The sequence below is a fragment of the Tauraco erythrolophus genome, chromosome 9, assembly GCF_009769465.1.
Source record: "Tauraco erythrolophus isolate bTauEry1 chromosome 9, bTauEry1.pri, whole genome shotgun sequence".
NCBI classification, from domain to species: Eukaryota; Metazoa; Chordata; class Aves; order Musophagiformes; family Musophagidae; genus Tauraco; species Tauraco erythrolophus.
In genome coordinates, this window is record NC_141473.1 from 22,438,887 (window position 1) to 22,583,065 (window position 144,179).

Sequence of the window (144,179 nt, forward strand, 5' to 3'; positions counted from 1 at the left end):
GTCGTTGCTAAATTAGAGAGAGAACACGGAATTCCTGTATTTGACCGTTTTAAAAAAATAATAGTAATAAAGCAATACCCTTTTCCCCCCGTTTCCCCGCTGATTTGTAGGTGCGGAGCGCACGCCAACCGCAGAGAGAGCTAGCTAAGACGAGCTGCCAGGCTGGAGGAGTTCCCCACCATCCCGGCCCCTTTTTAATTGTGAAAAATGAAAGCTAGAGGCTGCGGTTCCGTTGGAAAACAACCGAACAAAATGATGATGTTTATTGCCCGGGTTAGAGCTGCATGGGGTGGGACGCAGTGCGGGGTGGGGAAGTGGAGGGGTCGTTTAAATAAGTGAAGCCTAATATAAATCAACTGAGACGGGGGGTCCCAGGCCCGGCTCTCACCGCGTGTGCACACCCCCACCGCCGTGTCTCTGGCGCGCGTGTGGGGCGAAAAAATCGACCGTGTCTCACCAGGTTGTGCTAATTTAGCTCTGCCAGACCCCGAGAGCCGTCGGGGAGAGTCCCGCCGGCTTCTCCTGCCGCCTCCAGCGCCCCGCACCGGGCCGGGGCCGGGCTGCCAGGGCTCTAGCCGGTCCCAGAGCCCAGCGCAGGGCCGGAGAGAGGGGGGCGGGGGGTGGGCGTGGAGATCGGGCCGGGCCGGGAGCTGCCTGCGGGGACTTCCTGCCAAAGTTTGCTTTCCCCTCACACTTCCCCATCCGGCCAGAAAGAGTGCCCGGGGGGAGTAGCCCGCAGCACAATCGGATTTATTAATTGATGTATTGAAAAAAAAGGATTGATTGACATCTCCTAAGGAAATTACAGCCCCGCTTTCCTCCTGCACGCTTCCCTCCCGGCTATCCCTTCATAAAGAAACCCTTGAGGCGAAAGGTAGATTTTCATTTAAAGTGCCCCCGTCCTCAATTTCACAGATTAGATACATTTTTAACACAGACACACATATTGCAAATTAGAAGCTAATTTAATTATAAATCAAAACTGGGCATAAATCTGCACTCACCACAAGGATCCATTTAGCAGAATGCAACCACCTCCCCTAACCCTGGAAAACTGCCTTGCAGAAATAACACTGTATATACACTGGCAAAGTTATGGATTGTGCACAGTTCAAAGAGATCCACGGGAGATATTTTTTCCCCGCGCTGGGGGAGGGGTAAAGCCCCGTGTGTCAGAAATTAGCCGATCACATGGTGACAATTTCTCTTTCTCCTAGAGAAAGGAATTCTCCGATAAATAAAAGTTTGCATAGATGTAGAAGGTTGGAATTCTGAACTTACAGGCTAGGAGGGAGTCGGAAGCGGCAGATTTTTGAAGTCCAGCAGGTCAGGATCAACAAACGCCCTCACACACGCACCCACACGCACGCACCCACCCACAGAGACGGGGTTACTACTGATTGGTGACGTTTGGTTTGCAAACCTCAGAGAGGAGAGGAAGGAAGGAAGGGATCAGGGTGCAAAAGAGCAGAAGGCAAGACAGGTAGCTAGGAAAGTGCTCCGCATCTCCGAAGAGCTCCATCCCCACCCCTCCAGCCCGGATCTGCTCGTCCCCTCCTCTGCTGCGCGCCGCTCTCCCTCGCCCGCGCAGTTGCTCCCTGACTCCGTCCCTCTCCCGAGCCTGCCCAGCTGAGGCAACCAGGGGAGCTGGAGGGGAGACTTTGTCTGCTCACAGTTCAGTCCCTCCCCGCCCCCTCCACCTTCCAGCTTCCCCTTTTAAGTTAAAATTCTCCCGTTCTCTCCTTCCTTTATCTCTCCTCTTTCTCCACCGCGCTTAGAGATCTCCCTTCCTTCAGCGCCACCGTTTCCCCGCACGCTCCATCTCCCTGCCTTTCGCTCTGTGTTTTCCTCCTCATATGCACTAAACTCCGAGGCCATTAACAGCTGGTGTTAAAGAGGAATGACTCTTCCTGCCACTCCTTTTAATTAGGCGCCGAACCTGGGCTTTCGCGGCTCCCAGTCAGGGGAAGGGCAGGAGCGAGCCCCCCTGTGCGGAGGGGACAGAGGACAGGGAACTGAAATCGCCCGGTTTCCCGGCTTTCTCAGAAAGAGGGGAGGGGGGGGGATAAAGTTTCCTCACCAACTTACGACCAGTTTCTCCTCAAGCCCTGCAGCCCCCCGCCTTCCACCCCGCCGATTCAAGCACTGCTTCGCGAGCAGGACCCCGCGCGCCCGGCCGGGCAAGCCCCAGCCCTCACCTGCGGCTCTCGCACCGGGCGGAGGGGCCGCGCCAGGTCCTTTGTTAGTGCGTTTCCAGCCTTTGTTTAACGGTGGAAACGAGCCTGCCTTCCCGACCCAGCTCCTGGCGCATCCCCTCGGACCGGGGAGCCGTCCGTGGCGGAGGGAAGCAGGGGCAGAGGCTGAGCTCACAACGGGGCTTGGGAAGTGCTGCCAGAAACGCGAGCGGGGCAACTTTCTCTGGGGAGGTGGATTCGTGCGTGTATAGAAATTGTCCGGGCTCAGCTTGGCAGGAAAATAAAAGAAGACGGGAAAAGGAGACGGAAAGGAAGAAAGATGGAGAAAGGGAAGGGGGAGAAAGGAGATGAAAGAACGAAAGGAAGAAAGAAACGGGGAGAGAGGAGGAGGAAAGAAGAAATAAAGTCTCGAGGCGTATCTATCACTTTCCAATGCATGTGCGAAGAAGTCTGCTCCCAACTTCCCCCGCCGACCCCGTGGAGGGAGCGGAGCGCAGCGGCCGCCCCTCTCCCCCGCAAGTCTCTTTGTGCGATCATTTTTGGAGATGTGAATCCCAGGCAGTCATTACAACACTTTGGCCCCTCTGACTGCTGGAATTACCCTTTCCGGGGACTTTAATGGGCAAGTCATAGGGTTTTTCGCTGATCCGCAGCAGTTTTCGCTTCCTCCCCGTTTTTATGGGTGTATTATAGTTAGGGGTTATATAAATGTTTTTGCGTGTGATAACTGTAAATCCTAACATTTGCAAATGGCCTGGAGGCAAACTAACCTTGGACGGGCAGAGAGAGGGAGGGAGGGAGGGTCTCCCATTACTGCTGATTAAAAGGAGACTTTAATAAGCGTCTAATTCACTCATCGGGAGTTTTATGGAGAAATTAGAGGAGAACAAAAAAAAAAAAAAAAAAAAAAAAGACATCTCCAGCGTGGGGGGAGGAGGCAGCAGAGGGGGGGCTCCCACGCCTCTACCCCAGCGGCAGCCCAGGGCAAAAGGAAGAGGCAGCTGGGCCTCGCCGGTGCCACAGCCTCCCATCATGAGAGGGGCAGGAGGGTTCACATCTGTGCCAGCTCCTTTGGGTCAGAGGAGCGGCACAGACCCCCCCTGCCCTTATCCCTCACCCCCGCTCCGGGGCAAAGAAATGAACAGGCAGAGGAGCGGAGGGGCTCTGGTACCGGGGCATAGACAAAAGGAGAGAAACGTGGCAGGGGTTCTGTGGTAAGTGGGCGATGCCGGCCCGCGGAGGCCGCCTCGCCGAGAGCCAGGTCCGCGGACCCCGCTTGCAGGGAGGGCTCCCACAGCCCGGGGCTGGGTGCGCGGCTCGGGGGCAGGGGATGGACAGGATCCGGGAGCCGTGTGCCCGCTCCCTGCCTACCTGCTCGGGGAAGGAGGGGGCAGGCTCGGGCGGTCAGCGCCGAGGCTGTTCCCGTCACCCTATGTCTGTGGCCCGGCAGGCCTGAAGACTCGCCCCAGTTCCAGCCGGCCCGGTGCGCTAAGAGGCGGCTTTGTTGCAGAAGTGTCTCTTCACATTGTTGGCTTCTTCCTCCCCCCTTTCTTCTTTTTTCCTTTTTTTTTTTTTTTTTTTTTTTTTTTTTTTTAATTCTTTTTCCCCCCTCAATGAGGCTGTAAAAGGTCTCCGGCTTGTCTCGTTTTGTGGCAAACGCTCTCTTGTAAAGAGTAGAGGTTAAAGTGTCGGTGACTGAATAAAGAGCAGCACACGTGGGCTATTACCATTCAGGGCAAACAAATGTAGAGAAGGGAAAAGCCAGCAGCAGGCAGGGCGAGGGGGGAGCGCGGCCCCCCCCGGCGCACACACGCACCCGCCCCGCTGGCAGGGCCCGTCCGCCGGCCTCCTCGCGGCCCCGGCGTCCCCCAGACATGCAACCCACCCATGGCTCACAAAAGAGCGAGAGAAAGAGAGAGGGGGAGACATGAGGGGGTCTTAGATGGGAAAAAAAGAAAGTAGCTTTAGGGGGAATGTGCTGTGGAGTGTGAAATTGCAGCCCGTGGTGCTCCATATTGTACCAGAAGCTCTCCAAAAACTCATCCTCCAACGTGACCAGAGGTGCTTAGAGGGGGAGAGAGAGAGGGAGAGGGGGGCTCGGAGACACAGGGGGAGGGGAAGCATGGGGTCTTTTATTCTTTTCGCGCTCTCTTTCTTATTAATTGTTCGTTTAAAACCTAACTTCGTGTTATTTGTTAAACTCGGCCGCCAAGAGCAATTGTGGGTCTCCTGGGCAGAGCGGCTGGGGGGGGGCGGTGAGGGGCGGCAGGGCCCTATCTGCCTCCCCTCGCCCTGCCCGGCCCGGGGAAAGCTTCTCAGGCAGCTTTGATACACATCTCCATGCCGCTGCCCGGCACCCTGGCCCTGCCCCATCGCCCTCTCACACCAGCACCCCTACAGCGAAGGAGCGATCCCTGGTCTGGACACCCCTTTCCCCTGGGTGCTGGCTGGGGAGAGGCAGCGGAACGTCTCCTCAGGCCAGAAACCACTCTGTCCTCAGGCAAAACACCCCAAAAGTCGCCCGAGAAGGTTTTATCAAAGCGCCCCTTTCCTTAAGACCCCTCTCACTCTCACACACACAGTCCTTAAAGGCTTACATCCCTGGGCTTTTTTTTTTTTCTTTATCTTTTCACAGCCAGGAATTTTGCTTCCTTCTTAAGCAAGGTTAAATTAGTTGTTGCAGGTCAGAAAAATACATATAGATGGTCAGCGCAGATTTATCCTGTAAATTCGAAAATACGGTGCTGGGGAGTATTAAGGGCCCTCGCACACTTGACAGGGGGTGGACTGGCGGTGCGTTGAGCGGAGTCAGCGGTATCTCGAGGTGGTAGAAACACAAAACTTCTGCCCCCGCAGCCCGCCGTCTCATTAGCCATAGGTCGCGTTTAAATGGTTTCCAGTGTTATCAGCGACAGACAACCCGTAGAAAACCGAGAACCAAAGTGGACGCAAGTCCTGGCTCTGGAGACAGTGACGATCGCAGACACAAGTTTTGCTCCAGGCCCGACTCCTCCGAGGGGCTCCCCCCGCCGCCCGAGCACTATTGTTCCCGGGCTCAGCGCCCTTCTCCGTTTGGCAGCAGTGGAGAGGAGGCAATTGCCGAGAACAGCGTTTGTTTAACCCGCTTCCCAGGGATGAGGCGAGCCCGGGAAGCTGGCGAAGCCAAGGCAGCACGGGAGAACTAAAAAGACTTCGGAGGGGAGCTGACAGGGCCCTCGAGGTTATGTGTATTGGGGCCGGGGGTGGGAAATAGGATCAATGGAGAAGATTTCGGCTTGATCAGCTGGAGAAAGCCGGCTAATGAAGCAGATCGAAAGATAGCTATCGCCACAACTCCCCCCAAAAGTTTATTTTTCTTGAAATTTCCGCAGCGAGGCGGGCGCCTCTTTTGAAGTGTAAATGTTTCTAGCTTGGGGAGGGGGGCTGCGTTAGCGAAGAAGGGGGAGATCCTCAGATCCTTTTTTAGAAAGAGTAAAAGAAATAAAAGAAAGGGGAAAAGGAAGGAAGAAATAAAAAGAAAAGAGAAAAGAGAAAAGAAAAGAAAAGAAAAGAAAAGAAAAGAAAAGAAAAGAAAAGAAAAGAAAAGAAAAGAAAAGAAAAGAAAAGAAAAGAAAAGAAAAGAAAAGAAAAGAAAAGAAAAGAAAAGAAAAGAAAGAAAAGAAAAGAAATAGAGGAGGAAAGGTTCATTTAAAGTGGGACGGAGGAAAAAGCACCAGGGCTGGTGAAGGGCGAATAGGTTGGGGAGATGCGTAGGGAGGCGCGGGAGTGGCAAGAGGCCCGTGGTTTCGGCCTCACCCGGTCCCGCAGGGCACACGGCCGTGCCCGGGGTCCCGGGCCAGGCCGGTATTTTTAATCTGGGCAGACAGAATTGTTCGGTGGATTTAAATGTTGACAAAGTAATTCTTCCAGGAAGTCTGGTGTGAGAAGGGGCACCAGGTGATATTGTGGTACGTGTGGTGGGGGAAGGGGACAGCGAGCGGGGAGCTCTTTTATCTTTCTTTTCTTTTCTTTTCTTTTCTTTTCTTTTCTTTTCTTTTCTTTTCTTTTCTTTTTCTTTTCTTTTCTTTCTTTTCTTTTCTTTTCTTTTCTTTTCTTTTCTTTTCTTTTCTTTTCTTTTCTTTTCTTTTCTTTTCTTTTCCCTCTTTCCCTTTCCCTTTCCCTCTTTCCCTCTTTCCCTTTCCCTTTCCCTCCGCCTTTCCATTTCTTCCCCAGAAAGCGGTCTTGTTTTACCAGGCGCGGGGCAATCCCGTTTACATGGACTACCTCCGCGCCATGGGACTCAAGCTTCGTTTCGCAGAGCACTTACGTCGTGTATTTCTCGAGTCTCTTATTCCTGCTTTTCTCCTCAATGAGATGGGGGAAACAGCAACAGGGAGTGAGCACACTACGGCAAAATACATTATGGGGAGGAGATTTTGGATCCGCCGGCTCCCCCCGCCCCGGTCCACCACCAAACTGTTATCTCCTCACCGTACAATCAACAGTTATAAAGGCCCAGAGCATCTCTGGGAGAGACAAAATGAACTCTCGGAGTTAATGACTGCACGGGGCGGCAGGGGATGAGGAAGTTCCCTGAAAGTAGAGGCCCTGGGGATGCGGTGGTTAGGTGAGACAGACACAACACCGGAGGATGTGCTCTTTCACACGGCGTTGCTAGGGGGTCCTGCCCGCACCTCCCAGCCTCTGCCTCCGGGCTCGGCTGCACGACTGAGCCCGGCCCGAAAGGCACAGGGCGATCGGGACTGCTTGGGGTGGAAGGGAGGAAGAGAAGGGTTGCTGCTGGAAGACGAGAAGCGACCTAGAAGGCTCGGCGGAGGAGAGTTATAAAAGGGCCGTTTTCGGCCACAGAGAGCGCGGGAGCAGCTGGGTGGCGGAAGGGGTTAACGGCCGCGGCGATCATCGCGCTGCCAGCCCCGCCGCCAACAGGAGTCGCTGCTGTTGGGGGGACTCAGTAACTACCGGGGCCGCGCCGCCCCGCCGGCAGGTGCGTGCGCGGGGCCGGGGCCGGGGCCGGGGATCGCGGCGGCGCTGCCGCCGCCGGCCGGCGCCCGCCGCGCCCCTTCGCCGCGCCGCCAAGCCGACCGGAGGGCGCCATCTAGGGGCCACGGCGGGGAGCGCCGCCGCCACCTCGCACCTGCGCCCGGCCGCCCCCTCCGCCCCTGCGCGGGGGGCGGCTCCGCCGCGGGCCCTGGAACCGGCTGCCGGGAGGGGAGCAGCTGATAAAGGGAGCCCGCGGGTGGGTGGGGGGCGCCGTGGGCTGGACGCGATCGCGGGTGGACGAGCTGCGGCCGGCGGGGCCGCCGTAAGGGGGGCACGTCCGGCCCGGCCCGGCGGCGGGGCTGCCCGCGGAGCACAGCGGCCACTCGCAAACTAGGCGCCCGGCGGGAGTTCCTCGGGCCGGGCGGAGAGTCGCCTTCCCCAGCCGGGCGGTAGCGAACACCGCTCCGGACCGGGCGGCAGCGAACACCGCTCCGGACCGGGCGGCGAAGAGCCCCCGCTCCAGAGGGCAATTCACCCTGCGTGGGGGTGCTGCAGGGGCTGGCACCTGCGTTTTAGCTGTGCCCGCCGTGCTTCTCCGCAGCACACACCTGGGAGCTGGGCGCTGTCCTACGTTACATTTAACCGTCGGTGGTGTCAAAAACAAATTTTTTTTTTCAACTCATCTTTTTTGCACACAAGGGAAAGAGAGAGAGGACTGGTGGGAGAGAAAGATAAAACATCAGCTGAAGTGCCAAAATGATTTATGAGACAGTGGAAAATATTTCATAGAGATCTCTCAGAGATTCTTTACTTAAACCAGTTAGAAAACAAAGGGGCCGTTTCGTGACAAATAAGCAGAGGGATGGGGACAGATGAAGAGGGAAAAGAGGAGAAGAAGCAAGTACGTTTCAGGTGATGATAAACTCGCAGTTTGAAAATCAAAATTGAGCTCAGAGCAATTTCTACCCTGTCTTTTTACCCCTGGTTATTACCCTAAGAAGGTGTTTCTCCTTGCTCTTTGCTGCTCTGCTAGGTCAAAGCCACGTCTATTTTACCCGTGGACTTATTTGTGAAATAATTTTTAAATCTCACTCGAGCATTTAAAAAAAAAGAAAAAAGAAAAAAAAACAACAGAGATGGAGAAAGTGGGAGCTTGGATTTGCTGTTATTTTTCTCAAATGCGTGTGAGGGGAAACTTTGCAATGACAGAAAAGGGCCTAACCTATTGGTTCAAAGAGGTGCAAGAAGCTCGCTCTGTCTTTTCTTCGTTCTCTCTCTCTTCTCTCTTTCTCCTTCTTTAGCTTGTATTTCTTGTTCTTTCTTCTTTATGTCTTTCTCTGCTGTGATCTCTCTCCTCTCTCTTGATCGCTCTCCTTTTCCCTTCCCTTTCCTTTCTGTCTCTTCCTCACCTCCTTTCTCTCCCCGTCCGCCTCTCCACTCCGTCTCCCACGAAAGACTTGATGTGTATCGAATTCCCCCCTCCCGCTTCACCCCGAGTACAGTCTCCGGTAAAAAAGAGCGGGGCGTGAGAAAGGAGACGAAACTACCAAGCCGTGTGTGCGTGCGTGCGCGTGTGTTAAATAAGGGAGTTAAGGACCCAGCGCCGCGAGTGACAACAAAGCGGGCTCCGGTCCCTTCCCGCGGGCCGGGCAGGGGCGCCGCCGCCCCGCACACGCGCGGCCCGGGGCGCTCCGGAGCGCGCGGCCGGGGCTGCCCCCCGCCCCCGCCGCCGGGTCCCGAAGGCGGCGGCCCCCCCCGCGCCGAGCGCCGCCGGCCCGGCCCTCCTCTCTTCTCTCCTCGCCTCTTCTCTCCTCTCCTCTCTCCTCTCCTCTCTCCTCTCCTCTCCTGGCCGCGCTCGGCTCGGCGCGCTGGCGAATCAGAGAGTGTCGGAATCTATTGCCTTTGTCTGACAAGTCATCCATCTCCGGGGAGGCGGGCGGGGGGCTGAGGGCGCTGCGGCTTTTAGAGAGACACACACCGGGAGCGGAGGCTCCAGTCTCCGGCCCCGGCTCCTCGCAAGCACTTCCCACCTCGGGCGAAAAGTCTGCCGGGCGCCGGATCCTCCGCCCGGCCGAGAGGAGGGGGCGCGCCCGCCCGCCGCTCGCAGCTTTCCCGGGGATTGCTACTCCGCTTTGAACTTAAATGAACTAGCCCCGGACCGCAGGAGGAGGAGGGAGAGACGCGTCCTCCTGCGCCTTCTGCCGCCTGGCCGCCGGCCGCACCTTGCTCCGGCACCCCCTCCCCGACGCCGGGGATGCTCTGAGCCCTCCCAGCCATGACACCCACCTGCCCCCCGGCGCCGCCAGCCCCTCGCTCCCACGGACGCTGCTGACTCCGCCGGCCCCGTCGTCCCGGCCGCCCAGAGCCGGCGCAGCCCTCCCGTCCCCCGGAAAGTACTTCGCTCCCCGCTCCGCCGGGCAGGGGGGCCAGCGCAACCCGCCGCCGCTCCCCTCCTCTCCTCTCCTTGTGTGTTTGTTTTTGTTTTGGTTTTGTTTTTTTTTTGGGGGGGGTTGGGTTTGGTTGTTTTTTTTTTTTTTTTTTTTTTTTCTCCCCTAAGTCTTGAAGTTGAGTTTTAGAGGCGACACGGCGGCTTCAGCCGATTTCTTCCCCTTCCTTTGCCTCCCCATGGATATGCACTGCAAGGCAGACCCCTTCTCAGCAATGCACCGTGAGTACTGGAGCCCGGCTCCTTCCGCTGCTCTCCCTCTTTCTCATCCCTCCACTCCTCCTTCCCCAACCATTCTTCCTCACCTGATCCTTCTCAGGTCCATCCTTTCAACGCCAGCCTCTCCTCCCCTGGCCGAAACCGGGCTTAGAGAGCCGTTACAACGGCAGGACGGGCATCGTCGGCCCCGGCTGCAGAGCGAGGGTCCCGGGCAGCCCCGGGCCCGGAGGGAGCAGGGCTGCGTGCCGGGGGCGGGGGCCAGGACCCCCAGCCCGGGGGGCAGGGGGCTGTGTGCTGCTGCGCCTGTGCTGCGTGTGTGCGAAAGAAAACATCCCCTGAAACAGATCTTCCATCTGCAAAGGCACTTTCCAGATGGCCTCTCAAACAACATGAGTTTATTCCGACTCGTGTCAGCCCCCGGGCTGGACCCTGTCCTTGTTCCTGCCCCGCCGGGCCAGGGCTTCCCGCAGCCCTGCGTGGCTCTAAACCCGCAGTTTTCCCCGCGATCTGATGCTGTTTCCTTTGATTTGGGATTTTAGTGGCAGAGAGTGGAGACGCCAGTTTGAAATTAATGGCGGGTTGGTCGGTGGCTGTTCCGTCCTTCGGTTTGGTTTGGTTTGGCTAAAGGTTGGACTGCGGGAAAAATAGGGCAATTGTATGGCTGGGAGGTCTGGCGGCTTCGGAGGTTCCAAGAAGTCACGATCCCTCCTGGTTTATTTACCAGATCCCCTGTGTGCATTTTAAATGCATTCCTGGCACACAGGAGAGTGCATTCGTCATATATTTTCATTTTAAAGAACCTTTCTGTAGGAGGAGGATGAAGGAAAGCGAAAAGACCCCTTTGCCAGGGACTGTAACAAGGAATTTTCAGGGATTTTCATTTCACGGCACAGAGGGAAAACAATTCAGAGATTTAATTTGAAGGGGGAAAAAAAAAAACCAAACAAAAACAAATAGGAAGCCGAGATTGAGAGCATCTTGAGTCAGGAAATGAATAATTAAGAGCAATTTGTAACTTTTGACACCGAAACTTTTGAGGACACGCCCTGCCCGCTGCATAAAAATAAACCGAAAAGATATAAAATGGAAATGCTTGTAGTTTAAAAAAAAATCCGATTTTGCTTTGAGAAGGAAGGCGCAAAAAAATACAAACCCAAGATCAGATCCCCAAACGTGGATGTAGGTAACTGTCTTCCTGTTTTCAAATTAATGATTTCCAGGATACATCGCTTAAAATGTAGGATTTAATTTTTGAAGACCTTTAGCAGAAATTAGTCCGTGTATTAGACGTTATTTTAATTTTCAGCGCTGCAACCTGCTTTCAGACGCGATTGCAGTAATTCTGTCTCCGGTACGATCCGGCACATGTAGGCAGCCGAAAGAGGCGTTTCACTGTCGCTGATTTTTAAAAAACTCCAGTGAGATTCGTGAACAATTTTGGCTTCAGATTAAGAAAAATAAATAAAATCAACATTCGATTTGTTCCCCAAAGGGTATTTCTAGAGCTACAAACCTAGATATTAGTAAGCAATTAAAATATCTACGGGCACGGGCTCCTGACACACACACAAACACACACACACACACAGACAGCAAAACGCGATGTGTACGAAAGCGGTACGACTGGCTGGGTATACGTATATACAGACGCCGGCACACATGCAGATAAATACACGTAAATATCTTATTGCTCTGATAGCAATAACCTTAGAAAACCGCGGGGCAGAGCACAACAAACTCGTGTGAAAAATACCCGGGCTGCAATAATTTGAATTATTAATTTTTAATCTTTTTTGCATCTGTTGCCTTTTAATACTTTGTAATGCGAGTTATAAAAGCTGCTTTGAATTATTTATCATGGAGTTGCTGAAGAAATTGCTGTCTTGTAACTTTAGAGGCAACATGTGCAGAAGGGGTTCTGAACAAATGAAGAAAACACACAGCAATATATACCCGCGGGTTTTAGTGGGAGAAGGCAAATATTCCCCCTCCCCTCTGAAACCCTAAATATGGTTTAGGAAAGACTAACTAAAGGACGCAACAAATAACCCCGGCTCGTCGGGGAAGGGATGGAGAAGCCAGCCGGCGTCCTGGCCGAGTCGGCTGGGAGGGGATATGTGGAGGTGTTACTGAAGGGGTGGGGGAGATGGAAAAAAAAAACAACAACACCTCTATTTGTGCGAAAGGACTTGGATCGATCGCAGGGCAATGAGAGTTTCCACTAAGTTCAGAGCCAATAAGTCAGTGTCAGAAGCAGGGGAGAAAAAACCTCAGCGAAAATACAAACAGATCATTTTTCAGCAAACTGCAAAACGAACTAAGATCTCTTGGCGAGGAAGATACAGAAGGTTAGGGTTGTGTGAAAGGAAAGCTTTAATACAGTGTGCACTCCACAGCTATATCAGCTGGGTATTCCGGAGATAGAGACACCCAGGTAGCAGCGCCAGCGAAGCCGCACCGCCTGCGAGCGCGCATCTCCCCGCACGGCCGGGCAAAGGCGAGCTGCTCCCGTCTCTAACGCAGACCACCCCAGGTGCAAGCGGTTCACAACTGTCTGTCGTGCCGAGTCCCAAAAGGAGATATTTCCATTTATTCCCGTCACTCCGTTCCTCCTGCACACGCTTAGCAGGTGCATGCTTATTTTTTCCCCAAGTTATTTCTCGAAATGGAGAAAGATGGGGGGAAAAAGCGATCCTAGCAGTCCTAACTGAGCGAGCACGGGTGTTTGCCTGGAAAGGGGGGAACAGAGGAAACCGGAGTATTTTAAATTGTTCCTGAATTAGACTTGTGAGGGGGAAGAAAAGACGGAACCACGCGAGTCTGTTAGATTTTTATTTTTATTTTTTTACTGGAGGATTTTTCCTTTAAAGATCGAAGGCTGAGGAGAAAGAGGGTCTGTCTATAAAGGAACACCAGCCGCGGGACACAAAATATTTTCTTTCTCCCTCCCTACAATTTTTTCCTTTTATCTTTTCCTCTCTGAATCCCTTCAGCTCGCATCCAAAAATAACGGGAGAGGACGCGTTGCATGGGGGACATGCCGCGGGGTGAGGGAGGGCGGGGTTCGCGAGGAACTGTAATTGACAATGTGATAGAAAATCGTGGAAAGAAAATGAAAGGCGAGAGGAAAAGCCCAAGAGTAGAGAGAAGGGGGACTGCGGCAGGGGCCGCCCGGAGCCGCTAAGCAGCTGAGCTCCGGAGTTTAGGAGCGCATCTCTCCCCAACTCTTGGGAGAGAAGCGGAGCGGGCACTGCCTCCATCCTCGCCCCACCACAATGGCCCTGAGAAGCCGCCGCTCCGGCGTCCCGGGCGGGGACCGCGGGAGGGAGAGGTGCTCTGCGGCCCTGGGAGAGGGGGGACGGCGCACGGGGGGGGACAGTCCCTGGCTAGCCTCCGGCTCGGGAAAATTCACTCTGCCTCCTCTTTCATTTCCATCTTTTATTCTTTCTCTTCCTTTCTCTTCCTTTCTCTCTCGCTCTTTTTCCTCTTTTCTCCTTAATTTCGTTCTGTCTCATACTTTTCCCTCTTTCTTCCTTTTTCTTTTCATTCTCTCTTTATCCTTCCTTCTGTCGTTATCTTTCTCTCGTTATATTTCTTTCTCTCATTCTCTTTCTCTTCTTTCTTTCTTTCTCTTTCTCTTTCTCTCTTTCTTTCTCTCTCTCTTTCTTTCTCCCTTTTTCTCGTCTTCTCTCCCCCACGTCTTGTTCCCCCCTCTCGACCCCCCGCCATCACCTCCATCCATCTGTAGTGACTGGAGATTTTGCAGTACGAGTGGCGAAGAATCCACGACTAACGGTGTGTTTCTGGTGTGCGTGGGTTGTTGTGTTTTTTTTATTTCTCTTTCCCCAGCAGGGCACGGGGGTGTGAACCAGCTCGGGGGGGTGTTTGTGAACGGCAGGCCCCTACCTGACGTGGTGAGACAAAGGATAGTGGAGCTGGCTCACCAGGGGGTGCGACCCTGTGACATTTCCAGGCAGCTGCGGGTCAGCCACGGTTGTGTCAGCAAGATCCTGGGCAGGTAAGGAAAGAGGCAGCTCCTTCCCCTCCCCTGGGACGGCAACGGTGCATCCCTTCCCCGCTTCGGTGTGACCTCCTGCCCTTCCCGCCGCGCCGGGCTCTCCCCGCTACCTCCCCGAGCGGCCCCGGCATCTCCGCGCTGTGGGAGCCCGCGGCTGAGCAGGGCCCCCTCCTCCAGACGGGAAGGACGTGATTCCACCCCCCTCCTCGCCCCGGCGGTGTTTGGAAACTCCTGGGAAGACAAACAATTTGCGAGGGGTGGGCGGGAAAGAGAAGGGACGGAGGGGAGGAAAAGAAAAAAACCCAAAAAAAAAAGAAAGAATGACCAAAACAAACCACCCCATCAACAAAAAAAATATCCCCCAACTCACACCAATCCGTGAGCGGCCTTAACAAATACGCGGGTAAATAAACAAACAGCGGGGCAAATAAATAAATAGCCGCGGCAACCGGTCGCCGCCAAATGTGGTGTGAAATAACCCCAGAGAGAAGCCGGGGGGGACCCGGCACCCCCGGGCCCGGCCTCTCGGATGCAGAGCGGTGTCAGCGGGCGGCAGAGCCCCGGACCCTCAGCGTGCGGTGTGTGCGCTGCCGTGTCCTCGGCAACGGACGGGCCAGAGGCGCTGCAGCGAACAGAGCTAATGGCCAGTGGGGAGATGGACTGGGGCTGCCCCATACGAGCACCCGCTTCCGAGGGGCCTGAGTGGGGGGAACGAACAGCGCTCCCGCACCCACAGCCCGGCCAGCGCGGCCAGCGGAGCGCGCCGGCGGGGAGAATCGAGCCGGGAGGGCCGGGGGGGGGGGGTCGTGAGTCCAGCACTGCCCGCTCCCCGCGCCCCCTCCCCGGCCGCCCGGCTCGGCCCCCTGGTCGGCTGGCTTCGCCTCCGGCCGGCCGCATCGGAGCGAGGGTTTCTGTTTTGTTTCCCGATCCCCGGGCCTGAAACGAGTGTGTGTGTGTAAGGCGGGGAAGGGGGAGGCAGCGAACGGCTCAGCGCCCCTCGCTTCTCATATACAGAAAAAAAAAGGGAGAAAAAAAAAAAAAAAAAGGAGAGCGGGAGCCAACCCTGGAGAGGAGAAGGGACTTCCCCAGCCCCAGGCGGCCCGGCGCCCCGCGGAGCCGCGTCATGCGGCACCCAAACCGGCGCGGCCCGACGCCGAGCACCGGAGGGCCGAATCCGAGGTGGGGCGCGGGGCCGGGGGCTGCGGGGCACTCCGAGGGGCAGCCGGGTGCTCGGGGACGGCGGGGCTGTTCCGGGCACGGCAAGTCACTGACCGTCCTTCGTGCAGGTATTACGAGACGGGGAGCATCAAGCCCGGCGTCATTGGCGGCTCCAAACCCAAAGTGGCGACCCCCAAAGTAGTGGATAAAATCGCCGAGTACAAGAGACAAAACCCGACAATGTTCGCCTGGGAGATCCGGGACAGGCTACTGGCCGAGGGCATCTGCGACAACGACACGGTCCCCAGCGTCTCCTCCATAAACAGGTACGAGCAACCCCGTAGTCCTGCTCGCGGCCCAATCGCCTCTTTATAGCCCCATAAACCTCCTCTCAAAAGCGCGGACGGCCCAATCCTTCCTCGGTCAGGTTGGATCCAGCTTCCTCCAGGCCCCCGACCGCAGCGGAACCCCTGGGCATGGCCCGCCAGCCCCCAGCCCCGGCCTGGCGGGCGCTCCCCGGCCCCGCCATGACCCCCGAGTCCAGGCCCGGGCAGCGGGGCAGCTGCTCTGCCCCGGGGCTCGCTGCTGCACGCCGCGGGGCTGCAGCTTGCGCCCGCCGCCTGGCCCGGGGCGGGCAGCGCCGCTGCGAGAGCAGATGAGCTCCCCGCCGAGCAGTCCGGCGCTGCCGCAAGGTTTAGGGGCCGTTCGGGCTGGCGAAGTGATGGGCGGCGGAGCCGGGTTCTCCCCCGTCCCTCCAACACCCTTCCCGGGGTATAAACGACCGCCAGCCCTGCCAGGGTATCAGGGCTCTGAGCCGAAAAGCTGCCGTTCTCCGCTGCCAAGCTGGGCTCACAGCCCCCGGCCGATGAGCGCTGGAGGAGGGCTTCCCTGGCACCCACTACCCCCGGCTCACTCCCTCATCGCTAGCCCGAGGGAACGGCTAAACTTGCAAGGCGGCCCCTTCCCCCGGCCGGGGAGCGCTGCTCCCTGCGGCTCCCGGCTCGATCTGATCCCTGCCCTCGCAGGAGGCTGGGAAGCAGCGGGATCGATTCGTACTAGCGAACGATTTCCCCTCATCTCCTCCCGCAGCTGCTAGGGTGCGACCTTCGTTGGTGGAGGGACTCAGATTTGGTCTCAGGTTCGAGGTGACAAAAATAACGGTATGACAGGCAAAAAAAAAAAAAAAAAAAAGGAAAGGATCGGTGCAGGAGAAAAAGGCGGGTGATAGATGTAATAAAGTACTAGCACACTGCAAAGCGCTCAGGCTGTTCACATGCCCGCACATTCAAACGCAACATACATCAGATCTTCACACTTCGGCAACACACAACACTCACGCACACAGTAAAAGTAATTGCGCTGTTTTAGCGTAACGCGTGTACAGATACCTTGACTATGCCCACAGAAATACAACCTCTAGAAACAGAGTAACACAGGGATATTTGCAAAGGGTACATTCATTGGAACGAAACGCTTCACCGACAGAGTAAGAATACATGAAATTTTGCACGCAATCCCAAACATACGGTGCTTCCCGCTCAAATAAATGTATACAGGGTACATGTAAATATGCGGGCAGGCTTTGTTGTGTCCTTATAGATAAAACCACACAAGTCAGTATATTGGCCTTTTTGATATATACCAAGTTTAGCTAGATTTTTTTTTTTTTTTTTTAACCTGGTGTATTTATAGCAAGGGAAGCAAAAAATAAATACCAAGGAAAACGCAGTGGTATTTTTTGTCTTGTGCTTTTCATGGCAGATTTATCAAAACATGGCTAATAACTCAGACTGTGTATTTCTAAATCTGGCATCCTATATAAATGGGTTTTAATATTTTGCAAATGATATGGAATTATCCCAAATCATCTTGAAAACAGCAGGTAGAATTAGCTAGTGGAATGTACCTTGGCTAAGAAAGATTCCCTCAGACACACTGTCTCTGTAATATACTGCTAGGCTACCCTAGGAAATTATCCCTGTGTGTGCCATCTGTATTAAAATGGTTATTAAGTTATGAACAGGGTAACATAATACTGATCGGCTAATTATACACCCTCCTAAAAAACCTCCAGGTCTCTGTTACTCTCTCAGTCAGGTACTGAAATAATAACAGTTTGACATTCAGACACCTTACAAAGGCAGCTGCGGAAGGACAGCCAGTTATCCCTGGGAGGAATTAATCCAGTGGCACAGAAGTCCAGAGGAATGGCTGTGGGCTCTTTGGAGGAATAGCATATACGGACCCAACACTGTGTATACTTTGGCTAGCTCAAGGGATGTTAGCATTCAAACGTCACTGAAGGCTCAGCCTTATGCCTGCTGGACCCGATGCCTTGTGTCTGGGTTGCGATGTCCCGGGCAGGAGGCTGAGTGCCAGGTTTTGCTCCCACCTTTGCTACCAGTTTGCGGCAGGGCTTCGGGGGTTTTGTACCTCAGTTTCCCCACCCTGGGAAAGAACACTGGTCCTTCTCAGGAGGAGGGAATAGATGCCAGTTAGATTGCGCTTATAAAATGCTTTGAGAAGGGCGAGTGCTTTGTAGCTGCTAAGTATTATTGTATTAAAGAGGCTCAGCTGTGACCCACCATGTTTGAGCATACTGTGATGGTGTTTGAGTGCGTAGTCACCAAGGCACAAGAGCATTTTGGCTTCATGATTAAGTCTTTTCCCATTCCTTTCAAAAATTCAGGCTCAGCTTCCCACTGTTCACCTTTATATGGGGCTCCCCAAAACTCACATCTGTGAGGAAGCGAGCCCATTGTATCACAGGTCACAAAATTTGCAAGTCTGTGCTAGGCAAGAACAGGACAGCGAACTGGGAAAAAATTGCAGCAGAATAGGAAATAGCAAGTATATAAGGGCCTGATCCTGGTGCCACAGAGACTAGCTTGAGCTTCATCACTCTAGCTTGAGCTTCATCACTCCAGTGACTTCTGTGACTTCAGCTCACAAAACTCACAGAACATGAAGAGAGAACTAAGTTAACAATTCAAATATACATTTTTCTCCCTCCCATTGTCAAAATACATATATAGAATTGGGTCAGTCCTTTGCAACTGCACATCTCTTACCTGCGGTACGATCACAAATTTGAGTTAATCTAAAACTCCAACTCTGAGCGGTTTCAGATAGACGCGTATCTAAAACCAACCTTCTAGAAATATCTGTATTTTCACAAAACGGAGAGTTTCCAAAGCAAAAACTGCACTGGCCTAATGTCCAAAACTGTCAGAGCTACATCCACGAGTGGTTTAACATCTTGGGACTATAAATGAGGCATTTATAGAAATAGGAGAAGCTATCTATATCCCTAGAAAGACTGTGAATACTGCACTTCAAAACAGAGATCTCCTACTTTTGGTTATTATAAGATTTTCTGAAAATGTGTTAATGACATTTTATTTTCTTTCTTTCTGGAGATTAGTCTAATGTTAACAAAGGCTTTCAGGTGAGAGACTACAAAACAATGTAGCTTCAATTCAATTTTTAAACTTTCCCTAAAACATTTTAAAAATCTATTTTCCATTAACAATTTTTTGTGATACTTTAATTCTATGTGCCTACATTGCCCTGATCTTTCAGTGTTGCACTGAGAATATCACGATGCATTTGGGACAACATGTAATTCAGTATTGAGATTTATCAGAAACTTATTCATAACAAACTCATGCAAATAAAGGCTAGATACAGATTCTGGTGAAAAACATGACTTAACTATCCTGTCAAGATTCAGGGAAAAAATTAAGTCTTCTGCTATGTGGTAGTTTTCCCCTAATTATGGCAAAAAAGTCCAGAGAGTATACTAGTTAATAAGCGAAGCGCACCAGAACTGATAGGATCGGGACAGAGCAGTTATCTCTGCACCGAGAGCTTTCCTGTTCCCATTTCATACATTAGCTACCATACAGTATAAACTTATTGTGTATTTGTAGGTATATACACATATATATACATACTTATATATATACATGCATATATGTAAACACAGAGACATATACACAGCGCATGTAATTGAGAAGCAGGCAAGTAACAACAGCTCTTAATTCTCTGGTAAGCAATTAACGCTTACTTTAAATCAGTTGAGCACCTTGCCTCTAGAGCACCCTGCCAGCCTGAATTTTTCCGTCTATCCTATGGCTATAAAAAAGTTATCTTTGGTCACTTTGGGTTTGAATATTTCAACCGGATTTAGGCGCCGCTGTAAGCCTTGCGGCTGTCTCTGAGTGTGAACTTGGAGGCGGATGTTAATGAGAATTTTTCCTTTGTTTTGCGGCACATACAGTTAGCCTCTAAGAGCATAGGTTTCATGAGATAATAATCACTCCAGAAAAATCTTTTGAATTCGGCAATGTACTTCAGTAGGAACAGGACAGACTACAGCACGGCCACACATTGACGGTTATGCAGCAAGTGATGCAATGGACAGTGTAGTTTAAGCATTATTTCCTGCTTCTCTTCAATTAATGAATTCCTTACAGGTCCAGAAAGGCAAAGCAAAACAACCCGCCCTGCGATTTGTCCCTCTATCCCAGTTCTCCTGTGGCTGGGTTCAGTACTAGGGACTCTCAGTCAGTCCTTATCCAAGGAATGTCAAAGCCAAAGCATTACAGAGGTCAGTCAGCCTTCTAGATACACTTTGGACTCTGAGTTCCTGAGAGTAGACCTAACTAATGCCCTGTGGCAGAGAATACGGTTTAGTGGATATATTATCTGAGTCAGGCCGTTAGACGTTTTTTCAATCTTCTCTTAGATATTGAGTATATGCTAATTTCCAGTGTTGAGCGCTTGGTTTGGGGAGATGTTTCCTGTTTCAATATATAACAACTCTCTAATGATTCCTAGTTAAAGCCTCTAATAATTATGTGGTTTTTAAAACTACACATGGAAAGACACAAACATTGATTCAGGTTATAATGACCAGTGAAATATACTTGTACATTCAAATATTATTGAGTATGTGGCCAATTTCAGTGGCCGTGGGCAGTCCTGTAGTTTAGAGCAAAGAATGGAATATTAGGAGATGAGACTTCTCTTACCAGTTCTGCCATTAACTTTCTGGTTGATCTTGGGCAGGTCACACGAACTTCTTATGAGGCTGCTTTACTATCTGTAAAATGAAAATAACAGTATTTAGCTACCTTTGTAAAACTCAGTGTGATCTTTCACTAAAAATTCCCATGGAGTTCAACAAGTAATGAGAAAAGGTTCAAAACTGGATGTAGGTTGTTTTACATCAGCAGAGGCTTTAGCCCATGCAAGGGAGATAGCATTGAACAGAATCTTGATTGAGGTAAACGTAACGTCTCAAGACAAACAATCAAGCCTGGCAAAGGGCAGGCGTATTAGGGCAGGGGCTGTGTCATATGCGGAAGAAATCAATGTCATGCAAACAGAGCTTTCTGAGTCACTCCCACTAGGCTCACTTGAGAATTTCCCAAAGGATACCCTGGCCAAAGTCACTGGTGAATCTCTCTCTGTCTTTCCCACCAAACAAATACAGAATTCTTGAAGGACAGGTAACGAGTCTAGGGAGAAGCTGGAAGCGTACAGAGTATTTCTAATGGCAGCTTTTTCATAGTGATCAAAAGTGGCGACAATTGCACGGTCTGCAGTGAACACAGGGTGAACTCCACAGTTTTAACTGCCAAGCGTGTATGTCACGCAAACCCATCAACACCATCAGTGTTTAGTAGCCGTATGTCAGTTTTCTCAAAAGAGAGGCTAAGGATAAGACTGGCCATGTAGGCTGGATTAGCTTCTGACTGACAATGGGTTGGTGCAAAGCAAAGGTGAACAAAACTTGTCCGACAGTACCCAACATAGTTGGCCGGGTCTCGTAACCTGGTACTTCTTAGCACTCACAGAAGAAACTCAGGATCCTAACAGGGATCCTCTCACGTTGTTGATGGTGAGTTTAAGGTTCCCATGCAATTTCCTGCATCAGGGCATGCTCTCAAGGTAGAAGACTTCGGCTGCCAGTTGCTTTCAGCTGAGCAAAGAAGGTGATCAGGACACACAGGGCTTCATTATAAGGAATACACTCCTTTAAATCCAGACTCTTTTCCATCAGACACAAACCTGGTATTATCTTCTTTTTTATCATTGCAAATAAAGGACAGGCTCATAAAGCAGAAGTTATACAGACAATGTTACTGCAGCTGAAAGAGTAAATGAATGCTCACAGCATTTCTTTGTCTTATTCCTCATATCTGGCCACTGGAAGGTTGTATGGTGGGAACTATAATAAGCTAGCCGCTTTTCTAATTTTCGTATTGCAGGAATATTAGCTCAACAGAGGCAGTTAGCAAGTAAAATTGGTTGTGCCTGGGAAGTTTTGAGCTCCCCATTCTGTGAACCTCGAAGTTCAGAACCACATCGGTATCTTTATCAGCTAAAAATCCCAGCCTTTCCTTTTTGTATAAATGCACGGAAAGCTTGATTTTTGTTGGATGTTAAAACATTTTCAAGCTTTTGCATCTAGTCAATGATTGCTGCATTCTTCCATAGAGGTAGCGTCATTTCAGTGCTGGGTGAACGAGTCTTATAGAGCTAAACCTCGTTTACCAGAATCACTATTATGTGAAAAAACTCATTTGACTTTGGGAGAAAAGAGGAGAAAATGTAAGTGGCTTGGCCAAGCAGCAACGAAGCGGTGAGAACAATATAGTGATCTGAAGGGCACAATCCCTCCAACAGGAAAGGAATTATTCATGTTTAAACAAAGCAGTATAGCCAGGAGTGAAGGGAAATAAGAATGGAAATATTTAAATGGTAGCAGAAGGAATCTTCTGATAGGGAGGTCCATTAAGTTGTGGAATTGCATCCCACAAGAATTCCTGATTTCTTGGAATATATGTAACTAGATGGTATTCATAACAAGCAGACATACAATAAGAAATAATCTTGTGTTGGCTAAAGAGGTAGATAATGGTCTAGCAGGCCAGCTAGACCCTTTATGATATGACAACATGATGCATACAAAACAAAGTCGTGTTTTCAGCAGTATATCAAATATCACCCAAAACCCCTCCTCTGATTCTAAACCCCATTCAAACAAAAGATTTCCATATTACTTGAATAAAAAGATACAACTTCAAATCAGTTGAACAAGGCTGAGCTTCACGTAGACTAACTTGCCATGGTCTTTAATTAAGGTATGTTGAAATTCAAATGGAGTTTAGGCTTACTACTTACAATCAGCAAAATATCTAAGGATCCCGCTTTTGGGGAAGGTCTCTATAAATGCCAAGACAGAGACTTTCAAAAGCATTTGTCATTGGCCTGACATCTGCGCAGCTAACTAGGGCTTTAGGAAATTCCATCTGTGTGTAGATGGCTCTGATGATGATTACTACTCCTGAACATGTCAGAAAGGTTTGAATTTTTCTCCCAAACAATCATTCTTTAAACTGAGAGCTAACGGGAATGAGGATTTTTCCACTGTAATCCCAATTAATCGACTGGAGCCTATACTTGCATGGCCATATTTACCAGTCCCAATCAGTTAAAAATGCCAAGGCAGAGCCTAAAGCATGCAGTTGGCATAAAAATAATGAGTAGTTGTAATACAATGTGTGTTTGATTTTACTTGTTTTCTCTTTCCTACCTTAAATTTTTAAAGAGATTTGGATATCTGACTCACATTAAATGACTTTTAAAACACCTTAACAATGCAGTTCTTTGAGTCTTCAGAGAGCCAACAGGCCTCTTTTCAAGCCCCACAAGCACTGGAAACATACTTTATTAAATGAGAACCAAAATTCTCATGCTATCTCTTGACTAGAGGAGCTGGAAAACCCACAACAAACACCGTTAGGCTTGTGATGAAATACTAGACAGTATGATATTCAGTGCTAGCCTCCAATTTTCTCTAGTGCCAGTAACTGAGAGCTGATTTTGTAGCACTTATATGGCTATCTACCCAGCTGAAAATCACAAATCTAATCACTTGGTTTCCAAACTCCTCAGAGTGCACTTACAAATACTCATTTCCAATCAATTTGCACCTGCTAATATTTCTGAACGCTTACATGTGATGACAGAGTTAGAAGCAATGCTTGTGCTTACTATTTCTATTGCAAGAGCATAAAGAGGCTCTGTGCATAGATCACAGCCCATTGTCCAAAACAGGCACTGCGTAAATAGGAATCTCTTTCGAGAGGTTCTTTTAGAAAATCAGCATATATACGCGTCTTTCTTTACGCCGCACCCTTAGCTTCTACTAGGTTCATAATTCAGACAGTCCTCAAGGTTTCAGGGATCCTGAAATGAACATCTTTGTCTATTACAGGAAATGAGATAGCTGGCCAGGGCTCACTCACCAAGCACAAGTCCAGATGAAAGGCAGAGCAAAACTGGAGAGCCCTCTTCTTCGGGCTCATATCTGACGAGACGGAGGCTGAACACTAGCTAGACTGCAACAGCCTCCCCCCTCTTCCTCGATAAGTAGGCATATAAATAAATAAATAAACGGCATCCTAACTGCACTGAGAACTCAATAAAACAATCACATCAAATATGAGGAGGTATAAATCTCATGTCTGCACAGGTAACCCACTCAATTGCTTTTATTATAGCTCAGCCTGACTCCATTTATTACCGTCCGTGGCCTGGGTGAAGGATGTTTGCATGGAGGGTGGTCTCCTGGTGAAATCCTATCCCTGGAGCACTGACAATCAGCCCATACAGAGGTGGATTTTGGTGGGGAGACCAAAGGCAGATCCATCTGTCTGCATGAAAACCAATCAATAAACCTGTAACTAGACCCCTTGTCGCTGGGAAATGGACAACACAATAGTTCAATCCTGGAGCCATAGGAGAGGAATAGCTGTGGTTGGGGTGTGAAGAATGACAGGATGTATGCATGAAGCGTTTGAGCCGTAATGGCAGAATATGTCTGTCTGTATAGATATTGAGGAGTGATGGGATAGGAGGAGCATCGAGGGTGCATTTATATATATAGTAGGCAAATTTGAAAGGTTGATTTGTTCAGAGGTGGGTATGGGGAAGGAAAAAGCAGAGTTACACTGTGGTTTTTTTATAGGACATTTATATGGGGACTGTGAGTGCAATGAAGATAGGTACCTTTGGGGAAATGTGCCTGCTGGTTGGATACTATATATGAGTATATAGGTATATGGCAGGGAACACGTGTCTCTGGGCAGGCACGTAGATGGTGACACAAAATGCTGGTAGGCTAAAGGAAGCCTATGCAGAGTTCAATGTGGTGAGGAAGGATATTCCTTTGTCCTCTGTCCAGCTTGGGAATTATATGTGTACCAGTTTTGACAGAGAGGAGAAAGAATGATGTGCCAAAAGCTTGAGCTAACAGGCTGTGAGTTAGCTCAAATGCTTCCCAGAAAATGCTATGTATGAAACATTTACTCAAACCTCACTGTTAAATCTGGAAGGGAGATTCTGGTGGCTTGCCTCTGCCTGTATGAAAAACAGAAGTAGCACATTTCTTGCTGCTGTCATCCCGTAGCTCTGCAGTTCTTGTACCACTTCTAAAATCTGCAGAGCACATTGTTCTCCAGGTTTCTAGCAACACCCCCAACACACGCACACATGCTGGATATGCTGGAGTTTGCCTCTATTAATTGTTCTCTCCTGGGGGCCAATTTAGTTTTTATTTCTTTGGCTCCATTTCAAACAGTTCCTCTTCCTACCAAGGTAAGCACCCTCTCATCTTTGCAGGGTCCAAGGCACAGGGTTAAACTTCCATCTCTGGTTGGGAGGCAAACTGCATCAAGAATAGCTATCATCTCTGCTCAAAATACCCATCACTGTATTTCAGTTGAGGGGTGGTATCCATGTTTTGCAAGGAAGATTGATGTCTGTTCGTTAATTTATGAAAGGAAAAGCAGAGACTGCGACCAGACAACAAAGTCACAGAAGAAACCCTCACGTATCGGTCAGACAGGATCCCCTGCACCACCTCCAGTTTCAGGGTAGTTTGGCTGGTTCTGGCAACAATAACAGTACCCATTTATTTGGCCAGGGAGGGTTAATATCCCAGCCCTTTGATTCCTGGAACTAATCCTCGTTTTCTTCAAGATGGGCTGAAATATGAGGGTAACCTCATTACCCCACTGCTCATTTTCAACCCCTCACTTTAAAATTGCGATAAGAGTCTTTGGGCACTAACATTTGGGCACTTCTTAAAGGGACTATTGCCTTTCAACGTATTCATGTTTCTCTAAAAATTCTTTTAAGAACAATTTTTGGTCATCTGCTTTTAAAAAGAAAGACCGCCACACAATGTAGCTATGTAACAGTGCCTGCTGTTAATATTTGCCTAAATTTAGGCCCCTTCTGGGTTGTTTAAATTTTGACTTTTGAGCTTGAAAAAATACACGTTTATATATAAATTATGCCTACATAAAAATACACAAACATTTATTTATAAAATCAATAGGGAAGGTAGGAGATGTAGGAGAGAAGAGGAAAGGAAGGAACGATTTTTCTGAAGAAAAGGAGATTATGTTTACATACCAAGTGCATAGGGGAAATGTATTTCTGGGACATGCTATGTACAAATGGGGCAAGGCTGTGTAAGCAGAGGCAGAGTGGAAGATGAATAACGTCACAAATTTCCTCTCCCTATGGAACAAACAGCAAATTTAGAGTTTTAAAGAGATAGCGTTTGTGGTGCTGTCGCAGCCACAACATGAAGCTTCCAGGCTGGGTGAAGAGCACAGCTGGGTGAGGTTCGGGGAGGAAAGAGCAAGAGATAAGAATGGAGTGAAAGGCTAAGGCAGATTTGACTTGGATAGTGTCAAAACTAGACCTGCTGTGGTTTTGCAGAGGCAGTCTTGGCCATTGTGCCAAACAAGATACACAGAGTCATCCAGTATTGACATTCGACTCCTTTACGTGGCTTTAACAATTTCAGGCTACATGAGTCAGAGGTCTGCGCGTATGGAGGCAGCAAGGATGGGGACAAAGTGAGTGTATCTGGCTGTGCATGGATTCTTCTAAGGTGCATAAGCTGGAGAGCAGGGAGGAATTGCATGGGTGAGTTTGTATGCTTGCACACAAGAGAGCATGTGTAAATTTGTAGAAAGATGACTGCCATGATTCTAACCCCCTTTTGCAGATTTCATGAATTTTTGTGACCTGCAAATATTTAAAGAAAAATACATGCCTATGGGTGACCCCTCAATGGGTCTTGGTGCCCAGTGAGCAAAACTGGCAGAGCTGGTGGCACCGGGAGACATGAAATGGAAGGCAGTGTGTCCCACTTCAGGTGGACGTGTATACGGGGAAAGGTCCCTGGCACAGTGAAAGGCAGCGGATAAAGTGATCCTGGGGAACACAGTCTTTGGAAGAGTGCAAGAGGAGGGTGCTGTCCTTGTAAACAAAGCTTTTGTACTGTTTAGAGCACCACTTTTCCAAAATGAAAGTACCTTTTGCACCATTTGAATGTGCTCCTGGATCATTCTGTGCACAGTGAAGTAATTTGAGCATGGAAACCCGGGTTCATTTGTGCAGATAGACCGCTGAGTCTCTATTGTTCCACCAGACAATCTTCTCTGTAATGGATATTTGGGCCAGACATGCCTTATACCCCATGACGTGTACCAGGAGGAGTGTGGGCATATCACTAGGGCAACAGGTCCAGCTGGGAGTATAGACTTATAGCAAGTAGGTATTACTCATCCATGTAAGAACTAAGAATAGTCTTATCCACGGAAATGATGTCGTAACTCTGCAGTTACCTGCTAGGAGTCACAGGGGCGAGCAACGGCATGGCAACATGCATCTTGGGAAGGGTGACTAGTTTTGTGGGCCTCTGGACAGGATTCTGTGGGACTGCTTTCCGACGGCAAGGCGGTCGTGTGAACGCACCGATGAACTGTGGCTATAAGCAGATGCATGGGGGACCTAGCAGTGCTCCATGTCTTTGTCAGCAGTTCTTTTAGGTAGACCTGGGGATAAGGTGCTACGGCAGCCACACCACCACCGTGCTGAGGAGAATGCAGCTGGTGGGATGGGCAGTGTCAGTAACACAAGCATGTGTGCGAGAGTCCGTATGGCAAAGTGGCATCTGCTGAGCTGTGTGAATACAGAAGGTGTATGGCAGAGCGGATACCCATATACACAGAGATGCCACATATAAATGTGGAGATGTTGTCTGTTGGGGTTAACCAGCACATCAGAGGGAATGAGAGGTGTGTATAGCATGATGTATTTGTCAGGGAGCAGATGTGTGCTAGTTCATCTGACACACGATGGAAGAAGGGGGTACCTGGGGATAGTGGGGGCAGAGGGGATTACGCTAAAGGAGATATTTCTAATTATAGCCATAGTTTATTGTGCTGGACTCTGCCCTCCTCTCCTCTCCCCTCCCCTTCTCTCACACTCTCCTCCTCATTACCCAGGTTATCTTGTTTGGGTTAAGAGGCCAATTTCAACAGACTATAATTGAAGAGTGAAGAGAATCTGATAAGATAAGGAAGGGACATCATTCCTCAAGGGATCAATAGAGGTTTCATGTTCCTCCTTCCCCTGCTGTGTCCCTAACAGGCTAACACTCTGTGTCCGTGGGTCTGGTTTATTTGCTTTGCTTGTCTGCAAGCCCAGAAAGGAAGCGTGGGAATAGGGGGGGCTGTAGCCCCCGTCTGTCGCACAGCCAGAGCAGGGGAGGGGGCATAAGGAAGGGAAAATGGGGACATCGGTGGCTATGTGGACCCCTCTGGGAGCCAGAAGGAGGCAAGGAGGTGACAAGCCTGATGCCCTCCTGGCTCTGGCAGGGGCAGGGGCTCACAGGGGAGGTGTTCACCTTTGGCCTTTTATCTTGGTGTTGTACTCTGCAAGGGAAGGATATTGATAATTTGTCTAGATTTAGACTGTGTTTCTTAGTGTCCCCACGCAGACAAGCTCAAAGCTTTTTATAAGCGCTCATGGGGTGACCTCTCAGGGTGAGGCAGGTATAATTACCCCTACCACAAAGAGGTAGGGGTAGCTGCTCCTGATTAATTTTATGTTAGGATTTGAGGTTCAGGCTCGATGCCTCCAGTATCTCACAAGCCATTCTTAGCAGTTTTTTTGGACCAAATCAACATGAAAGGATCTCCTTAAGAAACATGGAGCTGCCTCAGCAGTGGATATGGGTCCCTTCACCGCAGGGATGCCAGGGCTCCCACGCTGCACAGGCAGAGTTTGTTCCACTGCTGCCTTATGTCCCTTGGCAGGAAGATGTGAGATCCATACGGACCCATGCCCAGGGACTGGCGCTGCCTGGCGTGCGGGAAGCCAGGGCAGTGCAAAGAAGTCCATCTGGGAAGCCCAGCCTCTCGTATCAGGCGAGTGCTGCGGATGCTCCCCTGTCCCTGTGGCTGGCGTAGGGATGCTGGGGCACAGGGAGACGAGCTGAGAGGTCAACACAGTGCAGGATCCAATCCAGATCCCATACAACACGGCTGGGCAAGTTTCTGGAGAGCTTGAGACACAGAGGGGTCTGGGGCTGAGATATCTTCTTCCAGCTGATTTCTCTTTTATTTTTAACACCCAGAGAAACAGATGTTGAGAGCGAGTCAGTCATGCAGTGAGCATGTGGCAGAGTTGGGAATACAACCCAGATCCCCTGACTCCCAACCTCAGGCTTTAACCACTAGACCATGCTTCCCTCTAAGCCACCTTGAACTTTCCTCAGTGAGGATGGGGGCTACTAAGCCTCTGTGGGCTGCAGTTTACCAAGCTGTCAGGAGTGTGCTCACTGGACCGCCTCACCAGAGACAGCCTTCCTCACGCACGCTAAAAAAGTTGAAAAGAAATTCATTTCATGGCCGGTGGTTGCTTAAAAAAGGCGATTCCAGCATATGTATGTGATAAATGTTAACTGTGCATTAATCGCATTAAAGAGGACCCTATAAACTTTTCATTTCTAATTAAATTCTGGCCGGTGATTCTGGCGAAGCCAGCACACTCCGGGCCTTTGTTTATGTGGAAAATTAAAATGCAAATACAATGGAATTTATTTCCATTACTAGAGTGATATGCTGGGCTCCTCTGTTTAACAGCCTCCAATTATTTTCAAACAGGTCTCTCTCTCTCTCTCTTTCTCTCCCCTTTCTCCCTTCCTCACTCCCTCATTTTTTCCCTCCCTCTGATACCCTGATGCTGCTACCCCAGTGTGAGGGGTGGGAGCTGGTAAAGCAGTGGGTGGGCTAAGGATGGTCTCATCTGTTCAAGGTCAAATGCAGGCAGGAATACAGAGGAGGAAGGGGGGAAAAGTGGGAGAGCACAAACAAGGAGGCAGGGGAAGTAACAAGGCTTGAGGTAATGCAAGGAGGAGCAAGGAGTTACCTGTTAGCAACCTCACTGAAAAATTTAAGCTAAAATCACTGGCTTGCTAAATCCCAGCCATACAGATGACCTGACTGAGAGAGGTCATGGGTCTTTCCCTGATGATATTTTGGTGAGGGTACAGTTGAGAGCTTTCTCCAGTTTTCTGGATCCTTCACAGCCTTTTTCATAGGCTTTGTCTGGATGTGACTGCTGCTGGGCCAAATTCTGATGGCTAAGGAAGTGCAGAACAGGTCCAGTGCCAGACACATGGCCTGCGCAGAGCAAATAAATCCGTGCAGCAATGACATGTAATCATCAGCTGAAAAATAACTGAACTCTCTTGTTCATTTCCAAGGGACCAAATGTGGCTACACTGTCTTAGGGCATTAGCACACAATATCCACGCAAGTTAGAAGCCATTGCACAAACCAAGCGATTCACCGTACGTTTAAAATTTCTTAGCACCTATATTTACTGCTAAACGCTGCTGACGTAGAATTCCATTCTTTCTTACATATGTGAGAGACTCAGGTCAGTTCAGACATGGGAACACCATCAGGCAGTCATACACAGATCAGAGGCATCTGCTAACTGACACGGATGCCCTTCCATCCCTGAATATAGAACATCACACAAGAACACCCTTGCAAAGGCAAGTGTGCACTTAGATGTATGTAGTATGTGACATCTACTGTGACTGTAGATGTATATAGTCATTTATAGATCCCTTCACAGCTTCACTCAAATCTATTCAAAACCACACAGTATTGTCTTGCATATATTTGCGAAGAAACTTGGGAGATGGAGACTTACTTAAAAACACAACTGACAAGCCTTAGCAGAAGCCCTGAGTGCACTGAAGGCGCACACACACGTAAACACGTTCACATAGCCTTAGAAATACGCGGACACATATGCATGGGTATTCACAAGCAGCCACTGACTGTTCCTTGAAGCGTGCAGCTGAGAACCAGCCAGACGCGGCACCCCGTGTGTCGCATGTGTGACCGGCGTTCCCTTGGCACATCCCACTGGCAGGGAGAGCTTGGGAGCCAAAGGGATATTCTTTTAGTGCATGTGAGCATCTTAAGGAATCACCTAGTGTAAATGATCCTGCCCCAGCCGAGACAGGGAAACAGGAGAAGGACACATTCACTTACAACACTGAAAAGAGGCCATTACCCAGTCAAACAACCCAACCCTGACATCATTATTCAATACACAGAAGCCCTGAAATGCACACTAACTCAATCACAGAGACACACGATTACAAAATAATACTGATGGAATCAATGAGACACACATGCGGTCACACAAAGCACACCCACCCCGGTGTTAAAACACAATAACAGTCGCCCAACAAGCGAATACAACACAGCCATTCACGACCACAACAGCAAAACACGGGGCCCACGTTCTCAATGGAGACTTGAAAACTCTGGCAACAAAACCCACCCCCTCCCCATGCCAGAGGGGACTCTGAGCAAAACTTTGGGTGTGGGCAAAAGCCGGCTGTTGTCAGCTCAGCGAGTAACAAACAGTCAAAGCCCCAGCGAGGAGCGTGCTGAGCACATTCATGTCCTAGTGAGGATGGTGGGCCCCCAGGGCACTCAGGACCATGCAGGATTGCACCCACAGCCATCGAAATAGCTGGTCTGGTGAAGTGACACCTTTGCTCAATGACCAAAAGCATCATGCAGTCGCTCTTAACACAAGCAGAGGGGCATGACATTCAAGACTCACCATAATACACGCCAACGTAAGAAAGCAAAACCTACTGAATATCAGAAACGTAACACATCCACGCTATGAATGGATGCAAATGCTGTTCAGCACCCAAAGCCACAGAACCATCACACACAGCCCGATCCTCTTCCCAGACCACAGCAGCACATCCAAATCTATGCGTCTTTCCCTTTCAGAGAGGAAGAAAGCAAAGTGCTCACATAAAACATGCTTATAACGCCACAAATAATTGACTTTCCTTGTGCCTCGTAGGGTGTGCCAGAGCATGCTAACCCAAGTGCTTAACACAAGGCCCAAACAGCTGGCTTTTGCAAATCCTGCATGATCTTCTTGGGAGGGAGACAGGGGAACTGGACTCTAAGTCCTTTCCCTGGCACAGCAGGCATCATCTCGTACCAGGTTGTGTGCGCAAGAATATGCTGTTATTGAAAAAGCCAGCGAGGCTGGGGGAAGACTGCTGTTGGTTGTGTGTGGCTGCGTGTGTTGTGTGTACAGGAATTCCCCTTCCTCTACCGAGTGCTGCTGCTTGTAGCCATTAAAAAGCCCAGGTCCTCATGCTGGGTGTTCAGTGAGTATTGATTCAGACTGCAAGCAATTTTAATATTTCTTCAGGGACTTTCCAGCAACAGCACAAGTCATTAATTCACCCTCCCAAATTGCTTATTCAATAGCAGGAACATGGCTCCTGAATAAAGTCCCAGAATTTATGTGACTCACATGAGTCAGGAGGTCAAACAACTGTTATGGAGCGAAGTTAAAAATCCAAATAAAATATTGACACTTTTTTGGGGGGTGGGAGGAGAGAGAAGGGGGGAAGGGAGAGAAAAGGTATTTAAAATCGGGTTTTGTTGCAATGCCCCCAGGATAAAGAACGGAAAGAGATTGAAGACAAGTTGGAGTTTGTAAAATCAATGGAATTTACTGCATATCCACTTGGCATTTAATAACTCCTTCCTTTCCACCTCCCCCTGCTCTGTATGTACATAGGGGAGATAAACTCTTCAACAAAACTACAAATAGCCAGCCACAAAGTACACAGATGGACACCCAAACACCAACACACGAAGGCAGGCATGTGCAGGGATGAATATACTGTAAGGCAGTGGCATAGCATCAGAAGATCCTCTCAGGATCCAGGGTCTTGACAGAGCAATACAGAGCCCATCACGTATGGCATTACATATGCCCATGTAGTAGCAGACAGTCTATGTCCACAGTCTTTGTAAAAAAACAGACGGTATGAGAAACTGAGGCACAGAGTGAACTGAAAGAGCCTGCTCAGTTTCAGAGCCCATCAACAGAGCGGCTGGATCAGGATCTAGGTCTCCTGATGCCCAGTTAGTGTTTTTGCTGCTGAAGGATGAGGCCTTTCACAGGAACGAAAGCACATGCAGTGACCAAGATCAGCCTGCAACAAGGCATCCATCTCACAGGAGGGACACACAAACCACACATGAAAAAACGCACCACGCAAGCCCCTCCATATGCAGATAGATGCACATGCAGACACAGATACATACATGCTCTTACTGAGCTCATTGCTATTCAGAAAGCACCGCAGCCAGGTTACACACGGAAGTGTGTAGACAGACATACCTGCAGACAGACACACATGCGAATGACTGTGTGTGCAAGTGCACAAGCACATACACGCACACGCTGATACATCAGTATAGCCTCACACAGCTGTATATCCACACTGAAAAAGTCACGCCAACTGACGTATTGCTACAAACCTAGATTTTACTTACAGTGGTATCTTTTTAGCTAGCTGCACATAAATGGATGCGCGCACACACTCAAATGCATTCTGCACAAGCATATTAATATATAGGACTGTCTCCGTATTATATTATACTGGTAACTGTATCAGTGAAACTGTGCTAATTTTCTACCAGTCAAAGATCTGAGACTGCAGTAGCTGTCAAACAACGTTTATTCATTAGCACTAGCTCCATAAAAAACAAGCACACAAAAATATAGCCTAACCATCTAATCAAATAGTACTTGATGGCTTGGGATATTTAAGTGGGCTTTCTTTGCTTTGTTTGTTTTTTTGTTTATCTGGTTGACTTTTTAGCAAAGATTTAGGGCAGGTGCTTTCTCTGAGCTGATATTTTGCAAAAGGCAATTTTTCAAGGGCTTTTTTGCATCGTGATAAAAATAGTGTTTGACAACATTTTCCTCCTAAGATGTCTTTTGACCAAATACACAGTGTAGTTTTAAATTAAGCAAAGTAATGAAAAGTTTGAAATTTCCATAATGATGCTTAAAAAAGATTAATATTTTTGCATGAAAATATGCTTCTGTGTTATTTCTAAGATTGTTTTGTTCATAACTGATTTTGCAACTGCCCTTCAAAATGTCAAGATAGAATCTTTGGGCCACCTTATGCTACCTCCTGTCTAAGATAGAATCTTTGGGCCACGTTATGCTATCTCCTGTCTAAGACTACAATATATTCAAGAAAAAATGTAAAAATAGTATAGTTTTTAAAATACCGTTGCCTGTGTCCCTCTGTACTCCTCTACCTATGAATCCTGATTGCATCTGATCTTGTTCAGTCTAAATTAGAAGAAAAAAAATTAAATACATGCTAATTTACAGCTGGAGGTATTCCGATTCATTAGGTGAACAAGGACTTAATTCAGATTAAGGGGACTGTGTTTTGAAATAATGGAACTGGATAAAATCACTAAAATTCTCTAGAACATTGTGATTTTCAGAAAAGATATCTTGCAATTTGCAATACAGTAGTCCACTGCAAAAGCCTAAACTTTAAAATTTGAATAATTAAATATTTATAACTCTGGTCTTCAGACAGTGTTACACAATTGCTCCTCTTCTATGTTTACCCCAGCTAGTGCCTGGCTCAGTGTGTCAAACTCTGGACAAATCAGTCTTATAGATCACTAAAGCTCGCGGGGATAAAAGTTGCCTGCATGGGGATGTAGGCATGAGGAAACACTTGTGCGTGTGGGAGGATCATTTAAACTGCTGCTCTTGGGAGGTCGTTTGTCAATTTGGAGTTGTTGAAGGAGTCTCAGCTGAGACGGTTTCATTGACAGGGAACAGGCAACAGGCTTGTTTACACAGGGGCAAATGAGAAAATTAATCTGAATTAACTTTGCAAGTGCGTTGGTTAAAAGCATTAAAACATTGTTCAGATGCTCATTCAAAATTTGAGTGTCCTAAATTGAATTTAGTTTACTTCATTTCCAAAGTGAATTAAGCTAAACTAAATTAAAGCTGCCTTAATTCTAAACAAGGGAGTCAGAGGTGTAATGTAGTTTAACTAGACCACTTTAATTTCAGACATTCAGTTAATTCAAATTAGTTATTTTGCATAGCCGTTTGTAGGTAAACCCTTAGACTGCCATCTCCTATGGACAGAGACTGTATTTATACAGGGGCCAGGAAAAGGGCACCCAAAAATCCAGAGTACTCTCTATCAGCCGTCGCAATTGTAACAGAAAAGGATAGAAATAATGGGCTGCTGAAGGCCCACACAAACCCATCGCTCTGCAGTGAATCGCAGGGATGCCAGATCCGCGATTTAGCAACAGAGCAGACCTGCACTCACAAACTTACACAGCTACGCAAATGCACACACTGATATGGGTCTTATAATACAGCAAGGTTCCACATTAATTATGTGTCAGCGTTCAGGTATGTTAGATACTACATAATGGATATTATAGCCGTGTTACGGATGAGTTCTAGGTGGTTATGACTTATTATTTGTAGTAACTGTGGTTGGCGCTGTACAAAACCATCCATACAGCTAGCTGGTGATGGTTACAAGCCACAGATCTGAACAGCCTGTTTGCCCATTAAACTCTGTTAAAAACTGTAATGGTTGAATAAATGTTTATTAATTCTTCCTGGGGGTCTGAACATATAATATGTGACCCAAATGTCTAACTCTGTATAGCCACAGCTATAAATGCAGACCTATAGACAAAGATAGATGAGTACATGCATTGTGTGGTAAACTAAAACATACTAAGAGACAAATGCTAGTGCGTTTGCAAACACAATACAGATACATAAACAAACACATAGCTCCTATTCTCTAAACATCAGACCTGATAGTGACTTACATGAGCCAAGCAGACTGGCTACAGGTTTGTCTTTTCATTATAAAAAGATGGCTTTGTCCTATAAATAGGAAAACTAGACTATCTTCTTTGGAGATGGGCACCAACTTTATGCTGGAAGCCTGTGCAGCACCCACACCCTGAAGTGCTCACCTGTGCCTGGCTGCTTTGGGCAGCATGATAAAGCAAGGAATAAATAATACCAAGGGCAGTGAGGACTAGAACAGGAAGGGAAAGATTCAGGTTCTCTGTGGAAATTTTCAACTTTTCAGTGTGGTTTTCATTTTGAATCAGAACTTTAATAAAATTCTACAGCTACATTTCAGTGTAGTTGGAAACTGCTGTTCCAATAAAATCCAAATGTATTCTTTTAATTTTATTTTTTTTAGCATAGTCTCTCATTCACCCTAAAAAGCTCATTTTAAAGAGAAAAAAAATTATTTTTCCATTCTGATAAGGCTGAAATTCTTCTCACAATTTTGTTAATTTATTTAAAACCCAAGGTAAAAATATTAGATCTAAATAGACACATTCCCAGAACTGGTTTTGTTTTGATTTTGGGCAAACACCGTCTACTGGTAAGGGGTCTACTATGAAATTTTGACCAGTTCTGACAAACATAAAGGATGCACACACAATGACACTCCTTTACTTACCCAACACACGCAAGCACATACTGCGGTGGAGCACTCTACAGGATAGAGATAATACACAGCTAATACACAATGCTGCCAAGACCAAAGGTTAGAAATTCCTGAGTCAATACCCTCCAAACCTGAGAGACTGGCGTAAAATTCACGGGCTGTAAATAAGAATGTATTTGGGTTTTTTTTTCCTTTGCCTCCAGTTCTGGCCCCTTGGGAGGCAGCCAGGTCCCACTTCCACCTGGTCTTTGCAGCCAAGAAAGCCAGAAACACCTTGATATTAAATGAAAGTTGAAATAATCACTTATCTTTGAGATCTGAGGTTTTACACAAAATACCAGGTATGGCATAACTTGCAAGAGAGTTGAGAATGTTATCTACATTTATCTGATTCCTCCCAGTTCAAGACTCCTTTCCTAGTACACGTCTTCTGTTAATCAAAATGAATGTCCACAAGGAATTCAGTACAGACTCCTGAATTTTAATAACTGGAATTGGGCTCAAAGCAAAGCTTTCAATTAAAAGTTCCCATGCTCCAGATTAAGATATTTAACCTTGGCAAGCCCATGTGTTTCTGTGGTCTTCTTAACTCACCTGCCGGCACAGCCGCTGTTCTGACAGCTCTGGCCCGTGCTGCGTGGCAGTCACTGGTCTGCTGGCAGCTCGTGGGGCTGTCCCCTACGCCAGCTCCATGCTGCTGCAGCAATGCTGCTAGCAGGACCCAAGCCGGCCAGCCTGTAGGTAACAGAAGATGTCGCTTTGAACTGCAGTCCTTGCAGTGTAGGTATACTCTTAGGAAATTACTAATTCCAAAGAGGTCAAAAATTTCTGAGCATTTTCGTGGCAGAAATCTCGTGCTAGTGAAAGGGACCTAGCCACTGGCAATGATTCTTTCCTGCTCTCTTCCTGCGGCTTGTCATTTTTGAAGCTTTTGGTCTGTAGCTGCAGGGAGGGATACTCTAGTGGGTGCTGTGAGTCGAACGTCTGTTCCATGGTTGCCTATGATATTACAATTTGGACTTGATGACCCAGGTGCTTCCTCCCAGGCCTGTGTTTCTATGTTCAAGACCAGCAGAACCCTTTTTGTCCTTTAATATTTCCCTAATTCACCTTAAACCTGGGACATCAAACATCTACACCCAGGATCAAGTTTGCTCCCAGTATTTTGTAAACTGTATGACATCTTCTAGATGTTTGGATTTTAATGAATTTCTAGCTTTCCTGACTGCAAAGAAAGCTTTCCAAATGTGAACTGAGTGTAATAAAAGTAGAAACACCTGCCTGAGGACATTTCTATGCCGCAGTCACTGCTTGACTGCAGCTCATGTAGATACACCTTAGCCAGCTTTAAGCCAGTCAGCCCAGGTCCTGATGGCACTGTAGCCACAGCTTTGCACAACGCAGCAACTATTCAAGCACACCTCCTGTTTCCCAGGTGGGTTTTACACCCTAACACAAATCCACTTGGATGAATGGGAAAATGTTTCTCAAAGCCTAATCGGCAATTTATTCTGGGAGGTCAGGCTAGGCAACCTCTACACATGGGGCTGACCGCTGTCAACCCCATCAGTACCAGTGGCATGAAGCTGTGTGTTACTGCTCAGCAGGATGAGCTGGCAGGCCAACTCCCTGCCTGGCAGATCCCCCTCTCCCAGAAGGCAGGCATCTTCACCTTGCTTTCCTTTCACCCCTCTTCCTTATGTCTGGACTTGTACCGTGCAGCACAGCAGAACTGGAATGGGCAGAGATCTGCTAGAAGCTGAACGTTAATGCTCCGCTCAAATTAAATGAAATAAAACCATATGGTGTCATCATGGGTCACTGATTTAAAACAACAAAAAAATCCTAGCTCTTCTCTAAGCCTTTCAGATAGTAAAACTGCTGCTGTGAATTCTGTCTCTCCTCAGAGTGCAGCCAAGAAATGCAGTGAGAGAAAAGGGCAGGATTGGGCTTTCTCTTGTGTTTGGAGTGAGCAGGCTAACCTGGAACAAAGTGGTACTTTTTTCCCCATGTCTTCAGGCATGATGTCAGTGTAGCTCCAGTGAAGATGATGGACCTGCACAGACTAGCAGCAGATAAGCAGTCAAATCTTCTCAGGGAGGGCTGGGATTTTGTTTTGAAGGCATCTCCACTTTGACCTCTCATCTATATGGAAGCTTCAGGAAAATAGATAATCCCTCTTCAGGCACCTTTTAGGATTCTCAATCTATCTATCTAAATCAATCTAATTAATCTGTCATACCTGTGCTTATATACTAACATAGTACATGATCACCCTTCTCTCTCCCTTTCCAAAAGGTAGGGAGAAGGAAATGTAATTTTCATGACAGGAGAGAGTTTGAATGTGTGAATATTGCTCGTGGCCCCTGAATATGGCAGGGTTTGAAGGCATTCTGCTGTCTTGGCAGGGAGTGCCAGAGCCTCAGGCCAGCTAGCAAGGAAGCTGAGTCTGCTGCTCCTGCCAATGTCAGCTGTTGTTCTGAGGGTTGCAAGTGTTGTGGTAGATTTTGAGAGCAGTAGGAGAAGCTACTGCCTCCCACACATCCTAATGGAAATTCTGTTCTGGCTTTTGGGGGGCAACTGCAGCTTCGATCTTCCCAATTACATCTGCTGCTGCAAATTCAAACTTGACTACCAAAGCCAGTGTAGCTGAAATACAGTTCCTGTTGCCTGTGCCTACCTCCCTTCCCTTCATGTACAGCCACTGTCAGCAGGGTACATGTCACTTCTGCTTCAAGCAGGGGAACGAAGCCAATAGTGTGCTACAGCTCGCTGAAGCACTTACTTGGCCCCTGTTATTAGAGAGTCTGAGCCCTTCACTCCTCCTTCCAGCTGTCCTCACTGTGCCCCAGGTGGCACGGCAATGCTCCTATCTTCACACTTCAGGCAGGAAACAGAGCACAGAGAGAAATGCCATTTGTCCAAAGTCTTGATGAGAGGTCTGTGACAGAGCAAGGAACTGAAGCCCTTTCTCTAAGTCGGATTAGTCTCTAACTATCGGACTTTCTATTTCCCTTCCTTCACTCCCCAAATCCCTTGGTTGCTTTTCCTCACCACGCTATGAAGCTTGCTTTCTATTTTGGACTTCGTTTGCACAAACAAACCTTTTTTTCCCTTTTCTTTTGCTCAACTGTGAATTCAGCTGTGCCTAGACCCATGCACAAAGACATAAGACTCTCCTATTTGAGCCAAAGCCATGTTCAGAGCTCTTTATGCCTGCGCAGCACCAATCTGCAGATGGGATATTGTTGGCTCCATGGGGACTGTCACCAAGGAGCCCAAAGCTGCCTCTTCCCATCCCATGTTCTCCATCTCTTCCTCAGACATTTGATGCCAGCATCACTGGGACAGTCATGAGCCCTTTTCTAGGAAGCAATCTGATGCAGAGAAAGCATCACGGCCTCGCTTAGCCCTACACCGAGTCCCGTTCAGGCTGCCTTGCCTCTACCGCCGGCACAGCCCGTGGCTCAGCAGGACAGCCCTGCGCTAATTAAGCAGTGCGGCACAGCAGGGTGTGCGTTCCTTGGCCATCGCAGCCTCCCTTGGACACGCTGCAGAGAAAAGGCTGAAGCTTCGCAATGTTAGCCTTCCAAGAACTGCTTTAATTGCCCGGTAATGCACACCCTGGGGTCTTGTAATGTGCTTCTAATATGGAGCATTTAAAATATGAATACCCCAAAACAATTACAAGAGTTTGGTGCTCTGCTGAGTGTATCCTTCCACTCTGGAAAATAATCCATGACAAAGGAATAGGCTCAAAGTGAGGATACCAGTGCTTTCTGAAATCTGCCAGGGTCTCTTTGGGGCAGTAGGACACACCGCTCTTTCCCTTAGTGCAACTTCACTCTGATCTTCCAGGACTAAAAGGATTGCTAGGTTGGGACTCCAGATGATTCAGACCTATCTCATTTCCCTCTGATAAGCCCTAGTATGATTTTTTTATTTGAGATACTGTCTAAAGACTCTGCCAGCAATAGTAAGAGAGGAGAAACCATGGAGTGTGTCAGTCTGTAAGTGAGTTTGGATAGAACTGCTGGAGAAGCAAGGGACGTGTCCTATGATCTCTCGTTCTCTTAGCAAATAATTGCTGGACAGGTTTACAAGTTATTTTTATTTGCTTATTTACAAGGAGTGAAAGAAAGTTCTGGTTCTCAGAAAGGACTATGGCTCAGCTAATTTTAACTTCTAATATTTCTTTCTGCGTTCTTGACCAAATTTGATTAGAGCTTGTTACAACTGTCATACCAGGAGAGATGATTTTTGTCTGTCCATCTGTATTCAGAATCAGCAAAAGCAACTGCATTAAAACTGCTGAAATAACAAAATAGAAATCAAACATTGGAAATTCATTATCTAATGCTAAACGTTTAAGAAAGTCAAAGGCATTTGGAAACAGGCAGTTGGTTTCAGCTGGAGCTGTATGCCGTATTAACTCTAGAAGGAGTTACTACAAGCCAACTATGGTAACTCATGAATTCCGGGAATGGATGTATATTTCTCAGTATGATAGTATGTACTGTAATGACATTATATGCCATTACTTAAGATATCGCATATTAAATTCAGATTGTGAAATGAAGTTCAGTTGCTTTACTGCAATCAAAGATCTATAAATGTCCTGTTGCTGAAACTTCAGAAGGTTACATGCTAAAACTGTGTATATTCTCTGAAACTCAAAGTACACAACTTGTGCAAAAATCTCCCACTGGAAAATGAAAAATGGGAATTTACAGTAAGTACCAGTTTATGCCCCTAATTAAACACAAATGCCGTTACTGGAGTCACTGACTGTGATGGAATTAAAGCAGGGATGAATTTAGTCCAAAGTGACAATTTTCTTTTGGAGAAAAGAAAGACTTTTGAAAATATCAGCATTTACTTTGAGAAATCAGCACTGCTGACCAGTGTGCCAGGATTTGTGTCTCTCTGCTTTTGGGAAGGGCTGAGGAAGTGTTCTGCAAAAAGGCTTGCATCTAGAGGCAAGAACAAGCTGTCAAAGGCAGCAAGAGGTGATCAAGGTTTTGCTCCCTCTTACACATCAGTAATCCAGAAATCCTAGGTTTGAGGCAGCAGAGCTGGCTTAGTGCGTATTTCAGTCTCCGGTAAGGGTGAAAAGCTTTCAGCAATCCCAAAGTTTAAAGACAGCATTATTATGCTGCATCTGTTGCTAGAGGACCAGGTCAGCTCTGTTCATCTTTCATCTGCTGTTTCATTAGGTGGTCTCGTGTCGGACAGACTCACTCGAAGCCTCTTAAAGCAGCAGCAGTGATGCCTAGCTATCCTGCTGTTTATCACTGTTCCTAAATGAATCGACCCAGGGGGATGCACTGCCATATTCTGCACTGAGCGTTAGGGTCCTGAAATTTCTCCTCTTTCCTTACAACACTAGAGTTCGGTCACGACTGCAGGGAAAAAGAGCACTGCTGAGGAGAGCGTCTTCATGACCTGCCTCTTCTTTTGGCCATAGGAAATACCTTCTACCTGAGACCTCATTAGATTCGCTGTGCATTTGATGCCAAGAACTATTTGACCCAAGCCACCGGAGGTTGCACTACCAGAATTTCTCCCCTTAGCTCACTGTTTCCAGACACCTTCTCTTGACATAAAACCAGTTTCACTCTTAGGAAGGGAATGTTTTTGAATAGAGCCTTTCACCTCTGGGTCACTAGCTGAAATCTGGCCCTGGTTGGTAGTGACCGAAAATCATTGCCAGCTGACAGCTACTTGGTGAAATGAGCTGGTGAGTCTCATTCCAGTTCCTAATGGACACATCTCAGTGAACACAGTCACAACTGGCACTAACTGGCATTCTCAGCTGAGAGACCGCGAACTGAGCAGGAAAGGAAATTGAACCTTCCCCTTCATCCCCTGCCTGGGTTTTTGAAGCATTATGGACAGGCATTTTATACCACTGTTTCACAGGCTGTTTTTATGCTAAATGGGTTTTTGAAACTTTGCAATTCTCATGCAGCATGATTCAGCACAGCCTGATCAGCCATCTTGGTATAATTAGGCTCATCTTATGGATCCTCTCAGTAGAAGCTGAGCTGTCTGATGCCACCTCCCAGTACAGATCACGAATCTGATATCATATCTCACTATGAATGGAACTGTCTGATGTCACCTCAGTGCTAACAGGACGTTTTAGAATATGTCATCTAAGGCTGCGGGCGAAATCTTCTAATCCATTCACTATGCTACACTACAATAGAACATAACACAGTATAACGTGTAGGTTAACTTAAGACACCCTCAGGCAGATTTTGGATAGACGGATGGATGGATGGATGGATAGATACATTTATACAAAGTATACATACATTATATCACTCTATTGATTTTTTAAAAGTTCCAAGTCTGCTTGGCTATAATGAGATTTTTGAACTTTGTGTTGCAATCAATGAGGGGAATATTATTGGCCTGGAGAATTGATATACCTGCTCTCTGTGGCTTGTTCTGCTCCTGGACTGCCCCTGCCCCCAAGGTGTACGATTCCATCAGACACTTAACCTCTTTTACAGTGTCATCAGGCTAAAAGGAATCTAATAGTGACACGGGACTTGTGCTCAGCACTCTGGCACTATTGCTTTCCTGTCACAAATAATTTATAGCTTTCTATTTCCATCCCTTTGCCTGCACCCCATCCCCTCTTTCTGTTTCTCTGGGCTGGGGGAAATCAATAAACTCGCACAACCAGAGTGGCACTTCAGGGGGTTTTAGGGGAATGTGAGAGAAGAGAGAAGAAAAGAAAAGAAAAGAGAAGAAAAGAAAAGAGAAGAAAAGAAAAGAGAAGAAAAGAAAAGAAAAGAAAAGAAAAGAAAAGAAAAGAAAAGAAAAGAAAAGAAAAGAAAAGAAAAGAAAAGAAAAGAAAAGAAAAGAAAAGAAAAGAAAAGAAAAGAAAAGAAAAGAAAAGAAAAGAAAAGAAAAGAAAAGAGAGAAAAGAAAAGAGAAGAAGAAAAAAGTTGTATTATTTGCCCTAGCACAGACTTCTCAGATCAGCTCCTCAGCAAGTGCAAATCAGCATGACCTTGGAATCTGGCCCTGAGGCCCTCAGACACCTCCTGTATAGGTCCTCAGCAGCTATAGATCAGGGCCCCTGGTACCACTCATGTATATGAGGTGAGGATCTGGATCTCCATCCCCAGCTAGAACCTTGGCAATCCCTCTCTCCAGCTACATCCCAGGCAGCTTGTCTGCCACTCCAGCTACTGCCCAGGCTTCATCATGTGTGTATCGGAGTTTCCTAACACGCCGAGGTGATACACTTCGAAATACCTTTCTTTTCCTAAGAAGGTTTCACTCTCAGGAGTTGTACTTTTTAAAAAATGCCCTCTCCACATCTCTGCTGATCTCTGTCCATGCCATACCACCCACTAGCCACACATTTGCTCTTTCAAGTTTTGTCAACTTATTCTTTAGAACAAATCTTCGAGGGAAGCTCTCGGGTGGGCAGAGAGGATGTGTTATTTGCTTTCACTTGCTGGAGAGATTTCTGGGGAGAAGTTAAAGTTAATATAACATGGAGCTAAGAGTTCCAGAAACTAAGGCTGAAGAGCATCTGCAGCCTTTACCCTAGTTGCAGAGGCTCGTTTTAATCTCAGAAAGCAATTTGGTCTCCATGGCCCCCACAGGTCATAGTTTATTTGCCAAATTTCTTGGTGAGACAGTCATTTCCGAGTCACAGATACCCAGCATCTGCCAGCAGGCAGGGACCCTGCCAGTCAAGTACTAGGTGCTAGTGATTTTCTTTCACCTCTGACCTCAGCAGGATTTAAACTAGTGACCTAGAGGTAAAAGATTTCATGTAACGAGGAATGGAGCACTGACAATTACAGTTCAGTTTATTCTCATTCTGAGCTTTGTGGCTTCACTGAGACATCTTTTTGGGTTCCCATGCTGTGTTCATTTACCACCTGATAAACACCAATTTTTGCACTCTTTGCTGGAGCTTCTTTTTGCTGATGATCTACATCCCATCACCACTTCCTACAGATGTCTTCTACTCCCACCTTTTCATTTATGAAGGGTAAGGGCTTTGGGCAAGCCTTCCATCAGTACAAAGCATTCAGTTCTATGCCAGAAAGGTATTTTTTAGGTACACAACAAAATGAGATCTACATAATTTGTAAATCCAGAAGTGGCTCTATTAGCTGCAAAAACTGCCTTGTGTTATGCTGGGAGATCAGATAATAAATGGTAATGTAGTTGCTAACACATAGGAGATCCTCGCTCATTCATTGAGCATATAGTTACGTAGTGAATACTCAGGTTTGGAGAGAAGATGACAGCAGAGAAAGGACAATTCTCTGGGAACTGGACCATTAAAGTAGTAGAATCAGGATCACAAGAAGGCAAATGAAGCCACTCTGCTGCACCCAGAGCTCAGATCAGGCCTTCAGGTTTTGACAGCTGGGATCATGGGTATACAAAGGCACAGAGAAGTTAAAGTTGAGTTCTGAACATGTTTTGCTCTTTTCCAGGATCATCAGAACCAAAGTTCAGCAACCTTTTCACCCAACACCAGACGGAAGTGGGACAGGTGTGACTGCACCAGGACATACTATCGGTAAGAAGATTGGCATGAGGGGTAGTGACAGGCAAAGTGGAAATGAGCATGAAGCTTAGTTGAGGGAACAAAGTCTGACATGCAGAGCTAAACAGAGCAAATGGGAGGAGGGTGTGGGGGAAAAGAAACCTTAGCGGAAATCAGAGGTTTCTGTTCTTTGTTTCCCTCGTTGCATTGCAGAGAAGGGAATCATGGCAGAGAAACCAGGCCAAGGTAGGGGTTTGCCCACAGTGATTCTGCCTTAACATCCATTTCACGTTCTCGCTCTCTCCTTCACCTCTCTAGAGAGAAGTATTCACTGCTATTCTGTCTAAGCACCAGTCTTCACCTTTTGTCTCCTTCTTACTCTGACTCTCTTTTCCCCTCCCTCTCCCATTTTTTCTTCTACCACTTTGCTGGAACTGGTCCATTTCTTAAAGCTAATAATACACAGACCAGGGTAAGATATTCCTGATGCCTCACAACTGAGTTCTTAGTTGTTCTAGCTCTGCAGTCAGGTATCCCACGGGTATATTTCACTGAGAAAATGCATTTTCTGCTGGGTGAGATGGGTTCATTGAGGTGAGCAGAAGATGGAGGCTGTAATAAAGTGACCAAACGTCTCCTAGTCTGTTGTGTTTAAAGGTATGGTGCTAGAGATGTGATGAGGTACTTTTCACTCCGTGGGCTGTATGGTGCATATGTCTGCTGTTGCTAGCATAGCTTTATCCAGCAACAGTTCAGAGCAAGAAAAACTATGTAGTATTCTGGCATTCTGTGACATACAGTGGCTCGTTTGTGGCTTACGGCACTGTCTTAGATACTGTTGGTTACTGACAATCAGCTGCTATATAAGGATTTACTGGAAAGTGCTGGTCTACATGGGACAGAGCTGGCAGATATAATCCTGTACATGAACTGTGTTCAGGAGTACAATGAAATTAATGGGCCAGTATGGAAGAGCATTTCTGGATGCCCTTTTAATCTGGACTTGCTCACTGGACTGGGGATCACTGACCACAACAGATGGAGTTGGCAGATATTATTCCTTCTTGGAAAAGTAATGCAATGTCTAGGGAATGCATTGGCTAAGCTGGAATAGTGACTGTGAGTGCTGCTACTGGAATCTTGTGTTGCTCTGGGATGTACTGGGAAGTGTGGGTCTACATCAGATAGTGTTGACAGGTTCTTCTCCATCCTGGAAGGCTTGTTTTGGAGGTATTGATGCTTCAGGTCAGTGCATTATAAGCTGAATGATGGGTAGTGGCCTATAAAAGAATTGGGATATTCTCCCCATTGCTGGGACACACTGGGACATAATGGGCATGCCTACTGGATGCATAGCTCTACTTGTCCTATATTCTAAAGCCCTGATTATCATGAAGTGATCATTTCTAATCTGGATGACCTGTCATTTCTGATGTATTGGAAACTCATGAGCAATCTTGGACAGCCGCGAGTGGCAGGAGTCTGCCAGTTGACATTGGTTGGTGCAAAAGGAAGACATTAGATTCTTACTAATTTGGGTTGGAGTATGTATCAGCAACTCAGTATTTATTCTAGCAGGGAACTCCATTTATTGGCCCAACACTGAAGTGCTTCTAACCTATGCTAAGGTGGTAATTTTTCAATGAGTGTTTTGGGTGGACACATAAGAGGCTGGTCTGGCTAAGAAAGAACATGTGTACTCCTGGTGGAAAAACGCTGAGAGGAAATGACCTGGCAAAATGTGGATGGACTGGAAGTCACTAGAGAATGTGGCCTATGCAGCGTTGCACTCAGTTACCACGGCATGCATTGGGAAGCCTGCTCTGAACTGGGATATAACAACAAGGTTTAGCTTCTTGATGGAATACACTTGCTTGTTATTAATGGCCCTGTAACTGGAAGGCTGTGGAGCTATGGTATAGGAACGGACTGGCAAAGCTGAGATGCAGCAACATTAGCAGTAGAGTGTGTATGAGTTCTTCAGTGTGAGAGACTGGGAGTCTGCTTAGTGCTCAGGCTTTCCTATGAGACTAGTGGCATGCATAGCTTTCAGCTGGGGGATCCCTGAGTGCTGTGCTGCTCTCCTCATGGCCCTTTTTCCCTTTTCCTTTTGTCCAGTGCCCAGCACAGCATCCCCTCCCGTCTCCAGTGCCTCCAATGATCCAGTGGGCTCTTACTCCATTAACGGGATCCTGGGGATTCCTCGGTCGAATGGCGAGAAGAGGAAACGTGATGAAGGTAGGGGGAGGGGAGAAGCTCATCCTCCCTTTTATATTCTTTGTCCCCATGTACAGGCTCCAATTTCAGGCCAAGGTTTGCAGCTGCTCCAGGGGCTAGATCAGTTTTAGCAACAGAGACCAGTTCCCCGCCACTGCCCTGCTGGCTTGGAATGCTCTTCTTCCGAGGCCCTTTCATGACAGGCTGCGTCTACAGACATCTGCTCAGCAGGCAGAGAGCCGTCTCCATTGCTGGAGCTGATCCCAAGTTCATTCACTGCTGGAAACGGCTGGAACTGAACTCCCCAGGTGCCAGCAGGTGCCCGGACTTTGAACTGCGGGAAAACATGGTTTCCCCGACTCACTCGTTTTCAAACAAAATGCCATCTTGGAGAAGCACCAGCAATGTGGGAGTTATTTTTCATTCCCCTTGCAGACAAGATCCTCCCCTGTGACGTGCCATGAGCTACATTAGCTGGTGATTATAAGGGCCCAGTTTTGAACAGGTAGCATCTACCACAGCAGAACTGCCACACTTGCAACAGTCTGAAAGCAGAGCAGGAGGTCTTCTCAGTACTGCGGCCCCAAGGTTGTTATCTAAGCCTTTTGGTAGGGCTCTAAGGAATCAGGGTTAAGCTATCTCCTCTTCCTTCCTACCTGCTGGGAAGGACTCTGGGCAAAGTGAATCCTGAAAAGAGCCAAAAGCTGGAGCCTAAGGTCTAGATAGACTGAGTCAGAAGGGGTGGGTAAGGTCTTGGTGCTTTTATGGTGGCTTTGTAAACTTTTTTTCTTAAATCTTGCTCTTTTAATCTGATGCATTCAAAAATTGAGGGCCAGGAGGTGAACTTTTCTAAAGAGTAGTGCCTAACCAGTTTGTTCGGTTCAGTCCTGCCTTCAGTATGTTGTTTTCCACTGTTGCCTGTTGTGTGGGGGGACCTTTTAGCAGTACAGGTGGCTCAGTGTGCTACATGTGCTGTAACCCCAAGGCTGTGCGGTGCAAGAGAATATCAGGTTTTTCTGTGATACATGGTGAGAAGAAAAAGCTCTCCTGAGAGAGATGCTGCATTTTGGGGTTTTGCTAGTAATTTTCTCAGCATTGGTTCTGGTGAGGTTCACATCTGTAAGTTTTTGATCCAAATAAACACAATAATCCTAAGGAAAAAAAGGCAGTTATCATGACCCCTTTCTCCCTAATACAAAGTAAAACTAGAGACAAGGATCCAACCCAGCTGCTATTAAAGCAAATGGGAAGATTTTTGCTGACATTATTGGAAATTGGATCGGGCCCCAGAGGAAGATCCATTTCCCAGCTAGATGGCAGTAGGGCCCAGCTAAGAGAAAAGTGTAGCAATGGAAGGGCTGAGTCAATGCCTCAAAGTGAAAAAATGTCAGGAATAAGCGACTGCAAACATTGCAAACCTCTCCAGCATTACCCATCATTACATACACAGGAAATAGTGACATTTCAAACTGAGTGACAAGTTTCTCTAATAGTTGTGCAAATCTCTTGACAGTTATTTGGGGTTTTTGTGAACGCCTGTTCTCATACAGTCCAGCGTGGTGGTCACCAGCTCTCAACATGGTGCCTCCATATCTCATTTTGAAATGAAGCAGTTCAATCTGGCTTTAGTGGCTATTCTTTCCAAATACCTGGAAAAATCATCCCACTTTAGATGCAGCCACACAGTCATTTCCAGCCCCAGAACCTGAGCTTTTTTTTGAGCAGTACAATTAAACACAGAGACAACCAAGCAGCCATCTAAGACTGTGACACTTCACAATGATATATTAATAGAAAGAACAACTCTCTGTGTCTGTCCTTAATTCATCCCAGATTTGATTTATGAAGGGAAAGCAACACTCTGCAACTTCCTGCTGTTGGCCAAGAGCCCATGTATCCCACTAGGAATCAAAAAGGTACCAGACAATCCTGGAGACCTTACTTGCCTTTAGCTCTGAGTTTTAGGTGGCAGTTACATGACACAGCTGCAACTGCCTTAGAGAACAGCCTTCATCCTGCCATCCCAGATATCTGCTGCAGCTAGATTTCATGCTCCTGTCCCAGAGAAACCTTGCATGGGACCCCCTGCCAGCTGCTGAACACCCACAGCCAAGAGTTGAGTTATATGGGCTCACACTGGCCTTAAGAAATGCTGAAAGACATCATCGCTGTGCAGGTTTGGGTCCTAAGGTGAGCAGGGTCCAAGGGGAGGTTTTGCACAGCCAGTGATCTGCACTCACTCCTGGGCAATCTTCCCTGTAGCTCTGAGGGCTCTGATTGTTCCTAGCTGAGACAGGGATTAGGAAAGCCAGGCAAGAAATCCAGTGCAGGTATTTCTTTCATGCTCATGTTGGATGTATACACCTTCTCAGTATTCCCCAGAGCTTCTGAGCATTGTTTTGTTGTTTCTTAACTGCAGGGTTTAGTCTCTCATTGAAAACCCCTTATGAGCTCCCAATGCAGATCTACTTTTCTGGCATTTTTTGGGGTGGCTCTTCTCTAAAGGAGGCAGAAGAAGCAGCACTGCTCTCTCTTTCTTTCCGCTCCATTGGACCAGCTCTGCTGCAAGGATTCCTCTGTGAGGAATGCAGTTCAGCAGAAAGAGGGGAAGTATCAAGCTGCTCCTGAATCCCCAGTTCTGAAAACCTTGTTAGCAACCTCTGTGATGGCTCAGAGGAACAGGGTGGGAGAAAGACAGAGGAGCCTCTATCTGAGCACACCCCCTCCCCCAGGTCCTCCTTGCTGCAGCTGGTGCCTACATTAGACAGTAGCACAGATGATTAAGAAGAGGAGAGATAATTATGTGTCAAGATGATGTAGCAGAACTCCTGAGTTGGACAGAAGGAGCCAGACGGATGCATGAGGTGGGCTCAGCGATGGACGCTGACAGCCAGGTGTGTCCCCCACAGGGAGTTAGAGGGAAGAGGGGAAATCCCAACCTACCAAATGTGCTGGTTGCAACTGCAAGGGTGGCCTGGGAAGACTATAGGGTCGAGAGACAGCTATCAGGGAAGTACCTCTGAGCGTCTACTAGTCACAACTGTCAGATCGCAAGTTGTTCCTCAAAACTCAGTGTGTCTTCCTCGGATGAGTGCCTAGGAAGGATGATGAGGATTTGCCCTGTTAAGACCATGTATTCCTTTTGTTTCAGTTTTTGATCAGTGATTGTAAATCCTCTAACTTCAGTGACAGATTAGACAAAGCAGAGAGTTGGTCTCCTACATTTTTAAAAATAATTTGGCTAAAAACGTTCACCACCACTTGTGTAGCACAGCGTGTGCCATTTCTTGCAGTCTATGGGCAGTCAATGTTGCTGAAATTTCTCTCTGACCTTCCCCAGCACTTATGCCCACCATCTTCCTCCAAAGGCAGAAGTGGCCCTACAGCATGTAATGACTTCCCCAAGACCACTGAGGGTCTTGCAGTATCAAGCTTCAGATGTATATAGTAGTTATTGGTTCTTCATGATCCTGATGACATACTATGCTGCGATGGCAGGCCAAGCTCAGCAGGGTCATTGTTAGACTAAGGAGCAACAATAAGTCTAGAAGGATAAAAGGGAAAATAATGTGCAAATATTTCTGTGGTTCCAATATCCCTCTGATTGATAGCTAAAACGATGAGAATTGGGGTGACCCAGAGGCACTAACAAAAAATTAGTTATCACTCATACTGCACTGTATAAGGAGAAAAAGGAAGAGATGGGAAGAAAGGGAAGGATCCATCAATTAGATAATATGAAAACAATATTTCAAACTGTTCCCTACATACCATAGCATCTCCAGCTGGGTGAAGCTTTTGAGGTCTTTACAAAACCACTCATTAGAAATAGCTTTTTCTCTCCATAGCAGGCCCCAGATAGACTTCCTCCATAGACCCAAATTCTCATTTGGGATTCGTGTTCTAGTGAGGCCGGTGCTGTAACAATCTCAGCATTATTAATCTTGGTCCCTGACAATATCTGTAGTATTTGACAGCATTACTGGCAATAATATCTGCAGTGCTGACAATGGCAGAGATAATATCCCCCAGTATTATCGGCATTAGCAGGGATCATATCTGCAGCCTGTTATTGGCGGGAGCAGATGTAATGTGTCCAGTATTATTAGTATCAGTAGTAATAAAACCCACGGGCTTGTTACTATGATCAGTGCTAATATCAGCAGTAGGTTTGTGGGAGAGGAGGGGACGGAGTGATTGCTACTGTAAATGTCAATAATACTCGGGCTGTTTGCAGTAAAGGAATCCACAGCGGAGACAAGGGAGCAAACCTGAGAAGGCACAAGTTCCTCCTTTCCTTTCTTCACCTGTCATTTTGATGATTAGAGTGATTTACATTGAAGTAAGTGATACAGGGCTGTGCTGGTGTAGGAGGACAGTAAAGGGTCACCAACATTTCGGCAGGTCTGGTGGTGTTTTCCAAAGAGCGTTAGCTGTATTAGTGCAGGTGGTTCACTGAACTCTTCAAAATGGGGTTTTGCTATGCAGAGCAGGGTGCTGCCTACTAGCAGCAGGAGCATTTGCACTGTTAGGCCTGTAGCTGCAGGATGGGCAGCATCACTGCACTTCTCTTTGGTGCTGAATGCATAATCTTCTGACTGTTACTACCACAACACCCTCTACTGAGAAGCATTGCTTTTGTCACAGGTGGTTTTCTCTTCCCCCACTCCAAGCAGGAAGACTCTGACTGCAGAGCAGGGTTTTGATGGTGTTCAGCTTGGAGATTTTTCTACCTGGCCATGACCTCATTTTCCTACTGGGAAAGTAGAAAAGTCTCCTTCAGGTGGAGTGCGAGGCAGGGAGAGCTGCAACGGTCCCAGTCCTGAAAGCTGTTTTTTTAGATGCTGCCCCGGGACTTAGACTGTCTTGAAGAAAATTTTGAACTCAATTGTTTAAGTGGAAAGTAGTACAGAGAGGAGAGCTATGCAAAGTGTTTAAGAAGGTCTGAGTTTTTGAGCAGATACACAGCAGCCAAGTGTGCCACTGCAAGTATGATGCCACCAGTGCTGCTCGGAGTGGCCATGACAATATAATTTAGGAGACATGGTTGTGACATTTCAGGTGACTTTGTATCACTGTCAATGGCATCAATAGGTGTTTGCAGGCAGTGTGGCTGTGGTTGTCATGTTCTAACTGTATCCCTATAGGTTGCAGGTTTGTGAGACTAATGATGAGATTAACTGTATCACTGCTTGCTACTGCCCCGTTACACTCAAGGCCATTACGCTCTACACAGAGGTGGCTGTGAATTATGGTAGTCTGCATAATGGTGGTAGGTCTGCATCATTGTGTGCAGTAAGGCTGTTTCAGTGTGGTAATTGTTGGTGCCCTGGTGCAGGCTGTACTGTACTGTCCTTGCAATTCACGTAGTTGTTACTGCAGCTGATGTAATGTGTTGACTAACGACTGTCACCTGGCCCTGAGAGTGAAGTCAACAGGGCTATGTCACTGCAGCGCTGCGCTGAGACTTGTGTTCTCACGAAGTACGACCATATTGTTCCACAGCATACTGGGGTTGTTTCAGGACATACAGTGTGCTTATGCTGTCATCTGCAGGATGATGCTGCTTTACCCGTGCTGTAGTTGTACTAGTGCGGAGAGGTCTAGCCCTTAACTGTCCTGTAGGGAAATGCACTCATTTTCCTATGCTGCCTGCATACGTTTGCAAAGAGTATGAGTGAGTCATTCCACCTGACTGTATCATGGCATCTGATGCATGCTTATCTCTGGGCATATTAGGTGTATTTCTGTTCTCCTAAAACTGTTGTGTTGTTGAAGACAACAGTGTGTGCTTGGACTCCTGCAAGTGATACAATTGCACTACTGCCTGTGGTGTGGCTGCATTGTTTCATGCTGTGATTTCTTGTCACCACAGCGGATGTGTTTGCATTATTCTACGTGACTGCTTTATTGCAGGCCAGCAATAGTCTTAGTGACACTGGAAAAACATGCAGTTACACTGCCTCAGGTGCTAACCCCATGTTCCAACCATCCCACACACTTGTGGGGTGTGCGCCCGGCAGTTTACGGCTGTGCACATGGAGCGAGCAGTTTCTGGAGTGTTTCACACCCTCACAGTGTCTTCCTCCTACTTTTCCCGGGACTGTGTTGTTTCATGCAGTGTGGCTGAGTTTCCAGAGGCTATCAGCTTGCAGCGATGGTGTATCACTGCAAACAGCAGTGGTCACAGTGGACATCCAGGGTCGTTGTGTCTATACACACAAGTATAGGTAACACTCCCTTCCATTCTAGATGGAAATGTAAATTGAAGAGGGAGTTTATTCTCAGCAGCCACCCACTTCTCCCTCCTGAGACTCTTTGGCTGGTGAGACTCCTAGGAGGACGTAAGAAAGGTGCCTGCTGCTTATCCTGCACCTCTCTAAATAAACTGCAGGAGGATGGTCAGAAAAGGAAGAGTATGTGTGGAAAAGGAGAGGAGGGGGAGAATGGATAAAGGAGATGACAACGCATAAGCAGCACAACACTGTCACAAATGTGGGCTGTTGCACCATGAATCTGGAGGTCAGTCTGTAAGCAAGAGAGACAGTATATACGTGTGTGTGTGTCTGCACATACCCTGGGAGTTTGGGGGTACGCATTGCTCAGGAGGACTTCAGGTAAGGGAGAGTTAACAGCTTACATCACAGGAAGCAGTTTGGACAGAACATTCTGCTGCTAAAGCTTGTAGTGCTGCTTAGTTTGTCAGGGTTTGGTACTATCTGAAGACAAGCTGGTCTGGCTTCAGCTGTATTTATGTGCGTCTCTGCTTGTGTATTTTTGTCCCTAGGAATGCACGCCTGTTTGTTTTTTGTATTTCTGTGTTAGGATCACTGGTTTCTACTTATCTGTGCTTATGTACTGGGGTGAGCGGCAGGTTGGACCCGTATTTTTGTGCATGCCTATAGAGACCTGGAAAATGTGTATGTTAAGCTGTGTATAACATTGCCTAGTAGGAGAATGCACACTGTGGATCATATGGATGTCTGGCCATGTATGGCTCAGTTTTAGTGCTATGTATTTCTATGAATGCCAGGTATTTGTATTCACATTTTGAGCATATATGTGAATGTTGTATATTTGTATGTATATTCTGTGTGTATGTGTTACATACTTGGAGTATCACTGTATCTTTGTGGTTGCTGGATATGAATATGTAGCCTGTTAGTGCTGTGCACTTCTGTATATAGTTTGTACAGATGTGTATTTGCATTGGGGTTATATATTTGCGTGTATGTTGTATATATATCTCGGTCGTCCTTGCCTGTGTGAAGGTTGTTTATTTATGTAAATAGTTTGTATTTGTTTACATAATTTAATTTTGTATATATGAATTTGAGGAAATCACTTGGAGTTTCAGGTTTTGTTTAGTTAGTGTATGTATATTTTTGTAAGTTACTTGTTTATTCAGAAATTACATTTAATTGACATGCACCTGCATTAGTACCTCCTTGTGTCCCAGTTTGCATTCTTGTGTCTTTAAATGTTATTGGCTACGTTTTGTGAGTCTTACTTATACATACAGCTTTTCTTTAAGTTTATTTGTGCAAGTGCCGTGAATGTGTGCTTGTCTGACTGTTTACTTATGGGTATTTAGTTTGTGGTTAGATCTTCTCCTTCCACTTTTTGACTCATTCCTGGGAGGGGCTGTTGCAGCTAATACGTCAGCAGGAATCAGGCAGTTACAACTCCTCCCAGCATCTCTGCCTGCTCCCCTTGTCCACCTGCGCAGAGGCTGCTCCTGAGCTTTGCTGGTGCCTTTCTCTCTGGATCTTCTTGTTCACTCTAGATGAGTTGTACATTGGGTCTGCCCACATTCAGGGAGGTGACTGTTAGATTTTTTCATGGATGTAAAGAGTATGGAAGTCAGAAGCAGCATGGTGCCTGTATCCATGAGGATCGCATGCACAGTGGATGACAGAATAAACTGCAAAAGGGATCAGGAACAGCTGCCAATGTGCAAGCAAACAGTATTTTAGAGAGTTGTTGGTGACTGATATAACAGCAGATCAGGGTGCCATGACACCGGGAGATAGCGATTTGACAGTTTTGGAGTCAAGTGACGTGGCAATAAGACATAAGGGCAATATTGCTATGGAATCAAGGTGACAGGGCACTGAGGCATAACAGGGATCAAGGTGACATGCCTGTGACCCAGGCTGATCTATCAGAACAGGGAGGGCTGGGAAACCTCCATCAGGAATCAGCTGAATAAGGCAAAGGAGAACAGGAGGAGTAGGGTGAAGCAGATGAGAGGCAAATCAATAGACCTGTATGGTGGCTGTAGGAGTCAGGTCACTGGCAGTATGGGACACGCAGTGTCTCCACAAGAAGTTCAGTTGCATCTTGGTGTGAAGGGCTGTGGCAGTCTGTTAAGCAGTGGCTGTTTGCATCACAGTGATGGAGAGCAGCAATAACACAGTGATGACATCAGGCGATGGACATATCCTGTGATGGTAGCCATGGACCATAGGGACTGTGTGGGCAGGGGCACTATTCCCAGTTGCTGGAAAAACAAAGAACCTAACGGGCATTAAAACAAAAACAAAGGAGACTTGGAAGCACCTGACAGCCCTAATTCATCACAGCCCAAGATTTTTTTTCCCCCTCATGTTCCCATTATATTTGTTTGTAAAAGTGGAAATCAATTTTGAAGGTAATTTTCTGGAAAGAATGGAAGGGAGGTGGGAGGGCCGGATAAGGCAGAGATGGCAAGAGGAAAAAAAAATTTAGGCCAGGCACAGCCCAGGGGCAGCTCTTGGCAAGGTGAAAGAAAATTGCATATTCAATCTCCATCCATGAATCTCCCTTGCTGCTGCCCGCCTCCTGCTCGAAAACAATGAAGGCTTTCTCCCCTACGCTGCACAACGCCTGAGTATCAGCGCTCACTTTAACTTCAGGGTCATTAATTCACCTGATTATTGCAGGAGAGGAGAGGGTTGCAGAGGCATCCGTTCTAAAGAGCCCTCCCTTAGCTCATCCTTTGATTAGTTTGGGGTGGGGTGAGTTGAGACAATGTGTTGTCTTGGACTCAGTTTAAAATGGGAGGGGTTGAAGAGGAGGTGGAAAGAGGTAGAGGTGGAAACGGAAAGATGTGGCCTGGCTTGTTGTGGAAGGGAGGGTCGGAAAGAAGTCGTTCTTGCATCCCTCTGCTGTGGTGTTATTGCAAATTAAAAGTAGCATGTTCTACTCTGTAGCTATCTTTCAGGGAGGGGAGGGGCATGGGTATATGTCGGCATGGGGATGGGGGGGGAATCTTATCATTGCTTCTTCAGCAGCCCAGCGCAGTGTCACCCTCCGAGGTGACATTTGAATTTACAATTCCGCTGAGAAAAGCCATTAATTCACAAATTAACATTTCTCCCTCTCTCTCTCTAGCTCTCTCTCTCTTCCTCTCTCTCTCTCTCACATGGATGTGCAAGCAATTGAAAAGACAAAGGAAATAGCCTTAAGGAAGAGACTTTACTGCTACTCTGTCTGTGCAGAGATTGCTACTACTGCTTCTAGATAGATAAACCAATTACCTGAGCTGCTCTGTTCATGGCAGCCTGCTATTATCTCCTTTTGTAGAGCTGACTCCATTGCTGGATTACACTGTGTGTATCTCATTAATGTAAACCAGCACGATACTGGGCACTGTCCCTGACCCTTCTTGCCAGAGCCCATTGCTCTGCAGTGGAAGAGGGAACTGGGAGGAGTCAAGAGCAGAGGTGATGGTAGGCACAACATACTTCCTAATGCATAGGGACCAGGTCACACGGAGAACCTGTTTAGATTACCCTCACTGAGTTTAGAGGAGATGGGGGCGTCCCTTTTACAGAGGAGATTGCAAGACGTTAACCCTGATCTCTTCCATGTCTTGGTGAGCACTGAGAGACTGCACAAGAGGCCTCATGTATGGGCACCTGGTACCCTGCACCTCCACTCTCAGCATTACCCTGAGTTTCCTCCAGATGTAGAAATGTGTGTGGTAGGCAGAGGCAGAGGTGTGAGTACAAAAGCTACATACATGGCTATAGGCAGATGTAGCTGACTGCACCCAGGAGCTAACTGACTCACAGAGGTACAGGACAAAACTCAGAATAAGAAGCAAAAATAAGCATGCTAGCTTATGGACTGAGAGTGCCAGATTTCTCTGTAGTGCAACTCCACTGAAAGCCAGTCAATGGTTCCTGTGGAGATGTTCTTGTCAAAGACAAACACTGGACACTGCTTCCGCACAGCCCCCAGTCCTCTTCTGATTCCCTTTTGTTGCTCTCTCCTGCCATGCTTTCTCACATGTTTACTTCTGCTATCACTGCTGCTATGGATGCTTGGACAGCACATGTGTACAGTGTATACATACACACGCACATGGGCACTCAGCTGCACGCTGATGCCACCCCAGGCACATGTCTGTGATGCTAGCAGCCTGCCTGTGCATACTCACACCCCTGCAGACATGGCTTCTCCCCATGTGCTCTGGTGAGGTCCCTCTCAGTGGCTCCAAGCCTGCCTGCTGGGGTGCACACTGGCAGGCAGCTTCCTAAGCACCTTCTGATGCTCTCTGCAGACAGCGTTGTAGGAACACCCCTGGCTACTCCTGCCCTCCAGCCTGGTCACACAGCTATGTGTGTTTGGGGAGAAAACATCCTAGCAGTGTGGCTTACATAGAGACTCATAGGTTAGTCTTTGCTCACGAAGCGTTCTGCCTATATAGAATTGGTTAGAAATCTTCACCAACAGGTTTTTCACCCTGTAAGGTTTGATAGACCCTGTTCAAGCCATTCTCCTAATTTTCATGAAATGCAGAAGCTTGCAGGGAGCAGTTCTCCAGGTGAAAGAAAAATGGATCAGAACTGCTGTTTCTGGAAGCCTGGTCTCCACGTGCTCTGCACATGGAGTATGCGCCTTTCTTTGGCATTGTCTTGGCTTCTTAAATCTTCCTAAAATCTTACCCTCTTAACAAGGGTGTCTGCTTGTGACATTCCCTGTGCCCCACACCAAGCACAGCACATGGCTGGGGAGCAGCATCCTGCAGCCGGCACTGGAAGACGGATCACGATCAGCGGAGGAATCGGCAGGCAGTGCCAGTAATTCAAACCATCCTGACCGTTCAGTGAACCCGAACCTGCTGACCTTGACAGCACTAGACAGCAGCGGCCTCAGGAATCCCAACCTTTAGAGAGGCGTCGGTGGAGGACGGCTCCTGCTCTCTCCCTTTCTCTCTCTCTTTCTCTCTCTGATCACATCCCAGCAGCCAAGGGGCCCAACAGTCAATCCCCAGTGCACCAATTAGCTCCTAATTTGGCTATCTCTGCACTCCCAAGTCTACATCAATGTAACGATAAGCATCGCTTACTGTTCATAGACAGAAATCATTCCAATAGAGGAATGTCTTCTTGTGCTAAAGGAAAATACTGAGCACCTTGTTGTTAGTCAGAGCCAGAGGGAAACCCTTCCTCCTCCCAAAATGGGGGCTGCTGCTATTTGGAAGCAAAGCAGAAGCTCTTTGCTTCCCTAAGTGATAGCATCAGATCCTCCCGCCTTGTTTCACCAGATCTCAGGGAGAAGCAACAAGATCTTCCGAAGCGATTAGCCCGTGAGGAGAGAAAACCCAGTCTGATTAATTTTGCCGCAAGAACTCGCATTAAAGTGAGTGTGAACATTTTAAGACCCTTTCTGGATTTCCTCCACCTACCACCTCTGTGGCTGCCAACCAAGACTTGAAACGAACAGTGTTTTGTGTTGGCCTGCAGAGGCTAGGCTAAGCTCTGAGACCTTGCATAGGGAGGACAACTCTGTTAATAGCAGATGGCCTGAAAGAAGTAGTTACAGATACCTATCTATTGAGACGTAGCAGACATGTCTGTCTGTCTTCTGTCTGTCACCATCCATAATTCTTTGAAGGTGATTTTTCCATGCATCAATCAGATAAAACAAAGGACGCTTTCAACAGATGTTAAATACCATTCATGCCCAGAGTTTTGTCAAAGGCCCCAAAAAATAATGCCTAGGTCCACATTTCTCCTTTGCTTTTCCTTCATCCATCCAAGCATCCTACCACTTACATCTTATCAGGTTCAAGATGTAAAGTCCTCTTCCCACATAGGTCAACAACTACAGGAAAGCACACAGGAGCACAGTGACAGAACAGGAGCTAGCTTATGGGTATCACTGTTTCGATTTGGATGTGGAGTAGGTCAGGATTGCTTTCTCTCACTGGCTCTGTCTTTTTTTGGACCACAGAGGTGTTATTCTGCTTCTAAGCTAGGGGATCTGCATTGGAACAGGTTTGTAGGCACGTGATTAAATCTTAATGAGGTCATTACTGTATATGAAATGTTCATCAAGGCTTGAGTGCATTCTAGTTCTCTCTTAGATACTTTAGAAAAGGCTGTTATAAAGGACAGGTCCACTTCCATGCTTGGTTTCCCAAAGGAGCTGTTGTTTTTTTGCTTTGGCTTTTGGCACCTAGTGAGGGAAGAGGTAGGCCTTGAGCTGAAGTGTTCACCTTGCAAGCAGATCAGAACTATCCTAGAGTTGGGACAACTTTATTAAATCCCAGCAAATTAAAAAACCACCCCACTAACTAATCCTCAAAGATACTCATGGCTATTCTCTGCACAGCCCTCTCTTGTGTGTGAAACTGATTGCTACCCATGACTGAGTCCGTCTTGTTTGGGGACTACCTCTTACAATCTGGAACATATCTCCGACACACATCTTACAGAGGTCGTATCAGTATAGGTTCCTTCACACACCAATAAGGGCCTTTACATGAGCTCATGCAGAAAGATTCCAAATTACTCTACTAATGATTTACAGTTATTACAGGAATGAGCATTAAAAAAAAAAAGAGTTTGCATGGTGACAGTCCAAGCAGATTGCAGCATATTGCAAACCTGTAGCTCTTTCGTTGCAAGGCACTTTGCAATTACCCATCCTGTATAATACATTGTTTATTAACCTTCCCATTCTGAAGATCTCATTTACTACTGAAATGTGGCTGACTCTCAGGTGGACCATGGCAGATGTTGAACAATACAGAGCATCAACAGTGAAATTTTGCTGTGCCATGTCTAAATGAAACCACAGGAGAATTAAGATATGCTGTGGGTAATCACTCAGGCTGGATTTTGTTCAGGACAGCCAGGTTAATGTCTGCACTCTTGCAAAAAATGCCATGGGAATTTTAATGACTGAGTGATTGGAGGCTTTGTTTTATGGCACGTCAAAAATGGCAGCTCTAAAAACACTCTGCTTGAGCACTGGTTTAGTGCTGACTAAGAAGAGCTTCCAATAACATGATTCACTAGCATCTGGCTCAGAGGCAGGCACAGCCTTCTTTGACTTGTGAGGTTAAGGTAAAAGTGTGTATGAGGGGAAAATAAGGTGGAATGAAAGGATGAGAGAGTCAAGAGCAAGGGAAACGGAAGGAAAGGTGGTATTAAGAGCCAGGTTAGTGGGGGACTGAGCCAATGGAACCCAAGGCTAAAGACGAACTTGTATTTTCTAGACTGCACATGGCTTGATCCAGATCTGCTGAGCCCTAGTGCTGGTGGCCTCTCAGACGCCAGTGTGCTTCACTGGAATCTCAGGGATCTCCCAGAAACCGGGAGATGGGGCTGGATGGGGACAGCCCAACTCTGTGCTCCTTCCCTTGTCTCTAGCGGTTCTGATAGCAGTGTTGATTTGCATGTCAGGCAAAGCACTGCTTGAGAAAAAAAAAAAACCTTCCGAGTGTGGCGGTGTCAGCGCTCGCTGTTGTTCGACAGTGTAAAATTAAATTAATAAAGCCCCCAACACAGGAAAACATAACAGGAAATTAATGGCCTTTACTGTCGCTCTGATGCAGTCATTTGCAACCCTGCTTTCCGCACCAAAGACTTCATAAATGCAAGCAGTTTCTCTAAACAAGCATAGTTAGGGCTGCATGCGATGTAATTTTTCGCGTTGCTTCTGCCCTTTGGAGCTAACAAAAGCCACCCTTTTTTACGTGCTCACCAAGGGGGATCCTGCCAAGAAGTAGCTCCCCAACAAATGGGCTTAGGAAGATGACAGGAGGGAGCTAAGTCATGCCAATGATGCTAAGAACATCTTCTGCACTGGCAGAAGGAACAGCATAGCTCTGGGCGCCCTGCTTTCCTGCAGCAGCAGCTCTCCCTGAGGGCTGCACTAAAGGCAATGTTGTGGACACCACAACAGTAGAAATCAGGATAACCCTTTGGATAACCTTCAGGATGTGTAAATCAGTATAACAACCGAATCTAAGAGACTTACAGATTTACACTAACTAGAGGATCTGGCCTGCTATGTGACAGTGCTGCTTGCTACTCTGCCAACATAAACAAAGTGAGTGTACTGCGTCCTGGAGGCAGCTGCAATTCTATCTGGCTAACAGTCCAGCCTACTAGTGCTAGTAAGACATATTGGACCCACACTCTGTCCCTCGTTGCAATGATATAAATCCCCAGTGCCTCTTCTGAGGTAAGGGAATTATTGTGGATTTTTAACAACCTGACTGAGAGTAGAATATGTCCACCCATCTCCAGCATACTCAAAGCTGCAGTCAGTGCTCGCACAGAAGCCACCAGCTTTGGCTACTCAGGCTAACATGCCTCATCTGCACTCCCACACATGCTGTAGAACACGTTGTACACAGGTCTGAGGCAGCTGCTTGCAGCCTAACACCTGGAAAGGCCTTCACTGGTGTATTCAATAAAGCTGGATGTGCTGATTATTACTATCTAATGCACAAACCTCAGTCTGTACAGACTTAGCTTCTCAGATGCTCTGGGCCAAATTTGCAATCATACACTTAGATGCTACAGTAAATACATATGATTTCCATACACATACACACACTCACTTCCTTAAATGCACATTTGCATGCTCTCATGATAATGCAAGACAGATCTGAGTACACACTTCATTACACATTCTCACACACAATTCATTTCATTTACATTCTCATTGAACATTGCCATTTTGCTCATGTAAGCCCAGCATTAAAGCCACACTGCCCATCCCTGCTCCATCTGAGGTTCTCTGTCATTCACAACTCCTGTGTTAAAAGCACTGCAGCCACCCAGCTGTCAGGCACCAGCACACATCTCACTCTTCCTTGGTCAGGCATGCTCGCTTCCCTGCATGAGCAGCCTTTCTTGCTCACCGATTCCTCATCTGAGCTATACTCTCATTTCAAAACATAAAATACTTTTGTTTCTGAGCCTTTCCGCTCTGAGCCTGAGCATGCAAGTAACAAAGGCACACAGTTTATGTGTTGCTAACACACTTAAATTAGAGACACATGGACCAGCACAGTACCATCCATTTGCATACTCAGATTCAGGCTTGTGGATTGCCTTGAGGCAAATGGACACAAGAACCTGAACAACTGCAGAGTTCACGAAGGCTGATGTGCTTCCTTGAGGTGATATTCCTCCAGCACTCATCTCCCACTATCTCTGCTTCTGCAGGATACTGAACATAACCTGAACTTGCACTGTATCTTCTTTCACTATCACAGTATAGATCCCTGATAATGTTCCTTCTCTATGCACTGCTGGACCTTGCCAACCCCTTCTATGCTCTGTCATCTCTGTCCTGCACTTACTTAGGATCCTTTCCACCTGAATTTGAGATTCATCTTTCTGCCCACCAGTTCAGCTATCACAAAGCCCTGACAATTCTTGCAGCACTACCACGTGCTGAAATACAGAACTGACCCATCTAGAGATGACGCCTTCTTTCATGCTGCCCGAAAGGCTGCAAAAATTCTTCTGGAAGAAAATTTTAACCAAATGTTACAGTCTTCCTTTTCAAAACCCTACTGAGTAGGGCAAGGAAGTTACACAGGTGAAAAGATCACCAGATTAAGGCTGCCAGTCCTTGCCCTTGTCCCTACTGTGGGAAGCATGGTATTAGTTTAATTATCACTGAGGATGCAAACGGAGTCTCTAGAAACATCATGATAGCCAGACTGGATCAGCTTGTGCAGACCAGGACACCAGTACCAGACACTTCTGATCACGTGAAAATGTGTGATCTGCTCCCTCAGCCAAGGTCTTTGTTCTTGATCTCTCCCTTGATTGGGGGTCAGCTTGGACACAGATGCCGGTCTGGTATTCCCAGCAGGAGCTCCATGCCAGCGTTTGAAGCCCGGGTCTGACAGTGCCGAGCTCCTTCCCAGACCCACGCCAAATGCAGTGTGAGGGTCTGCGCAGGGCTGGCTGCCCTGAATGACAAGCACTGGCTATCGATCGCGTTCTGAACTCGGCCCAGCTGATAGAAGGTAATTAATGACTCCATTTGCCTCAGTACCGAGGAGAACAATTGAGTTTGAAACTGCAACAACTGGCAGTGTGGGGAGAGGCCCCCTGGGATGCCCAGAAAAGCTGGCTGACAGGCCCAGGCTGCGCGGGGACACGGGAAAGCATCAGAGGGGGGAAAAAGAGAAGGGAAACCGGATAAAGGGAAAGAACAGTCTTAACACAAAGGGTGACTTGGGAAAGGGCAGCACACATAGCCCTGAGCGCTCGGAGAGTGGGACAGGGCTGCTCTGGGTTGAGCATCCCAGCGGGGTGACAAAGGCAGGCTGCGGCAGAGGACAGGGTCGCCTCGCCGGCGCAGAGGGATGGCGTTTCAGCAGCCAGCTCAGCACCACTGCATTAGACAGATGCGTTTCCCTCGAGGCTTTGACAATTAGGTGGGTTCTGCTGTGTCACCTGGCTGGCAGTTCTCATGCCAGTCACATTCACTTTTATTACGATTGTGATTTTTACTGGTAGTGCTGCGAGGCCCCGGCTGAGATCGGGGCCCCACGAGGCAGCAGGCTGACACGTCACGGGAGCAGCAATGGCCCCTGCCCCAAAAGAGGACAGTATCTCCATGTTTGTGTGCCAGCTGCACAGCTTCTCATCACCCTCCTACATGTTTCTGTACCGCAAAGGTCCTTCTGTGACAGCAATACTTCTGAATTACTTGTTGAGATGGCCCCGTCCCACCCTGAGCAAGGGTGCTCTCTGTCACCTGCAGCCAAGGAAGTAACTGTATTACGGTGCTTTGTGCTACTCGTACATGACGGTGTCTCTGTGGCTTCCCCACCTGGGAACGGCCCTTTGTTGTGGAGCTATTTAATGGGCGTGCTTCCTGTGTCAGATGTAGTTAAGGTTGTTCCTGCATCCTCTGGCACAGCGTTTCCTTGTTATCTGTCAGGATATTTCTGTGACACTCGTGGAGCACTTCTGTGTCTCGTGTCGAAGGTTTAGGCTGAACATCGGCGCTGCGCGCTCCCTCGGCAGCCCCTCGGGAGGAGGGATGTTTCCTGTCACAGGTGCAAGGCCAGTCCTGAGCACACTGACAGCAGCTGTGTGCTTTTGTGAGGGACACAGTGACCGACGCCATGGTTCACCTCTCAAGGTGTTTGTTAAGATTCTTTTGATTTAAGAGAGAGATGTCCCTGTGTCACAGTACCACAGTTTCCCTTGCCAGTAAAAAGGGAACTGGGAGAGGTGATGGTGCTTCTAACAGTACAGTGAGCACAGTGACCTCGGTGGGATCGCCAGACTCATCCTGCAGCTGAAGCCTTGCTTCATCACGGCACCTCTTACAAAAGCTGCTTTCTTGGCAAATCCTCATATCCCTTAAGCTTTTACTCCTCGCACTGTTCTTCACCAGTTGAAGTGACTGTTGCCCACCACAGTGCCATTCCTCAGGGGATCTGCTAGTCTTTCCTGACTCAAATTTTCCCCATGAGCCCTCTTTTCACTTTTACCCACAGCCCTTTGATGACCCCATCTCTTCCCCAAAGTCCTCTCTGCTCCTCACTGCCATGTTTGCTCATACCCACGCAATTGTCTGCTCCCAAACTTTGTGTATTACAGTATTTGAGGCTTCTCCTGATAGTCCAGCTCACAGAGTCATATGCTTAGATGAGAATTGCAACTTTGATCTAAAACCAGAGATGAATGTCTGCCCCTTGCAGTTTCAGGGAAAAAATGAAAACACATCCTCTATAGGTTTTGACACCAGAAAGCAAACACAGAGGATTTACAATCCTTTAGTTTTGAAGACAATATAATGATCCGTGACTGTGAAGGCCTCAGTGTTAGTGACACAAGACATATAAATCTGTCTTTCAGGATCATCTCTGTGGAACTTTCTCTGCTTTATAAGTAAAATCCATATGCACAGCTCATAAGCAAGAGCTCTGTGAAGTTTGGGATTTGTGTGCCCTATAATTATTAAGTCCAATACTACTACAAGCTGTTTAGACAAGGTCCACCTCGAGTAGCCTACAGGCCTCTGTCAAAAGTTTCTTTTCTTTTATAGATTTATGGCAGAGTACCCCCCACCCCCTATATCCAGAACTCCCACCTGAACTAAAGCATTGCCTTTCTCTTTATCACTTTTCCACCTCTCCCCATCTATTTGATTGCTTTGATCATTCTGATTTCTTATCTAGGCCTGTTCCTTCCCTTTCTCCTCCCTTCATCCTTTTCTTTCATTTCCCACTGACTATACAGGTCCTTCCTTGTCAGCTGGTCCCGAGTTTCCCAACTACACATATGCACTTACGTGCGTGCACACGCACATGCACTCACGTGCTGACACAAATAAATAAATAAATAAAAAGGTCAGTGAGCAGAGCAGCAATAACCCCTAAAACAGTACTATCAGAGGGACATGATTGATCAATTGAATTCCATAGCGGCTGAAAAATGTGGGATTAAGTAGTGTATTATACGCACAATGAGTTGAGGCATGATGTTCATTTCAAGTTCATTTCGCCAGCCCTCTGCCACCAGATCAGGCAATCAATAGGGGCAGCAGATATCATATATCACCTCTCTCCGTGCTAGGGAGAGAGCACCATAATCTCTCGCAAATTTAGAGTGACAGATTTGTCAAGATCTGAAGGGCCCCTGAATAAATGAAGGAAAAGAGACTCCTACAGCGACTTGGGAAAGCTGTGGTTTCAGCTTCTTCACACAAAGGCACGGCCTGTGCACACACGGGAGACGCGCGTGCACAGAGCTCTGCGAGTAGACAGGAATTGCAAATACAGGTGCGTGTGTGCACTAATCTGTGTAACCACCCAGGGCAACTCGCTAAGGGCAATATCTGGTTTAATGGCAATCAGTGGAAGTTTTACCGTATACCCAAACACCAGTCATCAAATATAGCCTAAACCAGTCACCACAGACAAACGGCTGCTCAGGCATGTACGGTGATGCAGAATCTAAAGAATATCAGAATAATGATCTACTGCAAAAATACCCATGTGTATTAGCATCATGGTGTGCACGGTCATGCACACTGACTGACACATGTGGAAAAATCCTCAAAGGCAAACAGCTTCACAGGCTGCAGACAGGTTGAAACAAGCACTGACACAGAAACACACATTTAATTATTTTTTCTGAGCCTGGACCCGGGAGTTCCGTGCCAGCTTTCTGCAGGGAGGACCAGCGAGAAGTGCCTACTGGAACTGGGAGCATGACCCTTGAGCTACCCTAGTTCTTCTGAAATCACCCCCTCCAGTAACAGCCCAGTCCATCTAAAACACTGCACTGACACACACACAGTGTGCAGTCCACCAAGCCTCGTCTTTGCTTTGTTTTCTCTTCATCAAATCTGTCATGAACTCCAGCTTTCAGGAACTTGAGAATTTTCTCTTATGCAAAAAAGCCCGAGGAGAGGAGAAAATGCCAGGGATCAGTGCCAGTAAACAGCCCTGCTCTGGCTAGGGGTGGAAAAGAAAAAGAGAAGGGGCTGCTCGAGGGAAGGCTGCTGGCTGGGACAAATCAATATGTAATATTTTCTATGGTCTTGCAAGTGGTACTGTACTACGTTACTGTATATAATGTACTATTGATTATATCATATCATATAATCACCTATAAACGGATATATCTCATAGCCAGAAGGCAGCAGGCACAGTTATAACTCTGGGCCACCAGTTGGGCATTAACCGTGCCAGGAAAATACCCATGTTGGCACCACCCACAAGCTAAAAGATGAAGCGGTGGAGTGGCATGGTTCTGGCTGTTGCACAGTGAATGCCACTCCAGGCTTCTGGGAGCATCGTCTGCCCACGAGTACACTCGCAATCACATGGAGGAGCGAAAAGGTCTATACAGATCCCTCAAACGCTTTCTTGACAGGCAGCAAGTTTCTGAGATTCACACACTAGAAGCCACCGAGAAAGGCTGAAGCATGAGGAATAATAGTGAAAAAGCAGGAAGGTAATCGCAGCATAAGAGGGAAAAACGGATTTAGGTTAGACAGGGTGATGAGACAGTCAGACTTGTGTCTGATGAAGCACAGTAGGTAGAGATTCAGCATGGAGGGTATGGAGGTATATCAGCATGGATGAGACAGGGGATTATAACCGGTCTCACCAAAGTTAGGCTGAGAGGTGACAGCAGAAAGATACTCAGCACAGTTGGAGAAGATTATAATGAGCAGACTTGCCTCAGATGAGATGAGGGATTATGACAAAGGAAGATTCACTTCAGCTGGGACAGGAGGTTATAACAGACAGACTCACCTTGGATGTGACAGATGCTAATAGCAGGAGACTCACTCATTTCAGATAAAAAGGCATTATAACCGAGATAAATGCACCTCATTTGAGCTGGGGGATAACAGGGGAAAAAAAAAAAACCAAAACAACAGGTGGGTGATAAGATGGTTTATCTCAGGGAAAGATTCACTTTGGATGGGGCAGGGCATTTATAATGGACTCACCTCGGAGGGGGTGAGTGGGCTGTGAGACGTGGGATGGCACAACAGAGACAGAGACACCTGGAACGTGGCAGGAGGCACTGCAGTGAGATTGGACTGTGTCAGAGGGCTGTTGCAGGGACAGAGATGCACTTCTGGCAATGCTTCTACCAGAAAAAGGCTTTTTCCTAGTAAGAACGAAGGAATATCAGGAAGGCTGATTCCCACTGAGTAGGACCAGGTTTTGTAATACAGTAATTCATTTTGGATAGGAAGGGAGACCAACACAGACAAAGATTCATCTCATTTTGGAAGGAGTTTTATAACAGAGATATGGATTGTGAAAAATCACGAGCTACATGTAGGAGAATGGGAGAGAGTTCATAACAGAAACCAACATATGTTGGATGGGACAAGCATTACACAGGGAGAGACTTGTTTCTGGTGAAACATAAGAGTCAGAAACAGGATCATTCCTGTTATCTGAGGGGGATAAAAGACTCATACGGGGTACAACAAGGACAAGATCAGATAATAAGGAAATTATAACATAGATGTAACTTCTATTGGGACCAGGGAGCTAGAACAGAGACTGACTCTCTTCCAAGCTCTGAGAGCCCCTTCTCCATTCCAGGCTTCCTCAGCCCCCTCCAGTACAGGTCCATCCTCAGCACTCTGGTTTCTCTGTGAGCTGCGTCTCCAGTAGCCTTCTAGCGATGCTAATCGCTGTGCTTTGCTCCCATTTTATGCTCAGCAATGGAGATTTGGCAATTTTTAACACTGAAAATCAGTGGAACCGAAACTCATCTCTGAGCTGAGCACCATTCTCCACAGCCTCACTCACCCTGGGCAGAAGAGTCGCATGGAGCCTGTGGGCAGCTCTGCTGCTCCAGCAGACAAGAGGGGGCTTCCCTCGGGTCCCCACAGCCTCCCTTTCCCACAGGAGTGGCACAGCTCCCTAGGTGGAGGCAGAGGGACCCACTCTTTCCCACTTTGTCCTTGTCCTGCATCCCTTGCTGATCTGAGCCAGGGTGGTGCTAACTCCCTGTTTTCTCTGTCTGTGCCCTGCAGATGTATCCGAGGGCTCAGTTCCCAACGGAGATTCCCAGAGCAGCGTGGACAGTTTGCGGAAGCACCTTCGTGGCGACACTTTCACCCAGCAGCAGCTGGAAGCTTTAGATCGAGTTTTTGAGCGTCCTTCTTACCCTGACGTCTTTCAAACATCAGAGCACATCAAATCCGAGCAGGTGAGGGCCTGGCCTGGTAATGGGGACCCACAGGCACCCATAGGATGATGGCAGGGAGATTCCCTCACCAAAATCACTCTCCTCCTCTTCACTCCTTGTTCTCACACTGATGTTTTATTGCACATACATCACATTTACATTTCACAGCACTTTCTAGTTGTAAATATACCACTGTGCTGATGCACGTGTATACACAAGCTCTACCTCCTCTCGTGAACTTGCCATATACAGGCACACTGTGCTCTCCCTAAACCCCCGTACCCGCCTTTCCCTCTGCACACATACCTGCAGGTATGCAGGCATGTGCTTGCCATGAACACACAAACACTGCCATGCATGTTCACCAGCATACAGCACTGCACAGAAACTCCTGCGCTCTCAGATCACGCTAGTGACCAGCAAGCTACAGGGTTGGGCTTTAACGGAGCATTTTCCTTCATGGCCCAAAGCTGAGACTTGACTCCCACCTCCAACCTAGTTTTCTGCACTTCTGCAGCTCTGCCCCTCCTTTCCCTTACTCCCTCGCTCCCCCGGCCTTTTATCCCAAAAGCTGTTTGTCTTAATAAAATGAAAATCAAAAGTCTTTTTAAACCGCCCCAAGCCATAAACCAACAAAGGAAGAGAAGGAGAGGCTGGCTGTGGACTCCCTTCATCCCAGAGTCCCTGGGTTTATTACAATGAATAACCTTTATTTACTTTCATTAGACTATTAAGCACCAGCACAGTCATTTTTCCCCCTGAAACTCTGAGCAGGGCCCATAAAGCAAATCCGAAGCCTAATTGAGTTCATTTTAATTTCTCTCCGATCACAGCGAATTACTCTGGTGATAAATCAGGGGGCAGGCTCACCCCCAGTAGAAGGCCTAATTTGCAGCTAATTACAAAACTGATTTCTACAGGAAGATCAATACGAGAAGGAATTGGAAATGACTAGGCAGTCCTAGCCAAGCAGGGACAGGGGGCGGGGAGGGGGCAGCGTGCAGGGAGCCTGCTGGAGGAGGGGGAGATGCGGGGAGGGGGTTGGGGAAGCACATGGAAAAAAAAAACGGAGCAGAAAGAGCAGAAAATCAGTTTTAATTTAACGTAATATTAATCAGAGCAACTTTTCCTGCTGTTTTGTAGCCTTCCCGTTTTCTTCAGCTCCCGCGTCTGGTCCGGAGGCTGCCACAATAAAAAGGCAATTACCAGAGCCTTTCGGACAGGACACCCTTTCAGATTCAATGGCTCTCCCCCTCCCACCCTTCTGTTAGCCATGTGGCTCCCCCCTCCCCAATTTCATACCCCAATGCACAGAGTGACAGAGGCAGGGGATGAGGCTTCTTTGTTTGTTTTTAAAGAGCTAGGTCAGAGGTAACAGCGGAGGGGAGGCAGGCAACTCAACAGAGAGCCTGGCCACCGTGGACCAGCACTGGCTGCTTCCTACAGCCCGCCTGTCCCAGCCATGTCATTGCAGTCCTCTGCCCCAGCTGTCCTTGTTGCCACCTCCACGCAGCCAAGAGGAGGGGACGTGGGTTTCCCCTTTCTTCTCCCCTGGGCTGGCACAGGCAGCCATCCCCATCCCCATCCCCATGGCACTGAACAAGGGCTCAGTCACACCACAGATAACGGGCCAGATCCCACACCTGGCCTCACGCCTCTTCCCCTTCACAGCGGCACACGGGAGGGTGGGATAGCTCATCTTAGGACAGCCCTCCCCCCCCAACCCTCTTGTCACTTCATCTTCTCCGTTTCCTCCTCCTCCTCTTCCATCTGTGCAGGGGTTTGCATCTCTCCTCTTCCTCCCCCCCATCTGTACACCCTTCCCTTTCTCCCAGTGCATCAATAGCGAGCTGTCTTTCTCCTCTCTTCCCCAGGGTAATGAGTACTCCCTCCCAGCTCTGACCCCTGGTCTCGATGAAGTCAAATCAAGTCTATCCACCTCTGCCAACCCAGACCTGGGGACAAATGTGTCAGGACCCCAGACGTACCCTGTGGTGACCGGTAAGCTGCCTGACCAAACAGCAGAACCAAGCTTTTTATTTATTTCCCTCATCACCATTAGCTTCTGCTTTTTCTGCTAATGCAAGATATCTCTCTGTGGCAACCATGGAAAGAGACAGAAGGACTGTGGAGGATGTAAGGGATCAAGAGAAGTTTGAAATTCAGAGTATTGGCAGTTTTGGGTACACTTAGAGGTGCCCAGGTGTGACCCAAAGACAGGTAAACCTAGGCATGAATGGGACCTTGTGTGCTCAGATAAGGCTTAGGGATGGATGTTGGTGGAGGACAGGTATGTCCAAATACGCACTGTGATTTTTTCCTTTGTGTCTGAGGACAAGAGGGTTGTGGCTTACCCATGATTGGCACTCGGCTATCTCAGGGAGAAATAATAATTAAAAGTGTTATTGAGCCCTAGCATTTGGAAGGGGAATTTGCAAACTAAATACTGAGGTCTGCTGAACTGTGACTGCTAAACTCCCTCTTCCTTAAGCCCATGAGTCTCTAACAGCAGCTGGCAAAATAAATTTGTTCACAGCCTTCCCCCTTCCCTCACTTGTGGGCACATTAAACTCAGGTGTGACTGGGACAGTAGGAAATGAGAGCAAGTGCCAGACAGTAGAAGAATTGGGATGCACAGAAGTAGAAGGCAATTTCTGCAGCAGCTGCTCCACAGAAGCTTCCTCTTCGCTGACGGCACATGCAGGACCTGAGCAGCACAGGGTTGTCCTGGGGCCGCGGGGCACGCCATCCTCATACTAGTGCTAGGCTGCCTGCCCTGTGCGTGTCCACAGCCATAAGGAGATGTTCTGGTGCCACAGCCCTTCTTCTCAGGCCTTAGGTGCCACAGCTCCGTGCTCACACAGCTACCATAGATTTGCACATCTCCTCCTGGGTACCTAGAGCAGCTGGCAAGGCCAAGCGACTCACCCCAGTTTGGTATATCCCCCTCGCCCTACAACTGCTGTCGCCCCACTAGAAACCTCGCGGTGTACGTTGAGAAGTAACTAATGAGGAAGAGGTCCAAGTCCTGTTAGCAAGGGAAGGAGCTGTTGCCTCTTGGCGAAAAAGCTGTCCTCTGACGGCAGAGAATCAAGAGCACTGGAGTTTGTATCTCAACGTTTTCTTGCAGAAGCCCCAGCTAATAGCCCCTAAGGTCAAAGCAGCTCACGGCTGAGGCAGGCAGTTGTTGCTTGTTCAGAAAACACTCAGCAAAGACAAATTATTACATGCAATTTTTGGTTACCAGAACTTTGAGACCGGATAGGATTAGTGACAGTTACCCCAAATACAGAGGAGATCCAGTGTGAGGTCTGGAAAATGTCATGGAGAACCACGAGGAGGTGAACGGCATATTTAGGGAGTGTCTAGAAAGTGTGACATCCCCAGACTTTTTTTATGGCTTTTACTGCTATCAGGCTTGATCCATGATTCTTGTAGCCATGCAGTTTCTTAGCCAACCAGAAAGAAAAAAAATGACTCAGCTGTGGCAAAATTGTTCCACCTTTCTTTGTATTTGCATATGCAAGACAAAACTCAGCTGGTGTCCATCTACCATTCAGCACATCTCTTACAGGAAATACTTTCCTGTCTTTGGGGGGCAAACCCAGCAGGAGAGCAGTATTGTTCTTCCTTCATGGAAAGCAGATCTCCATAGCTGGATGTAAAGGTGAGGCACCTAAAATCAGAGTTTAAGATTAAAAGGAGCCATTAAAATAATTATTTTTAGTCCTTCTGCCTAAGTGAAGATGATGAATTCCAGCCCATTAACATGAGAGCAGAATTTCTGAAGGCTGGGGACACTGCACAAGCTTTGGACATGACTCTCCAAAGGGGACAGCAGGAGACAGATTTGGCCTCACAGAAGTGGCTGTGGGTTGAGGCAGAAAATCTTCTTCATGTCCCCCCAATCCTGTGCCATTCCTACTCTGTTCCCTGCAACACTCCCAGCTCAGCTCGAGAACATCCCCATCTGATCCATCTGGATCCAAGAGTGGGAAAAGTTCATTTCAGACCCAGCTTGACATTCCCAGGTGGCAACTTAGCACTAACATCTCAATCTGTATGCGACATTTCAATCAGCGCAGAGTAACAAAAGCAGAACTATTAGCGTTGGGAGCTGTTCACTGGATGGGGAAACTCAGAAACTGGAAATGAAAAGGGGAAAAAAAAACCCTCAACACCCTGAAAGGCAGCAGGGGAAGAGAGGCGGAGAATTTTTCCTCTACACTTAGGCCAGGATCCAATGTTTGGATTAATGGTGCCATTACCCAAGAAAGGACTTCAGATAATGCTCATTCTTAAAATGTTTTTGCTGGCAATTAAATGGTAGCAGTTATTGATCTTCATTGATCTGATGTCCTCAATTTGCATAATCTATTAAAGATGAATGATTCATGATATGTTGCTATGGGGCTGGGCAATGCTTTCAGGAAGGACCAGAGAGGTGAGGAACTTGGTGCTGCCTCTTGATCTGCCCTGGCCAGAAAATTAAGGAAGGCTGGGATCATGCAGATTTCTTTGGTATCACCCCGATTCCTCTCCCAAGACGGGATACTGGAGTAACAGGGAGTACTGAATTGCTGGGCGCCTGTTTTGCTACTATAGTGTCATCTTTGAAATGCCTCTTTGCTCTTGTTCCAGGGCAGTCTGTGAACCCTGGTGATATCTGAAACAAGCGTGAAACAAATCCACCCATGTAGGTACAAACTCTGTGTGCAGTCACTTCAGAATGTAAGATTTAGCTTCAGTCTACAAGAAAGTCCCTCCAGCTCAGTCTTCCCAGACAGAAAAAAGTATCACTAACTCTTTCCAAACCAAAGCTGTCTAGCATTGGATTCTTGCCCTTTCTGAAGACTTCAGAGAAAGTTCTTCTATTTCTGGTTCACAACTAGCTTTCCTCAGCAAGCTTTCTCAGATCACATCATTCTGAGAATACACCCCTCCAAAAGCCACCAGAACCTCAACAATATGTAACTACCTAAAATCTTAGAATGTAGTGAGATAGTTATGTACAGATGTGGCTGAAGTCTCTATCTGTCTGTGAGCTTCCCAGAATTGAAGAGCTAGAAATGCTTCAAAACAGGCAGCCACTTTCCCAATGTGCAGGATGCCTTCCCCAAAGTCCTAGGCATCTATTCAAAGACACAGCTTAGCACCATGGTTAGATACAGCACAGCCTTGCCTAGTACTGCCAATATCAAACAGTGCCTTTCAAACAATTATTCTAATGCACTTAGATGGTCCATTTATTACCCACATCTTCTAAAGCAAGTAGACAAAATATTTGTTTACTACGGAGCAGACAAGTCACCCTTATTTCTCCCCATTAGGTATCTGCAAGGAATTTCCGTGAACGAGCTGACACTTAGGGGCTAGTTGGGCACTAGGTTAGGAAACATGCTCCCACTGTCCTTCATATAGAACAGACAATGTAGAAATGTTCAACTTCCTTATGAAGTATCAGAGAGAGAAAGCTCTTAAGAGCTGCCTGAGAACATCACCTCTCCTCTTGCTTCCCACACAAGTGAGGGAGCCAGCTACATCTTGCCTCGATGTTGCATGGCCATCATAGCTAGATTGGCGTAGATCCCTGACAGGTTCTTGGACAGTATCTTTGGACGCCAATCAGATTTCCCAGAAGCAAAGATCCAAGCTTGAACATACCAAGATAAGGCAAGTACATGCAGTTGAACAACAAGACAAGAATTCTGCTGTTCAGAGATGTTCTACTTCAGTTATTTCTATTGAAGGCAAACAGTCCAGGCAGATGAGTATAATCTGTACAGGGCTAAGTAAATACAGAAAACCTCAACAGCTTTCTTTTATTCAGTAGTTTCCACAGGTCTTTGACTTTGGAAGGTACTCAGTAGCTAACACCCAAGATGTGAGTGGTGGAGAACCTCAAGATTTTCACAGTAGCAACAGGAGTACTTTAAAAGCACAAGGTTGCTCACAAAAGCCTTGAATCCTTTGAGAACAAAGGTTAAGAACCTTCTTTATGTGCCATCAGAAGTCACATCTTTTGGAACAGGCATGCAGGAAAGAAGTGGTGTGTCTTCAAACCAGGTTCTGAGTTCTGGGAACTTAATCATTTGGGAGCAGAGTCCTTTCCAACTGAATTATCTAGCCCAGAAGTTACCCAACAGAGAGGCAACACTATGGGAAATATAATGGACTTTTCACGCGTGTGGCTTGAAACTTTCATATTAACAAACTACTAAAGGGGAAGATTTACCTACTAGATGGATGTTAAATTACAGCAAAGGTAAAGAAAAACTTCCCTTAATTGAATTCCAGCAGTTTTAACTAAATAGACCTTGTTTGCCAGCCCACTACAATCAGTGAGATCTACAAAGGAAAATAAGGGTAAAAGAGAAGCCCAAGAAAAACGGCAAATAAAAGCACTTTAGGAACTTCTACTGTTGACTGAAATGGGAGTATGTGTCCCCTTCTCTTCCTGTGAGGAGATTTCTGAGTGCTTCTGTGCTATGGTTAGCACCTATTAACAGGAAGAGGTAACATTTGAAACCATCATCATCCACAAAAACAGCTATCAGGTCCTGTATAGAAAATGTTTCCTTCTCTCTGGGAAATAATTTTTTCCCTAAAGCAACAAGTATCATCCAAGGTGAGAAATCACAATGTGTCAAACAAAGGCATCAAAAAAGCACAAACCCCATCAATCTCACTTTGCTCCAGACTTCCCCTCTCTGGCATGGGTCAGATATTTTTTCAGTTTAAGTTAACTTTTTAAATTCATACATGAATGTATGCAAAAAAAAAAATTATAATTACTGACATTAAGGCTACTTGCTATGTCTGAAAGACAGAAAAAAACAGCAATTACACAGCATCTGATTTCTGTGAAAGTTTTCAAGAAAGTTGTGATGTTAAGTACAGAGAAATCACTGGCTAGACACCTGGCTCCAATGTTTTTCTGAAATGATAAACAATCTTTTGAGAACTTTAGCCTCCTGCAAGGTGCAAAGATATTATTTCCTTTGTTTCAGCTTAGTGAGTGAACTGAAGAGAATTTTGTTCAGTTCAATAACCAGGTCATTGAAAACTAAGAAACAAACTAGGATTTCACAAAGCAGGAACATTTGTTTTCCTCTGTCAGTGGGTGAATTAAGCTTGGGGTGAAAGGATGATCGCTATTAGTTCTAAAATCAGGTTCTAAACCCAGTTCAATTTCCTCCAATATATATCCTTTCCTTCATTTAATAAGTTGTTTTTAATGCAAAACCTGCTTAGAAAAGCTTGCTTCTTCTGTTATAGTATAATTTAGGAAGTCAGGGAACTTGTGGTCATTTTATTTAATTAGCATGACTAATTACAAATGCTGTTTTTAATTTAATTCTAATTTCCATCCAAATATAACTTGACACAGATCACAAGTAAAAAGTTAATATTCTAATAAAATAATAATATGGACTCATCGTTCACTATTTTCTCATATAATAATATGTAAAGACAAATTATCTTAAACAACATAATTGCTTAAATAAATGTGCACAGAAGCAGTTCCTCTACTTAACAAAAATTGAAATAACCACGTTTAGTGTAAATGTTGTATTTGTCAAAATATATGTTACCACCCATAAAATTCAGCCTTTTAGAAAACAGCCTCATAGTGCAAACGCAAAATGAGTTGATCCAGCTTGCTGTTTTAAATCATGATTAAAACTGACCGTTGCATTCAGTTGTACTTAGATCATTACGCTGAGAGGGGGAGCATTTCCTTTCCCTTTTCCTTGTTTGTACTGGTGAAAATTTCCTGTCTTGCTCCAATCTACTTTATCCTCTGACACCAGCGAGCAACGGCCCTGGTCAGGGCTTGACTGGGCTGACTTAACAAAACCTTTTTAACAAACTGCTGGGGTCCCAAATTGGCTTTGGTGACAGCAAATCCTCCATACGCAGACCCACACCCTGTGGCACAGCACCATGGCTGCAGCTGCCAGCAGTCAGGCAGCCTGTTGGGCACATCTCTGGGTGCCCCAATGCCCTGAAAATGGAATATGATAATCACTCATGTGTCTGCTACAAGGTTGTTACTATCCTGCCTCATCAAAATGAAGGAGGTATTTTCTGTGAGCAAGCCTCTCTTGTATTTAAGATGAGGAATTGGCAAAAGTCAAAGTCCACGGGACCTCCAAATTTCATCAACTGTTTCCCATCTCTAAGAAGAGATAATATCTTCTTATCTAGTCAAGGAATTTGGAAAGGCAAAAGGTGTTACTACTGTTCTACAGTACCAAATGGCTGAGGGTGATAGATGGTCAGATGAATGATCCCTGGAACAGACAAGAATAGCTAGGGGGGAAAGGAATCACATAAACTGTTTCAATGCATTCAGTGGAAGTTTCACTGACCATAACTTTATGATGCTGATGAAGGCGGCTCATGGGCTTGAAAGGCATGTTGATGTGAGGAACCCAGAAATGGACAGGCCCGAAAGAAATAATGTCTTCTCCTTCCTTAAACTAGCATTTAAGTGAACAATAGCAGTGCATGACCATAATGTCATGTAATGACAATAGCATTGTAATGACAATTGGCATTCCCAGTCTGATTTCCTTCAGCAAGGAGACAGCATTGCAGGCTGCCACACTCTATGCTGCCAGACAAAAAGGGACTTTTTTAGAGTAAATGCTTGTATCATCTTACCAACAATTCAGTTTTTGCCTTTTCTTTTGAGGCTAAACGAAGGATCCAATAAGTACAGCTATGATGAAAATTTTTGTGATGTAGATATTTGCCCACTGACAGCAAAGACTGTGCTTTGTACCTGAGTTAAGCAACACCTGTCAGCAGGTGTTATTAACTTTTGATCTCCATCAGCTGTACTGGATTTAACCAGGCCAGCTGCTTGTACAGTTGAAACAGCCCACTGCAGTCTTTCAGAGAAACGTAGAGCTTAGGGCAATCTTTGGCCCTTCTTTGCAGGTTTAGGCTTGATGTAGGCTACCCAGGAAGATCTATCCTATCTTATGATCAGTAGAATATTGTGATGAAACCTGGGAGATACCTATAATGAGGACTATGTGAAAAACTAACGTGTTCTAATTACATTTCCCAGCATGTATTTCAAAAGCATCTTGTCTAAGAAGTAACATTCAAGTCCCAACCCACCAAGGAATAAGCATATGCTACACTTTAAGGCAGGAAGTAATTGTCCACCCCGATAGGCTTGGACTCACGAAAGGGGACAAAAATACAAATTCCACTGACCTTCTCTGTTTGCCAAGTGCACAAATTGCACACCTTCCCCCTGCCCCCCCAAGACTTTAAAGTATATCTGCCTTCATCAGCTCCATCTGCAAACAAATGTACTTAGAGGCACATGAAGGTGACTTCAGTGGAGTTCTCAAGTGATTGACACTAACGAGACTCAACTAGCTTCGAAGAACAGATTCTGAACTTCGAAGTCCAGACTGCAAGTGTACTGGAGGCTCCATGTTTTACTCTGTATGGAGACTATAAAACTTTTTATCTCCAAAGTAACATAAGAAGTTAGCAGGTCAGTTTACTTCAAGAGTAGCAGTTAATTAGATCAGACACAAATTATAAAATTGTTTTATAAGAAATGGGGCAAATAGATTTCAAAACTTGACATCAGTAATGTCACAACAGTTTTGACTCTCAGGGGAAAGCAATACAAGGTTGTTTTTTAAACATGTATTTCAACAACTCACAAGTAAAGTATTGGGCTAAGAACATGGATGGATCTGTGCCGAAACGGAAAATAAACTTGAACATGCAAGGCTCATTCTCCAGTCAGCAGGAATACAAAGAGAAGATAGAAAAGGTACAACGAAAAGCAGATTAGTCTTTGCACACTTTTCAGTTGTTCTAACAAAGGTCTGTTATGATCACAGAGAAGAGAAGGGAAGAAAGATAGGATGAGCTTTATCTCCAGTGCAACTTGCATAATGCTTTTGCAAAAGAAAAGCTAGAAAACTAAGAAATGAAATAAAAAGCGGTTCTTCTGACATGACAGAAAGCAAAAGTGAAAGATGCGTTGTGTCAGTTCAGTTTGGTCTTTTGCATAACTTCTAGAACTTCTGGGGCAAGATTCTCATGTGGGATAAAGCAATGTGACTCCACTGGCTGTAGTGTAAACTTACCAGTTTATGAATGCTGAGGACCCAGTCTCATTCTGTTTGCCACAATGAAACTTTTCTAAGGAATTGAGAATGCAAATACGGAAAAAGATGTTTCTATGGTGGGTACAAGCATAGGATTCAAAAGACCTGAGATAAGATTCAGCATTAACACAGGGTTCCTACATGAACTTGCATACGACTTCTCTGGGCGCAGTTCCTCACAGATAAAACAGTGATCTCTAAGCGATGCTGTAAGGATATGTGTTCTAAAGAGTGAGGCACTGGGGCGATATGAATATTTGATAGCGACTCCAGGAAATGATGGAGAACACTAAACATTGTCAAGATGGTGAGCAGTGTTGTTAAGTGGATGTGTACAAGCCATCCCTTACACACGGATGTGCCATCTTGATATTCTTTGTTTACTGAAAAGAAGAGGAGCACTGGATGCAGGTAGCTTATCCTCCAGGAAGCCAGCAATGAAAAACAAGCAGCTTATCTAGTCGTGCAAACACTCCTGCTTCCCTTCCCTTCAGCAGCAGAGAGCACGATAAAAGCTGAGACGAGTCTCTGTAGGAACCCAAAGCTGTGAATCTTCCTCTCACCCTGTCTGGCCAAAATCCCTTCATTTGCAGGGGGAATTTAGGCCAGAGATCACTAGTTCTAGCTCTCCGCCAGAATAACAGAGGACAGGGTTAGAAAGGAGGAAAAACAGCCATAACTCAGCAAGTACAGCAAGAAAGAGAGGAGCAGGAGATGCAGATAATATGTAGTCCTCTGCTATGTTTCCAGCTATATCCCCACCCTGCTGACCCTTTCAAATTTCCCCCACCATGACATTGGGTAGTATTTTTTTGTCGCTCATAAACAAGGATACCGTTTGCCATTTAGAAGAAGAAAGGAGCCTGGGATAGGAATAGATTTCTGCTGCTTTGGGGGGTTGCAAACTCATTCTGTCCCATATTGGGTTACAAGTCAGTATTCCAGCCTTAGGAATAAGACATTGACAGATACCTTAGGGTTCCCTGATGCAGCCTCATTGAGGGACACCCCCAAGACACAGACAAGCCAGTACGGCACTGCTCCACAGCTTGCTGGCACTAGCAAGACCTGAGATAGAAAGGAGCAAGTTCTCCATCACAAATACGAAAGAATTAGAGAATGGAGAAAATCAGAAGTGAAAACAAAAAAGAGGCAGCTGAAGTTTGAGGTGGTTAAAATAAAAAATGGGACTGTGCCATTCACAGGTGGATAGATAGATCTATCAATCGATCTCGTCTACACTGACACACTTTGGAGCTATAATTCACTGCTGGGGCAATTATTCCAGCATAGCAGTGGCAGGAGTTATATCGGAGCCAGAATTCAGGCGCTTTTAGTCAGAGGAGAGCTGGACAACAAAGGAGTAAAAATTGGTAAATGACAGTGAAGATACATGAGATATAAGTTATGTCTGTGCAGTTGCAGAGCGTAGAGTGAAAGACAGATAGATAAATAGACACATAAAAGTCTGAATTTTGGTTGTGCAATCATTTGCTGTCTGTCCTTATCCTCGCCTCCTCTCCTCTACTCTTGGAGAGACGAGCGTTTAGCATTATTGTGTCCCAGTGTCTTTGCCATGTTACTGTTAACTTCTTTATCCTCTTGCACTGAGTAAGTGATGCTGCTTCTGGAAGGTGCAAGGAATTTTTCTTCATAAGCCCTGATGTGTTCAAGAGAGGGCTGGGCTCATCTCCACTGTGAGTCTGACAGGGGCTTTAACAGCCTCACAACACTGGGACAAATAGCTCCTGGTCCCTTAACCCTTCTCAGCTTTGCAAGGCAAGGCCTAGCACCGTTGTTGCCATTGCGAGGGCTTTAGAAAGTCTTTCAGGCTGAAATCCTCTCCGTGGTGGCTGGGCAGAGCGGAAATCCAGGGGCTGGATCAGATTGGCCTAATGCTACAGAAGCTTAAGCGGTCTGTTTTACCAGAGATTATGGTTTCACTTACACAGAGCGCCTGAAAAATGCTGCGGTTTAGGAAGGATTATAGCTGAAAATTCCATGCTTTAAAAGAGAAATAAAGCAGGGGAGGGACTAGGAAACCCAACGTGCCTGGGGGCTGTGCAAACAGGATTAACCTCTGCGCATAGCACCTCTTGCTTCTGCCCACCCATGCTTCCCATGTCCATCTTCTTCTCTGCCCTCTCCTCCCCAGCGGCCCCCACACCTGCTCTCCCTTGCATAGTGTGGGGAGCTGAAAAAGGAGCCTGAAAAATTCCCAGGACCAAAGTGTCCCTAGCTTATTTAGGTATGACTGTCAAATAGCTTCCTTGAAAAATATCACTTCACTTGCAGCCCCTGAAAGCCAGGGGAACTTTTGGCCCTCTGCTTGCAGATAGATCTATTCATCCAAATTATCTAGTATCAACATTATTTGGGTAAAGGCTTCAGCACTCCCAGAGTGCTGGTACTGACTCTGCCTGTCTGGCCTGAAAGTAAATCTGTGCACTCCTTGCCATCTGATGACAGAGGATGCAAGAGAAAAATAGCTTTGAGGGTTCTCCATCTACAGAGACTAGCATTGGCATGTGAGGGCTCACTGGTAGGACTGTAGGATAGTAGATAGTTGTAAAAAGCAGAAGCTGGGCACTGATGTACTGCCTACTCTAGTGAGTTTAATTAAGTGTGCGACAAGAACCAGACACTCCCACTTCCATTCCCCATATCCTCCACAAAAGATCCTTGCTAGAGCTTCCTATGGCAAAAAGGGGGAAGAATCCTCACTTAGCATACCAGAGACTTCACATAAGTAATCTAAATAAAGAGGAACTGTATGCCTTTTGGCCAGGACTGATCCTTCCCAATCAACTGAACCGTGAACATATGTCTTTGCTGTAAAGAAGTCTCAGTGATTCCTTTGCTGGCCAGCCAGGTTAGAGGTACTTGGAGGAGAACACAGATGGCAAACTATCATTTTTGCCAGGTAACAAACCTTTAGGAAACAAATGCCTCTGGATAAACAGCATTCACAGATAGAAACTGCCCAGCCCTTTATTGTCTAGGTGAGCATTTCAGTCTCACAATAAGGTGCCTAGAGTTAATAAAGCCAGTTCTACATTAATGAGGTCAGATTTATGACCTAATTATATGTCACATTTATATTTTTCTGTATAAATCAAAACCACCAGAACTAACTTATTTCATAGGCCATTGGCAACACTTGCCATCACGGCAGAAACATGGCTTTCATTTATTGGCTTTAATTTGTTTACCTGAGGGTGGATGGTTTGCTAGATGATTTGGATCGGATCTGATTACATCATCCATACTTCTCTTTCAGGTGTTCAAATACAAGACTCTCTTACTGCTGACCCATCAACAATGGGTGTTCTGGAGTACCCATGCTTTAGGTCACAGAGTTCTCCAATTCCCAAACCTCTTACTTGGCAGCCAAGTTAGGAGCAGTTGCAAAACTGTATCTATTGTGCCTATGCAAATCTGCACATCAGAAACCAAGGTCCAATGCAAACAACAATGAAAATGAGACCTTTTATAAGTCCCCCACATTTTCTCTCCTACATTGTATCTCTCTGTCAAGGTATCTGTCTGGCAACACTATACTCCGGGAACAACCAGTCAGCACTGACTGCTTTTATGGTTAAAGCTCCAAAGTGTGCCACTGTGAGCAAGACAAAATGATTGATCTGTCTATCCACCTATTAATTGTATAGTCTCATTTTTATTTTAACCACCTCAAACTTCAGCTACATCGTTTTTGTCAAAACTTTTACAGACTTTGGCTTGAAAAGCTTTGGCCGTTACATTGAGCATCCTGTTTAAAGATGCTGATAACCATGCTGCTCTGCTGGGGAAGGCTATCTTGGGTTTGAAGAGACAAAGTGGTATAATTCCCTGGGCCAGACTGTGTAAATGTAGCATCTTCATGCGCCCTTGGCCAGCAAGAGAAAGCAGCAGGAAAGGGAGCACAGAAGCTTCAGAGCATTCTTCTCCTTCCCAACCCTATGCTTCTTCCTGTCCTCCCTCTCCTGCATGTTTCCTCCCTCACCTCTCCTTTTCCTGCATCCCATTCCTCCCATCTGCCACTGCACTCCATTCTCCTCATCTCCTGCTGCCCCTGCAGAGGCATCCCTGCAGTCAGAGCCTAGCCCCCGGGTATATTTACTGCTGTTGTCTCAGCACTGGCTCCTCTGATCTACTCCTAACCTTTTATTTTTATTTTTGTTTTTTAAATTAATTTCCCTGTAGATTTTAACCACTCCATTTTCATTTACCCATTTTGTTCTTCCTTTCCTCCCTTCCCCACCCTCCTCTTCCTCCCCCTGTTCCCTTTGTCTGTCTGTGTCCATCCCTTACCCTACCACAGAAAACCTCTCCTCTCCCCTCAGTATAAAGCAAGAGCCTCATGGAGCCTCTCTCACCCCTTTCACCCCCACCACGCCGGTCGGCTCTGGGCAGGCTGATCTTCAGCCCTTCCACATGGCCCTTTCAGACGATGCGTCCACGCCTTGCTACAGTGCCTTCCTTCATCATGGTGCCCACTTTGGGCAGTCCAGCAGCCAGCCTCTGATAGCAGGTAACTGGCCTTGGCCACAAACTCAGTGGGGATGCTGCAGGCAAGGGGTTCAGTTTCGTCTGATGGGGAGACCAGTAAATGCTGCAAGCTCTTTGAGTGCAAGTGGGAACCAGAGCAACCATGTTCCAATTCTGTGTATGCAGCATGTGTTCTGAGCTCCATGGAGAGTCACAAAAAGATTTCATGCCAGTCCTTCATTTTTTAGAATAAAATGGGAAAAGAAGCTCTAACTACCTAGAAGTGACTGGGTGTCCCAGTTGGATGGGTCTGGGACTTAGTATAGAAACACTCGTACAGCAAAATCCTGTGTTGCCTCAATAGCCATAAAGCCCCTGAGTACTGCAGGCCCAGCAAGGGTACTGTGTGGTAGCCCAAGGTAGCTGATAGCAGCCTGAGTAACCTCACCAGCTCTAGGACTGATGGGGTCATTCAGCATGGGTTGTACAAACTACGAAGTCAGACAAATACATAGACGGTTGGTGAGCACTGCCATAGCTATGTTGTGAGCAATGCCTGAGTCACTTGGGTTGGGAGTGTCAATGTGAGCTGGTGCCTTCACACAACAGATCAAGTTGTTAAGAAGCAGGGCATCACGTCTGAATGTCAAGACCAGGAAAGGGTGAGTGAGAGATTATAATGTCTTACAGCCAAAGGAATACAGACTTGAGTAGGTGGCCTTTAAGGGAAGGACAGAAATGGAGAAATAGGTTGCAGAAGATGTCAGCACTTAGGAGCAGCAGGCTGGAGGGGAGGGAGAAGTTTCAGGTAGGTATGAGGGGAAACTCCTGTGCAAGGTGACTGAAGCAACATTGCTGCAGAAGCTCAGAAGTAGCTTGGATGAAATAGTGGGTATCATTTTGGGTGACCACTGAGGCTGTTGTCACTCACTGTCAAAGAACGTAATTGGGGCTTTTTCAGAAAAGACAAAGTCTTAGTGCAGACCACAGTTCAAAATGCTCAAGAAACACATCTCATCTCTGTCTGCCTCCTTCATATTCCTATATTATTTTTCTCCTTTGACCTAACATCCTCCCTCTGTCTTGTCGGGTGAGATTTGCATTTCTAAACCTCCCTGTAGGAAAGCAACAAGTAACAGCAGAGAAGACTTGTGTTCATAACACTGCCTTGGTCCAATCTTACTGCAGCCAGTAAGAGCCTCTGAGCTCTGGGCATTTCCTAAGCCAAGGAGTCTCCTAACAGACTTTCTCCAACGATATAGTTCTCTGGGGATGCAGTCATATGTGACAACGCTGTTGCCTAGAAGGCACTGTGTTTCAGGAGAGGCACCTGCCTTAGGACCCTTATGGAGAATTAGACATGGGAAAAAGTGTTCGAAAGCTCAAACAACATCACAGTGATGAAGGTGGTGTTCCTCACTCAGAAGGCTCTTGTAGAAGGGAGAATGGCTGGAGTTGGAAGCATGTTATATGTGCAGGACAGGTGCTAGCTTTGCCATAGCCCTGGAGTACAAGAATTTAATAATCCCTAACTACCCGTTGGTAATGGAGGAGGTAATGGAAGGGGCCTGCCTGTATGTAACAGCATTTTAAGAGTTTCTCTGTGGGACTCTTATTCATGTTGCTGATACTGTACTTGTTTGTTATCGTCTTTTTCAAGATTAGGATTTTGACAGATGATCACTTCCCAGCGAATCTTCCACACCGAGTTTTGAACATCAGCCTCTGTCTGAATAAAAACACAGGGGCATATGTGCATAGATCGAGTAGCAGAGCAAGTGTGTATGTGTTCCCACCTGAACAGAAGTGTCAAAACGAATTAATTTTGCCTGCTGCTACATAATGTTCTCTCTAACTTTTCAGTAACACTTTTTTCTCACTCATCACCTGTTGTTATTTCTCAGGCTAGTCAATAAGTGAACCAAAATAACATGAATTTTAAGCATAAAACTTTCTTGCCTTAAAAGAATGTGAGGGAAAAAAAAGAACTACATCTAGTAGGTATTAATCATACATCTTAACACAGCTACAAATCACTAAAGGAATGGGTGATAAAAGAGCAGAAGAGTGCAGAATATAAATTCTTGAGGCATTATATATTTATTTTTATCAATATTGGGGAGTGGCTGGAAAATCGCTCAGCCATTGTCTGGTAGTTCTGTGCCTCCAAGAGGAGGTGATCTAGGAACAGTAGCCACTGATCAGAAACCTCTTCAGGGAGAAAGAATGAAGTTGTGTTTCTTTTTGCTTGAGCAAATCACCTCAGTAATCTTTAGTCAAGACCTATGAAAGCAATGACACTGGTTTAACCCACCTCATCCCAGAGGAACTCCCTCCCTTCAGGTTAATGCTCCATGTTGATGAGTTTTTGCTTTGCTGTGTAACTGTTACTTATTTCTGACTCCCCAGCCAAGGTTCATGCTTGTTCCAGGGCCTGCTGTATCAGTTATAATTCTACCACTAGTAGAGCTAAAACAACTCTTATTCTTCTTTCATTGGCATATCCCAGCACAGTTTCAGTGACTCCAGTGGTGTTAATGGGCCATACTTAACCTGTCACTTCCAAACGCGAATCAGACTCCAGCTCTCCAGTTAGAACAGACAGGAGAGACAAAATTTAACAAAGGAACAACAAATGGCACAAACTTGTTGGTGAGCTACAGTTCACCTAAGGAATGTGAAAGGCTTTGGATGCCTGGAACAGGCTGAGATCTCAGTAGGCAGCATTGGAGGTTGAGCTGTAAATTTCCCAGCAGCTGTGGGGGAAAGATTATCTTAATTTATTTAGCCTTTTTTTTGTTTTGTTTTGTTTTGGCTTGAAACTCCCAGCAGCTTCTGAGATGATTTTAGTTCATCTAAATGCAATAAGCACTAACAGCAAATGCCCTTCTGGCTGGCCCATTTTCAGGCTAACCAGTCCAAATGAGGAAATGCCTCTGGCACCAACCAAGAAGCCTACAGCTGCACTTCCTAAGAGATGAAAAATAAACGACAGTCATCCAGCTGGTCCACACCCCTCTCTACTTCTTTGGTGGAGAAAAGATATCACAACTTCAAGTATTACTAACAAAAACTTGCACCTGTGATAAAAATGAAGTGGGACTCAAACTGATTTGCATTGCCCTATTATTATATATATTACAGCAGCACCTGGAAGGAGTCTGAGCAGTATTGATCTCATGCTAAGCACTGTGCAAATGTACTAAAAGTGTGCCCTTGCACCAAAGAGTTTGCAGCATAAAAAGAAACACAGAGAGGTAAAGTGATTTGCCTAAAGTCATCAGCAGGTGAATGGCAGAAGTGGGAAGAGAGACAGGCACAGAAAACTCTTGGATCACTTTCCAGTGCCTTGCACATTGAACATGCCCTAAAGTAACATCACCATAGTTTTGGAACTGCATCCAATGCATATAGACAGGAACTTAGCTACTCTGGCAGTGAATACACTGCCATTCTCTGAGCAGCTCAGGGCCATTTTGATTTAGTTAAAATAGATCCAAAATCTACAACAAGAAAAAAAGAGCCTCAGAAAGCTAAGTTTTAACATCCATCCTTACAGTGGGAGATTAAAAGTGCCACAATCTTCTCCCAAGATTTTCAGTGGGTGAACAGCACTTACATAAGAGAAGGCTGCACAGCACTTGCCTGTCAAGCTGCTAGTCACGTGACAGTGGGACAAGAGGTGATATCAAATCAATATTGAAAGATCTTATCCCTGTTGATCACCTGTCCCGATTCTTTCCCTTTCCAGGTCGTGATATGGCAAGCACCACCTTGCCTGGCTACCCACCCCATGTTCCCCCGACTGGACAAGGCAGCTACCCAACCTCAACTCTTGCAGGAATGGTTCCTGGTAAGTCAGCCTCCAGCCATCAGTCATGGTGCACACATGTTTGAACAGTATACTAGCATTGTAAGAGCTTTCACAGTTGGCTTTGCTATTGCTTTGATGATATTAAGGCCTGTTCTTTTCATAAAGAAATCATCAGGTGCCCATAATCAATGCCGATAGCTAACAATCCTTTCTGTAACATACCTCTTTCCTCCTAGTAACTGATTCACTGCTGCTATGGGCAACTAGCTATCTATAACCTGTGGCAATTAATTGGTAATTAATTAACCTTAGTATTCATTAACCAATGTAATTATTTTCCAATGACCCATGCAGATTATTATGTACTGCTTGTGGCTCAGGATATTCAACTATCCAGTAACTTAGGGTAACAACTTACCTTCTGTCTAAAGCCACGGCATCAAACTGAAAATCATCAATGGTAATTTAATACCTGCAGATTTTGGAGACCTACTGTCCATAGCCTAAACTAGCTAAGACCTCAGCAATAATTAACAGCATTTCAGGAGAAACTATTCACTACTTACCCACATCCTGTTTGTAAGATAGTGTCTCCAATCCAAGAAACTATCTACCTAATCCGACATCCAAAGGCAAACTGTTTCTTTCCTACCTAATGCCTTTGGATGGGTATTCAAATGGATCCTCCCAGTGTTTAGGGAGAAGAGAGGACCATTTACCTGAGGGCAATTGAAGAGTTTATTTCCCCAGGCTCTATTCCTCACTACTCTGATGATAGTTATTCCCAGTAGATAAATGAAGAGGCAGGATTTTTGTTTCTCAGCCATGGTAGCTCAGAACTTCAGCTGCCACTGATTTCTGTTTATGTTACCGCCCTGGGTTGTGAGTTGTGATGGCTAATGTCCAGGTGCACAGTCCATTCTGCAACCTCTACTACTGGAGGGATGACACCAGAACTGAAGCAGCAGAAAGCTGAGGACAGAAAGCTCATAAATCACTACAATATGATTTGCCAGGGCTTATGAGTGAAAAGCCTAACTTAGCCCTCATCCAAATCTCAGAACAGCTAGCTAAATGAATACGCACTGCAGCGAGGACAGTGGAAACATCACTGATAGGAAATGTTTGCAGGTCAGAGCCTTAACATCTTTAAATGACAAATCACTGCTTATGTACCATGAAGTCGTGGCTAATACCTATGGTCACATTCCAGAGCTACGTACAACTTACGACCCTAAGGCACAACAAAATCTCAGGCTATGCTGTGAAGATGATGTAATTGACCTGCAGATCAGGAAAAGATAGTGGCTTGGTTCCCTCCACATCCCTACTTTAGTCCTTTGGTATAGTAGACCAGCTGGCTGAACTTTTGGGGTCGTGCGGAGTTGGCAAATTTTAGGGCATCTCCTTCTATATTGGATTTTTCAGGGAGATGGTTTGGCTCCAGAATCAGAGCAGCACTAGGACAATATAAATAAATTAAACCCCACCACACAGTAACAGTAGGTAGACTCAGTTGTCAACATTTAAGTCAGCTATAGGTCAAAACTTATAGAAGGTCATGGCATATAGAAATTATTAATAACACCAAAATAGTTGGCTCTTTGAATAGGTACTTCTGAAAAATAGGCACTCCTCAACTTCTAACTGTTCTGTGATTGCTATGCAAGTTTAACATCCTCATCACAAGGATGATACTGACATCTAAACTGGGACAAAAATTTTAAGACCACTAATCAGAGGGGTCATTTATCCAAGCATAGGGTATTTCAGCTCCTTGATGTGGAAGCTACTTATCCATAAGACAGCAGTGTCCTCAAAAACACACAAATACACCCAAAAAGAAAAAAGAATAGGATAAGGAAAAAAGTTGAGTTATACTTTAAAAAGATTATTCAAGTCAAACAGCTATCTTTACATTAAATCTGACATCGATAGTCAATTAGAGGAAGTTTTCCGGTGGTGTACTTGGGCATCCTGCATTAGTTACTGCATCTTTCCACAGAACATCAAGTTCTGGCTGTTTCAGTCATACTCCACTGGTCAGACCCAGCCTGGCAGTCCTGCTATTCCTGTCTTCTAATGTGACTGAAGCCAACAAGCTGGAGATAAAGAGGCTTCCTGGGAAGGGACATAAGACTTGTCTTTAATGGGTCACACTGCAGATCTCTGCAGTCACCTCTCTCTGTCAGGGGCCAGAAGTGAATGCCTGGGGAAGAGTATAAGAGTAGAGCAAACACATATTGGTACTTTCTCAGATGATCTCCCAGCCTCCAAGAAGTTGCAGCTCAGAGACTTCCTAAACCAGACTTAGTATCTTTCTGTTTAATATTAAACACCCTCAATAGGTTTCCCCTCCACAAACTTAAACACTGTCTCTTGAACCCATATAAGCCTTTAACATTTGTACCAACCTACGGCAAGAAGTTCTGTAGCTTAACTACATATTGTGTGAAAACTACCTCCCTTATTTGTTCTGAACCTGCCACCTGCCAGGCTCACTTCATGCCTCATGGTTTCTGTATTAGAAGACTGAACGTGCCAAGATTTAAATACGCATACCAAGAAATACTGTTAGTAAAGGTTCCCAGAGCACAGATTGCACAGAATATAGGCCTCATGAGGTTGATCCTCTGTGTTTGCTTGCAACCTCTGCTAACAGTCCCGGTTGAACAGAGAAAACAAATATGATGTCACCAATGGTTGATTACATGCCCGCAGGCCAAGAAGGATCAGGGGCCAGTACTTTAACTACAGTGCAAACAAGAAGCAATCAAGATTACCATTCAGGGAGTATCTTTAAGAAACATACTGACATGCAAACAAGCCTTAGTGTCCAGATGTGAGTGAATATGAAAAAGAGGCTCTGTCTTTAAATAAAGGTGCAGAGCTAAAAATATAGCTGGTCAGAAAGCAGAATTTCCAACCCATGCAAAACTCTGATTTTTTGACATTTGTTTTCATCTTGCGTTAGGATGAGGAGTCAGAATCTTGAAACTGTTCAATTTGCAAACATCAGGATGAAACATTTCAATAACATCAACATGTTCTAGATGTCAAGACATATTAAAATAATAAAAGAGTTGAAAGGAAATTAAATGAGATGAGAAAGGCAAAATGAAACAAAACAAGAAAGTTGAAACATAATACTTTGTTTCAATTTGCAATCCTTTCCGAACTTTTCTTTCCAAAACTCCATTGAAGCTGACAAGCTCATGCAAAACATTTCCATTTTGATGAGACAGCATTTTCCAGTGGAAAACTGTTTCTGAGAAAATTGTTTGATCACTGCTAACCAAAGCTGCTCTGTTCTATCCTTAACAACCTTTCACTAGACTTCTACTTGTATAATCTAGGGAAGAGCCTGTCTCCAGCAGCAGTACATCCATGCAACATGGTCAGTCATGCATGCGAGTATCTCTGAGGTTTACGTAGACGATGTGGTAAGATACGTATCCTGCATTTGCCCTTGCCTGTAACTTAAGGTCTCAGGCTGTAGACATGGGTGAAAGCCAGTAGTCCCTGAGCACGCATTTGAAAAAGCACGGGTTAGTCACAGAGAAGGGTGAATCAGGTATTGTGCTACACTTAACCTATGCGTCTGAGAGATGTTTCCTACTCAGGTGACAGAGCACTTTTGATCCCTGCCTCAATTCCTCAATTCTTCCTCTTTCCCAGAAAGGCCACCAAGTTTCTGCACTGTTTTGGTGAAGTGAGCATCCTCTGAAGGGAACCGCAGTTTGCGCAGAGCAGTGTAGAGCCTGCGGAGGGCTGGTGATGGCAACGGCAGGGAGTCGTTAAACAGAATCCAATGTTGATGAGGAAATTACACTTGTTTCATTAGCGATCAGGGAAGGCGATAGCTCAGTTCCTCTTGGTCACAGTTGAGCTCAAAAGCTCATTATCCTGCTGCATGCATGCTTTCACTCCTCGTCAATAAACACTGTTTCCAGTGGCTGCCCTCCCTCCTCCCCAGCTCTCCATAGCTGGGGCTCTTTCTCCTCTAGTTAACCCGTGCTTTAGGAACACTGTAAACACTTTAGGGTGACAACTGAGAAGAAGGTGAGAGAGAGAAAGAAGCCTTGAAACATCAGAACTTCTCTCCATGCAGAGAAGTGATGTTTACATGAGGCATTTCAAACCAGAAGTTCTCATCTGGTTAGTTTTTTTCCTTCTTTGGGAGGCAAACTCATTCCAGTATATCCCACAGGTAAGTCACTTCAGTAGACATGAATCTGGACTACGCATTCCTTTTTGCCTTCATATCCCATCCCACAGCATCTTGGTCACCTTAGCAGGTTTCACCTATTCCTTCCCAGATAGCTGTCAGGATTTTCAGTGCAGGATGTTTCTAGATATGAAAACATGCCAAGTTATTATCATTAAAACAGTATTCAGCTAGGTTTGTCACACAAAACAAGGTTTTATGCTGAAACTAAAAACTACCGTGACTAAAATACCTTTGGATGGTGATTGCTTTTGATACATACATGTTTTTGTACTGACTAGTTATTGCCCTGAGTGTCTTCAAAGAACCTGGCTGGACACATGCTCCTCAAGTTTAAACTGGTGCAAATCCCCTGGCTTCAATAGATTTCATTTCTGCCATCTGAGAATCTGCGGTTTTGCCTTTCATTCTCTGGTGAGGGGAGATTTGCAGAGATTACAGTATAATTAATTGACGTTTCTTTGGTAATTGTATCACAGGCCTCCAGCGTGTCTTGCATTGCCCTCTTTCGCTATATTCCATGGTATCTAGCAGGAACTCTAGGTGTTTTCCAAACAGTTCTGTTGTAATAACTCTACCCACACCTCAGGGCAGACCAGAAGCTAGTCGTCTTGACGTTCTTTCACTGTCTTTTAAGTGCATAATGCCTTTCAGATGGTGCTGATTGTCCCCAGCTTGTTGGTACTGCATTAAATTGAGGTTATGATCAGATAAAGGCATGTTTTTACTTAACAGGGATCATGTATTTTTAAGTTTTGGGACATTTATTTATTTTGAATACAGCACCATACCTCCTCAGTTACCAAATATAATTCCCTTAGCCCCGCACAGCCTTCTATAAAACAAGGAGACACAGCTCCTTACGCACAATAAAACTGAATATTTAAGAATACTCTACAACATTCAAATCTTCGAGTCTGATTAGATCACAAAGCTCACAAGTATTTTGGTTTGGGCCCATTTTACTGATTGTGAAAAAGGGAGCTGTAGCCACCTTGTCATTCAGATTCAGAATAGCACCTAAAGCATTAATCATTAGAAGATTATTTTCTGGAATGGAATACAGCAAGTTTTCTCTGCAATTCACTAACTAAGCGTAAATGTGGGGTTCATCATATATAAATCACTTAAATCTCTTTTCTGACTAACACCATCACACAGAAAGTGTGATTCATATGTGTTCTATTTTGTATTTAAGCCCACCCTACTCTCAGAACGTTTCCAATAATGAATGATACTCTTTTCCACAAATACGTCATTGCTTTCAGTACCCTATAAACAAAACTTAGCAGTACATATTGCCATCAACAGCACTGCTGGTTCCAATGAGTTTACTGCAAGCTTGTCCCGTTCAAGCTCCCATGCCTGCTGTCTTGACACTACTGGAGAACCTTAGATTTTATTTAAAAGAAAGCTGATAGTTAATTGCAGAAAAAGCTTGCATATGCAATCCTACTGCACCTTGAGAATCAGAAGCCAGAAGGCAATGAAAAATAAACCAGTTTGTTTATTTGTATTATTGAATTTCAGCATTTTAAACTAATTTCTTGATTCTAAAGAGGTCAATCTTACAATTTTCAATTGTATGGGTAAACAACTCTGCACTGAACAAACACTACAGTGTCCTGAAAGGCAAAGTCCCAGCTGGGCAAGGAAGCTAGATGTACAAGTTTTCCTGCTGGCACACGGATTCAACATGAACACTAGCTTGATGGAATAGCAGCCATGAATCTTCATTCTTAACTGTATTTCACACTTTCCTTGCTTTCTTTCAGGGAGCGAGTTCTCAGGGAACCCCTACAGCCACCCTCAGTACACAACCTACAACGAGGCCTGGCGGTTCAGCAACCCTGCATTACTAAGTGAGTAGCTCTTTCCCACAGCACACCCCCAGCCTCGCGCTCCTTCTGTTTGTCTCTTTGTTTTCTTTTCTTTGTTTTGTTTTGTTTCTGAAGAGGGATTTCAACATTTGGCCAGGTGAGAGGCCTTTTTCCTCACTCTCCAGTCCAGTGTCTAGATGGGTATATACCTCATTTGTGTTCTTTATCTGTTTTGAAGCTGATTCCTCTTCTGTGAGACAGTTCAGAATTCCAGTTCAGCTCTGGCTTCTCCATTGGCTGCATCCACACCAGATGAGATCAGAAGTTAAACTCAGGTTCTGCTAGTCTCTCAGGCTGCAATCAGCATCCATTCAAGGTCTGATCAAAAACCCAGATAAGGTTTCACTCCTCTCCCAAGTTAAATCCACAGTCAGTTCCTGGGGATCTGGAAATCCCATAGAAGTTCTTCCCATCAAACCAGTTAGAACAGTGTCCAGAGCGGGAGACAGGCTGCATCATTAGGTTTATAATAGCCAGTAGAGCTTTCTTGCAGGGATATATCCATCTCCAGTGACTCTAATATGCCCAGAAATAGTCAGGTTATTTCAGAGGGGGAAAAACCTCCCATAAGACCGTATCTTCTAACACAACATTTCTTTGCAAAGGAATAGGAAAAGATTTATTACAGGTAAAATAAATCAGCTCTGATTATTACCTACGTATTTACTGAGGTTTAACAACTGGGTAATAGATGCACATTTTGCTCCAGTGTTGTTAAACCTCAGTAACTGTGATCTTAGTAATCAATCACTATTTAACACACATTCAATAACCATCTAGAGAGCTTTCAAGCCAAATGTGACCAAAATCCCAAACAATAAAACATTGTAATTTTGTTTCATTTCTCCCCTTCTGGTTTTAAAAGTGACCCGCTATACTTTGTCGGGTATACTCAGAACATCTGGCCCTGACACTTTCCTCGTGGCCGCAGATCAGGTGTGGCGTATTTGTGCTGCAATACGCACGGGCTTCCCTCTCGGGAACTTATTGATGGTCAGAAGGAGCAAAAGGCGTAGAGATGCTTCAGAGCCAGAGGCCACAGTAGTATCCATCCACTGAAATGTGGCTCTTGGCTGGCTTCCACCGATTGCCTTTCCCTAATCCCATCAAGAGCTGAGTGCCCAGGTTTGTTCTTTTGGTTCCTTTCCTTTTCTTTTCAGTTCTTCTTTGTTTCTTTTCTTTGTTTGATTGTTTTATTTTTTTTATTTTATTTTTTTTACTGTTTGTCCTTTCAACCAGTCCATTCTTCTCCTGTGTTAACTTTCAGGTTCCCCTTATTATTATAGTGCCACATCCCGGGGCTCCGCACCTCCCACTGCTGCCGCTGCCTATGACCGCCACTAGTTACCATGGAAACCACATGAAACTGCAGGGCGACAGCTTAGGCCTCCACATTGTACCTGTCTGATCACCTCCCTCCATCCCTGGGAAGGGTGAAGAGACCTTCTCCGTTCCTCCCCACAGTCCAGTTCCTTCCTCTTAACCACGAAGACGCCAGACCAAGCACTCACCACACGAGACTGAGACCCCTCCACCCTTCCCTTGCCTTCCACCTGACCGCTCCCCCTGTGCCGGGAAGAGCCCACGGCCAAGCGGCTCCTCCTGTGGAGCCTTCCACCGGGCCTGGGCACAGCTCAGCCACACAGAGTGCCCTCGGCTTCCAGGACTGGGAAGCAATGCAGCTGGCAACCATTGCCTTACAGGACCCCCTTCTTCTGGGAGCAGTAGGGGCCGGGGGAAGCAGGGCAGAACGTCACTTGTGAAACACTGTTCCCCAAAGATATGCTCTTCCATGGTGGACTCTTCAACATGTGTAACCTGTGATGCTCGCCCTGTTTCCCAGGACAGAGGGAACAGTCTGGCTAGAGCAGAGATGGCAGTACAGAGACCTGGCCCATCTGGCAATGAAGAAAAGGACCAAGTAACTATCTGCACCCCACCAGGGGTTCTCTGTGCACCCCATCCCCTCTCTCCAGCGTGGCTTCCCCCATAGCTGGCGGCACCCCACGCCCGGTGACTTTGCAGGCCAGAGCTGGGAGGAACCTCACACATACACCCACAATTTCTGTGACACACAATCAGCTCAGACAGGAGGATGGAGCAACATTTACAAACCAACCGACGAAATGAAGAAATATATAAATAGATATATAAATATAACTGTGTTTTTATGCTTTGTCATGAAGGTCTGTAAAAAGGAAAAAAAAAAAAGAACAAATCCCCAATTTTCTAAAAAACCCAAGCAAACAAAAACAACAAAAAAACCAAAATAATAATTAAAAAACCCTACAAAAATAAAACTCCAAGTCCCATCCCTCCCCACCACCTGAATAGCAGACAAGTTCCTCTGATGTTTGATGCTCCTCTTTCACTCTAGGGTTTTGTTTCCTTTCTGTTTTGCACTACAATGGGATGGTGGTATTGGAGAGGATTGGATGCCAGCTCCACCCCTGTCGCCTCCTCCTCCTCCCCCTTTCCCAAATCCTGTCTCTGGGGAGCAGTGTGGACAAGTCACATCTGACAAAGTTACCAAACACATCAGTCGACAAAAAAAGCACTCTGAGTCAACAAACGTTTTCCATGTCACTGGTTGGCAAACAAAGAAAACAAGCCCAGCTGCGCTCTAACTGCGCTGTGTGGTGGAAACGAAAGTGTGGGGCTTCACATGGGCCCATCTGATTGCCCTCTGGACAGCTGAGACTGAGATGGACAAATTCAGGATTGGCTGGGATTATTGCTTGGTTCCCTAGCCCTTAGCCGCCGCTCCTTTTACCTTAACCCCTCTACCCGTGATGAATTCAGTTCACCCACATCCCAACTTCCTCAATTTTAGATATGCCCAACACCCCTTCTCCAGATCCCCACAGCCGGTGACAATTATCTGTGCCCAACATCTAATTTCCTAACCACTATAGCTTTGCTATATGGGTCCCTTTTGATTCCCAGTCCATCTGCTCATACACCTACTAATTTATAGGCCTCCATTCAAATCCATATGCCTGCATCCTACCAGCCAGTCCCAACATACAGCCCCATCTTTTCATCTTCAATCCTGTATTGTGCACCCTAATATTTACCCCTTATCCCAAATGCTCACCTGATGATTCTCTAGGGATTCTCTGCTCTTTTTGGTTCCCAAGTGACTGGCAAACACTGTTCTGCAAAAGGCTAACTGTCAATAGAAATGCTTATTACTATCGTCAGCAAACTCATAAACTGCTCCTTGCACTGACACTTCCTAAAAAATACTCAAAGCAAACATGAAGGCAGCTATAGCCTGTCCCCAGGGCATCAAGTCTGCCAAAGTAGATCCTTGTTGTTTTAGAGAGGTTTCAGATAAAACTTGTGGGCTACTGTCCATGGACAAAGATAGGATTGAGAATCAAACCCCTGAAGGGCGTAAAAGTGACCAGTGGAGCAATCTGTACAGCTAACGTTATGTATAAAAACCAAAGTTCCCAGCCTCAGAGGAGATGTGGTTGTGAACTCGGTATTCTGTCTCCAAGTTTAACTTGTATGTATGAAATCCATCATCAGTAAACAGCTGTGTTGATCCCAAAGGCCCCCTTTACCTCACACTTTTAGCCCTTGCATGGCTCTAGCTGATTATAGATCTGTGTCTTCTTTAACGGGGTGCCCAAATGATAAGGTTGTTTGGGGGCATGTTTACATAGAAGATATAGAACTAAAATCTGTTCCTATACAGAATAAAATCAAAGAGGTTACTCCTGATCTATTAAAAGTGTCATTCTGCACGTCTTACCTCTGAGTGACCTGCTGCAAATAGCAGAGTTGTTACGCTGTCATCGAGATCAGAATTTGGCCCGTTATCTCATCTTATTCTACATGAGAAGAAAATTCTGAGTGATTTCTAAAAATTTACTTTCACCGCTCCTTCTGTTTTCCTCCACAGACATCAGATAGATGCTGGACCTGTTAGTAAAGTCTCCCTTTTAGTCTCTCAGTACAGCCTTTGCTCTATTTGTGCACCACCTGGTTTCATTCCGCAGGTGGTTGGAGCAGAGGCAGTAAATCCTAGGACCAGCAAGGAGAACCTCCTGAGAAGGATACAGAAAAGGAGACTGTCATGCCTCACACTTGGCAACCTGCAGTCCAGGGGCCAACTCAAGAGAAGCTAGCAGCTCAGAAATTATTTTTAAAATGGTGTTTTGCTAAACTTGAGACATGAGCTAGGGTATGAAAGTAGAATTCGGTTGGCTTACTCATGGCTGATTTGACCCTCAGAGGGCCAAATCCATTGTTGGTGCAACTCCACTGATAAAAGAGGGTTTCCAGCAGGCACTGGATTGGTCTGGAAAGTTCATAAGTACGGCATGTAGTTTGACCAGGAAAATTAAAAGGAAAGCAGAATTATGCAAAGGACTGGGCAGTCTAATCCTCTTCCACCACCATCTGTAGACCCCATGCGAATGTACTGAATTACATTTGCCAAAGAGTTTCTTGTGTTGGTTGTTTTGATTTACAGTCGGTGGATGCATTGTAAAGCAGTATTATAGCTAAAGTCTAGTAGCTGACACAGGGATTTATGTGGTGATATTACGCAGAAGAAAACCATCAATATTCATATAGATTCCATTAGACTGGACTATGCAGGAAAACGCAAAAATTCTACCAATTATTTAATATTATGTTATTTGCAAAAACAATTGCTGCTTTGTAGGAAGATAATGTGTGTAATGTGAAGGCAATTCCTCTTGTATATAAGTTCATCTCCATCTTCATCATGGTAGTTATTAAACAGCCTCGTCTCATCCTGTAGATAAGGAACACGCTGTCTGTACTGTGCAAGTCTTGTTGTGCTCACTGAAAACAAAATGATGTGTTCAATAAAGCACAGCACAAATCCAGAACCTGAGGGAACAGCCAAACCTTGGAAGGACCCCTTCCCCAACAGGCCAACAGTTGCTTTGTTATAGATGGATTATTTTTTTTTCATTATTCTTTAAAAAGTTTTACAGGAAAAAATGAAAAAGAATTGGAGGAAGAAATCACTATGCAAAATCTAGTGAAGTCTATGGCTCACATCTCTCTTCTCTATTCTGCTGCCTCTTCCCTTTCTCCCCTTTCTTTCTCACACCCTCTTTCCATTTCATTTCTATCCCTCTCTTTTATTATTCTTCATTCCCAATGCACTTCTCTATCCAGAGAGGGAAGAGCATTACTGATATAAGAGCAGGTGCCTGGGACCTCAGACTTCCTAGTTCTCCTCAAGGCTCTAGAGAACCTTTGTCAAGTCCAATTTCCCCCCTATGCCTCAATTCCAATCTTCTGTAAAATGGGGATAATACTAGTTCCCAGTTCACAGGGGGATTGCGCAACTGAATTAATTAGCACCGGCTCAGTGCTTTGAGATCCTGGAAAGAAAATTCTATCAAAAGTGTTAAGTATTATTCTGAATAATAATAAATGTTTCCATTACATTTCTGTCTTTTCTTTTTTTCTCTCACAAATCACTCATTTCTTTATTCTTCTTCCCCAGCTCTCCTTTCACTTCTTTCTTCTCCTATCATTCTTAGCTCTGCTGCTGCATTTGCTTTATCTAATGGACCAAGCAGAAATGTTGTGTGACTGGATCTCCTTCTGTCACTATTTTTTCATGGGGAAGAATCTTGGGAGTTCCCAAATGCTGTGCTTTGCTGGAAGTGGCAAGGATCATGGCATTTAAAACTGGGTAGCACTTTCAAGGTCTGTTCTCTGAAGCTCTCATGTCCTTTTGGCCCAATGGGATGCGGGGCAAGACAGAGGGAAGGTTGTGCAAGGCGGATGCATTAAAGCTGACACCCTCATGACCTGTAAATCTGTTGGGGAGGGTTGGTGGTAATGAGTCCTGCTGTGGAAACAGGGCCAAGTCTGCATGCTTTCTGACACATCCGTAGTGATGACTCAAATTCAGAGTAAGACTTCAGAATTAATCACAACATGAATGTGAGGATGTTAAGCAAACAACAAAAGGAAAACAAAAAACCCTGCACCTCTTTCTCCTCAAATATATAATTATATATGCACATAAACATTTTTCTAACAGAATTTTTCGTTTGCTGAACTTTTGGAAAAACCCCACCCCTTTGTCCCTAAGGAAAAGCATCCCTCTGGGAAAAGAAGTAAGAAACATAGCTGCCCCCTTTGGCACTGACAGAATGAGGGCTTCTGAGGGACCCCACAAATACCACAGTGTGCTCCTTGGCTGGGCCAGGATGGTGGCAAACTTGCAAAGCAGGAAGGAGGGACCAAACAATGAAAATTACAGAACTGACAACAAAACCCACTGTAAGCAGCTCCGCTGATGCTCTCCAGGCTAAGCTAGATACGAGACCATGGAGGGGAGGGGGGCCAGTGCCAGGTGCAGGGTCATATCCATTCTAGGCTGCTGCAGCCACTCTTGGCTTTTCCTCATCGCTTCAATTCTGTTTGAATCTTTTCTTTTCTCTTATTGTGCACATAAGAAATAAAAACAATTTTTTTTTGTATGTCATTTTTGTGGCTTCTGGCTTGTTTCTCTTTCCCTCTCCTCCTCCCTCTCACTCCCCCTCAGCGCTTCTCTCTCCAGTGGATTCCCCTGGAGGTCTCCAGGATGTGACATTTGTTGCACCTAGCACCCTTTGGGCACCATGTAAACAACGCTATGATTGCTAACAACCACCACACCGCATGATGGAAGGCACCGCAAGTGCTTGCAACACCTTACAGTGCAATCCAGCCTCTGAGCCCCCACCTGCCACCACCTCGCTCCTGCTCATTGCCAGCAGGACTCCTCTTCTATTGATCTCACTCAATTGACTCCCAATGATCCATAACACATCAGGTGTCCCCAGGTAGTTCAGAAAATCAAAACACTGTTGGGTAGCTGCAGCATCAGAAAGATGTGGGGGTAACCCAGAGTCCCCTTCCCCTCTGCTCCTGTCTCCTCACAGCCTCGACTGGGAGGATTTTAAGTCTTCCAGAACGAGCCTTGACACTCCATCAGAGCACCATGGGGGCTGTGTGCGAGGTCTCAGTAAAGGGAGGGTGGCCGACAGCTCTCAGGTCTTACCCCCACTTCTCTGCTACCCTGGTTTTAGTTTCACAAGAGGAATTCTGTTAGCCTGATGTTTTATTATAGCTTGCTCTCTCTTAATCTCTATCTGTCTTGGTCAACCGGGGGGCAAAATCAAATGCAAAGTCATTAATAACTCATTCTCCAAGCTCTTTATCGTCTGCCTAACAAAGAGCTAGGCATTATATTAAGGTATGCTATAAACATACCAAATACTGAGGTATTCACTCAATTTTTCCTCAGCCAAGCATTAATTCTTCAGGAAGTCAGATGCAGTTTAAGGTCATAGAGGCGGAGTAAAAATGTAGCAAGGAGTCAGGCTAGGCTAAATCAATTTTGGTTCTACAATTTTCAGTCATTTAAAAACATTTTCACAACAACTCATGAAAGCCAGTGGGCCACTTTTTCTGCTGGTGTGAGTGTATCTTAAGGAAAGCCTGTGCAGAAGTGCTGTCATGAAATCAAATGCTTTCATGAAGCTTTTGCTCGTCAGAGTTAAAACATTTCCTTTTGCTTCAGTTTATATTTTTCCCTTGCAGTATTAATAGAATAGGCTGAAAATCCTCCAACAGGGCATTTTCCATAAGTGAAAGTCAATTTGTTGAAATCCAAACAGTCTGTAAAAGCAATTCAATTTTCACAACACTGCAGTAAAACTGCCTAGCAACTATCTCGTAGTCGGAGATCCTGGGTTTCCAGGGTCCACTGCTGCCTGCGAGACAGACAGGTCTGGGATGTGACGCAGGGATAGACTTGTGCTTGAAATCGGAACAAAACCGGATTCCAAAATTCTGAAATCTTTTATGCATCAGAATTATCTTTCCCTACCAAAGTGTAGGTGGTAAGAATTAAACAGTGGATTAATAGATGAGATCCTGGATGTTAAACTGACCAGAATCAAAGGAAATTACTAATGTACATTTGCTGTCAGAGGTGAAAGATAGGCTAAGTATCAACAGATGGGCCGAAAGAAAGCAAAATGGATTTTCGAAATTAATCCTGGTAAAATAATCTTAGAAGAAAGATTTAGAAGCTAGCATGATCATCTCATTTGTATTTCACTTAAAAAAGCCCAGAGAACTGCACCCTGACATTCCTGCATAAGTCACCATAACTGATAGTTGAACTATAGCAAAATTTTTGCAAATTCCAAGAACTTACATATCTTGCAAAAAGAAATACTTGCATGAAAGAGCTATTTCTACCATTCCAACTAGTATTATGTTCCTTTAATAATCCTGCATAATCAACGAGAGTTCTCAGTGTGAAAATGTTGTGTGATAAAACTATAAAGAACACCACAGTCTGTCTCCTAATGAGGAAAACCATATCATAAAGTTATGCAACACAAAGTAAAAAAACCCTCTTTATAATTACTCTGATAAGAAAAATAAAGAAAAGTTTGAACATTCTGAGATTATGATAACCTTTTTTAAAAATAAACACATACTTTAATGAGGTGTAGGCAAGGAAAGATAATACACATCCAAAGGTATTAATGGAGCTAGTGGATGAATTTACTGGACACAAAATCAGTACTGAAAAACTGTAAGGACCTGGGGAACAGCAAAAATGGAAGAACAGCAAATGTAGCACCACTGCTTTAAAGGAAAAAATTGATCCTGAAAACTGTAAGTACATAGTACTGTAGTACATCTACACAATGATGCTTGTATCCAAAGGAAAACACTTAAAAATATTAAGGGAAGGATCAGCTCACTAAACAAGTAGCGGTTAATGAAGATATGCATAGTATACACTCTGTACATAAATTCTTCTCTGCTTCAGAAAAAAAGATGGGAATATCCTCAGGACAGTTAACTTACATGATTCAGGAGCTGTCTGCAGCAAAGCAAAGGAAGTTTGTTAAAGCCTGTATTGCCAGCCCTTCGTACTTGAAAATCATGAACCAAGTACACACAAAAAAAGTCAAAAGATTGACTGGAAATAATGTAATTTGTATATAACACTAGATATCATTTGTATATATGTATATTTATATACATGTATATAAAATAAAAACAAAGGAACTTTTATTTGACTTCAAATTTTAGTGTTCTGAAGACGTCTATAGCTACGTTACTAATTGTATCTCTTCCACTATGAGAGTCAGAAATTCACTTCTTTTAGTGAAAAGTGAGTGTCTCACCACATCACAGGGACTCTGTGGTCTAGTGCTTTAGGAAGCAGCTCAAATGTCACGCGACCTGGAAATGGCCCTGTAACTCCTGGCGAGGCCGACAGAGCTGGTCTCATACAAAAGCTTGTCAAGACTTGTTTTTTTTTCCTGCCTTCTGCCATGTGATGTTTTAGTTGCAGCTGCCCATCCAAAGAACATTTGATAATTCTAGGTTCAAAACTCTACCTGCAAATTCACTGCACATCACCTGCTTGGAGAGGACCTTTTCCCACTGTTCCTTATCCCTGTAGCAGAACCTCCCTTGTCAATCCTGGCTGCTTCTTGCAACTCCTGCCTCCTGCCACCTCCTCTTCCCTTTCCTTCAAGATTCCTTTCAGTGCCTTCCCAGTTCTCCTGCCCCAGGCATGTTGCATCTCAGCATTGCCCCTCATGCGGAAAACAGAGATTCTCTGTAATCCCCCTTGCTTGTTCTCTGCCCCCTACCCTCTCAGGTATAAACCCTCCCATGTTCCTTGTTGTACACTGGGGAGACCATCCTGCACCCCACACTTCCCGCTCAGGCACTATTGGCTTCTCCACACACCCCTTTCCCCTACACGTTCAGATGACCTTCTCTATTCTCACAGTTCCCTGCTGCTCTCCACAGTCGCCTTTACGACTCTGATAGGAACACCAGGTTTCAGGACAGAGGCAACATCCATCTTTACTACAGGCAGCCTAACTTTCTGCTGCAAGAGTTTCTAAGTAAATGCTGACCCGCTGAAACTGAAATCGCCTGCAGCTTCTGTCCCCGGAGAAAAACTGTAAGCGACTGTCTTGACACAATGCGACGCATGGCCATGGTTTCACTGAGAACTACGCACTAGACTTTGCTGAAGTATAATCCTTCCGTTATGAAAAATAACAAAAATGGCTTCACTTCTAAATTGTCTCATTTCCAAACATATTATTTGCATCAGAATTACTCTGGCTTTGCCCCTGTGCCTGTTCAAAAGGAGACAAATCATTCTATTTTAAAGACACACCAACGATGAAGTATTACAAACATAATGGCTTTCAGCCTGAGACCCATTTCAAATACACCCTGTTGAACACTTATGAAAGGAAGACAAACAAAATCTGCACAGAAAACCCAAAGGGCATAAGACTGAACAGTGTGAAATTTCACACAGATACAGTACCTCTGCGTACAGAAAAAAGAAGCATTTTTCCTCCATGTCGTCCTCCACCAGAATGCAGTTTTAACTACAGACCTGCATTTGGCACCTCCTTAATACACCAGAAATGGTTAGTTATAGCGTCTAGCTATTAAGGCAGCTTCCACATATGCACTTTTCAGACTCATATATGAAGGTCGAATCATCATTAACAAGCAAATCAATCCAAAGTCCCTTATTTTCACGCCCCTTTCTCTAACATCAAGACCAGTAGTTTTTAACTTGTGTTTTTAAAATCTCTAGTTTATTTTTAAGGAAACTGCTTTTAATGTAACTGGAAAAAGTGATCTTATGGACCTAGATGCACTATACTGGCAACTATTCTTCTACTGATTGTTTTCTGTTCTTACTGTTTGCTAATTGAAAAAGATTGAAAATCACTTCTCTAGATACGCTCCAAATCTCAGAGCATGACACAAAATCCAGGAATCCAAACTTCTACCAAGCAATGTCTAGCTAACAAACAGCTGTCTAACCCATCAGGAAAGTTTATATATCCTATCCCCCTGTTAAAGCTGAGTAAAAATAGGATAATAGCTTGCTAACGCTATCAGCTGAGACAACCTTTTATCTCAAGCAGACATGGTCCACACTCAGAGGTCCCAGACAGGCTCCGCACAGAATCATTCTTCTTAAATGTCATGGATTGCCTGTTTTAAATTGAAAAGTCCTAGAGAAAAAAATAGCAGTGAAAGAATTGAGCCGAGGCTGCAAGGCTGGGTACCCAAAAGTTAGCAAGTGCCATAATACAGGAAGACCAGACAGAACTCTGCAGGCAAAGTGCCAGAAGGAACAGGAGAAAAATTAAATGACTTGTCATACTTTTTGCTCTCTAACTTTGTAGTCTATTACTAACACAGGGTAAGATTATCACAAGTGATTCGCTCCACCATGAACAGAAACCCCTCGTACTCTCCCACTCCCTGTGCATTGGTCTCCCCTACCACTCACCTTTGTCCAGCAATCCCTTTACATCACGCAAGTGTAATAGGCTAGTAGGTTAAATTTGCTAATAAACCAGGATGTGAGCATGTTATACCTACTTAGTATTCAGTTTGCTCTTTTATAAATGATTTGGTAGAGAATCAGGCCCTCCTCTCCCTCTCTAGCTGACTCTCATCTGATTCTAATTCAATTTCTCTGCCTATTGTTTATTTCACTGCTCCCCTGTGAAGTGTCAAATGCTGATGTTCCGTCAGCCTAGAACTGTCGTTTATATTTGTCATTCAGTCCTTGTTAAAAAATAAAACAGGACTGCGCCTGCCTTGGCGCGCTCTGCCTGGGAATTCCCTGTGGTAAAATTAGTCCATTTAGATGGAAAGTTTTGTGTCACTCCCCTGTCTAAATTGGCAGATCTGGCTCTTTTGCAAAAACCAATAAACTGTGAACCTTGATGCATCTGTCAATCAAACTCATCTTTCGTGAGCAAAGCCAGATGACAACAAAAGCTGGGCAGGCTCCTCCGATTGGTTCTTCTCATTTAGGCATATCAGGGGGCACCTGTCACTCCTCTGGCTCAGCATCGTGCTCAGAGGGACTCCATTCACAGAGAGATGAAGCCTTATTGGGGGCTGGGTTGGGGCTGGGATGGGAACAGAGGAAGGGGGAGTTTACCCTCCTCACTTTCAATACAATCTGCAGCTTGGCTCCTTCCTCACGGCTTGGTTGAGAGGCAAGGAACTGGCATCACCTTCTGTGTTTTTTTCACATCTTAAGTGAAAGCTTTGATTTCCTAAACTGTGCAAGTTTTCTGGTGGCTAAAAGGATGCAGAAGGAGCTACACGCTACATGTGACATGCCACATCCCTGGGGCTCTGGGGACTGAGCCACGATACCACAGAGGAGAGAGTGGACATATTCCAAATCCCTTTCCAAAGCTGCTGTGTGCACCCTGTCTAGCTGGTCACTCACTGAGGAGAAGCAGAGAGGGTATTTCTACCTCTCTGCTAAGAAAGCAGGGGATTGCAGACTGATTGAATGAGGCCTTGCATGTCAAGAGAAGCATTTTTTATAAAGGCATAACAGAGGAAGAAAAACAGCAGCAAAGAGCAATAGCTCACACCATAGTGCTTGAGAGGAGCGGGGGCACTTAGGAGCTGATGATAACTGTGGGAACGATCCCCAGAGAGATCAGACTTCAGGGGACATCTCAACTTACCCAATTTTCACTGGAAAATTCTGAACTCTGCTGTCTGCCACAAAGAAGGGTGCCAACTTTTTATTAATTTTTTCTTTTGCATTCAAAAAGAGAATTTAACCTAATTTTTCAAAGTGTAATCATTTTCATATTTGCATTAGGTTGTCACTGAACCATTTAGGAAACTTGTTCTTCCACAGAGCTGTTGCATGATGATGGATTTATGTGGCCTCTTAAGCACCCCGTCACAAACCTCATCTCAGGCACCTGTATTTGCTCTTTCTACTTTGTTTTGCTCAGAACAGCTCTGCCATCATATGTCATTTATGTTATTTGCAGGTATCAATGTAATTGTCTTGGCACTGTGGTAGCCAGCCAGTTCTCTCAAAACCAGAATATGGTACATGACTAATTCTCACAGTTGCCTCATAAGTCTTACGAAAGTTTTGTGCATTTGCTCCAGTTACAGGATATAAGATTAAGATCTCAGCCTTTCTAAAACAGTTGTGAGTTAATTTGGTTCTACTGTCCAGTTTCAATTACTGGCTCAAAAAAGCAAGACAAAGAGCTTAAAAACAAACAGCAAAAAAGCTCTTTATGACATTTAAGCTCACGTTCATTATTCTTGCAGGTGGAGGAAAGTAATTCTTGCTTATTGAGTGTTTGAGACGTACCAAATTGGGCATACAAAGTACTGATTTTGATGTAAGAGATGAATCTGGTAAAACATTGACCAGATGACGCTAGTTAGCATTCATATACATGTTTGCTGGGCTACACGTATAAGGTCAAAATACAATCTGTACGTCATTGTTTGGGGTCCTGAAAAGACTGCTAAAAGATTGCTTATAGCAGACTGCTTAAGGGGTACTGAATGAGTACACAAAGTAGCATAGCCACAGGCTACAGTCCCGGAAAGAAACATTACGGTCCTTATGGACTGAGATTATGAACCATATTACAACATCACCTAGAGATACCGAGACAACAACTCCGCTACGTAGTGCACAAAGTAAGGCATCGCTGCTGTCCTGATCAACCTACTTACCCTTAGACAAAATAAAGAGGGGAATCGAGTCATTCAAAGCTGCTCACCTGATCACTGGCAGAAAGGGAACGACACACAAATCTCAGCAGCTGTGCCAGCATGCTGGATCCTCCTGCCCTTTATGCAGCTATGAATAAAAGCAAAGGAGGCCACCACCAATTAGTTCTAGCAGAAGGATGCTGGGAAGCAATCACATCCTGGAAAGAGACAAGAGGTGGCTGCTCAGACCCACCTCACTGATGTACTTTGAAAGGCTTGCCAGATTCTTGAGAAAGTAAATGAAAGAAAAGATAATGAATCTTCAACATAGGTTTTCTACCCGCTGCATCCTTTTCTGGCAGAGGAACACATGCACATAATTCAAAAAACATCTAAGCACATGAGTTGGAAAATGCTGTGACAAAACAGAAGAGAAACTTTAGGGTATTACATAGTGAAAAGAAAGTGCTAACAGATAACTCACAGAAGTACACTGATAGTCCCAAGAACTGCTATAAAGCTATTAATACATGGAGACACTTTGCCAAGACTCCCAAAAGCAGGTCTCTAAAACATAACCCATATTCAGGGATCTAACCAAACACCACAATTTTCCCAAATTACCAACAGCCCAGCACTTTCCCAGTTCATGAGCATCTGTGCTTGTAGCAAATGCGCTCAAGAGTGGAGTGAGATTTCCTTCCATGATTTATTCATCCCAGTACTCTACTTTGACAATTCACTGGCCAGAAACTACAAGAATCTGGCCAATATTTTGAACCCTATAATGTTTTGTTATCTGGTTTCACCTTTGTCAGAATATTCCAAAGGCTCAGTTTCTACAGCTGTGACCAGCTCCTCCAAATGTGAGCTAGGCATGTATATATGTACAGCTCAGGTTTTTTACTAGAAGACTTTGAGGAGCATTCAGAACACTCAGCAGCGTATTACACCCTGAGCTTTTTTGAAAATTTTTTTAACAACAGTTGCTAAAGATCCCTGAAAAACTATCCATTGTTTTTGCTGTATCTAATCAGACCTGAGATTTAATTAATTTATTTTTAACTTATCCTTCTTTGAAAATTATTTTCTCTAAGTTCATTAGAAAAATCTTCCCCTGTTCTTCGACCAGCTAGGACACATATTCACCATCCAACTTCTTTTTAAGTTTTACTATAAATCAGAAGGGATTTAAATCGCGCCCTCTGCTCCAACTATTTCATTGTGCCTCCTGTTTTGTCGGTATCAGGTGATCGCTCTCACTAGGTCAAGGTTACTACTGTCTGTAGCAGGAATTCTCTTACTGTTTTGTGTTCGCACAGCAGGTAACATAGTGAGCTCCTGGCCCACACCACAGGTCTCAAAGAATTACCACAAAATAAACTGTAAACAGCAAAGTATTTTTGGGGGAAAAGCCACAAAGTACTATTCCTGGGAACATCCTCATGATGTCAAGCATTTCTTTTCCTTGGAGGCAATTTCTCTTCCAATACTGACTTCCCAGAATATCTTGCTCTGGGTCAAGGTGCCACATGAGAAGTTCTCACCAAAAGGAGGGGAGGGAAAGTAGAAACAAAACTAAAGGGAACTCAGAACAGCCTCTGATTCTAGAAACCTGGCAAAATATTTATCAATATCTCCAATATTGTCCTGTGTGTATTTCTATTTTTATCTTTGAGTACGGGTTGCCTATTTTGACCCGTTACTATTTGTTTATTCATGTGTTTTACCTCTTCATATGTATTTTTCTTGGCTGATACAACAAAAGCAAAAAAATCAATAACATTTTGATTTGCTCTCACACCTATTTGCTTTCACAAAACCAAAACTGAGCACAGACATCACCTGTTCTCTCAGACGAGAGGGAGACACCAAAATATTTAAGCCCCATGGTGAAGGATCACAGAATCACAGAATGTTAAGGATGTGGCAGGGAAAGGTATGTGCTTATGTGGTTATATCACAGGGCTGGGCTTCATCATTTTCATGTTCCATTCAAAGGTGACTGGAAGGAGGCAAGGCTTTTTGGAGCCCTTCCTTCTGAGTGAGTCACATATCAGCAAAGGTACTAGACTTGTGTCATCTCTGAACTACAAGGGCTTTAATAAACAAACAAAAAAAAGCTTTGATGTATCTCTTCCCTTGTGCAGCCACTCAGAATACAGAAAAGTTGAGCCTGGATTATTTGGTTACATATACACAGAACTGCATGTGTGTTTTCTGTGCAATACCTGTCTCTGTGATGTAACAATGAGCATGAGAGTCTGTATTAATCAGCCAACCAAAAGCCTCAAAAGGCAGCTGGAATCTTACTACTAAGTTTGGTTTATGCTCCAGAACAGTAGAAGGGTTCTCATGCTCTTAATTTGCCAAAACAGACACACCTTAGTTTGAAATTCCCCATGCTGCTAACAGGCGAGACATATACTGACAAAAATCATACAGCTGCAAACTTACTTATGCTCTTTCTCCTCAGACATAGATGCTGTGATTGCAGGTCCTCTCACTTTGTCCAATAAACCCAATTTCAAAGTGACAAGTGTGGTGAATCTGTAAGCCACTGATCATCTGGTTTGCTTAGCAAAGATGGAGAATGTTTTTCCTGACACTGTTTCTCTCTAGGCACCCAAAACCAGCCAGTGTCTATCTAACGTGGCTTGCTCCTAAACTGGTCAACCTAGAAAAAAAATGGCAGGATTCTCGTTTCGGTTAGCAGGGCCAAAATAATAACAACTATTGTTTCTGTCATCTATCTCCATTGTATTATATTTTTCCCCCCTGTATGAGCTTTTCTCATCCATCTCTTACTGAATTGCTGAACACGTCACCTAAGATACAGGCCAGACTGAAGAGGCCAAAGAGAGAGAAGAAAACGGTCATTAGAAGGAGAGACAGAAACGGTCTGAAAACAAAAGCAGTAGTCATCACTTTTTTGTGAACGTGATCCATACCTCCTCCATGGAGGATTTCACGTCCCTGAAATAAACATGGTGTGAAGAGCTCCTTCAGGCTACTCTCTGAGCTGCCAAAGTAGTAGGCTAACACTCATAGTAGTTTCTTCTGTGAATTCCAGCATGACTCCAGTGTTTGAAAACGCACAACACTGATAGCAACCAACTTGTTTATGCAAACAACTATTGTCCTCAACCTGAGCAATGAGATTTTACCTTTCTGTCCAAGGTCACCACCTTTTCTCAGTCCTACAGCCAGATGGATGTTTATCTACATTGAGGTTAAGCCCCTCAGACTCATTAGGGAGCTCCTATCTAGCTCAGTTAATGCCACAATATTGGTATGATGAGTTACTTGTGCTGTGCTAAAGACAGAGATTGACTCTACAAATGTCAGCGAGGCTCTGTCAGTTCTGCTCAGGACTGAATATCCACTTGCCTGGGCAATTAGTCTCTTGAATTTCCTTTAACTAGCCATATATACAGTTGGGTAAAGACAAATTGCTATGCAGACTAGTGCCATCTCTAGCAACATACCAAGGTCTCCTGCTTCTCTCCCAAGATCAGGCACTGGCGTTATGTCCTACAACACGTCTGTTAGGATCTTTAGGAGCAACAGACTTCCCATAGCTTCAATTAGAATCACAAGCACACAGAAGGCATTCAGGGATCTCTCATTTTCAAGCAACCATAATAATTCTTCCTTAAAACTCTCACATGATGACAAAAAGCTCTTGTTTCTGATCAGACCATCTATGACTTTCTGTAAACTTCCATACCAGATTAACACTACATGACGAGTCAAAACATTATTTTCACTGTTACTTTCTCCACCAAGTATACAAGATCTTTATCAAGTTCTTCTGGGCTCCAGGCAGAAATTGTACCTGAACCATTCACCCAAAGATCCTTCCAAATTTAAATCTCTTTCATGTCTTTAGGAATTTTCTGTTCTGTTTTACAGTTATGCCATTTTCTTACCTTTATCTGTGCTCCATGTGGTCTGTTGCTGTGCTGCTCAGGGCATTCTTTGACCTCTGCAGCCTCTGGTGTCAGGAAGACTCTTAATTGGAATTCATCAAAATGGTTCCTGAACAATCCCCAGAAGCCAAGCCAGAGGCTTCCTTAGCAGAACCAGACCCTGCAGGTCACAAGTACACAAGAAAAAGACAACACTTGATTAGATGACAAAGCAGGAAATTCAAAGCTGATTAAAATTTTTCTCCAACAGTCTGTATTTTTGACCAAGTGAATTTGTAACCACAGGAAGTTACCAAGATTCCAGAACAGATGGCACAGTTTTACAAATTAAAAATATATATATACACACATAATCCAGAGTTACTAGCATTCAACAAGCATTCTGGAAAGATATTAACATTTCTGGTATTAGCCAACGTGTAGATCACTTTGAGCTCCCAATAAATGGCAGATTCTTCCTACATCTACTCATTGCAGTTCTTCTGCCTTCCTCTTAAGAATCTGTTGAGATTACTGCTACACATGGTAGACCAGACAAAACATGAGCCTGGCCCAGTCTTACAAATCCTATGTTCCTAAATCCACAGATTTAGTATTAAAAGCAAGGGAACTCAGCCTGCAACTCTGGTCTACGATTCCCATCATAGCTGTTGCTGCAGGAGCTGCATATTGAATAATTTGTAAGTCATCTGTCTTGCCGTCTTGGAGACCTACCTGTTGCATCCTTGTTAGTTCTATACACAACCTGCTTGGAGCTTACTTTGGTCCATTTATCTCTACTATTTTATGCAGACTTCAGTTTTGAATCATTGCCTTTTCTACCACGAGAGCTTTTTCATCTCCATTTCACAATACAGAAAGATTTGTATTGTTTTACTTTATCTTTTCAATATTTAGAGATAATTTTTCTACAAAAATATTTGTGTTTCTGTACTAAACGTTCAGTGCCATAAGTGAAAATTTACCCATTTACTTCATTAACGTGTCCTATGTCATGTTCATCTGACTGGCTCAGGACAGCCTGATCACAACCATTTTTCTCAGAAGCTTGATTTGCCTTCTGCATCCACCACTGTCGATCAGAAGTCTGAAGTCAGAAGAGTTACACTCATGTAAACAGTGCATAAGTGAGACTGGAATCAGGCATTGACTTTTAAGATAGCTGTTTTCAAGTTCATTGTCACAGTTACCCCAGAGGAGACTCCTAGTGCACTGTGATCATCTTGTCTCGCCTCTGATATGAGATACCCATAGGGCTGCTTTGAATTAATTCCTGCTGCGAGTCAAATAGCTGGGGTTGAGCTAGGGCAATCTGTTTCTGAGGAACATTTGCTACCAAGTATAAAGGTTCTAGTGCTGGAAAATACACTGAACCCTAACTAAAATATTTTGACAGGTGATTACCTGCACTGTTGGAAATATGCACGTTATTTCTGGTTGAATTTATCTACTATCAACTTATAGCTGCTGCAGCTTGTCAGATCTTTGTATACTATGCTGCGCAGCCTTTGCTAAAAAACTGTATGTTCTTCATTTCGGTTCTTATTTATAAACTGTAATACTACTAATCTTGTTTTTAATGAGGGAAAAAAACCCTTTATAAATAATCTGCATTTAGGCTTCGTATCTCTGTGTGGAGTCTCCATGAAAAGACACTCAATTCCTATACAGGTACCTTCTCATTAGCAATCAACGATGTTTCTGCTCTGTGGGATTGTAATCAACCAGTTTCTCCTTTCACAGATACTCCCAATTCAGACTGGTTCTTTCCAAGCACCACATACATCTCCCAAGTTTTCTGATTAAACTTAAAAAAAGCTCTGTCTGCTGGCATGACTTCTATGCAGAAAAATCACTTCTCAGTTATTATTGCCACCATTGTCAGTTTGTCTATGTTAGTTCCTTTAAGTATTTTTGTTTGCTGTCTGAAACTACAACAAAGAGCAAGTCCTCACCCCAAACAACTCACATTTTAGGATCCCACACAAAAAATTGCTACACTCATGTGTTTCCTCTTTAAACCCACTATCTCCAGTCACAACTGTTATTTCGGATCCGCTCATCTCTAATGGGAGTATTTCTAGGTTTAATCCCCTGCACTACAGATGAACCTCAGCTTTATTTACCTGAGTAACTACAACAGAAAACCGTTACAAAAGCCTTGAGAAGGAGCTGTCTGCACCACTTCCTTGGAGTGCAGGTACCAAGAGAAGGAAAATAAAAGTGTTTGAAAACAAATCTTCCCTCTACCCACCATTCCTTTGCATTGCTGTCTTTTCCTGTACATTTGCTCTTAGTGCACTAACTTTAACTGGCTTTCTAATTGGCAGGGAACTTGGAGGCCCTACAAAAAACCTCTCTCTTAAATCTTCCTCCACAGTTTGACTGTGCCAGCTCCCTGCTTCCTACATCTCCCCACCCTGCCTGCTCCATTTTAGCACTCTAGAAGATCTGATGTTCAGATGTTCTCAGGTAGGATGCAGGCTAGACGTTTGACTCAACCCAGGGTAAAAACAACAACATAAAGACAATCATAAATAAGCAGTCAGTCTCCTCAATGCTCAGTTGCATCATTTTTACCAGATGAGAATTATATTTATATTATATCTAAAGAATATAATTATATATAACATAAGAGGGAGACCATCTACCACCACATCATTTGTGTTTCAACACCCCTAGTTTAGGGCTCGCCACTCAAAATCAGTTCTGTCTCCAGGCTGTTTACGACACGGGCACTCATTTTGTCAGCTGAATTGATGAAACCTTTGGTCCCAAGACAAAGATGATGACTGAATGCTGGCAAACTGAGCCACAGTGCTCCAGGAAACAAAGGCAGGTCCCACTAGTCTGCAGCTAAAGGCTCAGGATAGCAATTTCAGAAATGCTGAGCTCTGACCTGATGCTGCTCCCAGTGAGATCAGCAGGAAAGCTACTGGTAACTCTTCCAGTGATTTCAGCATTAAGTATTTTGGAACAACCCACTCGCAATGTAGGGAAGGCTGGGGAAGGAGGCAGAGGTGAAGATGATGCTAATAGAGCCTATCCTCTGCACATGCACGCAACCAAAGTTTCACAGAGATGCCTCCCTCTGATCAAACCTTTAGCACAACTCTTCAGGTCACTCACAGATTCCTAGAAAAGACATCATTTTTAGTATCTAGTTAATCTTTATTCAAATACTTTTGTTTCATCCAAATTGAATTTTTTTCTGGCTTTGGTTGGTTTTAACATTATCCATGCTGTAGCACACGCATGTGCACACATATGTACCCACACTTCTGCATTCAGAAGCTGTGAAGCCAGAGGGACCAAAATGATCATCTAGATTGCGCTGACTAGAAACTGAATTCATAAGCTAGAGTCACGACATTTTAATGACAATTTAATTACAATGTAATTTTAATTATATTGGGAAGTCCCTCGTCTCTATTTTGGATGATGTGAAATGATGTAAACTGAGATTGTCAAAGGCACATACGGGACCAGGCACCCCTTTCTGACCCATACTGAGGGGAAACTGGGAACCCAAATCACTGATGTTGTTTCGTAAGATGTGATTCCTTCCTGGATGTCCCTGACTAGTAGGCACAATGGCAGATACCAATGCATTGCAAGGTGCTGGACACCACTCAGTACGTACCAAAAGAGTATTTGGGCATGTATCAGCATTCTGAGGGTTAACCAGATTTGTTCCAACCCTCCTACTCACTTTTGTATGAGGGAGAAGTAGAGATGTGGGCATTACATATGGAGGCTTCTGGCTGAGCCCTAGTGACACCACACAACAACTACTGGCTTTTACTTTTGAGGTTTTTTTTTTTTTCTTTTTTTCTTTTTTTCTTTTTTCTTTTCTTTTTCTTTTCCCCCAAGCCATGGTGCAAATTGTGGAAAAGCAGTGTCCTGACTCTCGTCATGAGACAAGTGGCACTCTCTTCCTCGCCCCTTCTTCTCCCCATCCCTCTTGTGCATTATCTGTCGCACTGAGTTGGACTGGAGAGAGCCAAAGAGGAACAGGATTTTTCCTCTCTCTTTCATTTTATTTTTTTTTTTAAACAACCTCCTCCTCCACCTCCCCTTTCTTCTACTCCTCCTCTTCTTCATCCTCCCACCCACCCCCACCCTGTCCATCTCCCCTCATCCCACTCACACACCACTCCCCCCCTTTACCGGTATCCAACACTGTCAACCCAAACACATGATAAATTGCCCTGTCAACAGAATTCATTCAGGGACCAATTAATTCCACAGAAATGAACCAGGAGCCATCAGTTGCTGAAAAACTCTAAGTGCAGGGAGCGAGGAAGCTAGCTTTGTGAGTGAGAGAGAGAGAGAGAGAGAGAGAGAGAGAGAGAGAGAGGCTTGGGAAGTTAGTCTGACAGAAATTGGTCATTTAATGCTTAAGTGCACCGTAGACAGCCCTGTCATAGCAGCCAGCATGGCAAAAACTCCCCCAGTGCTTTATTTATTAATTATGTGGAGCAGCACGGGGGTCACTTCACTGTCTCGATACAGACTCATCAACTTTACTTCTTGTCACTGGAAGAGATCCCACAGCATGTGGGATAGAGGGCCAGGCCTTATCCTGGCTCTGTCTCCTGCCATCCTGCCACAATACAGGATAGAAGCAAGTTTGCAAGAGCATCACCTGTGCCCTTCGGCGGGAGTGGGCAGCAGCAGACAGGGACATAAGAGCAGGCAGAAGTGGGAGGCAAACCATTATCCTGCTGCTGCCCAGCTCTGGAGCAGAGGTGGTGGGAGCCTGGAGATTTCATTTGCAAAGCATCCTCATTATCCTCCTTCAAATTCTCCTTAGCCATGATGCCTGCAAAAATCTGACAGCAGTTAGGCTGCTGATGTATTATGAGTACTGCCTATCCTGCTGATCAATAGCGTCTCATCGCTCCTTACTGTATTCCCTCAGCTGTCCATACTTGCCGCTGCTTCTTGACTCGTAAGCTCTCTGAGGGCAGGAACATCTTTCTCTAGTACGCGAGTACGGCACCAGGCAATGCCAGATTCTGATTTCTGAGAAGTGCTCCTTGAATGCTAGTAACAGAAATAATACTAATAACGACAATTTTATACTTTTACAGAATCACAGAAAATAAGGCTGCAGTTGACCTTAGGACATCGTCAAGACCATGCCTCTGCCAAGACAGGATCAACCATTGTTAAAGTATTTCTTAATCTTTTTGTCTAGCCTGTTTTTAGGAACAACAATGAAGGTCACACGGCTTCCCTAAGCAATCCACCCCAGTGCTCCACAACCCCATTCCCCTTCTCTACCCTGCTATGGCTTTAGGATTTGAAAACACTCACTTCCCTCACAGAAAACATCGAGCCAGGCCCTGAGATATGTCTCCACCTTTAAACAAGAGACAGAAATATGTCTATTTCGTATGGCAGAGATTTACAAATGATGCATGGGCTGCTTTTCACATTCTCTTGTCTGGTTGGAAAACAATGGGATGCATTCTGGTATAATCCAATATACATGTATTTTCCAATTGGGTCAGTAGAATCAAAACTTCATCCTCCACATAAAAGCTGAAGGACGCAAAGGAATCCTGGGAGTGGTGATATTGCACTGATGCTGCAGAGTTTCAGCCTTTGCTGTCGTTCAGGCCCAGCCGACAGCTGAGCACCACGCAGCCACTCGCCCACTCCTCCCCACAGTGAGATGGGGAGGAGAAAATATACTGAAAGGCTCATGGGTCGAGACAAAGACAGGGAGGGATCACCCACCAATTATGGTTATCACTTAACTTGGGGAAAAAAATCAGTGTAATTTGTTACTAATCAAATCAGAGTAGGGTAACGAGAAAGAAAACCAAATCTGAAAAACACCTTCCCCCCATCCCTCCCTTCTTCCTGGGCTCAACTTTGCTCCTGATTTTCTCTACCTCCTCCCTCCCAACAGTGCAGGGGGACAGGGAAGAGGGATTGCAGTCGGTTCATCACACGTCTCTGCCGCTCCTTCTTCCTCAGGAGGAGGTTTCTTCACACTCTTCCCCTGCTCTTCACAAACTGCTCCAGCGTGGGTCCCTCCCACGGGGTGCAATCCTTCAGGAACAGACTGCTCCAGCATGGGCTTCCCACAGAGTCATGGCTTCTTCAGGCATGGCCACCTGCTCTGGTGTGGGGTTCTCCATGGGCTGCAGGGGAATCTCAGCTCCAGCACACCTCCTTCCCCTCCATCTTCACTGACCTTGGTGTCTACAGAGTTGTTTCTCTCACATCCCACTCCTCTCTCTGCTGCAGGTTGCCCAGTTGTGGTTTTTTTCCTTCTCAAACACGTTATCCCAGAAGTGCTACTACCATCGCCGATTGCCTCAGCCTCAGCCAGAGGCGAGTCAAACTTGGAGCTGTGCAAGCTTCTAGCAGCTTCTCACAGAAGCCACCCCTGTAGCCCCTCCCCTGCTACCAAAAAGCCACCACACCAACCCAACACAGCCTCCCACTAGCAGCTCTGCTGATTGAAGTGTCCTACTGAAGAACATCTCTTCCTCCATACATGATTACTTGTGTCTAGTGAAGAACGGCAGTGTCAGAACACTTCTAGTCTGCACATTATTTACTCTGGTGCCTGGAGACACAGAGCTATACTTCAAAGTTTTGGATTCATGGTCTGGATTTTCCCAACCTTTGGGAGTGTTCCAATATGGGTCCTAAGCACTTTTCTTTTGCAGATGTCTCTCTCAATATACACTTGTCCCTCCACGCTTATCAGCGCAATAATGAGTCATGAACTACAGCAAAAGTCTGGCTTGGTGAGTCACTGCAGTTCTATCTTGGCAAAAAGGTGTTGCCTCTTCCTTTTCTAACTCCACCACAGTCTGCTTTAAAGAGACAAGAAAACCTTGCCCTGCCTATCATGGTATACAGAGGGGAGAATAGACTTAGCAGTTCCAATAAACCCTCCAGCACATCAGATGGCACATTAGTTTAATGCCACAAACTACAAAATGTATCCTCCTGAGTTGGAGCTATCAGCTGGATCCTTCCAAAACTTGGAGGACACCTTGGAGTGATATCCTAGAGTGCTTCCTTGCACCCATCCTTATCCCAGAGTCAACCTTCCAAGATCACATCTCGACAACCACCTGATAGCACCATGGGCCAGCTGACAAACTGGAATAATGGTGCCGTGCCAGTTTCCTTAAAAGAGAGATGTTCTACACAAGCCAAGGGAGATATCTATTCTGTCCTCAAGGCCCAACAGTATTTCTAGAGAGCATATCTTGAACAACAAAAGCCAGGAAGCAAACATCTGATTGAATGACAATCTGTATTTATTTATTTATCTATCTATATCTCTGTTTATGACTCCACTCTCTCAGTACTTAACCAGTAATGGATAAATCTTAGTGTGTTACGGTAGATACAGCCTGATCAGGAAACTCAGTTGACAAAGGATTATTTAAGTCACACAGGATCCTTGCAAATCCCTTCCAAGATCAGCTGTAGTAGTGTTTCTCAATCAGGCTTTAAGTGTGCTCTTTAGCATTCATTTCTTGATAGCAACCAATATTTCATAGAGAAATTTAAAAGAAAAATGTTTTCTGTTCCTTAGTTTCACATGAGAAGAGGAAGAGCATCTTTTATTTCAGCTAATGAATAACGTACACAGGCAAAGATGGTTCCAGTTGATCTGCAGGATGTACAGTTTGAAGTACTCTTTACCACTGACTCTTAGGTCTAACTGCCTGCGGTGTGAGTATTAGCATGCATGCAGAAACACTAACCACTCCCTTCACTTTTTGTAATCATAGCAATATAGTATTAGTCAGAAAAAAAGCAGTCATTTTCCCATGGGAAAAAAACAGACTTGATAATCCCAGAGATCCCTGCTGGTTCTGTTCATTTCATTCCTATGCTTTGTCTGAGAAGTGATGAGGAAAACAATTTTAAAAGTGAAACTTAGGTATACAATTGTCATGTGTTGGCCTTTAAAAAACTCATTTTTCAGATATTCAGAATGGGGATCATATTGCAAGTTAATTCTCTCAAGTTACAGCTAATATTCAGAACGGAACATTCAATTACCATAATTTTCACTAGATTATAACTTCTTTATAACAGGAACCATGAATGCCTAGAAACCACAAGTAATGCTGAGGTCACTCAGCTGTTGTAGTGATACTATAAATAACCAAAGCAACAGATAAATAAATATTTTAAAATGTTCCTACTTGGTGCCAGAAATAAACTACCTCTTCACAGAGCATGCATCACAGGAGAAATCAGATATGAAATAGTTTTGATAGTGGAGAACCTAATAATAATTGGGTTAGAAAACTTACTTTTGCCTTGGAATAGACTTTCTTACAGAGATGCTGATCATCCTTATTGTCTAAAAAGACAGGCAATAAAGATAGACTCTGTGGAATAAAAGGTTATTTTGGGCTTCCATTTGCTTACCCCAAGAGACTTCCCCATTACAGGAGCACCCTGTATTCTGCTGTTACAAATTTGTTCAACACTTTGTCCTCAAGGAGCTTGCTCTACAGGCTGAAGAACTCAGTGAGCAGGTCCCTGCACTGTAGCTCTGCTGTGGACACCGTTCCGTACAATCGCTTCCTCTCTGAAGCACTCATTTTTCTCAAAGCATCATCGCCTGGCAGCATGTGGCAACTTACCTGCCTAAGCTAGAACACACCAGGCCATCAGTTCCCAGAGTGAAATTGCCAAACCACTTCGCTATTGGGGAGTTATTCTGTGATGCAGCTGATAATGATTTACGAGGAAGGGTCTGGGGGGCTTTCAGTGGGTACAGACCACCATAATCAACAGTTACACACATCAACAGCACAGGTCTTACAAGGTAACTAGTACTGACAAGCAGGAAAAAATGTCGTGTGATTCCAGGAGATCAATGTGGACTATCATAAGCACTACTGTTGCTGGCACCTTTTCTTGGAAGAACAGCCTGACTCTGCAAATCTGCAGGCTGTTAACTTGATCAAAAGCAGAGGATGAAAAGTGGGGTTTAGCTGATGAACTTTCTAGTAATAGGGGCTTCTAGCTGCAAATGTTCAACAACTCAGAAGACAGCCTTAAAATCTCAGAAGCAAAAAAAGTTGGGGATGATTGAGGGTTTCCTTCTCCTTTTTAATCCTTTCACCTTCTCAGCTACATGGTTAGTAAAGCGCTGTTCTAAAAATGAAAGTTACTTTTCAGTGTAATAATTTGTCTCATGGTGCTGGCATTTAAAAGAAAACACACAACTAGAATATTACAAAGACATCACAGTGGATAATGCTGGACTGAGCAGTCCCAGCCTTGGATATGCAGAGGGCTTAATAGGCAGAAAGTGGTATGGAGACTGTACGTAGTCTCTCCTTGTAAGACAGCTGCATCTGCCCTTGATACCAGAACAGCTCTTCTAACGTGGGGATTGCTGGACTCACTCCCCAGAAGAGAAAGCTATTGGTAGCTTAAGGGACAGCAGAGAGGTTTGACTCTGCCTCACTTATGCCTCTCAGGCTGTTTTTTTCTTTTCATCTGCTGTGTGGCACTATCGGCTGCAGGCTGCCGCTCTCAGAGCGTAGGGGTCAGTGCTGGGGCCCTGTCACTTCAACAGAGCAGTTGCAGCATCACGGCACAAAAGAACACACACTGCCCACACTCTCCTGGAAATCTCAAGTTGTGCTACCTTATTTGATTCTTTTCGGCTGAACTGAACGTTCTTCCCACTGATACTGCTGGAACCACTCAACAGGATCTAGGAGGGCTTGCCCGTAGTTGTTCTTAAGTGCAACTATTTCCACACACCCAAAACGCTGGGGAAGGCATTATCAACGCACCAGTGTTATCACTGCATCAGCACAAGACTGCGAGGATGGGCCCAACTAGATGCAAAATACCTACTGATGCCCGTAAGGACCGAAGGACCACACATTTGAGGCCCATATGTGAGAAGCTGGTCTAACAAGAAGAGAGAACTCCTGCCATAACGGTTGCATAAAGCTACTGTCATTGTGTGAGCAGAGGAACCTTGGTTTGGAGCTTACAATGAGCGCTTGTTTTCCAGCAGGTAAAGCCAAGCTGCCTTAACTTTCTGCATGATGGCAGTTTTCAAAGAGCACCTGAATAATTCAGGGAGGTTTTGATCTGAGTGCAGACAGACACAGGCATAAACTGTTTCACACAGGCATACAGCTGGGAAGCAGTATTTCTGGCACTTTTCACTTCTTGCCACTTCTCCTTGACACCTGATCCTAGGCCCGCAGCTCTCCCAGCTCTCATCGTTTTGGCAGTTCAGAGATGTGCTTGGTGTCAATGGAGACCCCACCACTCTCTCAGTCCCCACAGTTCTCTCTCACTGTATGATACTCATTTGCCACTTGATGAGCACGGTGGGGCATGAGAGCACATGCTGCTCCACAGGTCTCCTTTCAGGGATGGATGAGATTGCCCTTTGGGGAGTACCTCCACATCACTGCTTGGCTAAATTCACCCTCCAATCCAGAGGCAAAGGTCCCTGCAAGGGACACTTGTGGTCTGGTTTTGGGTTGAGACTGAATCAAAGTTGGGGTAGACCTTTTGTATGCAGCCATGAGAGAAGATGATGACAAGACCTTTTACTAAGCCTCTGTGGTCTCCCTGTTGCTCCCTGCCTTTTTCAGGTAATTCTACATCTTGAGTGAGGCTTTGTTCAGCCTGTCAGGGTTCACCCTGACCCAAACAGAGTCATCTCTGATCTACATCAGCACAACCAGGAAAAGGATCTTGACTTGATTCTGTCCAAGTACGTGGAGAACATACATTGAAAATTAATTTACTCATGTTGACTGTAACAGAACAAATTCTGGATTTGTACTATCATGAGGAAAGTGAGAATCAGAGTGAGTATGAGCAGAGGCATTCAGTGAGACAGAGCACTCTTTTTTTTTTTTTTTTTACAGTCACTTTCCTACTTTCCTGTCACCACTCTTTAAAGTATGCTTTTCTCTCTCTCTCTCTCTCTCTGACTAAACTATAAACTACCATACAAGTCATGGAAGTTTTTCTGATGTCAGTATATCTCCCTATGTTGATTTGTATGCCTGGGTCTTCACTGTACTAAGGAGCCAGTCTGGTCTGCAGTTTTACCTTCCACTGCATTGTGGGCATGTTCTGACCCAAAGGGATGGGGATGAACAGAAAAAAGCAGAAGTTAATATAACTAGAGGGTCCCTATGCAGTTCTTCTGTCATGTAAAAGCATGGCTCTGTCATACAAAGAAGACACAAGACAATTCCTCCCACTCACAATTACTGCCTTTCTAGCAGCTTTCTATATACATGTTTGAATGGATCTCACCACCACAGTTTCTCAGCTCTACTCAGGCATTGCTCACTTTGGCCTCAGACTAACACAGGACTTCCCAGGAACTCAGACCCATGCCCATTTTACAGCTGGGGAGCTGAGGCACAGGAATTAATTACTATGTGCATGGTCACACAGCAACTCATAGCTCAGCAGAGAATCGAAGTAGTGTCATTTAGATGCCACTTAATGTCACTTAGTATTTGATCCCTCGACTGTTCTTCCCACAGCTGATCACCCTTTTGTATGTAAATCAGCCCCTAGTGCTGGAGGAAAAGCACTGTAAACTTGGATACTGAAAGAGGGAAAGAACCCGCTGAAAAAAAAAAAAAAAGGTAACAGCAAGATATCTGGCAAGGTTTGCAAAGGGAAAAAATATGCTGTGATTATCAGTTGAATGTGCAGAGGTATGGAAATCTCCCCTTGCAATGCAGATGGCTCTGTTCCCTGGAACTTTCTATCACCCTTCCATCAAGCAGTGACACATGTCTGTGAGTCCAGAAAGGGGCTTTTTGTCCCAAGATGAACTGAAAGTCCTTCAAGACCAGGACTATATTTTTATTGTGTATTGTGCATTGCTTGTGCAGCAGGGCTCTGGTCCTTGCTTTTTCAGGAATATCAGAAGCGACAACTTGAAGTGCGGGTGGACAAGTTGGGTACATAGAGTCCTGCAATTCCCAAGCCTCTGTTGTGCTCCATGATTTACCCATCATGGAACTGACAAGCTTCATGGCATGAGGACAAGGATTACAGTATGTGCACCCAGGAGAAGAGAAAAAAGGTTATGAGTAGGAGTTAAGGGATGGAATTAAAGAAGCGAAACACAGTCCTGGAGTGCAAAGATGCAGGGAAGCAATGTTATCTGAATGTATTGTCCGAATCAAGTCCATAAGTCTATTCAAAGGAGTATCATTACATACACAGTGTTGCGAACTCAGGCCACGATTTAACAGCAATGACACATAGCAGACTATGAAGGAAAGCAGCGAGTGCTAAAATGCTTAGCTGTTTTTCTTTTGAAAAACCAAGTGTGCTTCAAAGATAACAGGCCATGAAGATTAAGCTGCTACCGCACCAAAGAAGAAAAGCAGATGGAGCCACCAGCACTGCCACAGACCAGTACACAGAGATGTTTAAAGGCTGGAGATTTTATCAGCCCCTGCTCAAGGAGGACTGCAGGTTTCAGCTGTGGAAGGTGAAGAGAGGCAAAGAGGAAAAGAAGGGGAGGAACGTGAGGTAGAAGGATTTAATTAATTAAAAGAGATTAATTAGCACCATAAAAGCAGGCACCATGGATTACAGCAATTGTCAGCAAAGAGCAGTGACAGCTGCAGCAGAGCTGGCTGGCCACTCCCGTCCCCAGCCATGGACCACCTCCCCACCTCAAGCCATTGGGGCAGTAAAGTGGGCCAGCTTGGAAATCACAGAGGGCTCCCGAAATTAGGTGTAACTAGGAAGATGGATCTCATCCGGACAGTGGAATGAGCTGGTGCTGGGTTTTTTTATACTTTCCATGTCACCTTGAGCAAATCACTGATCTTGCTATGCTCCAGTTCCTGAAATAGGGAGATATTTCTTCTGAACTGCCAAATTAAATTGTAAGACCTTTGGGGCAGAGAGTAGAGCACACCTATTATATTTATAAGGGATCAGTAAGCATTAAGAAGTGCTGCAATAAAGAGCTAGTCAGCTGGTAACCAGAGTCCAGATGCATATAGCTAAAGTTAGAAAAAATGCTTATGCACTCCCTCCATCCCACAATGTACCTTTCATATCAATAAAGTATTTCATAATTTCCCTATAATCCAAGGCATTTTTAAACTCTAAAAATCTGGAAGCAAATATTTTCAGTTTATTTTCTGATAAATGTTTGTACTTCTATTGAAAACTTCTATTTTCACTTAAATATTTTCTTCTATTCGTAAAAGATCAAAATACAGAAAGACTCTAAAAATTACACCATCTTGATTTTGCCAAGGTGAAATATTTACCTTGCTCTTAAATTACTTCATTCTGCTTAGTCAAACTTCTCAAAAAGTATTCTTGTTCTGGATCACAGCACGCTTTTTGATGTATTAAAATTCCTAAGAAACTCTGTATTTACAACCACCATTATAACCACCTCCAGCACATTCCACTGTGGCATTACCAGCAACACAGACTGTTCACATGTGAAGCATCTTCGTAGATGCTATTCACAATTTATTAATCCTGTAAAAACATATTTATTTGGAAGCCAAATAAAGTGTGCTATGGGGTGCAGTTCAATTACATATATGCACAGCACTGGAAGATCTGATTGCTGCTAAAGGTTCCATTTGTTCCTTGAAACCACAGCAGGTACTTCCATGTATGTCAGAAACAGAGACTAGAAATCTCAGGGGAGAGCTCTCTGGAAAGAGACTCCTGCTCTCAGCTGTCTGATTCTCAAAGACACAAAAGTGTCCTTGCAGAAATTTCTTAGCTTCTCATTGCCTTCAGTTTCTCTACACACAAACTGAAGATAGTATCTAATCCAGCTTCATAACATGTTGTAGGGCAAACATATTTATCTGCATCTGTGAGGCAGGGAGAGGCTTGGGAGGGAGGCACAAAGCAACTGAAACAGAGCTGGTATCTCCTAGTATGGAAACAAACGCAGTTCCTCTCCAAAAACCTGAATGTCCCAGGCAGACTTTGAGAATCCTCAAAGACAGAAAACTAAACCCCAGCAATGAGTTGTTTTTTTTCCTCCTGTGCTCCCAACTGCCACTGCAAGTCACACACATCAGCCGGACTCCAACATGGGGGAAAAAAAAAGTGAAAACTGCTGGTCCACTGTCGTTCACCCTGCCATTTGGATTATAACTTGTGAGGGAGCCGTTCTTGGCTCCAAGCACAGGGTGCAGAACTAAGAGATGAAACTGGAGATTTTACATGTGACAATGGGTGAGTTACTTCTCTTTCCTTGTGTCTCAGTTTCCCAATAGCAAGAAGGAGAGGGAGGGAGGTAAATTACCTACCTCCTGGGACCACTGGAAGGGACACAGTTCATTCTCCTCCCAAGCACATAGTGTCTGCCAAAAAGATGCGTCACAAGCATCTTCTGACCCAGACACCCTACGCTCCGTGACAGCTCCCTGCTCCTTTAAGGTGCTGGAGCCAGCAAACCCGTAAGGCTCTGTACCTGTCTGCTATGCTCATAGCAGCCATCTCAGCACAGAGAGTCAGACTCTGGGCTGCTCCAGTCTATTTTATCACAATTTACTTGGTAACAGGTTACAAATGTGGCATCTGATGAAAATAATGAGCCTTGATGTCACTTAGTGCACGAGGCTCCCTGTGTGTGTGCAGGGAATAGCAAACAAGAGCCAGCCTGGCCTCCTCGCAGGTGCCAGCACAATTTGTCCCACGACAGCATCCTCCCGCTACACTCTCCCTTGGCAAGCCTCACCCACCAGCCACGTTCAGGCACTGTCAAAGACTCACTGCAGCATCAAGGTGAAGCCCAAAGCAACCCATAGCAGAGTCACTCTCTACTGTGACAGGTCAGTGTCCCTTGGGAACTCACCCAGTGGTGAGCAGGCCAGGTCTCAAGGATCCTAGTTACGCCTCCACGTGCATCTATGTCCCACTTCCAGAGGGACAGGTCAGCCAAGGGCAGAGACCAGCCAATCGTGAGGATACGGTCCCTCTTCTTGTCTTAGCACTGCCAGTATGATGGGAAATATTTTAAATGAAAAAAAACCCACTGAAAATCTAGAGGAAAGTCACCCAGCATTTAAGTGACTAAGTAATCCATGTCTTAGGGGATGGTCAACCCAAGCTGTACCAAAGACTTGCTAGGTGGCCCTGACCAAAATCTCTTTGCTCTGCTGAGTCTCGGGTTTTTTGCTGCTGAATGGAGATGAAAGCACTCATACTCCCTGGGACAGCCATGAGGGTAAATCTGATAAAGACAGCCTGGGGTTATGGACAAAGATAAAGGACCTAGCAGCTAGTGGAGAAGGGTACAAGCAGATGTGATACAGAGCAGAGAGAGAAGGGTCAGAGAAGATGGGATAACCATGGAAAAGAGCATGAAACAAAGGCTGGAGCAGATATAGGAATGGAAAGTAAAAAATGAAAAGGGAAGGGCTGTGGAACAGAACACAAAACACAGCTCTCCATTCATAGTCCATATTGCTTTTTTTTTTTTTTAAGCTTGAATTTACCAGAGATTTTCAAAGTTTCTATTTAAAGGAAAAAAAAACAACAAACAACCAAACCCAAACCCCATGCCTTTAGATAGAGAAGTAGGACAAGAAACCATTCTTTTGGACTCAGTATTTTTGGATGCTTTGGCTAGGCAACCTGATCAAATGCCTGACTAGATACTGTGTCAGGAATAGGCCAGATTTAAATGCTTGAAAATCCCCTAGAGGAGTTACTTGCTCAGAATAAAGGAGTCTTGTAGCCCATAATATTTACTATTGTAACTATTTAAGTTTTATTTCGATATATAGAAATACGTCACTGCTACATGCAGACTCCTAGTCTCTTGTGAATAGCAGACAGTAACTAAAAAAAAAAAAAAAAAGACTGTTTCAATCTTTTTCTGCACAGCAATACCAATTTTAAAAGTTACTCAAAATGCAGGAGGCTCTTACAACACCAGTGCTGGCCTAAGGGGCAAGAGGTGAGGGTGGCAGTCCTCATTTTGCTCCTCTCTGTGGACCCAAAATCCAGATCTTGATTCCCCATATGAGAGAGGATACAGTCTTCCCAAATTCCAGACCATTTGGATTATAAAGCCTCTGGGGTATAATCTACATTTAAAAAACATAACAAAACAAAACCAAAAAAATACTAAAACACAAACCCTATCATGACAAGGTCTCTGATCTCATCAGAGCCTTTCATTGGTACTGTAATATAAACACTAACCCCACTCCTCTCATTAAAACCTCATCCTCTTCCCCAGAGCTTCAACACTGCTCATAGTCAGGTCACTGCACATAGCCCATGTGTAAAGGGAAATGGCAGCAGGACAAGCGAGGGTGCATGAGGACATGCTGAGTACTTATGTTTGTTGAGCTGGTCACAGTGACACCTAGCTTTTTTTTCCTGAGTTGACAGCATAAGACATAAAAGAAATGCAAATCATAGTGCAAGATAATGCACACCAAAAGCTAAGTCTAACACAGAAGTATCTGAACAGGCAGAAAACGAAGTATAAGAGGGCTTTCTTAATCTAGCAGAGAAAGACTTAACAAGAACCAATGGTTTGGAAGTGAGAATACAGACAAACTCAGATGAAAAATACAGCCACAGTTTTAACTTTCAGTGATTAGCTATTGGAGCAAAGTGCCAATGGAAATACTGAGTTTTACTCTCTTAATGCTATCTGTACAACACGTGCCTCACTCAGGTGGGCAGAGTAGATGATTTCAGGATGTTGAAATCTATTCATTCTTCTACCTACTCATCCACTGCTGCCAAGTCCCTCAGAAGTTCTTTGTCATCCTTCCTGATCTTGCTCAGGATACCTACCTTTGTCACACCTACAAGTGCCTCTTCCCTTTGTTCATTCCTTTTTCAGGTCATTAGAAAAATATATTAACCAATGCTGGCATTGGTACAGACTGCCTATTTTGCCTAAATACTCCTTTCAGCAATACAAGGGTTCTCACCACACCCCTCGCCAATCTGCTTTCAAATGGGATTCTTGTATTTGGAGAAAATTTCTTTCTACTGCCACTTCAGTGTATGGGAGTCTCTGGGATATGGCAGCCAAGGCATTTTCTCTAAACCTCTGTCCACAGTCATTTGAGAGTTTCCCATCTGTAAGGAAGTCTGAGCATTCCTATTTTGCAGATGTAAAAGTATGCCACAAGAGACCAATGTCCAGATGCACAAAGCCTTTAAATGCCTAATTCTTACTGATCTCAGTGCTGAGTTATCCTTATGGATAAGAGCTCAAATGACTTTGCGGGGAGAGAACTCTACTTACAAAAAGCCTGTGTCTTAGTCAAAGTGCTTTGGAAGCACAAAAATAGGCCCCCAACCCCAGAGAGCCTTCATGCTTGCCTACGCACAGTACTGTACAGTCAAGAGACAGACACGCTAAAGCCAACACATGAAGCAGTTACCGTCCCTCTCCTCTTTGAAACATCTGCATAACCAGGCCAGCTCAACTCTGCACCCGGAGAACAGCCTTCCCTGTCTCTACATACTACGACCCCTAACCCCTGGGGCCTGCTGACTGCGACAGATAGGAAAGCTCTCTGCAGCAGAGTGTCTGCTGGAATGTTTTTTAATTATCTCTGGAAAGTATGGACTGTGTATCATCATTAACTGGACTAAACACTGACGGTCAGTGAGTCAGGTACCAGTAAACGGTGCAATTAACAGCTAGAGGAGAGAAGTGTATTCAATCTGAAAGCTTTCTTTCTCAATCCATCTCCACTCATCACCCAAAGTGCTGAGCAGAGGACTTTTACTTTCAATTACATTAATCAGGTTAATTCCAAGTTAAAGTCAACATTTTAATCAAGAGGCAGCAAACTCGTGCAGGGAAGTAGAAGGCTGAGGGGAAGAAAGGAGGGAAAAGAAGGGCAAGAGGAAGAAAGGAAAGAAAAGAGGGAAGGATAGAAGATGCCAGGAGAGAAAGCAGGATATTACAGTGACACGTGCCACTGAAAGAATTAACCGATAAACAAGGAATAAGCTTTTATGTTGGACTTCTAAGTTAAAGAGGGTTAGCATTTACCTCCTTTGTAACTTTGGGATATCGGGCTGTTTCAGGAGAAAACCTGAAATGTAAATCAGAGCAGTTTCAGGAGTGCTACATTTTATGGCAAGGACTGTCCACAGGAGTGTCTGTAACAACCCAAGTTGCAGACCCATCCCACTATGACTTCTGCCTGCCCAGGCATAACTCTCTCACATGTCCTGTAATGCATAAAAACATTGCATGCCTGAAAACCCTACCAAGTGCTACAGCACATTGAGCAGAAATTCCCCCTGTACCTGCAGCTGAATCAATTGCATTAACACTACTGGGGGATACAGTAGTGCACAGATCAGATACTAATGACTGAAGAAATATGGCATTGTTTTAAAGAAGCCTGCTCTGATAAGCCCACTGTATGTCACTGCTAGAGATGTTTAAACTAAGTGAAGGGTAAGAGATGTGCAGCTTCCACTGGATTTCAAAAGGACCTGGGAGCCTGATTTCATTTAGCTCCTCTACAGATCAAGTGATGCAGATTCGCAAAGGAAACCACAGAAAGAGTACTGGAAGGTTTATCTGGGCTGAAGATCCTCGCTCTTGCCAGGGAAAACATAACATGTGGAGTACGATGCTGAGGCTTAAGAGTTTCGGTTCTGGCCCATCACACCCTTTCTTTCACAGTTACATTAGCTCAGAGGTTACAGAGGACGATGAAGGTGTAGTTCTACAGAGCCCTACTGAGTCCTGACAGATGAGTAGTCCCACCAGCTGTGGTGTTTCATGACTATCTCTGTGACAGTGAAGCTACTACTTAGACTGAATCACAGAAGTCACTCACTCTGGACCTGAGCAAACTGTGTTAATCCTCAACTCACAGCACAATGCCAGTTTCTTGTCTTGGAAATTTGACCAAGAAATCAGAAGGAGATTCAGAACATGGGAAAAGAGAAGCTGGAGGAAAGCTCACTTTCTGTAGGAAGGGGGCATACAATACAACAGATGAACTACCAAGAACACTTACTTACCTCCTGACTCTAGTACCAACTTCTCCCATGACCTTGGGTGAACTATTTCTCCCCAACCATGATTTATCCATGCAATGGGGACAGTGGTGCTGCATTAGCTTCCCAAAGCACTTTGACAAAGAGCTCTAATTTAGCATATTTTTTTTTAAAGAGGAGATTTTGGGCATGTAACTGTAATTTTTAATTAAATAGTATCTTTAACATCTCCAAAAAATATTGATAAATTATACGTTAAGAATCTGAAACCACAAAACAGTGCAAAGGGATTGAGGAGCATACAAGGGACAGACAGATGTAAAGTGAGGAAAAGCCCACAATGGGAAGATGCCTATATGCATCGTCTACTAAAATTCAAGCTTAGGGGTCTTTTCAAACAGCAGCAGGCATCGCGGTTCCATTCCCATGCTTGTGAGGTTTGATAACATAATGAGAGCCACGTGCCCCAGTAGAGCAGAATGGTACCTGCCTTTGGAAGGGAGCGAGAGACAGTGAAACATTGCCATTCGTTCCCAAAAGCCATCAGGAGCAGAGCTCCAGGACTTTCTCCCCAGCAGGAGCTCAGTTCCAGCACTTCTGAATTTAAATTTTAAAAAGTTCCTTGCTGTTTCGCTTGAACAGGGAAACAAATGATGCAAAAATAGAAAGATTGGAGTAAATAAAATAGGAGCAAGCAGTTAATTAGCAGGTCTGATCAAGAATGCCCCGCCGTGCTCATTCTTCCTCCAGCATTCCCCACTCCCCCTCCATGCTCAGCTCAGACCCGCACTGCAGCAGTAGAGCCGTGCCCCTGTGCTGCCTTCTCCCCTCACCTCTGCTCACCAGTTCGGATCTGCTTTGCAGCACAGCTGGAGCTGAAACATCCCTCTGTGCCACCTTATACCAGCACTCCTGAATACCAGTCTCCCTAGAAACATCTAATTCTTTTCCCTCCCTCCTCTCACCATCACAGCCAGGAAGCACAACAGGTTTCAGCAGTGGCAGGAAAACACCTCTTTGCCCTAAAAGTAGGGAGGAAGGTAGGAATGTGATGACTTAGAATATGAACCAGTAAGGAAAGGTTCTGCCAGGCCAGTGGAAACAGCAAATTCCCTTTATGTGCAGGCAACCTCCTGAATCTGAGAACCGCTGCTAAGTCAGCCAGGGCCAGCAGAAGCAGGAATTTTGGCACAGGGGAGCTGGAGCTCTGAGCCCACAGTTCTGCTCCTGGCTGCACTGCTAAGCTGTTTGCAACCGTGGCTCAGTCGCCCTGCCACACCTGCTGTTGGTCTAATGTCTCTGCACAGACCTTTCCTAGGCTGCACGCCTCTCACCGAGAAACTCTGAGCTAGTGTTTAAACCTTCTTCAGTAGCTGGCTGGCAAAATCACAACTGAAGGTGCAGTAATAATGGCAAAAATGGAGTTACAGCCATAGCTTGTTTCGCTTGGATTCAGCAGGGAAGTACACAGCTCAGTTTTGCAACCACAGTAGAAATGCTTCACTGGTATGTTATACCGGTATCGCTACACCATTAAAATCTCTGCATGTACATATGGCTTTACCATATGCCTGTAGATAGCTCAGTCTTGACAGCCAATTCTAGAGGCTACCGAAATGTTACTAAAAATAGCATACCTTCCTGAAAAAAACCCTAACCCATATCCTGAGTGCTGAGGAACTCTCATATCCACCTCGATATGGCAGGTCAATACCATCATACCTGAGTGCAGGTAGGGAAACCAAAACACTGAACAGGAAAGAGTGATTTTCATGAGACTCTGACCTCTTTTTACTCAGCAGTCCTATCCTTCAGCATCCTTAAAACAGGGTTAGGTTGCTGCGTTCACTAATCTAATTCACTGCCAACTGTGTTGACTTTCACATCCCACACTACGGCCTTCCTGGGGCTCAAACCTTCATCGCACACACCTCGTGACTTACACACCCATCTTTCTTACTGTGTGCTTTGAAATTGGATCCCCATTGCCATGATGCCTGCTGATTCCTCTCATCCTGAGGCTCTGGGAAATGATGCGGAGTGGAAAGCAGAGTTAGTGGTCCTGAACCCATTGACAGAGCTTCCATTTCAGTGCAGTCCAAGGGAAAAAACATAAGTCACAGCTTCCAGGAATGGAAAATGTCTGGGAGGTCATGTTCTCCTCTGAACACACTGTGCCTTGCTGGGGGCTTCAAAATCCCCAAAACCTCGTGCTCTGCAGTGGTGCGGGAAGTTCAGGAGAGAAGAAAGGAGAGTCTCCCTTTTCCATTCCCCTTTCGCCACCAAGAGGCTCTTGTCGAAGGACAGGCTATTGATTCCTCTCCCTCCAGCCTCTCCAGCAGCACGAGGCCTGGGCCGGGTGGAGTCAGACTCAATAATAATTGCATTTGCATAATACATTTTACCTTTCTCTCCTCTGCTGTAGTTTTCTGAACTTGCCAAGTTGCAAGCTGACCCTGCGAGCCAAGGCATGATTAACTGAGAAATTCACAGCAGCACCACTTTAATCAAAGGGGACAGAGGTTACAACAGCTCAATATTAGTGATAACCAGCCTTTGATCCACAGAGCCAGGCCAAGCCTGGCAGGCAAGCTGTGAGGAAATGCACCGTCAGGGCTTTTGTGGGGAAATAATACCTTATTAACCCCTTCATCTAACCTGCTGTGGGTGAGCAGAGAGAATTACCAGAAAAAAGTCCCTTCTAGAGTCTTAATTACAGCCCACAAAGCTGCTCCTTTTTAAGCCTGTACCTAAAGGTGTCAAGTTCCAGCAAAGCACCAACTCCATCTCACAAGACCTACAGACTGACTTGTAACAGTGGTGACAGCTTCGAAACGCTCCTGCTTCTACTCTGGACCGACCACTGGTATGGAGCCCAGAGACAGGCTGACACAGAGTCAGCACAGGCCATCGGCTTTAACACTTCCCTGCGTGTCCGTAGGCACAGGCTGTGTTCCCAAGTCTGCTCCCCACTGCCATGCAGCCCTGGCCGGGTCACTCGACTCTCTGTGCCTCTCCTTCCCTTTTCCTGCTTTCTGCCCGTCTCTCCTCTTTGCCTGAGGAAAAGCCTTTTTTTAACATGCATTTCCAGTAGTATCTAAAATAATGTAGCTGATGTGATCAAACGTTAATATGGCCTTCTACAAATAATTAAAGATCATTCTCACGGTCAGGTTGTGCCAAAGATAAGATGAAATCTAAACAATGGCAAAATTTTTGTTAAAATTCAATATGTAGACCTGAAACAGAAAACAGACTCAGAATCCCAGGGGAGAGGAGAACCCCTGTTATGATATCTATGAAGAAATTGAAAACTCCAATTTAAAAAAAAAAAACCAAAACACTTTAAATGTTGAAATTTGTTTAACCTAGGACTGGAAATAATTCACACACACAAAGAAATCTGTCACAGAATAAAATTCCTGACAGAAACAAATTTGGGTCAAAATGTTTTATTTCAATAAAATAAAAAGAAAAATTTAATGTTCTTGTTTAAAGAACCTTCTAAATATTACAGAATCACATTTTTGAACAAAAGTTATTTTGAAGGGAAAAAAAACTGTCGCTTTCAAAGGAGTGAAATGGAAGGTATCAATCACCAAGAGGCTTCCCTCAAAAACTTTTGTGAAACAAAGTCTCAGTGAAACTGACATTTCAGCATAAATTTCTGTTTTCAGTTAAACAATCTTCTCTGGTGGAAAACACTCTCTTAAAACCAAACAATTCCCCTGATTATCTTTTTTGGAGAGGACACAACTGAAATAAAATGCCATCTTCCTGAATGCTTTTATTTCACCCACTCTTACCATCTTCCCTCAAACAAAGACTTGGCCGGAGACCCAGGAGGAAGTCTCAGGGTGCACAGACCAGAAGGACACAAAGTTTCCCAACCAAGACCTTTGTCTGACATTGTTGAAGTGAGGGAACAGCCCTCCTCAAACTAAGGGACAGCAAGGGCAAAGAAATTAGCTCATGTACTCCCAAAGCAATGCAATGTGGGATCCAAGTACTCTCCCATTGAAAATCAGGCTTTTCAATACAGTCACATTATAATTTTGGGTCATGATTTTCAAAATAACCTGGGTCCATTTTTGAAGGACTATCTCTAGACATCTTCGGGAGTCCTCATTTTTTAAAAGTGAGGGGCTGACAACCACCCAACTTTCCCAGACTGCTATTGTGGCTACAGACAGCTGCAGGCGAGTGTTGCGTTTAACAGGTTAAAACTCAGCAGGCTCTCTGCAAAGCCACACCGTAGCTGGAGGAAGTCAGTTCTCATTGTGCAGATCCTAGTTCTATGGCTCTCAGCATCCTCTCCTGCCACTTTCTCCTCGTCACTTCCTCATGGACCATCCTCAGCTATTCCCATCACTTCTAATTTCCTTCTTCCTCTTCAATACGTTGTTTTTGAGTCTCATTCTCCTCTCCATTAAATATCTCTAAGAACATGGAAGGGCGCATCAGCAAATCTCATTCTGACACAAGGAAAAGCGTTTCAGCAAAGCCATACACAAAAGCCTGCGCTGCAGTTCTCTCACCCATACCTCGGCAAAACAAACAGACCACCAGTTACCAATAACATGAACCAAGCCTCTCCTCTAGAAAGTGCAGGACAGAGCCCGCTGGTAGAGGATAATGACAGATACCACACCAAGCCCACGCAGCACACTGACCTCTGCCTGCTTACACACTAGCACGACGCTTTGGCCCCTTCCCTCCCCCTTTCTTCTCTACCCACCCTGCACATCCATTCATTAATTGATCCCTGATCATCTCATCTCAGGAATATACTTCTCTCTTTCCTCAGGGCAGGTCCACCCCCTTTTCCCTGTTCTCTGCCATTAAGATGGGTCTCACATCACCATGCACAGCGGCACATGCACAGCTCCAAACACCTCAGGGCAGGCACATCATTTCCAATTGTGAGCAAATGCTGTTGGTTTTCATTAATCTGCAGACACTATATTTGCCAATTTCTCCAACTTTTCTTTCTCACTCTCTCTTTCTGCTCCGAGGCAGGTGAGTGCATCAATTTTCTTCTCATCTGTGGCAGTTAAATTAAATGGAATCGGCCTGATTGCTGAAAATCAAAGAGAAGGCTGATAAAGCAATTAAATCCCTCTAATTCCTGCTCTTGAAAAGGTGCAGCTTGGCTCAGAAGCTAATTAACTTCATAATGAAAATCCTTCTTCACCCTTTTAGGCCTTCTTTCCTTCTTGTTTTTGGTAGAGGTGGTAGGTTGCCTGTAGAAGAAGGGGGATGCTGTAGTGATAAACATGGCTTCCTTGGACATGGCTGACAACCTGGTGCATGCATCATGTCAGAGTCTCTCCAAGGGCTTAATGTGAGCAAATTCTGCTACATGGGGCAGAGCATGCCATGGTGTTTGCTCTGTACAAAAGCTCTCAGGATAACCTTGTCGCTAGCTTTCAGGTTTACCCTGTGCCCAGCTCATGACGATTCTCAAAGCCAAATACATTTATACAGCTTCAGCTACAGCAATTTCAATTTTTAGCTCTGGGATTCATTTGTTAAATTTCTGATATGACAAACAAAACAGCAGCTTCACATTAGACACTTAATTCATCTTCATTGTTACAGTCATAGAAAATAGGCAGGGATGGATTTTTAGAGCCATGCACTCCATCTCCTTAATCCACTTCTACTTAGCACTCAGCATTTGGATGTTTGCTCCTTGCCACTTCCCTTCTGTCAGGAGTTGGAAGGCTCTCTCAGATCTAAGCACATATCTTTCAATTCTCTTACTCTTTCAAGTGTCAGCCCACCCAGAATATTTTCTGCTTTGCTCTGAGCATGCTCCTCTTGGTCTGAGTCCTCTTGGTACCAAAGTACCCTACGTTATCCTACACCCAGTCACAATCCAGAGTGCAAATGGGATCTTCCTCACCCTGCTCCAGGGCAATAAACCCTAGGCATGAATCTCATACGAGTGATGTATTTCAAGTTAGGCCTCCCAGGACCCATACAAGAGGAGACTGTTGTATCAGTACTCTGCGGCGTACTGATTCTCTAGGCGCAGCCTGGTCCTTCACCAAGCCTTATTCCCTTTAATTTGTCAACGTGGGAGTCAGTAACTCCAATGAAAATTAAGCAAATTATCTTCTTCAGTATTGTGCCACTTTAACTATATACAAAATATTATAAATCCGTAAGGGGAGGACATCTGGTGCATTGGCTTCCTCAGTTTGAGATACATCTTGGTACACACTGGCACCTAACTTCCCACCAGACAAATCTCTCAACATTTCTGCTTTCCAGACTTATCCCTGCTATTAAAAATCTGTACTTCATGTTAAATTCGCATTCCCTTTGTTGTAAAATCAGCTTCAGTTTTTCAGGTTAAATAACTCTTTACTAATTCTTGCTAATTTTTACCAAACATGTAATTAATGCATTCTGTATATTGCCATTCACCCAAATCTGGCTAAAAATAAAGAGAAGTACATTCTATTAACATCAATGGCAATACCATATCACCCCTGGGGAAAGAGGATTTTGCTGTTACTTTTTTCCTTCTGTAGAGAGGAAGAGATATCAAATTTGTTCAGAACTGAAGAGGGAATTTTGCTTCCTAAAAATAATTAACTGACCTGTCACCTGTCCCTGATGAAACTTGCCATGGGGTTTTTAATTACCACAAATGCTCTGATCAATGCTGCTGTACTGTATGCAGAGAACAGTACTCTTAAAATAGCATACAATGCCCAACAAAGCCTTGAGACCATCTTCTGTGTATACTGAGAGTCTTCTTTTGGGACTGTAATTGAGAGCAGCTGATTTATAGCACAGAAATGCTTTAAAGCATAGAGCTTAGACTGGTACTGCTTTTTACCTCGTCTGGTATTTGCCAGGACCTCATAACGTTGCATAAAGAAATATTCTGTGCACCTCCTGTTGACTCCCCAGCATTTTCCCTACAGCCCTAGAGGTAGCATTTCTGAACGGACTCCAAGCCAAATCCTAGTGGAACTTCTGTCTCATCCTGCTTGGTTTGCGAGCTCTAACCAGATCACATCCCAAGGTGGCGTGGCCTCAAGCTGTTGGCATCCCTGTGCTATCCTCTCTTTGACAAATGGTTTATTTTTGCTGCAGCAGTAAATCTGGCGGCCGTTGTTTACTCCTCTGTCTATGCACTCATCAGCAGGAACGTACGCAGCTCTGCAAAGCCCAAGCCCTTAGCTAACAAATGGCTGTGCATTCCATTAGTGCTCACTCTCCGCAGTGGAGATCCCTGCTCAGAGGCATTAGAAGATATGCAAAGGGAGCCTTTGACCCTATGCCAACAAATGGGGACAGAGGCTTGGGTTCAGAGCCCAACTCATCAGACAGAGAAGCAACCGCTACCTATCGTCCAGGCAAGAAAGCAGACGTTTCCAGTCAGATCCTACTGTTAGACCCCATGCTTTACTGGCAGACAGTATTTTGCTTTTCACATCCCCAGAGACACACTATTATCTGAGAGAAATCCATCACGCGCTTAAGGATGAGTTGTATGTTTGGTTATCAGCAATGTTAATACCACTAAAGCATCAATACTTTGTGATTGCCAATACCACTTTAATCCAAGCATATCAAAATATGTTAGCAATACCAGCCCTTTGGCATCTCTGAAAAGTAATGTGCTGTCACCTACCGTTCTTGCAAATGAGGGAGGAACAAACACACAATAATTTGTCAAGGTCACATAGGAAACCAGTGGCAAATTAAAGATTCAGGTGTCTTGATTCCAAGTACTTGCACTAATGAGGAGATGAAATAGTTACACATTTGGTCCAGCACAAGTTAAATAGGGTATGGAAGACATAGAACCACCTTAAACAAGAATTCTGTAGTGAGGCTGCTGAAAGGGGAGAATAATAGACCCATCTACAGGCACATGTGTCCATCTCTATCTGATGCACAGTTACTCTCATTCTACACATGTGATTCTGCAGTCATTTTCCCTAGAAAAGCTACCACTGACTTTGACAGTGGAAGATCAGATCCTCTGTTTATCGTTGGAAAAAATGTATGGTGTGCTTTAGAAAGAGCTGTGTGTCACCAGGTGTGTACTGAATGTTTATTTTCCCCTCTCCTCGGAATTTTTTCCTTCCTTATTAAGGCGGCACTCTTTAGGTTCACCTAAAGCTCCAGGGCTCCTTCTTGGGCCACTCTGCTCCAAGCAGCATAGAAGAAACAGACATAATCACCTGCCTGTGAACTGCAGGAACGTGTCACACAAAGGGGAAACACGCAACGTAATGAGACCTTTGCACACCCTTCAATACTTGTAAGCAAGAGATTTACGAAAGCACGCTCACTGGAATACACATACATGACTGAGAGGCACAAATATACACAATCATTGGCTGCATAAAGACAGGCAGAGACAGAAGCATACTTAACACCAACACATCAAACACAGAAACGACATGAACACACAAAGCTGAAGACAGATGGATACACACGCAAACAGGATCAGACAAACTCAATGCTCACGCGCACATACAGACTCTCAGAGAAAGGAAGAGATGCAGAAATGAAAGTAGCTGCGTTCACACACACACATATCCAGAGCCATATGTCCAGATACTGTGCTGCACACAGACTAACGAAGTCATGATGAAGTACAGCAAGAAATTCACTGCCACTTCCGCTATCTAGCAGTAAAGGTCTTTTCTCATCCTTTCTTTCTCCATGGGGGATGCAAGACTTAGGACTATGACGGGGGAAGAGTGACATCATGGAGCATGGGCAGCCTTAGCCAGAGCACGGGGCACTGGGGGCATCATTGCGTAGGTTAGGCATGAGGGAACGCGCCTGGGATGGCTGAGCAGGAGGAGGTTTGTATTTCAATAAACCAGGGGCTGTAACACTCTCTGAACTGAACAGCTTAAAGCCTTGTTAAAAGCAATGGTGCAGCATTCTAACCGGAGGGGCCGTGTTGTCATACAAATGAGATGAGTTTATTTTCTGAGCCGTACCATTTGTTCTGACAGGCAGGGCGGCTGTAAAAGCTGGCGAGGGCACAGCAGGGAGCCCGGCTCTGCGCACAGCGAGAGACCGAGGAGAGCAGAGGCAAGAGCTGCACCACAGTTTGGACCCAGCCCAAGTCCCTGCCTCTACCTTCTGTAAGCAACAGCCTCGCAGAGAAAGAGACCGAGAGATGAACCAGCCGGCAGTAATACCGCAGAGCAAACGCGTTCCAGCGAGGGGTGCCCGGCAGCCCCACGGCCACCCCGTCTCCCACCCGGCTGCCCGCTCCCGTCCTCCAGCCGCCAAAAGCGCGGGGAGACCATGGGGAGCGAGCGCACCCAAGTCCAGCGCTCTCCTGCCTTGCTCCGTGCCAAGCCACCGTGAAATGTTTACTGAGGTGTCACCTGTGTCTCCCTGCTGGAACGAGCCAGGGAAGTCTCCTGGATGCTGCCCGTGTCGTCTGGGCTGTTGGTGACCCTGTGGCGCGTTTCTTGCATCCAGTGCCTGTCTGTCCCTGAGGCTCTTGGAAGGCTCCTTCCACCACAGGACAAGAAGAGGCTTTGCAAAGAGAGTAGCAATAACTTTATCCCTGCTTCTCTAGTAGGGAAAATAAACTGTACAAAACAGGGTGACTAGTCTGAAGTCTGACAATGGCCAGAAAGTCAGGTCTCTTACTAGAACTACTAAAGTACGTGCCCTTATTCTGGGAATACATCAGCCTGGCAGCAGTGGGGCTGGTGCAGGGTACACCACAGATGCGACCAGCAGAGACCTGGGAAACATAGGCACCAGCATTCTCGAGCAGTGGCTACAGCTCAGAAATCAACTGCAGGCATATGGCATCAGTTTCACTTGCAGGGTGCCATTTGTATTTGAGAGACTACCAACATTAATCCCGTAATACCAGGGACTTTGTATCACTTCCTTTCTGACCAGCTTGCCAAGTTTCTACAGCAAAGTTTTTTCCTTGTGATGGCAAAAGAATGCCACTTTCTTTTGGCTGCTGGGACACCATGAAAACCAAACTGCTGCCACTCTCTCCCTGTCACCAGCAACAGATACACGGAAGGAACAGGCAGGGAAGCCAGTGGTCATGGAGTTTTTTTGGTCACCAAAGCAACAGTTTGAACTTTAAGAACAGATAATATATTTCCCCCCAGATGTGGAAAGCAACAGCAACCCTTGGTCTCACTGGCTCATCCATATCATAGTCTGTCCTCTGGCTGTTAGTAAAAGTGTTAGTTTTGTTGTTTTTACAGGTCAAAGACTACACTTAGCTTTCAGCTCTTTATTTCTTGCATTTCATCAAATAGGCTGCAGAAACTGTGGACTTTTGTTCGCTGGCATTAGCTTGCAGTGGCAAGCAGCAAAAGATTCCCTATCCCATCACCAGTTCCAGGAGGCATTTAGCCACCTACAGTAAGAAGCAGACAACAGATCAGGGATTATATTTGCCCTTTAATGTATAATATTTTCCCTGAACTCTTTTAAATGGGTGGAGAATCTCACAAGGACAGAATTTTTAAGTTCTGGCTGAAAAAAAAATGATCCAAGTCTTTTCTAGTTGCCATATAATGAGAGCGAAGAGACTGCACTAAGAACAAACTCAGTACTATGAGGATAGCCTGCCTGTTGGAAGGAGCGTGGTAGGAATAACAGCCTGGAGAATAATCGTGAGATGGAAGCAGCTCATCCAAACAACTCCAGACGTCTGTGGTCAGACTGGGAATATCCAATGAAGTCAAAGGTATGTAGGCATGCAGATCCCTTTTGTATTCCTGAGGGATTCCCGTATCAAACTTTCAGGGTCCGCTTTGAATATCCTATTAAATGGCTACAAATAGATTTTCTTGCTTTAACCTTTATAACTAACTCCTTACCTATTAATATTAGGTATCTAGAATGTGAATTAGAGTAAGCAAAATAAATGTAAAATTGGCTTCTTGCTCATATTTCTATCAATTTCCCATGCATCTTCTACAGTACATCCAGACTTCCCAGTCCTGTTACTAACGAAGAATTAACACAGCCCTGGAGCTATGTTCTTTGTGCAGTGATAGCAGCATAATCCTCATCAGTGGTTTGGATCAGGCCTACTTGATGGGGGAATAAATGAACTGACCATTTTGATTGCACTCAGTTCAGTTCAAAGGAGGAGATGTTTTTTGGATCATTTCCCCATTATCAGTCCCTGGCTGCTCCATCTCCTCTTCTCACTGTGTGCCAACTCAACTTATTCCAAGGCTTGTTGGGGTGGGGGATAGAAAGGAAGAACAAGGCAGCCAGCCAGAGGGAGGTGTCAGTCCTACGGCATCAGTGTGACAGCCCCGTTTGGCCAATACCTTAGAAAATGAATTCAAGACCTTTGGGGCTAAAAGCACCCAATTCAACTTTGACACTCTATATATCAGGTACAGTGGGGAACACATAACATGAACTCACCTCCTGGATACAAGTGCAGATGGTACCTGCAATCCCTGCCCAACAGAGGCCCAAGGTCATATGTGTCTCAGGTCTCAAATCTCTGGCTAAACTGGGACTGAACCATAGCTCATAGCTAATATTTTACGTATCTCTGCCACAGAGATACAGCTCTTTAACAGCCCTGTTGGCAGTGAACACCTGCAACATCAAGCAGGGGAGCATCTTTATTTCCAGGAGCGTCCCCCTGCCAGTCCCCACATACTCTTGGGGTCTATTTTCAAAGAGAGATAAATGGTGCTTTTAATTAGCACCTTCCATTTTCCTTTGAGCCTCAGGATTTTTGGAGCTGGTCCCAAGGGGGAGACCAGGAATCCCAGGAAAATCAATCTCAATTCAAACCAGTAATAAAAAGCAGAACACTTGCTTCAGAGGGCTTGCAAAGAATCTCTTCAGTGTAAACTCTCCTTGCATAACCTTCGGCCTCTTAATGCAGTGAGGAAGAGACTCTTAAAAGTGCTTTCATTCTTGTTGCATTCTACTTTTTTTTTACATTTACCATTTGAACAGGTGAAAAAAAGAGAACAGAAGCCTGGAATGGTTATATCTGGGCAGTGAAAACTTCAGGAGGAGACCTGAAAAACTGAAAGAATAGCCCAGAGGCTTCTAATAAAACAGCAGTTGAGCTATCTATGATACTGTTTCTCAAGGAGATGATAGAAAGACATTATTCTTCCTTGTCTAGCAACATACTGTCCATCATTCAGGAAAGGCCATCAGATAGCTTGTAAGAAAATAACAAAAACATTTTGTGAAGCTTATCAGAATAATCTAAAACCTTTTCACTTTTGTAGGGCCAAATGCCAGAAGAGCTCAGCACACTGGCAGGTAAGCTACTCCATAGACACCTCCCTCTGTTCCTCTCCTGCCTTTTCCACCAACGCAGAATCCTGGCACATCATGCCCTTCAGTGTATAACCCTGTAATCATCTCACTATATGATGCTGCAGTTTCCACTTCACACATGAAGAACTGAGGCTCAGAGGGACTCATCTCACCAGGTTTCTGCCACTCAAAAACTAGCCATAGTCTCATCTGTATAGTCCCCCTCCATAGACAATGGAGAGAGGATAAATAACCAGACGGTAACTTACTATATCTATTGTAGTAAGTATCCTAGAATGAGATGACTCCCAGGCATCTAAAGCAAGGTGAGAAAAAGCCTGCCTTGAATAGTTTTCTCAGAATCACATAAGAAGTCTATGCTCAAGTAGAGAATTGCTTCTCCTTACCTGAAGACAGCATCCTGGCCACAGCTAACCTGCTGTTGAGGCATGAGGAGTTACGCAGTTTTAGTCCCTGCATTCTGATTCCGTCTTTCTGGATGTCACTAGCCAGACTGACCTGCCCAATACTCCCAGCAGTGCCTTCCTCAGCCAGACTACTCGAGCCTGTCCAGAGTCATTACTGAACATGCCCACCGCATCCCTCTGTCATCTTTACCACAGTGCCTTTCAGGTGCAGCAAGTAGTCACAGCCGAGCTCTCTTTACGTCCAGTCTTCTTCATTCTTGATGCCAAGGGAGGCAAATAAGTAAATCATGCCATTTCAGAGTGAGTAAAGCCCCTGCTTAGCCATCTCAAATGAATTTTAATCTACAAATGGTACAAGATGAAAGCCATCAGAAGAGACTGACAGGACTCCCAGAAGCCTGCTAGTCAAGAGTTGCTTGTTAAACTGAATGCCTCCATTAGGTCAACAGTGCAGCAAATACCATCAAAAAACAAGTTACAAACCTCAGAAGGAATGCTTATTCTCAGATGCAGAACTACCATCAACATACCAGAAAACCAAATCCAAGGACCAGAGATACTACTAATGACAAAGAACACAGAAGTTTCTAGACTGACAGGAGATTCACAGCTGGGAAGCTGGGAAGCAGCAGCTCAGACATCAGGCTGCAGATCCAATTCCTTGCAGATAAGAAGAGAGGATGGGGTTGGTACCATTAGCCATGCTGAAAATGCAAAAAGTCTCTCAGAGACAGAAGAGTTCAGATTTGAGAACACACCTTCTGAACTTGTTGATCAAGAGTCTGAAAGAAAAAAAAAAAAAAAAAAGGATGCCACTAAGTCCTCATTCTGAAACCCTTCCCAAGTGCTAGCCAGGAGCTGCCACAAGCTCCAAGACTGCTGGCTCCAGAGCCCACTGAGGATGCCAGAATCCTGGCTGTGCAGCCTGCCACATGCTTGCAGAAACCTGCTTCCCTAACTTAATGCAAGCTTGTCGAGTTTTATTTCTGGAACCCATCCCGAGCAGCAGCCAGGAACTGCAGCAAAGCCAGGCTCTGTAACAGTATGGTCCCACTCGGTGTTCTACAGCATGGCCACAGACCAGCAGCATCCCGGTTCTCGAGCCCACTGTGGATGCAGTCAGAGTGCAGTCTGTTGGGCAACGTAGAAACACTGGTCAAATTCTGCACACAAAGTTCTGTATCAGCAAACCCTTCCAGGTCCACCAAGGACATCCATGTTCAGTAAAAACATTATTTTGGAACCCATCTCCAGACATTTCCAAGAATTTTTAGGAGGTTGCAATGCATAGCAGTACAATTTTTTTCACCAACCTTATTATTGTTAAAATGCAAGTGCAAAACCTAGAGATCCAGTGACTCTTTCTTCAGCAGTAAGTTCTAGCTGAGGTCCAGAGGGCAGATCCACACATACATATCTGCATCTGCCTCTTTAAATCTGCTTAAAGAAAAGAAACAAACAGCAGCACTGGTCTGGGATGTACCCGGCTGGCCAGCCCTGGGGGCCTCTTCAATAGGCTTTGGAGTCCAAACGAGGTGTAAGTCTATTAAAAAAGAGCCTGCACACAGATCAGAAATCCTCAGAGGGTTGTGGCCTGTCACTCTGGGGCAGTTGGTTGCTCTCTGATATGTGCACTGGGAAAAGGAACATCATGAGAAAGGAAGGACAAAAGGAAAAGAGAGTACAACAGAAACAAAAATTTACTGCTTAGTATCTTCATAGAGATCTTACTGCATCTGCGTGTCAGGACTCCAAATACTCTCTCTTCTCCTGCACACACTGCCAGTCCAATACCAGTCATAACAGATCCTACATCCCATCCCATGCACTCTTCCCCATCAAGTAATACTCCATCCAGGCCTAGGGAGCACAACAAATGGGGATGGCTTCCAAGCTTTTGTCACCAG

The 144,179-nt window shown here is 45.3% G+C and overlaps 1 protein-coding gene across 5 annotated transcripts; it reads left to right on the top strand.

Moving 5' to 3' along the window:
• Positions 1-9,740: 9,740 nt before the first annotated feature.
• PAX2 (paired box 2) lies at positions 9,741-94,455 on the top strand. Of its 5 annotated transcripts, XM_086616683.1 has the most exons (11): positions 9,741-9,843; positions 13,690-13,858; positions 15,145-15,342; positions 44,279-44,364; positions 46,450-46,569; positions 68,329-68,504; positions 70,358-70,484; positions 82,959-83,168; positions 86,877-86,978; positions 92,943-93,029; positions 94,334-94,455. In XM_086616683.1, the coding sequence occupies exons 1-11, from the start codon at positions 9,801-9,803 to the stop codon at positions 94,453-94,455; spliced, it is 1,440 nt and encodes a 479-aa protein (XP_086472809.1). In that variant the 5' UTR covers positions 9,741-9,800. The 5 variants fall into 5 exon arrangements, with proteins under 5 accessions (XP_086472809.1, XP_086472810.1, XP_086472806.1 ...); XM_086616684.1 differs by lacking the exon at positions 82,959-83,168 and having other exon boundaries at positions 94,315-94,391; XM_086616680.1 differs by lacking the exon at positions 82,959-83,168 and having other exon boundaries at positions 9,801-9,843.
• Positions 94,456-144,179: the final 49,724 nt, after the last annotated feature.

Bases quoted from the DNA above. Each gene is read 5' to 3' on its own strand.
- PAX2 (XM_086616683.1), top strand. From the start codon at position 9,801: ATGGATATGCACTGCAAGGCAGACCCCTTCTCAGCAATGCACC. The intron at 70,485-82,958 runs GTAAGCTGCCTG...ACCCTACCACAG, and splicing joins GACGTACCCTGTGGTGACCG to AAAACCTCTCCTCTCCCCTC. The intron at 86,979-92,942 runs GTAAGTCAGCCT...GCTTTCTTTCAG, and splicing joins TCTTGCAGGAATGGTTCCTG to GGAGCGAGTTCTCAGGGAAC.